The 128,197-nt window shown below is 43.3% G+C and overlaps 3 protein-coding genes across 5 annotated transcripts in view; 1 reads left to right on the forward strand and 2 right to left on the reverse strand.

Moving 5' to 3' along the window:
* The window catches only part of Mturn (maturin, neural progenitor differentiation regulator homolog), a 21,416-nt gene extending 13,570 nt beyond the window's left edge, over positions 1 to 7,846 (reverse strand). The window contains exons 1-2 of the mRNA XM_038319461.1: positions 7,640 to 7,846; positions 974 to 1,096 (exon numbers count right to left, since the gene is read on the reverse strand). Coding sequence (XP_038175389.1) covers positions 974 to 1,096; positions 7,640 to 7,801 — 285 coding nt within the window. The 5' untranslated portion in view covers positions 7,802 to 7,846. The remainder of the gene's footprint in view (positions 1 to 973; positions 1,097 to 7,639) is intronic.
* A 31,216-nt stretch (positions 7,847 to 39,062) lies between these two features.
* Positions 39,063 to 99,340, reverse strand: Plekha8 (pleckstrin homology domain containing A8). 2 transcript variants are annotated; one of them, XM_038320110.1, is made up of 14 exons: positions 99,096 to 99,340; positions 77,968 to 78,084; positions 76,022 to 76,177; positions 74,630 to 74,754; positions 72,052 to 72,210; positions 71,133 to 71,173; positions 69,232 to 69,389; positions 67,318 to 67,474; positions 66,965 to 67,050; positions 61,767 to 61,825; positions 60,740 to 60,870; positions 60,139 to 60,209; positions 52,579 to 52,640; positions 39,063 to 44,157 (listed from the first exon to the last, which is right to left on the reverse strand). In XM_038320110.1, exons 1-14 carry the CDS (start codon positions 99,133 to 99,135, stop codon positions 43,960 to 43,962), a joined length of 1,560 nt encoding a protein of 519 aa, XP_038176038.1. In that variant the 5' UTR covers positions 99,136 to 99,340; the 3' UTR covers positions 39,063 to 43,959. The 2 variants fall into 2 exon arrangements, with proteins under 2 accessions (XP_038176038.1, XP_038176039.1); XM_038320111.2 differs by lacking the exon at positions 52,579 to 52,640 and having other exon boundaries at positions 43,908 to 44,157.
* Positions 98,326 to 113,629, forward strand: Fkbp14 (FKBP prolyl isomerase 14). 2 transcript variants are annotated; one of them, XM_038320113.1, is made up of 6 exons: positions 98,326 to 98,363; positions 98,755 to 98,871; positions 101,206 to 101,736; positions 104,369 to 104,520; positions 107,036 to 107,163; positions 111,575 to 113,629. In XM_038320113.1, the coding sequence occupies exons 3-6, from the start codon at positions 101,540 to 101,542 to the stop codon at positions 111,731 to 111,733; spliced, it is 636 nt and encodes a 211-aa protein (XP_038176041.1). In that variant the 5' UTR covers positions 98,326 to 98,363; positions 98,755 to 98,871; positions 101,206 to 101,539; the 3' UTR covers positions 111,734 to 113,629. The 2 variants fall into 2 exon arrangements, with proteins under 2 accessions (XP_038176041.1, XP_038176040.1); XM_038320112.1 differs by lacking the exons at positions 98,326 to 98,363; positions 98,755 to 98,871 and having other exon boundaries at positions 100,774 to 101,736.
* Positions 113,630 to 128,197: the final 14,568 nt, after the last annotated feature.

Here is a 128,197-nt window from a genome sequence, read left to right on the forward strand (position 1 = left end):
CCTAGAATGTCTGGGAACTACAAATCAAGTATTGAAGACTACCTCAGGCTGACAGGGCTCTCAAGGCCTGACAGCACCAACAAAAGTCCTCTCTGGATAAGGTACTGTCATCTTGGGCATTTAGATAATGCCACACACAACTGAGGGATACCAGAAGGGCCAGTCAGGAGGCACAAAAGATGCAAAAGACTACCAACCCTGAGATGTCAGACAGGCAGTTATGCAACCGACCTCCCTGGACCATAAAACAAGCTTGAGATGCTTAGTGGAGAAGTAGAGACAGCAATTCCACAGCACAGCACTGAATGCATGGACTACATCCACAGTGGGCAGGGAAGCAAACTAGGGCGGGGCATGGCGTGATGCTAGGCATGGCTTTGGGAGAGAGAGGGAAGGGATCACCAAACGAGGGACGAGTATAAACTTCACATGCCATCAGCTCTCATGAAAGCAGGCCATCGCCGTACCAGAGAAATAGAGTCCTAAGTCCCAAGAGGGGACCCGAGCTTTATGAAGCGCTTTTGAGAACTGAGACGAGAAAAGAATCAATAATGCTACCCTTCTCCCAAATCACAAACCTGGATGGGCATTATCCAGATTTCTGGCCACGTTCCCGACGCAGGCACCACTATGATAAAACAAACAAACAAACAAACAAACCAACCCTGCACTACTTCCAGGTGCACTTGGGGTCTACTGGGTGAAATGGACTACTCCACCGTCTCGCAAAGGCTCTGATTGCTTCCACCTTCCCAGTACTTCTCAACTCAAGTGATGCCACCATTCCTGCACCAAACGGCCCTGCCACATCCCACCCTCGGCCTCCCCACTGCCCGCTACCTTTATACCCCAGGGCCCACAGTAGACAAGAGAAAAACAGTCATCCCGGGTTTGCCTCTTTCCCGACCATCCCTGCTATCAAGGTGTCCTACGGAAGGGGACAGGGCGGCTTCCGGAGCCACGCAGCACCTACAGGTCGGAAGGACTTGAAGACTTTTTCCAAGATTTCATGGAGTGTCTTCTTGCCGCAGGAAGAGATGTAATCCTGTGCCAGCTGCAAGAAGGGCAGGCAGTCCTCGCTCTCGCTCCACACGTGCTGGGGCCCCACAGGGGCAGGAGAGAAAAGAACACAGGTCGTTACCCTAGAGCTTCACAGAATCGCGCATTCAAGGCTGGCCTCCCTCACAGGGTGAAACCCATCCCCTCGGTCTTCATTTGTTGGCACGGCAAGGGATCAGAAAATGTCAAATACATAGAGCTCCTCCAAGCTTCACGCTCCCAGTCTCACCTGCTCTGTCTGCCATCTGCTCACAGGTAACCAGAGAGCAGGGAGGCAGACAGACATCAGCCCTGCTGACCATCACCCGGCTCACCGTCACCCCTGCTCACCGCCTCCAGCAGGCACATGCACGAGGCTCATTTCAAAAGAGGAGGGAGGAGAAATCAGAGCCTTGGCCTTCAAATTCCTTTACTTTGCTTTCAGCTACAGCTGAAGAATTAATTAACCATAGTCTGGAATCAGGAACTTAGAACAAGGTGTTCCCTCTGCAGATCGCCCCGTGAATGGGGGTGTTGGTAAATTTCTTCAGAACGGAATGAACTTAGGAGAATTTGCAAGGCTGGCACGGAGTCACTGGGAAGCTCGGTTGTCCCTCACGGCACCTTAGGTGGGCATCCTACCTAGGCATCGCTGATCCACCTAGTATACGTGGAGCCTGTATCTAGGTTTGCTGTTGTTACTGAGGCTGGGGAACACTGCTTTACGTGAGGAAAGCCATCTCACCATGTCTTTAAAACGAACACAAGTTTTTCCCATAATGGTCAAAGATCCAGCTAAGCTGGAGAACCAGACTGGAGAGGTCTGGATGAAGGAGGTCCTAGGTCTGCAGAGTCAACCAGTCAGGAACACAGGGCAGCCCACAGGTAGCAAGGGTCTGTCTTGAGGGTGTGAACTGAGGAGACGGTGCTGAGGCCTGGGAATGGAAGGCGTCTGGTAGGCTGGAGGAGACACAGAGGCCAGGCAGTAGGAGACAAGACCTCGACAGAGAAGGACTCCGAGGGGTCCATGTAGCACCACCTGCCTGCCGCCATTCCTGTACGGAAGCGGGGTATCACCCTAGGAAGTTCAGCTTGCTATCCTGTGAGCGCATCTCATCGCCCTCTGTCACTGGAGGATGCCTAAGAAGAGCTGTGGAGACTTCAGACACAGTTGGGGTCTAAGTGGGGATATGACAACTAAAAAACCCCCCACTGTTTATTAACTGCTAATCAGCTTATAGCTACTTTATTTAAAAATAAAAAGGATTTCATTTTATTTAAGCTACTTCTCTCCCAAACTAAAGGTATCTAGCAGTGTTAGAATACAAGACAAGGTGATCCGAGAAGTCTGGAGAGCGCGTGTGCGTGTGTGTGTGTGTGTGTGTCCAGCGGGAACTGGAGAAGCTGGCTGCAGTCACAGAACTAGCTTAGGTGGGGGTGTCAGACTGAAGAATACTAGCTGCCTGTGGGTACAGAGGATGCTTGGAGCCCATGGGCACAGTGGGCTGCAGGCTGCCCATGATGGCAGGAGATGCCAAGAAGGCCAAAAGCAAAGCAGAGCAGGTGACAATCACCCAGAAGCTTGTAACAATGCAGATTTCCAGGCCCGCTTCCCAGGGTTTCTGATCAAGGTGGGCTACATTTCCAAACTTTGCATGGAGAACTCAAGCATTTCCGATACTAACCAGAGCCATGAGCTGCAGCAAAGTGGCCTCCACGGCCCACACCCCGATTTGCCTGCCTCTCCCATAGCAAACGCCTGATGTGAACACTGTGATTACAGGCCCTCTGTGGCTCTCTCTCTCTTACATCAGGCCTGAACTCACCCAGCTAAGACAAAACAAGCGCGTCACCTTCAACAGGAAGGGAGTGTGTTCTACTTTCTATATAGGGATGACAAGATCTGGTCATCAAAACGTGACATTAGATCAGTAAGACAACTCAACCCCGCTGAGTTCTTCTTGTCCCAAAGGCCACGCTGCTAGACTTCTGCTATGAACTGATGAGGTCACGAGGGCTCGGAGCACACCCCTGACTCTATCTAAGCACCTGTGACCTGTGCCGCGTGCCTCTCTCATTGCTGTGTAACCACCCTCCCACAGTCGCAGGTTCTGAGCCATGCATGCAACCTGACCAGGATGGGATCATTTGAAGGGAAAGACGGCATCTGTACTGAATGTGCGATGTTCGTCTGGCATTAGCCTGAACAATATAGAACAATGTGTACTTAATTCACAGTCCCACCGTCCTAAGCATCCTCAGTTATCTAAGACAGCATACAGGGAAATGTGTGTAGGGTGTGTGTAAAGATGTCATTTCACACAACAGCTCTGAGCAGTCTCAGATTCGGGCATCTAAAGAAGGTCCTAAAACCAATTTCCCCAAGGCCCATCAGAGCTAAGTGAGGAGTGTCTGCTGTTCTTGCTCTTTTTGGGGGCAGGAAGGGAACTGTTGGTTCTCTGAAACAGGACTTAACAGTCTTAGCTGTCCCGGAATTCACTTCTAGCTCTATTTTTTAATTGGTGTCTCTTAACCTAAAACTGATGTCTGTCTGTGGAGTAGACAGAACAGAAAAACCACAAGCCACCTTGTGGCACCCGATGTACTAGCACGCCCAGAGGGAAGAGCATGGTTAGCCATAACTAAAGCAGCCTGCTCATTGTGTTGAACATTCTGTCGGGGAGGAAACTGAGGTTCAAAAGGTTAAATAACTTGCTTGTGGTTACATGTGCAGCAGAAGGCAGGGAGCACCCCCACAGAGGTCTTGCATGCATACCCTCAACTGCCTCTGTGCAAGCTGCTTAAGGGACCCTTGGTTCAGTCACAGGTGATAGAGAAGTTATTCCCAGAGGGGGTCTGAAGAGCTCAGGTGTCTGCCTGCAAACTGCCTACCATTTAGCAGATAATCAGCAACTGCTTGTTCCCCATTATTTGGACTCAGAGCACCCCGACTTTAGCCTCTTTATGATTAACTGAATATACAAGTGGCTTTGTTCTCCCCTGAAATAACCTCTAGGAATAAAGCAACGCCACTGCACACAGGACTCTTCATACAGTGCTCACAGTAAGAATGGCTTAGCGTATGATTAGTCCACTCTGTGTCGGGGGGGAACCAAAAGGAGCAGGTGGAGGGAAGTTTTTCCTCCTTCACACCATCACAAAACCACAAGGCAGCTCCATTTAAATACACCACAGAGACATGCTCACAAGTTACAACTATGTAACACACATAGAAGAGTTGGCCACAGAGTTTCTCTGTGAGTACTGTTTCTTTAAGAATATGACTATTGTTTTTGTGTGGGTTTGGGGGTGGATGAAACTGCACAAAAATGTGGATGCAAATGTGTTTCTGCTGGGTTGTCAGAAAAGGTGGAACTATTAGGTAAACAGAGCCCTCCCCACAATCAGTAATTTCTAGTCTAGGTGATGGTAGGGCATTCCTCAATTAACGGACAAGGAAGGAGAGCAACCAATTGGAAACATACCTGCATATCTGCTCACACACACGCACACGCACACGCACATGCTCACATACAATTCTGTCTATCTGGTACTTGAATGGCTGCCCACATTTTTCTTCTCAGACCTGATAGCCACCAGGACCTTCTGAGTTGGCAGAACAGCGAACCACCATCCAGTTGCTAAGTGCCCGCCCCTCTGCCTGGATGACACAGGTCTTCCTGCCACTTGCAAAGCCACAACTCCCGGCGTGATGGGCAGTTTGGAAAGGGGCTACATTGGCAGGTGGCCTGAGAAGTGAGGAGACAATGATGAGCTGCCCAGAGGAGTGGCAATCAAAAGAATCTTTGTCCTTGGGTCTCTGGAGCTACCATGAGCCAATCTTCAGCGAGGGCACAGAGGTCTCAGTTTCCTCATCTATAAAATGGGTATAACATCTCCCTCATAGAACTTTTGTGAGGCCCAATAAGACGTCATCTTTCAAGGCTGAGCAGATGGCTAAAGGCTGGCTCAGTGGGTAAAATAATTGCGGTACAAGCATGTGGACCTGAGTTCAGATCCCCAGTACCCACTTAAAAACTTTTAACCCCAACAGTTGAGGGCAGGATTCTCAGGTCTCACTGGCCCTGAGGCAGGAAGTGCCTGTGCTGTAGGAACTTAGAAATGTCAGGAGATAAGTCATTCAAAGGCTTGAGATTTCTCCCCCTCCCCCCCGCCTTCTGAATGCTGGGCTCACCACCACCACGCCCAGCTCTAGACCGTATTTGAGATACTTTAGAGATGCTGGTGGAGATAGCTAGGCTGCTTTCACAGTCATGGAGGGCACCGCACATGCCTTACCCACAATGCTGGCACAACTCTGATGATCTGGACCGCAGAAGTGAGGAAGAGGAAGTTAGGAGGTTTTGAATTGGAGCTAGGACCTAGCATATGGATGGCAGTAACATTTACAGTGATTGCCATAGCACAGGTTCCCAGATATGAGGGCTGAGCTCAAGCCAGACGTGTTCTCCAGCAGCCCCACCAGGCATTGACAACAGGCTGCCACTTTAAGTCCAGTAACAGGCCACAGATGTTTAAGCTGCCAGAGAGGGGTTCAAGGATGTCTCCAAGCACCCAGAAGTGGGAGCTTGGATGTCTGAGCAGAATCAGGGCTGCTGTATCACTTCTGAGCTAGCTAATGTCCTGCTGGGCACAATGCCATTTGTATGTTGGCTAGACCTGACCCAGGAAAGAGAAAGACCTCATCAATGTTTGCAAGTTTTTCAATGATCTAAAACTCTGTAAATCGAGAGGTGCTATGTTACATTCTTACTGTTACCCAGATCGTCAGTAAATCAGAGATACCACTTAACTCAAACTTCTTTGGATGCTCTAACAGATTTTCCAAGAAAAATAAGACCCAAGAGGTAAGCCCTTAGCACACCCAGCCTGGCACAGATTCGAGGAGCAATATGGCTAAGGAAACACCTGTGGTTGGCCACTTGTTCATCATGGTCCTCAGAATCTTTGAGACAGTGCTAACGTGTCCAAGGAGTTATCCTCTCTGCCTCATCCCCTCCTCCAGTTGGTCAGCCAACGCTGTAAAGACGGCTGATGCGTGCTTACACGAATCAATAACTTAATTTGTCTCCACTGTGAAAACTGTTTGGGGTGAGGTCTCAGGATCCTAGGCTGACAGGGAATATAGGGATTACACCCCCCCACACCCCACCCCCACTTCTGCAGAGCTGGGGGTCCAACCCAGGGCTTTACACATGCTACACAAGAGCTCTACCCACCAAGCAACATCCTTTAGTTCCAGGCAAGGGGTTTTAACAAAGGGAGTGGGAACACCAGGTCTCAGAACTTTACATTTGCAGGATGCATGCTGTGCCTCAGACTGCTAGATGTACCTAAATCGCCAGAGAACTGGTATTAGGAAGCCAATTTTGTGGATAGGCAAGTCAAGACAAGTGGACAGAACTCAAATCTAGCTGCCACCCAAAGCCAGGAGCATATTGGTCAGGTGTGCACCAGCCTACGCTTGTCCTGTCGGGGTTTGAGAAACGTCCCGCTGTCTTCACTGTGAGCTGTTTTACAGGAGAGATATTTATTTTGAGATAGGGTCTCACGGATCTTAGGCTGAACTTCCCCATGAATGGGTCTGGGGCACCGGGCCTGGGGTCCATGTCCAGCTTTGTCATTCCACCTGATGAGCCAAGCCAATCGATGCACCGCCCATCTCCCTCTGTAGAAGCAGCAGCGGAAGCAGCAGCAGCAGCGCCTGCTCCAGCCTCAGGCCAGCGACCACACGATAACCCTCATTCCCAGCTGCCTCCATCTTACATTCGGGGACTATTATTTATAGTGCTTACGAACATTCCATGGCGTGCCATCCCCGCCCTGCTTCCACGCCTCCCATCACAACCTCGTGCTCTCTGCATCCCCTTCCTTAAACTGTCAGCGCCAGGATCCCCAGTGGGCGGGAGCGCCAGGATCCCTAGTGGGCGGGAAGCAGGCCGAACGTTTGGTCACGGTAATTCCTGGTCCTGGTCCCTCTGGGCCAGGTTGTGTAGGTTCTTTCTCTGGAAAAGCCGAAAGGCCTCGGTGGGGTCACAGAAGCCTCATGGCTGGCCAGAACCTGCACAGGGAACACACACTCCCTGGCAGCTCATTGAGGAGCTAAGAAAGCGTGGAACCGGGAATAGGCGTGCCCTCACCCCGAGAAAGCGCGCTCGCGCGTGTGTGCACGCGCGTGCATTTTCAAGCTCCTGGGCTTAATTCCGCAAATAGGGTCCAAAAGATCTAGCATTGCGGGTGTAGACAGAGGCTTTGTGTCTTTCCGAGGGATTTGCAGCCTGGGGCGGGGACCCTGCCGGGGAGGGGCGGCTGCAGAGTTGTGTCTAAGACCCCGAAGGGTAAGAACATCTCTCTGGACCGGACCTCGGATCTAGACGTAGGGGCTGTGCGCCCCGCCCGGCGGATGTCTTACAAGGACTCCCTGGGGATGCTCTGATCCACGCGTTGAGCACGGGGTGGTCCGGGAGGTCGCCACACCTAGGCTCTGCGGCCCCGGGCGCCCTGGCGCTGCCACTCCACCCCACCCAGCCTCCCTGGAGGAGCTCGGGCACGGCGGTGATCGCCTTCTCCAAGTACTCACAAAACTGTCGCCGCTGCCGTTGTCCGGACACAGCACGTAGAAGGATACGCCCGGGTCGGCATAGAAGTCCATCCTGCGCTCCGTCTCTTCGGCGGCGATGAGCTCGAAGGGTGTGCTGGAACACCACTTATCCGCGACATCTGCCAGCTGCTGGAAGTCCATGGCGGCGCCACCCGCGCCTCCTCCGGGGCTCGCGGCTCCCGGGTCTGTTTACACCTCCCGCTCCGCCTCCGCCCCGCCCCCACCGCCGCCCGTCTTGAAACGAACCCAAGCACCCTGGGGCCCCGCCAGCCCGGGGCCGCCCGGGGATCGTGACGTCACGAGCCTTGACCAATCCCCGGAGCCCGACCCGGCGCTGCCCGGAGTTCGGTGACGTCAGGATGTGGGCGGGTCGCCCATCTCCGCAGGTGGTGTTGGGGTGGGGCGGAGCTGGCTCCGGACCGTTGGTGTGGAGCCAGTGTAGTAGTCTTACCCCAGCGTCTGAGTCGTTCCCAGAACTACAAACAGATTGGCCCTTGCCAGGGTGGATGGAAGAGGTGCTGAAAGAGCCTAGGAAAACAGCTTTGCAGAAATCAAAATTCGGCCCTCCAAGAAACCCTGAATGTGTTTTCTAGACTGATTTGGGAGGAAGTGTACTCTTACACGCAAAGATGCGCTTTTTAAAAATACCTTTACTATGATTCGGCCTAAATTTATGTTGAGTTCCTAGAATGGCCAACCATTGTTTTGATTGTCGATTTTGGGGAATTGGGGCATTGTTTTGCATTTTGAGTTCCTGAAGATTGAACCTAGAGTCATGCTTTTCCTATACAGGCAAGCTACCACTGGTCTTTGGAAAGCATGTGGCCTGCCATTGACTACAACTGTTGATTGTTCTGGATGCTGCGTGCTCAAGAGACACACTGGACTGCAGGAAGTGCAAGAGTCCTTGCGTGAACACTCCAGAAGGGACATATTAAATAGCATTTATTCTATAAACGTCCGTCCGTGGTTGTTTTTAAAGTGGGCCTTCTGAACCAGGAGGCTTGCTAGCTGAGGCTGTGAACATGAGTGGTAGGCCCCGGCCTTAGTGAACTGGCCGTCTAGCCAAGTCCAGCTAACGCACCTCTTATTCCTGAAAGTTCAGAGGTGTTGTTCCCCAGTTATCTGCTTAGATCATTTCTGGGGCAGGAATTTTTCTTTCTCTTGGCTCCCCTTAGTCAACTGAAGCCCAAAGGCATCCTGCACAACTCAGCTGTCTGGATCTTTTCCTTAGCTTGTCTAGAACTTGACGGTGTAAAATAATTTCCTGATTCCACCTGTCTTCCTTGAAACTAATTTAATTCAGTAACTGTGGAGTATCTGTTGGGTACCAAAGATGCATGAGGCAAGGCTTTGCCCTCAAAAAAGCATACAGCTCTACACAGAACCTAAATGACCTCTAAGATTTCTGTCCCCCTGGGTGTACACACGCCCACAAATTATCCTGTCAGATACTAATATAGATGCTGGTCTGCAATTCTGCAGGTGCCCTTAAGGCACTTGAGATAGAGAGGATCCTGGTGAACCTGGTGAAGTGACCTCTTCACATGTGCTGGATACTTCCTGGGGAATATCCAGGGTGCCATGGGTTCATCACTAGGGACGGGGGTGGGCACCTGGCTTGGAACAGGTGCTAAGAGCAATCTTAGCCAACAACCAGTAAGAAAGCAGACTGCGAGAATGAGCTGAAATTGACATTCTCTCAAAGTTTCCAGAGAGAACTGTGCCTGGCTAATGCCACAGAATCACTTTTGAGAAGCCCCGAGCCAAGAAGCCAGTTATGCACGACTGAGCTGCGCTCTCAGCTTCCAGAACTGAGGACCATTAAAGGGGTGTTTTAAGTTGCTGAGTTTGTTTCAATTTCTCTTATAGTAATAGAAACAAAAAGGGGAAAATGAAAGAGGCAGGAAGAACAATTACAAAACTTCAGTAAAAAGTTATGCGGAATATATTATTAAAAAGTTGCAAAGTAGGCAGCACAAGAGATCTCAAGCATCCTTCCAATTTTACCTGGCTCTGACACCTAACTATGTCTTAATCTGGAGGTCAAAGTCGCCATTCCTGGAGAGGCGCAGGTAGAGAAAGGAAAGCCTGGAAGCAGTTCTGCTTTGGTTACGTACTGAGTGGTTCACAGCTTGTCCGTATATCATAGTCCGGATCTGTTCCAGAAAGTGTTTTTCTTAGACCCCGGTTTCCCTAGAAGCCTGGAGAAGTGACCTCTGCTTAGATAAGATCATCAGCCTTTCTCAAGCCTCCACCCCCTTGGGCTGGTCTGGGGGGAGGGACAGTCCAAGTATTCCAGGCCCAAGGGCAGGCCTGTGTCCACTTCAGAGCTTCAGCCTGGCCTTTTGTGTTGTCGTGGGTGAAGGAACTTCAGGGCCTATAGAACACCTTTTCCTTGTGTTCCCATGAGCCTATTACTATTGTCTGGAAGTAGAAGAAAATGAATGTTTATTACTATCCATGAGCAGAGAAGTGAGCAGTCTTCATTGTACTTAGAAATATATTTCTGCTTAGAAGCCTTTAAAAATTATCACCTGGCTTTTGGGAGCTGTGCACTGGGAAAAAAGAAAATGCAGATGCATACCCACAGGCTGAAAGGTCTTGGGAGCTCAGTTTGGGGGAGCAGAACCCACCCTACACTCAGAGGAAAGCCAGCTTTCCACCCACCCGGCTCTTCAGGCCTCTGGGTTTGTAATTCTCCTTTGAACAGGACTGATTTTAACATACACGTGGACCTCCAGCTCACTCCCACCTGGCAAGTTCATGTATTTAGACTACTCTGGAAAAATCTGCTTCACCCGCACAGCCTCGTGTTTCCACCGCAGGAGGAGCTGGGAGCGGAGAATGCTGGTTTCATGTTCCCCATTGGTTTCAGCCCAAGGCAGCCGCATCCTGCAAGGGGGTACTGTCCACACAGTTGGTAGAGGTATGTGTGGTCTGCTCCAACATCTCAGGAGTGACACAAAAGGAGGAGAGGGCACCCCTGAAACACATCCTGGAGGGTGCACATGGAGGGGAAGCGTGAGTAGAGGGGACCCAGAGATTTGTGCCAAAGTTTGTCTCCTTGAAAACAAAGTCTGAAGAAAAGTGAAATTGAGAGACGAACAAAAATTACAATTTCCTTAAAAGAATCATCTGGAATTTACCTTAAGTGTCTACAAAGCTCAGGGGAGAGAATGCTGTCAACAATCCTATCATCTTTAGCTGATTTGTGCAAACTGCACATTCCATACTTGTGCAAGACAAGTAGCCCAGGGGATCCAGTCTCTCAGAATGCCTCTGTTGTAGATGCCTCAAAAATCTGCACACAGGAAAACTTCAAAGCAGCTACTAAGATGGCCTAGCTTCACAAATTACTCCAGCCAGGACTTCAGGTAAGCTCTACACTTTCCCGTCTCACAGAGACTGAACAATAAATGATTCACCTAGCTCTCTTCTGGGACCTGATCATTACCCCAGTTTTCTCAGGGCCCCTAAAGATGCCATCAGTCCCAGATTACAGAAAGTTTGAAGAACATGACACCCACATTCCCAAGAGGTGAGAGGAATGGTTTTGGTCATTCAATGGGTTATGGATGTGTGTCATTGTTTAGGGAGGTTAGTTACAAGTTGTTTTCAGTCATGGTCAGGGAGGAAAATAAACAAAGGAGGTTAGATTAAAGGATTCCTTTCTTTCTCTTTCCTCTTTCTTTCTTTCCTATCTAGTGAAAAAAGGGGGAAGGGATATAGGAATAATAGGATAAAATGGTAGATTATTGAATCTACTTTTAAAAGAGAAAGCAACTACTAGTCTCAAATATTGTACATTGGTGTGAGTTTTTGTATATTGATACAAATTTAAGGTTATTTTTGTTATAAAATACTGTATATATGTTTCTCCTCTTGCTTATTGTACCTATGCAGTTTATTTAAAAATGTAATTCAAAGTTCTAGTCCTTGAAAGCTATTATTACAAACTGTTTAGGATAAGTAAGAAATGTAGTATAGTGGTTAGTCATCTATAACAATCAAACTTGTAGTCATGTTAGATATGCCTTCAAGGTTAAACAGAGATATAATTTAGATAGATTGATGATATTCAAACATTTCGGAGATCTACAGAATATGGCATTTAAAATATTTTAATAACCCAAGGCTTTTCATGACAGAGAAACAAGTCTGCTCCTGGAAGCACCAATCTACTTCAAAGAAGGTGATAGGCATTGAGGAACTTCCATAAGGAGTTTGCTTTCAATGTGGCAAAGCTAGATTCTTGGTTAAACAAAAACTGCCCTTTCCTCGACTGCTAACATTATGCTGTCTGTATTGGATAAGCAGGACACAAAGGAAATCAACTGTCATACTTTGTCAAGATAAGGTCAGCCAGTCCTGCAAAATTCCTGCTTCATAGAATAGTCTATCAGATATTCTAGGCCTGGAGGCCAAATATAGATGTCCCAGCATTGCAGAGGAACCTTGGGTGACTGTCTAGGTTGTCAGCTGTCTCTATCTGATGTGAAATTTCCCTCTGTATGCTGTGAAGATGCTTTGTTACTATTGGTTAATAAAGAAGCTGCTTTGGGCCTCTGGAAGGGCAGAATAGAGCAAGGCAGGATTTCTAAGCAGAGATAGAGGAGGAAAGAAGGTGGAAAGTCAGGGAGATGATATGTAGCTGCCAAAGGAGACAGACGCCTAGAAAACTTACTGGTAAACCATGAGCCCTGTGGCAAAATACAAAATAATAGAAATGGGTTACTTTAAGATATAAGAGTTACCCAGGAATATGCCTAAGCTATTGGTCAAGCAGTGTTGTAATTAATACAGTTTGTGTGTGATTATTTCAGGTCTGGCAGCTGGGAAATAAACAAATGGTCTCCATCTACAAATTGGCACCCAACACGGCAACTACATCTACATAAAACCTGAGAGAGCTTTGTAAGAAATTCGGCACAAAATAACAGTCTAGTTCAACTTCTTGGAGGCTGCATCATCATCATCATCATCATCATCATCATCATCATCATCATTATTTGGATGGGTTCTGTTTGCTGGTGGTGAGCTGGGTCACTACAGCTCCTTTAAGAGAAATCTTCCTGATTCACCATTGGCAGTGATGGCTGTGCAGCTTCTTTAGGGGGAGGACTTCCTGGTTCTTGCTAGTTGTACAAACAGCTCTGGCTCTTTTGGGAGGCTAAGCACTTAAATGGGGTCTGTGAGCAGCATGTTACAAATTCAAATTGCTTAATGGAGACATAGACCTACTGTGTCCTGGAGCTGGGGTGGAGAGAATGGCTCACAGAGCTGGCACTAAACGTTGGACTGGGTGGTTCAACGGGCAGTCACAGAATTGGTCCTTGTTGTGCTCACTTAGCATTTAAAAAAAACACTCTTGGTTAAAAAATAATTACAGATACACAATAAAGACAGATTCAGATGAAAAATACTTCTAAATAAGACACAGTATTGAATAAATGTACATAGGCTATAGGCTTGAGAGAGAGAAAAAAAGAGTATAGACAGTTATAATATAAAAGAGTAAATTTGTAAAAAAAATGTAATAGAGTAAGAAAAATAAGCCATGTAAAGATGGAAAATACACAGAGTCTGGATTATGTATACTATTGTGTTTTCTTTGAATTTTTTGACTGTGAATGAATACAGAGAGACATTTCATTGTACAGGCTGTTAAGCTAAACATATATATATATATATATATGTATGTATCTTGACTTCAAAATTTGGGTCTAAGGATATGTTGCTTTGGAAAGAGTTTCTGCTTTTGTTTCCACAGAAGATAGAAAGCTGTTGGTTCCTTACTGGCTAATATGGTTTGATCAAACAAGATCCCCTGAGGCAATAACCCAGATGGTCCAATATGAACCTACAATACAAGATACCCCATAAAATACCTGATTAACAATACCCCCTGTGTGATTCTGTGTAATTATTTTGGGTCTGAACAGCCTGGAAATGAACAAGCTGTCTTTGTCTACATCTATCATTTCTATAGTTTTGAAAGTTGCTTGCTCTTCACTCCCTGTTTATTCAGGTAATAGTTTATCTTTCTCAGGTATCTTATGGGGGTGAAGACTAAATCAGTTATAGTTTTACAGTTTTCATTGTTACCAAATTCAGTAAAGACTCTCACAAAAGACATGTAAAGTTTTTAAAGATCAAGAGACATCAAAACTTTAGTTGTTTAATCTAAGAAAATGTTTTAAGGTCAAAAAGGATATTTTTAAGACTGGTAATACAAGTTATGATTGAAAAAGTTTCAGTATAAAACTTTACTCATTAAAATTGGGTAGATAATAGCATACTTTCTCTGATTTTGGCAAATATGAATAAACTGGACGTTGTGAATGAAATTCTTATTTAATAATTGTTTTCATTGTATATAGTTTATCTGTGTTAGAGTTAACACCTTTCCTTTTTATTTAGACAAAGGGGGGGGGGAATGTGGGATAATCTTTTTGTCTACTGCAAAGCTGCATCTCTGCCAAGACAGCTTCTGATTGGTTTAATAAGGAGCTGAACAGCCAATAGCTAGGCAGGAGAAAATAGGTGTGACTTCTGAGGAGACAGAGGAACTCTGAGAAGAATCTGAGGTGTTTGGGATTTTCCAGCCAGATACAGAGAAATAGGACACATGATACTGAGCAGAGGTAATGAGCCACAAGGCAGAATGTAGATTAATATAACGGATTATTTTAAGTTTTCAGAGCTTGTTGGGAAAAGCCTATGTGAAGGCCAAGATTTCAAACTTAATAAGTCTCAGTGTCATTATTTGGAAGCTGGCAATCCAAAGGATGTCCTACAATTCACTTATTCCCCATTTCTACATCAAGGGATTCAAACGACCTTGATTCAGAAATACTGGAAACTGAGTTTTCCGGCACTCTACTGAACCTGTATATTTTCTTTGTCAGGAATCCATCTAATACAAACATGGCCTTATGAAGATGGGCATTCTCAGTGAAAGAGTAGAGCTGGGTATGCATTCCACATAGCGCCTATTCCAACCACTCAAAATAAGTACCCATGGGAGATGGAGAGGTGCGTCAGAAGTGAAGAGCACCCTCAACTCTTCCAGAGGACCTGGGTTCGATTCCTAGCTCCCATATAAGACAGCTTACAACTCCTGTAACTCTAATCCAGTGGATCTGACACCATCTTCTGGCCTCTGCAGGCACTCCCAAGCATGTGGCACACACATGCACAGACACACAGATAAATACAAAAAAGTCTTTAAAAAATTACATGAGTTCATAGCAGACCCAGAAAGAAAGAAGAGCTTTAAGGAGACGAGACTCAGGATGCTTTTAACAGCAACAAAACAACCTTGGAAGAGGGCATATTCAAAGGCTATAGAAAGCTGAACGTGAGTCATAGCAAGCCTTTTTAAGAAATAAAGTAAGGAAATGACACCATGGGAAGTATAGCTCCAAGTGTGACACACACAGCTTTTAGGGTCGTGCCTTATTCATGCCTACTTGGCAATGAGGATACTGAAAGATCCTTATATACCGGCATTTCTTTCCCAAAGAGAACTAGAATAGCCAGATGGACCAATCCCTGCAGCGGCTCACAAGCTAGTGTGTTGTGATTCTGCGTCTTAGAAGAAGGTCATTGGATGGACGCCCAGGAAGAGCCGGGTTCACCCTGACTATCTTGTGTTCTTGGGTCATGCTCTTTTATTTCTCTACGCAGATGCATTTATGACTGACTGCCTCCTGCTGGAGCATCATAAATGGAGACAATGTAGCTCAAAGATACAGCTAATCTACTACCTGCCTAACATGCTGGATTAGCCACACAGCTGGCTCCAGGATGTCAGTGGTTTTTTTCCTGGGAAGAATAGGGCCGACTGGGACCTGCAGTTTACAGCACCCTTCAACATAGAGGGAAAGATTGTGCCACATCACTAGCTTGGACATCCTGCTCTCCATCTTCCTTAGGAGGAAGGATCTAAGCTAGGGCAGCTGCACATCTAGGGAGCAAGCTAGGCATATTGCTTTCTCCTAAGCCCTACCTGGCTCAGCCATTTTCCCAAGTTCCTAGTGACTGCCTTAGCTAGCTAGATAAGAGGAATTCTAAAAGGCTTGAGACAGGAAAATATAAGCACCATTTCCTGAAGGGGAGATGCATGCTGATGAGGCCAGCACTTCTGGAAGCAGCAATTGGCTAGTTTGGGATCTTTGACATTGCTTCTTCATTGATTTAGAAACTGAGACAACATCCTCTCTAAAAAGTGGGGGTATGGGTGGAAGGGAGGGGAGGGAAGGGGGAAGAGGAGGGGAGGAGATGGAAATTTTAAAAATATTAAATAAAAAAAATCTGCCTCTGAACAGACAGCCAAAGATTAAGCCACAAATGAATGCAGTCAATTCATCTTCCAGGCAAGGAGCATAGACAAACCTCTTCATCCTGCTGGTATGCCAATCTCTCTCAAGATTGTTTCTGACCAGTGTCTTCCTGATATCCAATGTGTGTGACCATTTTAGGACCAGTTTCCCAGTGAAGGAAGTGAAACACATCCTGGTCCATGAAAACGCAGGTTGGAAGAGAGGAAGGCTCTGTTTTCCTCAGCAATCTTGCTACTTGAAACTTCTGAGCCTAATTCTAGTATGTAACCTTGACTCTGCTTCTGGGTCTCGATTTCATTTTCTCTTAGGTGAAACACACGCACAATGCACACTTGACACTGGCATAGAATGAGACATAAATCTTACACTCAAAGCAGTGAGACTGAATGAAACTGTCTTTGAGGTACAGTTCCAAGAATGAGGGGCTGAAGATGTTCAGGGGTAGAAATCTGGGCAGAAAAATTTTGTCCTAAGAATTTTGATGAATTCCGTAAAACCTTAAAAACATACTTTATTTTTTTTAAATATTTATTTATTATGTATACAATATTCTGTCTGTGTGTATGTCTGCCGGCCAGAAGAGGGCACAGACCTCATTACAGATGGTTGTGAGCCACCATGTGGTTGCCGGGAATTGAACTCAGGACCTTTGGAAGAGCAGGCAATGCTCTTAACCACTGAGCCATCTCTCCAGCCCCACATACTTTATTTTTTAAAAAATTAAAATAGACTTGCGTCATTTATCCCCTTCCCTTCTTCCCTCTAATCCTTCCTATGCCCCCATTCCCTCTCCAATTAATGGTTATGATCTTTTTCTTTAGTTGTGATATATGTGTGTATTATATTATTATCTATGTAATACATGAAGTAATATATAAATTTGACTTGTGGGCCTATTTGTTGTTGCTTGCACATATATGATTTCAGAACTGACAGCTTGGTATTGGATAACCAGTTAAGGGGCTTATCCCTGGGGAAGACTAATTCTCCCTTAGCATTCCTTCGTATCCTGTAGTTCTTTGTTTAGAGGTGGGGCATGATGACGTGTTCCCCTTCCACATTAGCTTGTCTTTTCCTTGTTCAGGTCTTGTGTAGGCAGCCTCTTTGTCGAAGTATAATGGGTGAAGTTTCCCTGGCATTTCTAGGAGAAGAACAATCTCATAGCATATGCCCTGTGTTGGGGGCTGTGGACCCCCAGACCCTGAATTTTCTATAAACAACTTGTTGTGCTTGCAGTTGCTCTGAGCACGAGACAGGGGAGTGGTTTCTGGTAGGCTTGCAGCTGAGAGTTGGGGTGAGGCCATTGGTCAGGGAGATCCTATATAAACTGCCCTGTAACACAATAAAGTAGGCATTCTTGATTCAAGGGGGGCATTCTTGTTTCAAGGATGGTGGGTCTCTGTCTGTATGTCTCTGTGTGTTTAAATCTCCAGGCCCTTGTCTGGGGCTCGAATGCAAATCACCTTGCAGGTGCCACACTACATGCATAGTAGACGGATGGTACAGCCCTGGTCCACCGCTTCTTACATCTTTCTGCCCCTCTTTTTCCATGTTCCCTGAGCCCTACAGGCAGGATTTACCAGGTGGGGGCGGGCACCCCCTGGTCAGTTGATCTCTGCATTTTGACCAGTTGTTCTCTGCGACGGTCTCCATCTGCGGCAAAGAGAAGCTTCTTTGAAGAGGGGCCAGAACTCGATTTATTTGTGGGTATGAGGATGAATACTCAGAATGCAGATAGTAATCATGCTGGTTTAGTAACGTATGATGGAGGAGAGTTATCTGTCTATGTTACTTTCATTGGTTAATTAATAAAGAAAACTGCCTTGGCCCTTTAAGAGAACAGAAAATTAGGTAGGCGGAATAGACAGAACAGAATTCTGGGAAAGAGGGGTAGATGCTTCAGGCAGTCGCCATAGTGAGTCTCCATGCTTCTCCTCTCCGAGATGGACGCAGGTTAAGATCTCTCCTGGTAAGCCACACCTCGTGGTGCTACACAGATTACTAAATATGGGTTAAAGGAAGATGTGAGAATCAACCAATAAGAAGCTACAGATAATGGGCCAGGGGCCGGGCAGTATTTAAATGAATACAGTTTCTGTGTAATTATTTTGGGCAAAGCTAGCCAGGTGGCGGGACGCAGCCCGCTGCTCCTTCTACAAACGTAGCAGTAGAACATTCTCTAAATCCAGAACCTCGCTAGTCTCCAGTAGTTGGCTAGGTTTCTAGTACCAGGTGTGATTTCCCTCCTGTTGAGCGGGCCTCAAGTCCGCTTAGGTAGCCGTTGGTAACTGCTAAGATATGAGAGCCACTACTGCATCCTTAGGGCTTCTTGCCACGCTGGTTACCGCTGTGGTTCACAGGCATCACAGCCGGGGAGGGCTTTTTAATCTCATTCATTCACTCAGACACTAGAGAAAGAAAACTGTTGGTTTCCTTTGCAAAGAGGTCCTTAGGCATTTCTTGGGAATTATGGCAAAACACTTATGCTTTGCTGACTGTTGTGTTACATCAACATTCTCTTTTACAATGTTTTAATTGCTTCGAACGAAACCCATATCCATTTCGTTAGCCATAGCCCATCCTCCTCTCTCCTAACTCCTAACCACCAATCTGCTTTCAGTCTCTGTGGCTTTACCTATAAATACTTCGTACAAATGGACTCTACACTGTGTGGCCTCTTACATCTGACTTTTTGCAATGACAATGTTTTAAGCTCCCATGTCATGGTGTAGATCAGTTGTGTCATTGCTTCTTACGGCGGAATCCCACCCCACGGCACAGACTTCCCTCAGTTTGCTCATTCACCCATCACTTGATGGACCCTGAGCTATTTCACTTTTTGGCAATTGTCATTTGTATGTGTGTTTTCTTTAAACATCACTTTCCAGTTCTTGGGGGTCTACACCCAGGAGTGGAATTCCCGGGCCCTACAGTAGTTCTATGTTTAGCCCACTGAGGAGCTGCCCAAATGCTTTCCCATAATAGCTGTGCCATTTATGCCCTGAACTAACCACAACGCAAAGGTTCCAGTTTCCCTGCCATCTCTTGTTGCTCTCTGGCCTTCAGCCTCTGAGTATAGACATCCTAGTGAATGTGAAGAGGTATCTTATTGTTGTTTTAATTCACATTTCCCCAATGGCTAAGTTCTTGCCTTGCTGAGGTCATAGAAGACTAGTTTCATAATGTGGATTATATTTTAGAGAGCTAATACTCTCAGGGTTGAAAGTACAGTAGAGCAGTGGTTCTCAACCTTCCTAATGCTGTGACCCTTTACTACAGTTCCTCATGTCATGGTGACCCCAACCATAAATTTTCATTGCTACTTCACAACTGTAATTTTGTTACTGTTATGAATTATAATGTAAAATATCTGTGTTTTCTGATGGTCTTAGGTGACCCCTTGAAAAAGGGTCATTCAACTCCCCAAAGGGGTCGTCACCCACAGATTGAGAACTATTGCTCATTACCCACATATAGCTTTTCTGCAGATGGGATGAGCCTTGTATATCAGCTAAGTACTCAAAACAGTTACATTTGGCTTGGGGGCAGGAGAGCAATGTATGTGAATACATCCTAAAGGCTAAGACAATATGCTGGCAAGCTAGTGAATTTACAGCCCAACACAAGCCTCTCTAATCCACTGGACTAAATAGAGGCTGAAGGTCAGTCACAGCTAAAACAGACATCAGCCACTGTTCTCATGTCCATTGTCACTTTTAATCACATGTGTCTTGGTGGGAACCTCTCAAGGAAGATGGGTACCCACGTCTTAAGAGGTTTTTGTTGTAGTAATGTGAGCAGAGCACTCTGATGAGAAGACCCCTATTGTAATGGAAGGCCGATAGGCTCTTATTAATAGTCTTCCGGGGGAGCATTTACAGTGTGGGATCCTGCCCCGGGCGAGTTATTAGTAGTTGAGGATGCAGAGCTTGCAGACATTCTGTCCTTCTTTTAATAACAGTCGTCTCCTCAGCAGCAAGCTGATTTTGTCTAGGTTCAGGCCCGAGTTCCGTCACATGCTAGCTAGCCTCTATGAACACCACTTTCATTATCTATAAATATGGAAATTAGCATTCCCATCTCTTAGGGTTGTTTTCAGGATGTGTAAAGATACCCATTTAACTTCTCACACTGCAGGATGCACTGACAAAAGACAACCTTTGTCTCCCCTCAAAACAGGAATTGACAGATCCTCTTTACTTTGTGGCTGGGCAAAGGGAGGGACCAGTCCTACAGATGTCACCAATTTTGAGGGTGCCTTCCTAGCTCACAGCCATTTCCAGTTCCCGGATAATTATGTGCTGGCTCAAAGTGGTGAGTGCCGCGCACCGCGCCCCTGTGTCTGCACTCGGTGTGCTTGAACCCAGTTCACAAGATTTGGGCAAGGGGCAGGAGGTTAAAAAACACAAAGACTCACACAGACAGAGAGACAATGACAGCGGGTCATCCTTGAATTCCCCAAGAATGCCCCCTTTATTGTGTTTAGGGGCAGATTATATAGAGATAGCCATGCCCCAGGCAAACCTACCAGAAACCACTCTCCTGCCATCAGGAACTCCTGAAGGTCTCGTGCTCAGAGCAGATGTAGGCACTCAGATCAGGGGATTACAAGAAATTCAGGATCTGGGGTCTCATTGCTCCCAACAGGTGAGCACATAGCAGTAACATCAGAGCTCGTCAGGCCACTTTGGATTGAACACAGAGATAGAAACAGGACCAAAGTAGGCCAGTCCCATTCCTGTCTAAGGGTTTGGGAATGAGGTCGTAAGACAGATGGTTCAAACTATTTGTAGCTAGTACTATGGCACATGGCTTAGGAATGCTGCCGGTTTTCTAGCTCCATGGTGGAACGGGTGGAAGTACATTCTCAGAAAGTGGAAAAGGGGAGCAGACAAGCAGCAGGGTGTATCAACACCAGCGGAGAGAAGTCCAGCAGCCTCCCCTCTTCTGGTGTTGGCCCTTCCCAAGTGAGCCCTAGGCTCTCTTTCATTTGGAGGTGCATCCACTTGCTTAATTATAACTAAAGCCTTCAGGTGGCTTTTCTGATTTGGTGGGCAAGATTTTTCAGAGGTCACAGACTTAACTGGGCAAGCAGTTGAGCTTGATTTAATGTCCCATTTGAGACCTCCTTCCATCTGATGGCAAAGTGTATTCCTATCCAGATAAGAAAGCATATCAGTTCCAGATAAACCCAGACATTTCCAGCTGCCTAGATACTTTAGGGTTCACCCAAATTCAGGATAGTCTCATAGGTGACTCTTCGGGGTGTCACCACATGACTTCTTGAGTGTACTGGAATGGAAGAGTTTGTATAGGATCACCCTATTGTTTATAATACAAATGTTAAGAATCTCACTTAGACTTGGCATGTTGCAATCCCAGAACTTGAGATATGAACACAAGATGATCAGGAGTTTAAGAGCATCCTCAACTGCATTCTAAGCTCAAGTCCAGCTCTGAGAATGAGGTCTGCCTCAAATAATAGTAATGATGATGATGATGATGATGATGATGATGATGATGATAAATAATTATTATAAGGAATCTCACTTGGAACTAAATTTGAATGGAATCGACTTGCATCATCATGATTGCCGTTGTCATTGTCATCATCATTATTATCAAGAACCTGACTCAGAGTTCAAGTATTTTGTTGAGCCATTTCAGTGTGCCGACAAGAAGGCCATCAGGTGACTTCTAGGGTGTGCATATATGCTGTTCACCAGGCTGTATGAGTTTGAGCTGATTGCTTGATTGCTGGGATCTGAGAATCTGCCTCCCAAGAATCCTTTCCGTCTTGCAAACCTACCACCCCGCCATGATTCCAGGATCTTCTCCTCCCAGATACTCAGTTTGCATTCCTCAGTAACTCTGTCACCTGGAGGAGACAAAAGGCTGAGCCAATGCTAGACTGGCATCTGCAAGAACAGCTAAAACATGGCACCCGTTCTCTTGAAGCCAGACCACTTCTAGAGGAGGAAAGAAGTGCCATCCCATCTAAGAAGCTTGTCACTTGTCACTGAGTTATCCTTGTGTTTTGGCCTAGCAGGAAGCTTGTCGATCCCTTCTAGTCTCTCCCAGCATGTGATGTAGGTAGTTGTAGGCCCACTTCAGACATCCCGGCCTTGTTGAGCAGTATCCACCAAGAAAGGCAGAGTGGCTGGGATATCTAAGTGTGGAAGATGTTTTAGCACACGGGCAACTAGAAATAATAGTTGAGTCACTCAGAATAATCATTTAAAACCATGGTCTTTAAATTACATCCTTCAAATATATGGTATCTATCAGGGCTATAGAACTAATTGAAGTCACAGGGATATTAGCTTGGGTATTTCTTTTTGAAATATTTAAGTGGTAGGTACAGAATAGTAAATTTGCAGAATAGCCAAATACATCCTTAAAGCCTCCCATTTATCTTTTCTCCTGTCTGTCTGTCTGTCTGTCTGTCTGTCCTGTGTGTTTGTAAGGGGTGTGCACCAAAGTACACACGCGGAGGTCAGAGAACAACTTGGAGAGTTGGTTTCTTTCTCCCAACACAGGGGTTCTGGGATGAAGCTTAGGTGGTCAAGCTATATAACAAACACCTTTGCCCAATCTTTAGGCATCTCAGTGGCCTCCATTTATCCACAGAAGTTTTTCTTTCATTATAATGAAATTTTAATTTTATAAGAAACACACAATAGTAAAAATGACACATATAAATACTTGTATACTTACAAACCCATTTATGCCATACACACATAAAAATAAGGAAACATACAACCATTTCCAGAACTATTTTTTTCATTTCATTCCAATAATTTTATGAATGTTCTTGACTGTTCATTACTGCAATAACAATGAAGTTTTTTTTTTAAAGAGTGGGAATGGGACTTCTGATTTTCATAAAAGTAAGGAAGAATAATTTGATAACTCTCCTTTGCTACACTGTCTAAGAAAGCTGCACAAAATCTATCAAAAATATTTTAATACTTGTATAAACTGCATGATAAAAAAAGGCCCAGGTGTGTGCCTAACAAAGAGGGGAAACCAGCAGAGAGGATGTGAAATGTTCCTTTCTCAGAAAGCTGCTACTACCACAGACAGACAGAAAAGAATTTGTATGCTCCTAGTAAAGAAAAATGATCGCGTGAAAAACAAAATCTTTCTAGTTGGTTTTCTCCCCAAATGTAGATTCAAGTTTGCAGGTAGCCCAGGACAAGATGAGAGCTCCCTAGATGATAAGTGACCAAAGAAGAGGTCTAGAAATCAAGACAATCAGTGCTCCATTAAATGATAAGTGACCGAAGAAGTGAGCTAGGAAGCAAGACTGATCTAGTTCCCCAAGATGATAAGTCATCAAAGAAGCAATCCAGGAACCAAGACAATCAGTGCCCCATTAAATGATTAATGACCATAGAAGTGGTGCTGCTGTAGAGATTTTTCTGTGGTGAGTGAAAAAGAGCTCTTGAGGGACTCATCTACAGCGCAGGCCACAGGACAGTCTCATTGGATAAGTTTGCTAAAGATGAGCTCACAAACAAAAACTATGAAATGCAGGAAGATTCCTTCTGAAGAGTCAACAGACACCCAGGCCAGCGCTAGAAGATCCTGAGGATTTCACATGATAAAATGAGGATGTAAAAGAGATTGTCAAGCCGGGCGGTGGTGGCGCACGCCTTTAATCCCAGCACTCGGGAGGCAGAGGCAGGCGGATCTCTGTGAGTTCGAGACCAACCTGGTCTACAAGAGCTAGTTCCAGGACAGGCTCCAAAGCTACACAGAAACCCTGTCTCGAAAAACCAAAAACAAAACAAAACAAAAAAGAGATTATCAAGCAATCATGTTACAAATAATTAAACCCTAGAATATCTAATTAAAACACTAGTAAAAAACCAAACTAGATGAAAGTTGCTTTTGTATGGTAGCTAGGGGATAGAAACTAGAGCTCAGCTGCTGTGTTTGGAAGTCAACACTGCCATCTATTGCCCAGGAAGCTTTGGGAGACTCACCTCATATGCTTAGCTTCCTCATCTGGCAAGTGCAGATGTTAATGGTGCCCGCAGTGATGGGCTGTGAGGATTAAATGCCTCCCCCTCCCCACTACACTGCTTAGAACATTGCAAATATGCTGGGAATGGGTGGATGCTATAGTTTGATTGCTAAATCTCTCCGAAGGCCCATGTGTTAAAAGCTTGGTCCTCAGAGCCGTGCTGTTGAGAGGTTCTGGAACCATGAAGAGGAAGGGTTATGTGGGAGGTCTTTAGGTCACTGGAACTATGCCTTTGAAAGAGATTGTGGACCCCGGTCTCCCTCTTTATCTTTCTTTCTGGACAGGTGAAGAGTTTTACCACTCTATTTCCACCGTGCTATCCTTCCTTAGCAAAGGCTAAACCCAACAAGGGCATTTAACCATGGACCGAAACCTCCTGAGAGTTAAACCATTTATCTTTAAAAGTTAATTGTTTTAGATATTTTGGTACAGTTACAGAAAGTTCACCAGCACTCTGTTATTATTATCAAAAAATGGGTGGGGGGAGATTTTGGAAAGAAACAGGATGTCTAGAAACAACACAAGTCACTGAATTTATTTATTTATCGATTTATTCTGGTAATCAAACCCAGAGCCTCACACATGCTGGGTAAGGGCTCTGCCACTGAACCACAGCCAAAGACATTGAAATTAAAAGTGAACGGAACTGACGAAAAAGAAATTGAAGAGAGAATTAATAAATTAGAAGGACCACTTAAAGAAATTACACAAAATATAGCACGAAGGTAAAGACATGGAAAACATAAAAAGAGTTTGAGAGACCCAAGACTAAGATGGTTCAGTATGTACAGAGGAGGGAGTCAAAGAAAGCAGCAGGGAGAAGCGTGGGGACTGCAGAGAGCCATGATGAGAATTCCAGGACCAAAGGAAGAAAAGAATGCTCACCCGAAAGGCTCATAATCAATCTAGGCAAAGACTCAATATAACTCTATCCTAGGCACTCTGGGAGAATCACAGAATACACATGAAAGAGGCTGAAAGCATGACCAGAGATGAAAGACTGCCCACTCTATAACAGACCAAGTGACAGCAGGTCACTCACTAGTTACAGCCAAAGGAGACAATGCAAACATATTCTCAAAATGTAGAAGGAAAGTAAGTTACAATTTAGAATTTTGTAACTAGCCGAACCAATCAAAAGTGAGGCAGAAAAAGAGATTTTACTTTTTAGGTAAAGTCTGAAGGAGTCTATCATTCATAAATTCTCACAGAAAAATATCACCATGGGTAAACTCCAGGGAGGATGAAACCAACATCAGAGGGAGATTGAAGAGAGAAATAGCGCTCACCAGAGACAAACAGGCAGGTAAACCTGACCCACCACTGGCTGCTGCTGCTGATCCAATGGGAGGAAACAGTGACTAGCGCAACCTAAAACCAAGCAGGAGCACAAGGTTAGGAAAAGCAAGGGCAGCGGAGGGGTAGTGAAGTATCCTAGAGTCCTATAGCCTTCAGAGAGGAAGACAGAGATAATGGTAAACTTCCAACTGTCGTGTCATATATGCTAAAAGTTCAAGGGTGACACAGAAAGAAAAGAAACGCAGTATCGCAAAACAAAGGTACAGGGGAAACAGCTCAACCCAATGCAGACCAGGGAAGGACAAAAGAAGTGGAGTGGAACACTATAAAAAGCAGGCTTTCTCCGTGTTATCAGTGAACTAAGCTACATGGGCAACTCATATAGACAGACATGCACGCACACACATGTCTATACGCATATAACTCATATAGACAGACATGCACACACACACATGTCTATACGCATATAACTCATATAGACAGACATGCACGCACACACATGTCTATATGCATATAACCCATATAGACAGACATGCACACACACACATGTCTATACGCATATAACTCATATAGACAGACATGCACGCACACATGTCTATACGCATATACTTATTACAGCTACAAACATAAAAATAGACTTTAGATATGAAAACCAAAAATCCAACAATAGCCTGTCTATAATGGGCACATTCAAAATCCAACAGTCTGTAATGAGTGAGAAGAATAAAATCACACAGTAATTACTCCAAGTTAGGAACCCACAGGCCACTGCTTAGTGGCCACACAAAAGCCAAAAGAGAGTGGAATTACGTTGGTATTAGATAAAAGAGACTTTTTAAAACTTAGGGATAAAAACCATTTGTGTCAAAGAGAACTCTTGAGGAGTGAGCATATTTAGCCCGAAAGGCAGCAACACCGCCCATTAAAGGCTGAGGCATATGGTAATTCCGGAGTCATTGGTGGCCTTCATGACATATGTTAGGAAATAAAACTCTGAAAGATGTCGAGACTAATGCCTATTTTATAGTTTGAGAACAAATATACAAATCCAAGAATCTAGAACCTAGGAAATAACAAAACCAAGGATGCGAATAGATGAAAGAGAAAACTGAAAAAATGGTGAATGAAATCATAAACCTAAAGCAGTAATAAAGAAATAGCAAGATGACACAGACTACCAAGCAGACTAGAAAAAGAACCATGCTGGGGGACTTTAACCTTCTCCTTTCAAAACTGACCACAGAGTTACAGAGACTAAGCTAGTATGGCATGGAGACTATTATACTAAGGATCTAAGGATCAGCCAAACATACTGAGGAATTCAGTGGGAAAAGAGGACTCTTCTTTGCAAATGGCATCAGAAGAATCTCAAATGGCCGAGAAACACTTAAGGAGATTTTCAACATCCTTAGCCATCAGGAAAATGCAAACCAAAACGACTCAGAGATTCCATCTTATACTCATCAGAAAGGCTAAGATCAAAACACAAGCGACAGCTCATGCTGGAGAGAATGTAGAGCAAGGGGAACACTCCTCCATTGCTAATGGGAGATAGTGTGGGATGCCCTTCTGTATGCTGTGAATCTGTTTTATTACCATTGGTTAATAAAGAAGGTGCTTTGGCCCATAGCAGAACAGAATTATGATGGGAAATCCAAATAAAGATACAGGGAAAAAGAAGGCAGAGTCTGGGAGATGCCAGCAGCCATCGGAGAAGCAAGATGTGAGGCAACAAGCCACGAGCCTCATGGTAAAATACAGAATAGAAATGGGTTAATTTAAACCCTTAAGAGTTAGTTAATAATAAGCCTGAGCTAATAGGCCAACCAGTTTGTAGTTAATATTAAGCCTCAGAGTGATTATTTGGGAACTGGAGTGCAAAGGTGTACAGCTACTTTGGAAGTTGGTGTAGCAGTTTCTCAGAAAACTGGGAATCAGCCTACCACAAGACCCAGCTCTACTGCTCTTGGACATATACCCAAAGGATGCTCAAACATATCAACTATGTTTATAGCAGCTTTATTTGTAATATCCAGAACCTGGAAACAACCTATATGCCCCTCAACCAAGGAATAGATAAAAAAATGTGGTATATTTACACAATGGAGTATTACTCGTATGTTAAAAGCAAGATCACCAGGAAATTTGAAGGCAAATGATGGAACTAGAAAAAAATCATCCTGAGTGAGGTAAACCAGAGCTAGAAAGACAAACATGGTATAAACTCACTCATAAGTGGATATTAACTGTAAAATAAGGGATAACCATGCTACAATCCACAACCCCAGAGAGACTAGGTAACAAGGAGGGTTCATGAGGGGATGCCCAGATCTCCCTGGGAAGGGGATATAGAAGAGATTTAGTGAGTGGACTGAGCGGGTCCACTCAGGTCAGGATGGGGAGAAGAGAGATCAGCTTTTCAGGGTGGGGGTAATACTGAAAAAGACTACTGGAAAGGGAGTCAGGTTAAAACCTGGCCCAAGGAAATCTTCTAGGAATCGACAAGGAAGACCCCAGCTTAGACTCCTAGCAATAATAGATACATAACCCAATTTGGCCATCTCCAGTGATCAGATTGTGCCTATTCCTGTTGTTATCAGAGAGGCTTCATCCAGCAGCTGACAGAAACAGATTCAGACCCACAGCCAAACATTAGGCAGGGTTGGGTGGACTCCTGCAGAAGAGGAGGAGGACAGATTGTAGAAACCAGAGGGGTCAAAGGCACCATAAGAAAACCTACAGAATCAACTAACCTGGACTCACAGGGACTCACAGAGATCGAATCGACAACCAGGGAGCATGCATGGGACTGACCTAGGCCCTCTGCATGTGTTACAGTTGGTCCTCTTATGGGACTCCTAACAGTGGGAACGGGGCTGTCTCTGACTCTTTTACAGGCCTCTGGGACCCTATTTCTCGTACTGGTTCATCTTGCTGAGCCTTAATACATGGGGAGGAGGTTAGTCTTACTGCAGCCTGATATGTCATGTTTTGTTGACACTCGTGGAAGACCTGCTCTTTCCTACACAGAAACAGAGGAGTGGACTGGGGGTTAGCAACAGGGGGTGGGGAAGAGGCTGGGAGGCGAGGAGGGAGGAGAAACTGAGGCCAGGATGAAAAATAAATAAATACATAAATAAATTTATTTTTAAAACCTGTAGAAGAAAAAATATGGGGAAAAATTTATGATCTTTGATAAAACAATAACTTCTGAGCCGGGGCAGTAGTGGCACACACCTTTAATCCCAGCACTTTGGAGGCAGCAGCAGGTGGATCTCTGCGAGTTAGAGGACAGCCAGGACTGTTTGACAGAGAAACCCTGTCTTAGAAAAAAAAATGAAAAAAGAAAAAAAGACATTTTTAACACAATACAAACACACAAGTAAAATGTGCTTCAAATAACACCATAAGAAATAAAAAAGATGAAACTATTGACTGAGAAAATGTTGAAAACTATGGATCCAAAGGGGGACTTACATTCATAATATATCTGTGAATTCTTGCAACTCAAAAAACAAGAAAACGACTCAGAAGCTGGGCAAAAGATTTGAATAGAATGTCTCTAAGGAAGATGTACAAAGAGCAATCCATAAGTCACTAGGGAAACACAAGTCAAAATCACAATTGGATGTCACTTTATACTGACAAAATGGCTATAATTAGAAACAAACAAAAATCCACAATAAAAAGTGTCGATAAAGGTACGAGTGAGCGAGAAGCATGAGGCATTGCCGATGACTGCAAAACGATGCCACCACATCAGAAGGAGTTGGGAAATTCCTGAAATGTTAAACATGAACTTACCACATGTGACCGAGCAATTCTGTGTTTAGCATACACAACAGAAATAATATACATCCACACAAAACTGGCACACAAATGTCCATAGCAGCAATATTAATAATCAAAAATGGAAACAGTCCAAAAACTTATTAATTGGGATTGTGTAAACAAAATTGTATCCATATAAGGGAATAACACACAGCAATATAAAGAAATAAAATAGATCTAAATTACAATATGAATGAACCTGAAAAACTTGCTCACTGAAAAAAAATTAGTCATAAAACACCACATATTGCACATCTGCATTATATAAAAGGCCTCAGATTGTTCACTATGGGGGTAGAAAACAGATCCACAAGTGTCTATGGCCAGAGAAGGAAGAATGGGTAAGGGCCGTGTATCAATTACTGCTCTTGCTCTTGGGACAAAGCACCCGACCAGAAGCAACTTAAGAAGCAAGGGTTCATTTTGCTCCCCAGTTTAAAGGAAATGGTTCATCAAGTTGGCAAAGGCAAGTGCATGTGAACCCAGAGCATGAGATGATCGCAGCTGGAGGGCAAGTGCTCACATGCCTGTGTGCATGCCTATGTGCATGCCTGTGTGCACGGAGACATTCCTCGAATCACACTGGCCAGCCACAACAGCTGCTTAGTGGGTGTGGGGATTCCTTTAAGGTTAACGAAGACAGTCTGAAGTTACGGTACAGTAAAGGCTGCTTTGTGAGTGTGACAAAAGTTAGACTTTGTGAGTGTGAGAAAAACCACGGAATCACACAGAACGTTGAGAAGTCCATAAAGGAAATGCACCCTGGCTAAAGCCCGCTTGCTCATGCTCACTCACCGGGCTTGATTAGCCCCAGCAGGGCTCATGCTCTCACGGGCCATCCCTGGCAGCCAGTTTAAGCAGACCCGCCTCTGCTAAGCAACAGCATCACTGCAGGGTGATTTCACTCAGGCAGGGGAAGACTTGACATTACCTTTCCCAAGTCACAGCAGCAGAGAGAAAGCAAGCTTCTTGCTCCGCTGACAGACGTTAGAGCCCAGGTGGAAACCCTGTGCTACTGAGTTCCGACAGCTCCCTGCACAAGGCTGGCTCCAGACGGCTTCTCCAGACTTCCCATTTGTTCAGCTGGACCGGGAAACTGTATCACTGAGTTCAGTTTTCCTCTTAAGACCCAAAAGAATGTTGCAACGCTCCCGAGTTCCATAAACTGTGCTGTTTGGATAACTAATATCTCCCTGTGGGGAAAGGAATAGCAACTTGAAGAAACCTGGTGAGGAGAGGAAGTGACTGGTGGTGATGTGGTCATTTTTCTGTCACTACGACACAATGCCTGAGATAAAAAGGACAGACGACTTAGTTTTAGGTTCATGATTTCAAGAGGTTCCAATCTGTGGTCACTCGGCCTTCCGAGCACAGTGGCAGGGAACAATGCTGCTCACTTCCTGGTGGCTAGGAAGAAGGTCAGGGAGGAACAGGCCCCCAGTGACCTGACTTCCTCCACCCAAGTCCCATCTCCCCCATAGCATATGAGGCCTGTGACCAAGCCTCCAAGACAGGCTATGCAGGACATTTAAGATGTGACTGATACTATCAAGCCAGTGTCATATGAGGAACAGGGGACCCCACACATATCTTCATTTTAGAGCAATGGCGCCCATCCTTTCTTCTTCCTTGCATGCTGGGGATGGACCTACGAGCCTTGTACATGCCCTGAGCTGCACCCCAGTCCTTCCCCAGTTGTACTAGGCATTTATTTTGGGTCACCAACCAACTCCAAAGCATACCATGAAGATTTACTATTAATTTTGAATGCTTGGCCTAGCTTAGGCATATTTCTGGCTAAATTAACCTGTTTCTTCTTTATCTACCATTTGCCTTGGGTCTTAGTACCTTTCTTCTGTATACTTTGATTACTTCTCTTGTCTGGCTGGTGGCTGCCTGACTTCTGGCCCCAGGTGTGTCCCTTATTCTCTCCTCCTCTCATTCTTCCATTTTTTAAAAAAATATTTATTTATCTATTTATTATGTTTACAATATTCTGTCTGTGTGTATGCCTGAAGGCCAGAAGAGGGTGCCAGACCTCTTTACAGATGGTTGTGAGCCACCATGTGGTTGCTGGGAATTGAACTCAGGACTTTTGGAAGAGCAGGCAATGCTCTTAACCACTGAGCCATCTCTCCAGCCCCCTCTTCCATTTTTTTTTAGCTTAGTGTTCTCCTATTTATTCTCTCTGCCCACTCAGCCCCACCTATCCTTTCTCTGCCTAGCTACTGGCCATTAAGCTCTTTATTAGACCAATCAGGTGCCTTAGGCAGGCACCGGTAAAACAAATGCAACACATCTTTATGTAATGAAACACATCCTTACATCGTTAAACAAATGCAGCATAAACAAAAGGAACACATCCTTACACAGTTAAAGTCATGGCCATGTTCTGCAGCGTAAACAAATCTTACACATCTTTGCCTAGTTAGAATTCCATAAGACTTCATGGCTTTCAAACAAAAGCAAGCGACACATAATAGACAAATAACAAATAGACATAAAAACAAATAGACAAAAACAAAATTAAGAAAACCAAAAACAAAACCATAAAACCCAAACCAAACTACTGTCTTGATTTCACACAGATGTCTAAGTTGTCTCTCTCTAACCAGACATGGAGAGGTGGAGAGGTTTTTATAAACATAGTCATATGTTAAATTTCTCATGTTGACTTCTAATCACATTTATCTTTAATGAGAAAGGATCCTGCCAATTTGCGTGCAAATATTTATAAAAGATAAACTGAACTGAAGCAATTACTAAACTCTAAATATTCCTTTGAGACAGGGGTTATCCCTCTGTAGTTAGTGTTAGGGCCCTGATAGATTATAAACTAGTCATGTAGAATGAGAGTCTGTAAGAAATAATCTGCCAAGGAGAATGGAAGAGACTCAGTTCTACCTCAAACCACCAGAACAACCTGAGAGGCTGGGGTCCCCAAAGTCTGCAGCTAAGTACCCAAGGGACTGAGGAGTCATGTTCAGGGTTTGGGACTTAGCCATTGTAGTGCAGAGTAGGGAGGAGTGCCTGGCTTCCTGTGGCCCAGAAAGGGCTTGTGGGTGGGTCAGATTGCCTGTTCTTGTGACCAAAAGGCTGCAGGCTGAACCAGCATGACTGTTTTTGGCTCCAGGGCCAGTGTGGTGGTGGGGGAGGAGGGTCACTTTCCAGAAGCCCATGGGCAGCAGGTTTCTTGAAGCCTGGGTCCTGTTTTGGACTGTGGTTTGGGACTGAGGGGTTTCCTTTAGAGCCTGCTTGAACCACACAGGGAGACTGTGTCTCAAAATACAGATCAAGAGTAGAAACAATAAAAAGAATAAGTTTCTGCTCCACACATTCAGCCTGGGTGGCAGTAGTTGGACTGGCAGGGGCTTGCAGCTGTTTAGTGTCCTTTCTTCATCTGGGTCAGTACCTAGCCTGACTCGAGGCACCTTTGTCTAGAAAGTGGACTGAGATTTTAATTTCTTAATTCTTACACACAGGTTCCTGTGCTGATGAACTGCTGATCCTTTCTATGCAATGGCTTCTTTAGAGGTGTGCTCCAAGCCTCCTGCATGCTTAGAAAAACATTCTGCTTTTCTCTTGCCTGCAATCATGCATAGTGGTTTTTCTTTTTTTTCTACCCAGAACTTTGGTAATGACCCTCTGTTGCTTTCTGTCACTAAAGCTTTTTGTTTCTCACTGAATCCAGACCCCTAATGACTTGCTTTTATGGAGTAGTGGTGAAACAAACTTCCTCAGAATATTTGAGTCTAGCATTTTCTGCTGGATTTCCTAGAACAAAACCATTCATTCATTGATATCTATTTTTTGGTAGCATACAAAGAATGGCATTGTCATGTGTGTGTGTGTGTGTGTGTGTGTGTGTGTGTGTGTGTATATATATATATCATTATATTTTTTCTTTTTCTCTTTTTTCAGAAGAGGGGTTTGGAGACAGGGTCTCTCTAGATAGTCCTGGCTATCCTGGAGTTCAAGATGTAGACTAGGCTGGCCTCAAACTCACAGAGGTCCACTTGCCTCTGCCTCCCAAGTGCTGGGATCAAAGGCTTGCACCACCTCACCTGGTATTATGTCTTTTCTCCTTCACTCCCACCCTACACGACTGTCCTTTCATGTAGCTCCTCTCCCCATTTTGCTGGTTCTCCCTACTCGTTTCCATGACACATATATCCTACCACTCATTCTCGTTCTTCTGCCTTCAGATCTCTTCCTTCTCTCTCATGACCCCCTTTGAGAGTTGGTTTATTTTGGCTAACACCATGATCTCCAGGTCCATCTTGTGAATGTCATAATTCCATTCTTCACAGCTGAGCAAAATTCTACTCTATATGTGCACATCTTCTTCATTTGTTGGTCTGTTGATGGGCACCTAGGCTGGCTCTGTATCTTCCTGTTGTGAGCAGTGCAGCAATAAGCACAGTGTACTGTAGAAGGAACGGCGGGCTGCGTCCTGCCACCCGGCTCCCGCACGGCTAGCTTTACACCAGAAATAACACACAAATTGTATTCATTTAAACACTGCTTGGTCCATTGGCTCCAGCCTCTTACTGGCTAACTCTCACATCTTGATTAACCCATTTCTATTAATGTGTGTAGCACCACGAGGTGGTGGCTTACCGGGAAGATTTTAACCTGCGTCTATCTCGGAGAGGAGAGCTATGGCGTCTGCCTCACTGCCTTTTTCCTCCCAGCATTCTGTTCTGTCTTCCCCGCCTACCTATGTTCTGACCTATCAGGCCAAGCAGTTTTATTAATTAACCAATGAAACAACAGATAGATAGAAGACCCACCTACATCAGTGTACTGCTAGCTCTGTGGAGGGCTAGTGTACATCTTTGGGCATTCATCCTCCCAGGAGAGTAGAGCAGGACCATATATGGTAGGTCTGGCCTCACTCTTTTGAGGAGTCGCCATGCTGTATTCTATAGTGGCCGCACCAGTTCCCACTCCCACCAGCAGTGTGAAAGAACAGAGTGTGTTCTTCTAATGCGAAGATTCATGTCTTAATTCCAGAGAAAAATTCCTGTATTATGCGTCTAAATTATGCTCTGCCACCCTTGGTCAATTACTTTTTATAATTACTTTACTACCCTAAGCTCTATGTTATCAATTTAATTTTAAACATGTTAACATGTTTCTTACCTTTTCAGGGGGGCAGACAGGGTTTCACTATGTGGCTTTGTCTTAGGGTTTCTATGGCTATGATAAAACATGAACAAAGAAACTCGGGGAGAAAAGGGTTTATTCAGCTTATACTTTCATATCACAATTCATCATCAAATTAAGTCAGGGCAGGATCTTGGAGGGATGCTGCTTACTGTCTTGCTCCTCGTGGCTTGCTCAGCCTGCTGTCTTATAGAACCCAGGACCACCAGCCCAGGGATAGCACCACCACAATGGGATAGGTCCTCCCCTGTCAATCAATAACTAAGAAAATGATATACTGGCTTGTCTACAACCCAATCTTATGGAGGCATTTTCTTAATTGAGGCTCCCTTGTCTCTGATACTCTAGCTTGGGTCAAGTTGTCATAAAACTAGCCAGTGCTGGCTCTGACTGGCTTCAAATTCAGGATCCTCTGCCTTCCAGGTACTGGGATCATAGGTGTGTGCCACCACATCTGGGTCTTTACAGCTCATTTATTTCTTCTGTGATATTCTCTGCAGCCAGTCTTTTTCTCTCCTGTTGTTCCTAGTCATGTCTGAATATGTGTTTTAGGCATTCAGAGTCCAAGTTTCTTAAGGGCAGAGTATACCTGCAGGGACTTCTGCCTCTTGCATGAGCTTTTCTTCTAAATTGGATCCCCCTGTTCCCCACACATCTCCAACCCTTATGACTATAGCACACATAGTTGCCAGATCATTTTGTTTAAAATTGCTCACATCTGTGGTATGTTCCTCAGTTCAGACTGCTTGTTGGTTTGATACATTGTTAATGTATTTGCTTTGTTAAAATACCTACATGTCTTAGTTACTGTCCAATTGCTGTGAAGAGAAACCATGACCAAAGTAACTCTTACCAAAAAATAATTTAATTAGAGGCTAGCTTACAGTTTGAGATGATTTGTCCATGATCATTGTGGTGATATTTTGTTTGTGCTATAACAAATAAAGCTTGCCTGAAGATCAGAGTGCAGAACTATCCACACTAGTTAGCCATAGGGGTCAGGCAGTGGTGGTGCACACCTTTAATTCCAGCCCTTGGGAGGCAAAGACAGGTGGATCTCTGAATTCAAGGCCACCCTGGGCTATGTGAGATTGAAACTGTCCAAAAGACAGAGACAAGCAGTAGTGACTCACACCTTTAATCCCAGCACTAGGGAGGTGGAGACAGGAAATGGCTGGGTGAAGAGAGGAGTATCAGGCGGGAGGAGACAGGAGCTCAGGATTCAGCCTGAGGATTTATAGAGGTAAGAACTAGTGGCTGGATGCTTTGCTTCTCTGATCTTTCAGCTTTCACCCCCTAATATCTGACACTCTTAGCTGAGAGATGTCATGCCGTGCTGACTGCATGCCTTGTGACACTCTTAGCTGAGGATGCTGACTGCATGCCTTGTGACACTCTTAGTTGAGGATGCTGACTGCATGCCTTGTGACACTCTTAGCTGAGGATGCTGACTGCATGCCTTGTGACACTCTTAGCTGAGGGATGAGCTGTGTCCTAGTCTTTGCTGCACTCCTACAACTGCATTCCCACCTCAACTCTGCCCCAGAGTCACTCTGTTCAGAGGAAGACAGAAGGATGCCATTACAGCAAGAGTTTGTCAACTCACACCACAGCGCTTGCTCTGAAGACAAGACGACCAAGTGTAATATGAGCCAGATCTGAGTGACTGTGGCCTGGGGACACATTCCACTGTGGAAGTAGTTACATAAATTTGTAACAGAAAACTCAAGCATTTGCTAAATATATTGGTGAGGACTCAAGTAGGTGGTTTGCAATTAAGCAGGGGAATCCCTGATATGTGTTTCTGAGGCTGTCAGATGACTGTCTCAGCTTTGGGGTGACTGAGAACTAGCGGTCTGCTTATGGCTCAGTGCATTTCAAAGGTTTCCCTGATGGAAACATGTCCAGTCGTCTGCATGGATGCATATGAAATAGCGAGGGGACCGAGGACAGCATAGGTGATCTGCCTCTTCACCTGCAACATCTCAACTCTCCAAAGCCACACAAGTTCTAACCAGTCTGGAGAATCAACTTGGCTTCCTCAGGGATCTTCAGTTTACGTTACTAACCAGCTCCTTTCTAACCCCGAGATTTTAGTGAGGTTCCGGATTTTTCCCTCAGTGGCAAGGGGATTAAGAGCTGTTCTGTCTTGATGGGAATCTAGTCTTCATCTTTGGCTAGGACTCTGGAGCTCAAGGCACAAATGCAAATCTCAGTTCCTTCCACTGCTTGATCCCTGGGAACTTTCAAAGTTTATTTTTTTAAAACTTTTTAGAATTGTATTTATTTTGATTGCCATGTTGTTGGATCTTAAGAAAGAAGTTCTGCAGTCTGGATTCATCCTGAAAGGCCCCATGGACAATTGTAAAGGCTTGCACCAGTAGTTCTGAGGATTTCAATCAGGGATGGATGTCAGAATTACTGGGGAGAGTTTAACAGCATCAGGAACAGGCCACACTCCTGAGAATTGACACATAGGGAGGGACCCAGACATTAGTGCTTTTAGACTCCTCCCACCAAGTCTATATACAGACAGTTGAGAATGATGAACTGGTCTAATCCTACTCATTCATAATTTGACATCCAAAATATCATTGACACGTTTTAGTAGAATTAGCAAAGGCCAAGTAATATTATACATAGACATACTGACAGACACACTCAGAGTCACATGCATAGACACATAAACATACACAGACACACAGACACATACATGCAAAGATGCACAGCCATACAGACACGCAAAATCAGCCCTCTGCTCCTGACTCTTCCTTCCCTCCAGCCCTATTGCAGCCAGTGTCTCTAAATATTGCTTAAATAATCAGGGCAGCAGGGGGGAGCTGCACTGTGTGGGGCACTGCCTCATGCCTATTTTCATGTAGTTGGGTAATAGAAAGAATTCATCTGAAAGAATTAGGAAACACCATTTGAGGTGACAGCTCGTAAAACTGCTTCAAAGTCCTTGCAGAGACAGAAAAAGCACCATCCGAGGCAGGGTATACAAACCTCAGAGTCATTGGTAGCTACACCAATAACTAGACATGACACCAAAGAATTAGCCTAGTAACCTTGCAAGTCATGCCGCCTCCTCCAAGTCCTCTTGACGTTATATTTAGACACACAGGAGTGTTAAAGGAACTGGCATCTAGGATTTTGTGGCTGGGAAGTTTGGAAGTGTTTTCCTGGAGTGGCAAAGGGGTGTGGCTTTCCAAGTTTGTGCAGGGGCTTGAGTCATGGCATGGAGCTAAGGGAGCATTTCCAGGCTTGGAAGACACGTCAGGCAGGGTGAGAGGGAGGAGGAAGATTGAGAGGTCATGTTGCAGCTTAGGGAATGTGGGTGTCAAGGAGACCTTAAAGACCAAGTGGGTACAGAGAGTGAGGGAGAAAGGAGATGAGGGGATGTCCACTGACTTCAGCTGGAAACATTTAAGGGGCAGCCAGGCTCTCTCTGGGGTCTTAGGGGAAGGAAGGACTACTGAAAGATCATCAGGAGACAGGTGGGTCTAAATGGAGCCACCAGACTCAGTCCAGCTGTAATTTAAAGACCATCTGCGGGGAGTCTAGGCTCTAGGACCACCCAAGTGTGCAAGGACAGGAAAAAGAGGACTAATTCAAAGCCAGTGGGCAGGAACATCACCCTACTTTCCCCAGTGACTGAGGGAACGTGGGCACGTGGGGGTGGGCAATGATGTCTAATGGTCAGAGGATGGAGAAGGCAGAGGGCCCAGCATCTAAGCTGAGTGATCTATGAAGGACTTTGAACACTTAAGAAATTTAAAACCATTTCAACAATTCTGACTCTACAGCCAAACAATGGCCTACGACAGGCCACACACGTCATCAAAGACGTGGTGGCTCTGTTCTCTAAGGGAGACAGTCTCACACAGCAGCCTACTTACCTACCTGCAAAGCAATCTGTGTCCTCAGTCACCAGGGCCAACACGAACATCACCGCTTCAAAGGTTCCCTCCCTTCTGTGCCTCTGGAAGGATGGCAGTGGTGGATCCTGGTTACCGATGTGTGGTGCAGAGGGTTTCTATCTGCTGTACTGGTGTGTGGCGCAGAGGGTATCTCATCCGCTGTACTGGTGTGTGGTGCAGAGGGTATCTCATCTGCTGTTACTTGTATGAATATAAGGGAACTAAAATATCAACTCTCAACCCCCTCCCTTACACCTGAAGTGTGCACCGTCTCTTCTCTCTGCTTGATGAACACTAATTTTGCTTCTCTTGAGTTCTAAGATTCTTTTCTGAGGCAGACAAGGATCTGGCTTCACTGGAGTGGAGTGCTCTAAGGGAAGAACGTCCCAGGCTCTGGCAGTAGTGCTGGGCTGTGACATCATTGCTGCTCATTCCTCTAAAAACAAAGAAGAGAACCATGTCTGAAAAGGGCTGGTCTTTCTAGAATGCCCAGATCACCAATGCAGATGCCACCGGTCTTGAGAGCTTTGTGAAGACCCTGGAGCTGGCGGTTCTAGGTTCGTAGCCTGTCTCCAGTCTTCAGCTGTGGGAATTAGGTAAAAGGCTGCCCAGTCTGAGCCTCAGTTCTCCTAATTGTACCCTGAGGTACTATGTATAGTACGTGGCTTACAGGCAGGAAGAGAAAACGGTTAGTTTCAGTCAAGGACTTAGAATGATGGCTAGTATGACGGGGGAGTTTCATAAACAATGCATATCATTGGCATATAAACATAACTCATACAAAACCTCTGAGGAACACTTAATAAAATACTCTAAAAATATGTTTATTGTAACTAATGAATATAAAAATTTGACAGATGTTCTCAAACATTCTCCAAAGGAAGTAAAACCCTCCCCTGCCCCACTTCACATGAAATACAGAATAACAACTTGGACAGAGAAGCAGACAAATTTGCACACAAGATTTCCACTCAACAATTGATCCTAAAAGGCTCCAACACATTTCTAAGCACAGGTCCATTAAATTAAGAAGCCACAAGCTGTTCGATGCTTTTGTGGTTTAACTTGTTTCCTACCAGCATTCTGATGTCCATTCAAAATACTGAGACCAGAGGAGGTAACACACGATCCTGTGACAGATACTCAGGGCACGTGGCTCTACAAAACTACAAACAGTCATGAGGATACAGACTGTGGAATTAAACATTAACGTGGAAAGGAACCCGAGAAAAATCTATTTATAGTTTAGCCTTTGGCATCTGGCATAACACGTTTCTTCTTCATAGAGATACCACACTGTTCAATTTATTAACTAGAATAAAGTTCTCTGAACACATTTCCCACCTAACACAGATTGTCCACAGCCAATTTCACATGAGGTAGTTGGGCTGTTGAATGACATTCTAGTGAAATTCTCATGACACACGGGAATCGGACATTTCTCGTGCCATGAAGCTGGCTCATCCACTGTCTAGATCATCCTTCTTGTCACTGACTCCACGTACTTGTGGGCACACACAGAGTTCTGTGTGGATGGGATAAGGTGTGCAATGAAGCCATCCATGCTAGGGTTGACGGAACCATCCACCCAGGGTGAGGAGAGGAGGACACTGACCACACTTTAAATGTATGAGACATTTAAAACAAGCCGGATATTATGCCCCCTACAGCTTGGCTGGAAATGCCTTTCACTCTGAGGAGTGACTCAAGGATTTACAATTTACAAGAATCCTGAAACCCTCGCATTTCAGAGTAGGGGCATTTTTTTCCTTTCCATTAAAGGCTATAAATAGACCATGGAGAAGAGAGATCAACGCATGCTTCATCTGTATGCGCGGCATCACCAGTGACTGGCTGATCACACCCTAGATTTCTTGAATGCAGCTGTGCAGTAAGAAATCATGCAAATGGTCTTCAGGCTAGTCTAGACGGGGCTGGACTGGGAGCATTCCCAGGGGAGGGCCAGTGAGCAGTGAAAGGACCCTCAACTAACATTATACCTCTATAACCTTGTTACAGATAAAGCCTTCGGACACCATCAGACAGCTACTAGATAGTTACGTCGTTACTGTGACAGCCCTGAGTAAGCGATGGCAGGTCACACAGAAGCACTCGGAAGAACACATTTCTCAGTACAGCACTTCACCACGTGCACTTCTGGGGTCTGCCGCACACAAGCATGCAGACTGAGCAGTGTCACAAAGCATCTCAGGTCTGGCTCCCTATGGTCAAACACATGAGATCGCTGAGCTGAACGATGGCTCAACACAGATTGTGGTTACATCTAGAAACCTTCAACTTTACAAATGTTTGGTAGTGAAATCAGGGTGAAGAGTCGAACTGTTGCAAAGCTGGGACTAAATCAGAAGCAGTGGTTTGAACTGATGGTTCAGAAACACAACATGACAGGACCTGGTGGTCTAATAGGAAATTCACAAAAAACCTGCTCTCCAGAAAGTCTCCAAAATGCCTTCTATCCTGTATTGCTCAAAACCCTCTCATGTCTCTGTTGCTTTGTCTGAAATCTCTCCTTATATATGACCTTTAAAATTGGACTAGTTTTCTTTAGAAAAAATTCTTCAGCTCTTCTCACTTCCAAATTTAACATTGTGCACCGAATTTCCCAACCCTACCATACATTTCTCTTACCTAAAACACTGCTCGGCAGGTAGAGAGATGAACACACTAACTGTACAAGGAATAATCAAAGGCAGAGGTGTGCATGCTCCCTGTGGCACCCAGCACTCCCACTGTGACATTCCCCTACCTTACAGCTACAAATGTGCACACAGCTCTCCCCGGAGCTCTGGCAGTTTGGGTAGCAGGTCCTGGACCAGGCTGCGGCTACTGCTGCTACAGGGTAAACAAGAGCTAGGGGTGGAATCACTGAGGCAAGCTGATGGGGGGAAGGTGCAGCTCAATGCTAGCAATGATCAGTAGCAGAGAAGAAAAAGCCCCAAGGTTGAAAGAGGAGGTACAGATGATGTCCCCCATTATGCAAGTGACATGAAGTGATGCTTTCACCCTCAGCATGGCTTGGACATAGTAACGAGCCACTACATACTCAAAGCACCCTTCATGTTTCAGCCCGTGTCAGGAGCTGCCATGGGAATCACCTCTGCCTCCGTTACAAGCTGGTTTCCACCCTCAATGGGGTCACACCTCCAAGTTAGTTTTCTTTCAGATTTTGGTTATAATCAGATTTGTTTTTAAAAAAAAACAAAAGCCTTTCGCAGTTGATGCCAGGCAGTGTGGAGCTGAGCTTCATGGGGTGGGGGAAGAGCAGACTGACGGAATGCATGGTGGTGGGCAGTACTCCATAAGGACGGGGTCAGCTAAGGGGTCAGCCAGCGCTACTTAGTCAAGCCTGCTACTGTCTAGGGAGACGCATTTCCCTAGTCTCCAGCTCCTCTCTTAAACTTACGCTAGAAAATAACCCAAAACCTGTTGTTAGCAATGAAGACAAGGTGAGCATTCTGTCAGCAAACACACCAGTCCTTCACCTGTTAGGGTGAGGGTGGCTTAGGGATGCCAGAGCTCTTGGAAGGCCCCTGGCAGCACTTTCAGGATCTTTTCTTATTAACCCTTTTTTAGCAAGTAACTGAAAATCAGAAGAAACAAAGCCTGGCTTTAACTAAAATGAGAAACAGGCAACTAGCAATCCAGGAAGAAGGAACTACAAACAGACTGCCCTGCATGGCAGCTGTGCACTTGGAGCCTCACTGCAGACCAAGGTGTTCTCAGAGTGCCCCAGCCCTGGGTTCTAGAGACCACAGAGGCATCCAGAGCTCCTTAGCGCAGCCATGCTTAGCATCAATTTCCTGTTAGCACGGCACGGACGGCACACCCACTCTCAGAAACAGCAGATTAGCTGCCTTTTCTTTTTCTGGTCTTAAGAGGCTATGCCACGGGCAGGAGGTTTAAACTAGCTCCTCCCTCAGATCTCCACTAGCCAGGGAAGAGGATCCATAGGAAGCTCTCGTGGGAGCAAAACAGCACATTGTTAGTAATTGCAGCCCCTTTCTCCTGCTCCTGTTTACTTGCTACAACTTCTCGTGTAAGCAAAACGCTTGCTTCACATAAACTTTTTTTCTTAAAAATATTTTTAAGAGGCAAGGTCTCTTGCTATGTTGCCCAGGTAAACCTCCAAACTCTGGGATCAAATGATATTTCCACCTCATACTCCTGAGTAGCCTGGATTTTATGCACCACTGTGGCCTGCTCTACTGCTTCAATAACTTGAGGAAATGCCCACTTGCTTAAAGATGACAAAAAAACAAAGCCAGTACCTTTCCCTGCACAAAACTCTCTGCAGAGCCCTAGTGTGTGCAGCAGGCACAACCACTCCTTTCACCTGTACCTGGCAAAGGGGTCACTTTCTTTGGGGGACTGCTTATGCTGGAATGACCTTCCTTGTTACAGAGGAGCATTTCCTGGAGAGGGCACACATGGCTTCTCCCCTATGCATACTCTAGGCAGCTTGGCTCATTGCTGGGAGACAAGGGTACCTTGTCACTCTACAGAAATGCGACAAGCATTGTTCCACAAGCTGCTGGTCTACTCACTCTACACTTAATTATTTCACTTGAATGATACCCCCTTCCTCTTGGGGGTTAGAGGATGTATCATTTGGTTTTTGCAGGAGAATGGAAATTCTGAAAAACTGGAATTCAACTGGTAGCTCAACCAGCTGAGTATCACCTGGGAAGGTCATCAAACAGCAAATTTCCTATTTCACCTCCAGATGTGGGTTCTTCAGGTAAGTTCTAGAACTCTGTTCTTTGAAACAGTACATTGAGTGACTTCAATACATGAGTAATCTAGTTCACATTTGAAAGCTACCTGGCTCTTTTGCTGAAGAGAGTTCATGAAGCTAGGCAAAAAATAAATAAATAAAAATAAACAGAAACAAGATACTCCATGAAAGTGAGCAGAGCTTCCTATTACAGACTTTACCACTGAAGTAGGATAGGAATCCTCTCTATGCTGTGTTGTCCCATTCAAACAACACACAGGAATGTATGTCCTGGATGAGAGTGGCGGCATGTGCTACCCAGATGACTCACCCTGCCTTTCTATTCTGGTCTCAAGCATCTCCTTGAGCCGGTCTCACCTGACAGCAGGCATGGCAGTTCTTGTTAGTGTTTTCCCACAAATGTAGAAATGCCTTCACTACACAGCCCTTTTCATCAGCAGAGTCACAGAGAAGGGGCCTGCTTGGGACAGTCTAGGAATAACAAACTGTTACATGGCAAGTGCTTCAACAAAGCGGCCTTTACTCCCTCCAATGCTCAGTCGACTCCTAAGCTATTTTAAACACTGGCTTTGTGTTAGAGTCCTGCATCTGCTTGGGTTTGGGTGGCCGCTAAAGCTGATAACTGAAAGAGAACCACACAAAGTCTGGTCCCAACAAGTCCGTTTGTCGATTTTGCTTACTGCTTGCTATTCAAGTCTACGGTAGCTATGATTTGGTTCCAGTAGGCCTGTTGAACTGAAATATTTAGCACCTTGATTTTTTAAACACACCAAACACAAACGCATTAAAACAATCCTATGAAAGCACAAGGTTTCGCTTCCTCCTGTCCCTCCCCAAGGAAAGGAGTTGGAGGGTATCGGAGCTGTTGCTGGAAATTAACTAGGGCGGCACAACACTTTAGCAAACTTTATTCCCTGAAGTTAGGAGGCGCTGCCCTGTAGCTGTCACACCACCTCATCAGACTCCAGCCCGTGGATCTCGTATAAAGTGTCCAGTATGGCCAGCTGCTTTTCCATAGCAGGGAGGTAAAGGCTGAGGTCCCTCTGCATCCCGGTACTGAAAGCTTCTTTCTGGTGGTCGCCTTCTTTTATGGTTAGCGCTGCCACAAAATCTTCATAGGATGGTGCTGCCCTCAGTGCTAACTGCAAAAGAATTACCTGTGAGGATCTGCAACACAACTGTCGCTTGTATACTCTTAGACACACACACACACACACACACACACACACACACACACGGGGAGGGGGAAAGGAGTGGGGAGCTGAGGAAAGCAAGGGTAAACAAATATGAATGTCCTTCTAATTCACAGATTGCCTAAAATCATGTTCTAAGCACCAAATCAAACCACTTCAAGGCTAGAAAAGGCAGGGGTCTACTTGGGACAGTTAGTGACGACTGACACCATGAATCCTCACAGTCAGTATGCACATCTGTCTGCGGATATTGCATGCACCTGCCTGGCCTCCCAGGGTTTGCATCTCACTCACATTCCATTTGTCTTATCGCCTGTTATTTCCCAATATGGACATTTCCTATAACTTTTTCTATTTTTTTCTAATAAAGAAGGAAACTTGTAATATTAACAATGATTGTTACCCTGACAGGCCTAGGAGACAAACTTCTAGGCCTGTGTGTGAGAGCGTTTCTCCACTGATTGACCGAGGTAGGAAGAACCACACTATAAATATGGGTGGCATCATTATGTGTGTTGGAGTCTCAGAAGAAAAAGAAGAAACGAGCCAAACAGCAACATTCATCTCTCTTACTTCCAGACTGGATGCGATGTGACCAAGTGTCTCATGCTTCAGGGTACAGAACTACACTCAAAATATAAACCAAAATAAACTCTATTTCTTCAACTGCTTTTGCTGGATACTTTGTTGCAGCAATGCTAAAAGTAACTAATACAAAAGAACTAATACCAGGAGTGGGCTTGTTACTTGATGAAACTGACCTCCGTTTCTTGTACCTTTGGAACTAACTGGTTTGAGGAAACAATGCAGAAGAGTGGGATTTCAGACTAGAAAAGCCTTAGGATGTTATAAGCAGAGCTTGGTAGACTGTTCCAGTGTTTGTAAGATTAAGAAGCCAACAGAACTGTGGGCAGTGGAGGTGCAGGTGATGCAGTTTCAGAGGGAAACAAGAACTCGACTGGGAACTGGACTAGAGGCCAGTCACATTATATTCTGGCAAATTGATTATCTGGCTGCATTCTGCCTGTACTGAGACTCTGAGTGGGGCTGAACTCAAAGATGATGGTCTAATCTCTTAAGCAGAGGAAATCTCAGGATAGTTTGATGGTTTAAAAGAAAATGGCCTCCAAAGGGAGTGGTACTATTAGGAGGTGTGGGTTTGTTAAAATAGGTGTGGTCTTGTTGGAGGAAATGTGTTGTGGGGATGAGCTTGGAGGTCTCCTTTGCTCAAGCTTTATTCAATGAGACCCTCAGTTTACTTCCTGTTGCCTCTGGATTGAGAAGAAGAATTCCCCAGCACCATGTCTGCCTGCACACCACCATGCTCTCTGCCATGATGATGATGGACTAAACCTCTGAAACTCTAGGATGCCACCCCAGTTACATGCTTTCCTTTATAAGAGTACTTATGGCGTCTCTTCACAGCACTAGAAACCCCAAGACAGAAGCTGGTACTGAGGTCTGAGTATGCTGAGATAGGCTTTGCCATGCTTTTGTTTGGAGGATTTTAGACTTTGCAAGTTTGGGTTAGGAAAGCAGTGGAACGCTTTTAAGAACTGCTTAACAGGCCATACCAGTCGGAGCACGGTAGACAATAGTGCAGGGAGTGCTGTGAACTGTTGGGGGCTGGCTTGAGACTTCAGAGAAGAATTTTAGCACGTTGCCTAGAGATCATGTTTGTGATATTTTAGTGAAGAAAGTGGCTGCTTTATGCCCTTGTCTAAAGAGTCTGCCTGAGGCTAAAGTGAAGAAATTTGGATAAATTCCACTGTCAGAAGAAATCTCAAAACAGTCCGGTATTGACTCTGCTGTGTCGTAGTTATTACTGGTCACTCTTTAACAGATTTATAAATTAAAAGGAGTAAGAAAACGCAAAATTTGAGAAGGAAAGGAGCACCAGTATGTGGAATGGAGTTAAGTTCTGTGATCAAGGAGCTAAACAGATTTAGAAATGGAGTGAAGGGAGTAGTGACCTCAGGGCAAGATTCCATCCAGCTAAATTTCCAACTTGTAAAAAAGAATTAAAGAAAAGTTTAGAAGCTGGCAGTGGTGGTGCACACCTACAATCCCAACACTCTGGAGGCAGAGGCAAGTGGATCTCTCTGAGTTCAAGGCCAGGCTGGTCTACAAAGCAAGTTACAAGTTAGCCAGAGCTGCAGAGAAATCTTGTCTTGAAAAACAAAATGAACAAACAAAAATAAAACAAAAAATGAGAAAATCTTAGATTCAGGTATGGTGTTGCACACCTTTAATCCCAGCACTCCAGAGGCAAAGGATGGTGGATCTATGAATTCAAGGCCAGCCTGGTCCACAGAGCAAGTTCCAGAATAGTCAAGCTTAGGCAGTGAAGAAAATCTTAGAGAACAGAAAGCTAGAGAAGATGTAATCGAACAAGAAAGCCATGTTCCATGCCCAGTAAGCAGCAGAATTTGGCAGCTTCAGCCATGTGGTCTCTGAGACTAAGGAAACCTGCTGAGGTCAGGCATGTGTTAGCACTGGCCCTGAAGGGAGGTAGAGAAGTCACTGCATAAAGCTGTGAAGCTGAAGCCTGGATTACCATGGAGACCCCAGGATGCTGGAGATGCCAGAGCAGTGGGATGCCTGCTAACAGGGAGTAGAACCAGCCCAAGAAAAAGAAGTTGTGTTGCAGTCAACAAAGCTGACAGGACTTGGAGATTGAAGAGTGTTTTGGCATCAGACATGGATGCAGTGTTTGGTGTTTGCCCCAATGGTTTCCAGTGTTGCTTTGGTCAAGTGTTCGTCACTATGCGCCCTTCCCTATATTTTGGAATGGCAATGTGTATCCTGTGCCATTATATGTTGGAAGTATGTGATCTGCTTTTTGATTTTGATTAAGAGATTGCATGAATCTCAGAAGAGACTTTGAATTTTAAACTTTTAAGTAATTTTGAGGTTGTGATATGAGACTATGGGGACTTTGGAAGTTGGACTGAATGCATTTTTGCATTACGATATGGCTACAAGCCATGGAGTGGAATGTGATGGTTTGAAAGAAAATAGTCCTTAAAGGGAGTGGCACTATTAGGAGGTATAGCTTTGTTAGAGTAGGTGTAGCCTTGTTGGAGGAAATTTGTTACACTGTGGGGGTGGGCTTTGTGGTCTCCTTTGCTCAAGCTTCACTCAGTGTGACACTCAGTTCACTTCCTGTTGCCTTTGGATCAAAATACAGAGTTCTCCAGCACTACATCTGCCTGCACATTACCATGCTCCCTGCCATGATGATAATGGACTAAACCTCTGAAACTGTAAGCTGCCACCTCAATCAAGTGTTTTCCTTTATAAGAGTTGTTGAGGTCATGGTGTCTGTTCACAGTAATAAAAACCTAAAGACAGACAGCATCAAGGCTGTAGCATGTTCTGGTCTGATTCTATAGTCAGAGAACAAAAGGGAACAGAAATGTGGTATCTGTCATAGAAAAGAAACTCAAATTTGCAGATAAGGCCAGTACCCAGAAAGCAGCTAGAATTGTACAGATTAACATCATAAAAAAAAAAAAAATCTGAGACAACAGGAAAGGTACCCTGAGGGAAAATCCTACCCAACAAAAGCTCCATCTTGTATAATACAAATTCATGCGGAGGGGGAAGAGGAGAGAGGAGAACATGAGGGATGGGGGGGAAGGATGACACACAGACACCGGGCACTAGGGAAGTTGCCAGGAATCCACAGGATGACCCCAGCTAAGAACCTAAGAAATAGTGGAGAGGGTGCCTGAACTGGCCTTCCCCTGTAATCAGATTGATTACATAGAACCTTCATCAAGCAACTGATGGAAGCAGATGCAGAGATTTACAGTTAGGCACTGGGCCGAGCTCCCAGAATCCAGTCAAAGGGAAGGAGGAGCGATAATATGAGCAAAGAGATCAAGACCATGATGGAGACACCCACAGAAACAGCTGACCTGAGTTAATGGAAGCTTACTGACTCTGGACTGACAGTGGCGAAACCTGCATAGCACCAAATTAGACCTCTGAATGTGGGTGACAATAGTGTGGCTTAGGCAGTCTGTGGGGCCACTGGCAGTGCGACCAGGATTTATCCCTAGGGTATGAGCTGGCTTTTTGAAGCCCATTCTCTATGGAGGGATACCTCGCTCAGCCTAGATTGGGGGGGGGGGGGGGAGGGAAGGGTCTTGGTCCTGCCTCGAAGTGATGTGCCAGACTTTGTTGACTCCCTACGGAAAGATTTATTCTCTCTGAGGATTGAATTGGGGATGGGCTGGGGGGAATGTGGAGGGAGCAGGAAGAGGAGAGGGAATGGGAACTGGGACTGGTTATGTAAAATGAGAAAAGATTGTTTAAAAAAAATTTAAAAAATTAAATTCATTTGAAAGGAGATCCTAAATTGAGAATACCATCAAAGAGGTTCCTTGGTTAACTACTACCACCTAGGGAAGTTTTCCCCGGTCATCCTGGAAGACCCACAGAGGCCCATACAATGGATGCTGGGATGTCAGGCTACATCTTGCTGCTGACAGCAAAACTTGGGAATACTGTCCTTGTGTTAATGGCTTTACAGCCATGCCAGATGCAAGAGTGAGGAAGTCACATAGGCTTGACTGAGATTCCAGAATGCCTGAGGCCAAGCTACACGAGGCAAGGTTGGATTCCTTTCAATAAGGCCCAGGGAGCCCATTGCATAAGGCTGCCAATGGGAAGCCCAAGCTGCAATGGAGAATTCAAGATGATGGAGATGCCAGGATCATGAGACATCCACTGAGGAAAAGCTAGAGACAGGGATTAGAGGTGGCTCAAGAGAAAGGCTCCAGGTGCCACAGTAGCAGAGCTGCAGGGGCAGGGCGGTCAGTCACTAGGGAGTACAGCGAGTCCATCGTGTTCCCTAGACACCACATTTGGAGCTACAGAATTTGGTGTTTTCCCTTCTGGGTTTTGGTCTTACGTTCCCATGTTATGCCCCAACTTCTCTCTTCTAGAATTGGAATGTCTACTCTGTGCCCTATTATGTGTTAGGTTTCCATGACCCAGTGCTTTGGCAAAATGTATAATCACCCCAAACGCTGGCACTTCCGGTTCGAGGGCCACACATGCGCCATCAAGCGCTCAGACAATTTACATGGCCACCCAGGGCTCTCAAGCCCTACATGATGTATGTGCTGCATGGTCACATGATCTACGCATGAGGCAGCTACAGCTATGTAAGCCCCTGTACGCCTGAGCTAGGCAGCCTTTACCAGCTAGACAGGCCCACTCCATTCTCTCTTTCCGTCCCTCTTCTGAAGAGGTAACTACTGCCCTCCCGGCCCGTACCACCTCCTCAGGCCCACGCATGTGTCCTTCTCTCTCTTAATAAACTCTTAAAGTGGGTTTCGTGATTTGTTCTCACTTGTGCCCGGTAATTTCACTATGTATGTTGGAAGGATGTAACTTGAGTTTCAAAAACTTTTTAGTGGCTCAGAGTTAAGGAGATTGCCTGTGTCTCAGAAGAGACTTTTGAGCAGTTTTGGAATTGTTAAAGACAATAAAATGGTAACTTCTGAAGTTGGACTGAATGCATTTTGTGTGATGGGATGGCTAAGCAATGGTAAAAAGGGTAGACTTGTGATGACAACAGTGTCAACATGACAGTATACAGAATCTCTAAGGGGACAATCTTGTGAGCACGTCTGTGGGTAAGCTTGAAGGTGGGGCCATTAAGGCTGGAGAGACTCACTCTCACCGTAAAAGGCACTATTGCATGGACTGGGGCCTCAGTCTAGGTGAAAAGGGAACACAGCAGAACTCACCTCACTGCTTCCTGACTATGGAAGTCATGTGACTAGCTGCTTGAGCTACTGCTGTCATGGCCTCTCTAACAAAACGGCATCCTCAGATTGTGAGCTGAAATTTGCTCTCCTTCCTTAATGCTTCTGTCAGAAATTTTGTTGCAGCGACAAGTAACTAATAGAAAGATAATGTTTGCTTTGGTACTGATATTATAATCATAATTTGTAAGAACCATGAAGTCTCTATCTCTATTCTGTATAAACACTGTAAGTCTCAGGCACTTGGGACCAGGTCTGAAACCTAGGCTCAAGTCTGTGCTGCTTCTCGACCACACCACACTCTTCTCGGTGGGTGACTTCCCAGGTTCGCTCCCCACCTCTCACTGCAGTTTGGCTAGTCCGGCTATTCCCAGCAGGCCAAAGCTCATTTCTGAATTTCACTAGGCTTGGCTCTCCTGAGACAGCAGAGGATCTATAATGGTTCCCCATATATTCTGAAAGCCTTTGAGAGTCCCTTCTACCCACTTGTGAAGCAAGAATGGCTTGTATCATTGAATCTCAGATTTTTCACACTCATTTGAAGACCTGAGCAAAGTGTTTAACTTCCTAGAACCTTACTTTCTTCAGCTATAGAAGGTAGCTGAACTTTCCTTTTCTTATTTTCAAGATTAAGATCATACAAAAATGTTTTACCAAAGCTTGGCACATAGTTAACATTCAGACGACATGTAAGTATAAAGGCAAGAGACAGAAAAAGGAAAATAAGGTAGTTATTCAAAATACAATGTAGAAAATCTTCTAGTACTGAAGGGCAGGCCCTGTAGTTTAAATGATGAAAATCAAAGAAAAGCTGATCATGAAATTTTAGAGCATAAAGAAAAGGAAAGTATACACAATTCTCCTTATCTTGATGGCAAATACAGCTGATACAGACCAGGGTGGGAGCTACCCTGAATTTTCTAGCAGTGATAGTGGAAGCTGGAAACAACAGTTGAGGCTTCAACATCGCTAAGGAAACAACTGTTAGTCTAAGTCTACCCAGTCAGACCAGCGCTCTAGGAAAAAAGACGCAGGGCCAATGCTAAGCTCGCCTTCCAGTCTGGCTGAAGAGGAAACAGGAAGGTCAAGTGACAGCTGGGTATCAGCAAGCTGGCGGCAGAAGCTTGGCTGACTTCCGTTTAGACTTGACGTGTTTGAGGATTAAGGTTCACTACTTGGTTGGCAAATTAGTCAGATTCCAGGGATGGAAAGATGTGTTCTCTGAGCCACTGAGAGCTGCCAGCTGGCACACTTAGAAAATGCAATAAGCCTTTCCAAGTGTGGACGACCTGAGGATGACTATGAGGCTGTAAGGTCAGTGAAGCCCAGACCTGACCCATCTCCAGCAGGTGCTTTGTGATGATATGCTTGAACTCATGTATCGCTTAAATACCAGCAACATCAAACACCAGCAGACGGGCTAGCTCCATCTGTGTCAGAACCCTGACTACAGCAGGGAACGGAAGTTATCTCCGTGTTAGGGGAGTACTAACTTTGTGTCCCTAACACGTAAAACAGCGTTTAGTGCATGACAGGTGCTCTAAACTGTGAGCTGTAGATGCAATGCTTGGTATTTGATAGGCAATTCTTTCAGCAATCTACTTTTAGAAAATAAGAATTTTAGTACAAGAATGTTTGTGAACGGATTCTGTGCTGCTGCTATGAACAAACTCACATATTATGGGATGTATTATGTAGTCACTAAAAATAGGATTTATTCTTAGACTATCATGATATCAAAATGGTCCTAACACGGGCTGGTGCAATAGTGCCTGTTTAGCACATGAGGCTGAGGGCTTGATCCTCAACAACAAACAACAAAAGTCACCACAGAATCTTTTAAGTATGGATAAAGACAACAGAATTATACTGTAGCAAAACGTAAAAAATATAAATTTACATAATTAATTATATACATTCCATAAACATGTGGGCATATACTTATAAGTGGAACTATATATTTAAAGAAATATATAAACTAGGTCAATATTTAAAAGATTAAATCAAAATGTATTTTTAAAAAGTTAGGAAGGTAAAACAAAATGCCAGGAAGAAGAAATGGCCGGTAGTAGTGAACATGCATACAAGTCTCTAGTGTCTCCACTGTGATAACAACTGTTTAAGAAGGGATGACCAGCCCTGCTTGGTGTACCCACACAGTTAATATCTGACACAGATAAAAACAGCAATGGCAAAATGAGCCAAGAGTTGAGAATGAATAGGGCTGACAGAATGGGCAGCAAAGAGAGCTGTTAGCTGGAACTCCTCACTGGACCTAATCTCTCCTTGGTGGTATTGGAAATCACAGCCTACACCCAGCTCTCTCTGCATGGCTGCCCAGCTTCTTATTCCCTCTCAGAAGACAGACTGCGGGGCACAAGTGTCACTGAAGCGCTCACTGGCGAGTCTCGGCTAGTCTGTGGGAGCTGGTGTTCTCTACTGCTGACAGTCCACACTCCAAAGGCCTACAGGCATAAATGAGCTGGCAATTTTTGTCTTCTCTCCAAAACTAAAGCAAACAGAAATAACACACAAACAAAACGCACCTTCCTGATCACGCAAACTTTAGAAGACAGGAATGACTTACCGCAAAAACCCCGCGAACTACCCAGCCATGGTGTTGCCGTAGTGTTTTGCCGTATGCGTTATCTTGAAAAGAATGAGATTTTTGTGAGGTGCGAATGCTAAGACGCTGGTGTGATCTGCACAGTGCACTGTTTAGTGCACACTTACTACTGGGTTAGAATCTAATTCCAAGGCTTTGACCCCAGAGCTACAAAGGCGCACACTCAGACTGCCACTTTCCCTTCCTCCCCCTCTTCTTTTCTGCATTAAGAAAACCAGGCGTTTCCACCTGAACTTCAGTTTATTACCATAGTGGGAAAATGCTCATATAGAACGCAATAAGTAGAGAGAAAAGGTACAGAAAATTATGACTGAATACAATTGGAGTGTAATTAACTTAAAACACAGTTCTTTGAAATGCAGCCTAACCCTGGCCCAGGCTTATGTACCTTCTCTAATCACAGTCTCTCCCGTAGTGAAATAATCTTTAAGTTCTTGACCTAATGTTTGCTTCTGAGATAGCAAACATATGTCTTAATACCCTATAGCCTTGAATATACAATATAAAAGCTCAAAATCTCCAAAATGTTATGGAAAAACCATGTGTACTGTCTGTACCTACAGTTCCAGCCACTCTGCAGGCTAAGGCAGGAGAGTCATTCAAGGCAAAACCTTTGAGGTCAGTCTAAGCAATAGAGAAAGACTATCTCAAAACAAAACAAAGCAAAACAAAATGTCTGAACAGGATGGCCTGAAGTTAGTCTTAAAGCAAGTGTAGAAAGCTGTTAATAAAGTTATTCACATGCTATATGCTAAAGATAACTAACTGCCTATTATTCTGGTCTCAAGATATTTTAAAGTGCGATTTTAAAACTGGTATATAATAATTTTAATTTAAAAAATTCTAAGAGCAAAGGATGGTATTTTATGCAAGGGATACATTTTCTGAAATATTGGGTAACTTAATATATAGAAAATTCACCTGAGGCAGAGGCAGGTGAATCTCTGTGAGTTTGAGGTCAGTCTGGTCTACAGAGCTAGTTCCAGGACAGCTAGGGCTGTTACACACAGAAACACTGTCTCAAAAAACCAAAAAAAAAAAAAAAAAATTCAAAACGGATTTTCCATCATTTCCACAAGACAGATATATCCTTAGAAGACAATCTGAAGCCCCCCACGCACCTGTCTTCCTACGTTTCATGCGTGTCTACATTGTCTCCAGGCGCACGTGGCATCCTGGGGTTACTTGCACAGCGCACTACAGGGGCTCGACCTTCATCTCCATGTTTTCCCGAGCACATCTAAGTTTCTACCCCAAACCTATCTACTTTCCAGTGCTATCAGGGTTAGTGCGGGTAATGTTCCACTCGGCGAAGGCTTAGGTGACATTGGGACAGGCTGTACAGTCATGCTTGGCTCTGGCCAGGGCAGATGCACAGAAAACAGACCCTAGAACTACGAGCATGAATTCCTATGTGGGGAAAGCAGTACAGGGCACAGGACACTGTGCTCAGCTGCTAAGTACAGCCCTGCCACGTGGCTGCAGCTTAGAAGGGCTATAGTCTACCACAGCTTTAAAATTATGGAATTTTAGCCAACTTCTAGTCCAATATTTTGGATAAGGCTTTATTAAAAACTTCAGTGTGCATTAGCATTTCCATTTTGCATAATCGGAATTTGTACAAATGTATTTCTATAAAAGAATGCTTCAATATATGTTGTAACATACTTTATACATAAGACTCAGATTATAAATACAACAGAGTCCCTTGGCTATCTAGAGTTTGGAACAGGATGAGATGTCAGCATTAGTGTGGTAGCTCATGCAGAAGGAAAAAAATTAAATGCAAATATGGAGAAATTCTTAGATATAGTTGAAAGGAGAGTCCAAGATTAAATTTATTTTTTTCCCCCTTAGGTACATAGTATGAGCAGGTTAAAGGCACATATCCTCCATGGAAGCCTGACACTTAGCTGACTCCGGGATGGCATTTTGGAAGTTTAGATGGTACCTGGGGCTTTGGTGATGACGTCATGGGAAGAGCACTACTGACTCACACAGTACAGAGAGAGTACAGCACAGGCAGGCAGTGCCAGACATAGCTCTGAGGAAAACCAGTACGACAGTCATATGTCTAACCCTCTCAGCTATCTAAGGAGCTACTTGGACCAGTAATTACTGGGGGAAGGTAGTAAGACTCCTTGCTTTCCTGTGACCCTAATCCAGCCAGTGTATTAAAAACCATTATGAAAATCTGCTCTAAGCCAGGCAGTGGTGGTGCGCAACTTTAATTCTAGCACTCGGGAGGCAGATCTGTGATTTCGAGGCCAGCCTGGTCTACAAAGAGTTCTAGGACAGCCAGGAGTGTTACACTGTATTACCCTGTCTCACAACCCCCCTCCCCCAAAAGCTCTGAATATCTATAGTGAAAGCTGTTTCACTTAACAGGAGTTCAGAGTTGATCTACTACATTCCACACACTGGAAAGCAGTAGGTTTTCAGATGAGTTAATCTTAGTCAATCCTCTGTCCTTAGAACTTACTGGAACAAGAAGGAGCTGGACTTTTAGCACACCATTATCCTATAAATACGTTTATATGACAAACTGTACTATAGTGCCAAAGGAGCAGACACTAACCCAGCCTCGGTACAGCAGCCAGGGTTTCCAGGGACCCTGAAGGCTGGAGAAGGCACAGAGAAGGGAAGATGAGGCTACAGATGAGGACTCATGGAACTGGGCCAGGCTGTGCAATCAGGAGCAGTTCACTGGGACAGGAAAGAGGCTGGGATCAAACAGCAAAGATCTTTATTCACTACGTCATGGATTCTGAGTTACCTAGGGCTCAGTGGCAGTTCTGAAAACATGAACATATTCCCTCCCTGGTTGTACAGTATCTAATGGAGAAGAGAAAGAATATGGCAACATGGTGTGTACCCTGACATGTAAAAACTCAGATACACAGTTTTTAAATGTGGGGGCTAAAAAAACTGATAGATTTAACTAATACACAACATTCTAGAGAAACTCTGCTTTTTATAGAAAATGTCCCTATACAGAGTATTATTTTTATATAGAAACAAACCCATCCTCATCTTAATTACAACTGTGGGGGGAACTGACAGGATGAGACTCACTTTCTTACACTATACAGCAAACAGTGCTGTTCTGGACTCAAGCCTCATCTACAAAACCCCTGGCTGGGAAAACTGCTCTGGAGTCAGTGTTCTGCCAACCTCTGGGGGCTCACATTTCCTGCATTGTGCCATCTAAGTCAACCATTCCAAACCCTCTGGAAACCCTTCTCCATGCCCTTCTAAAGGGCAGGAAGTAGAGAAGATCTACAAACATGGGCATCAGCCTAAGGACAGGGAACATGTGTACCACACGCCACCTGTGTTTCCCACACGGCCTGATCAGAGGAAGTGGCTGCCCCTTATGCCTGCACCCTGACCTTGATGGTGAGTGTTCCCACCTGCTATGATGGAGAAGAGAGAAGACACAACTTGGGCTGGGTCCTAACAAAAGGCTAGGAAGACTAAGATAAAATTCAAAATATTTAGACAAACTAAAAAAATGCATAAAAAAGTCAAAAGTTCTTAGCTGACTACTAGGGCTGCAAGTAACTGTCATGTGAAGCTGTGCTGAAATAAGATGAAGTCTAACCTGATCGAGTTTGGCTACACAGAGAAGGCTAAGTAATGAGAAGCATTCATCTTCACTGGAATTCTCATTATCATGAGGCATGCTCTGTAATCTGGCAGGATTTTTTGGCCTCTAAAAGACATAAATGAACCTGGCATGGTGGTATACACCACTAATCCCAGCACTTAAGAGGTAGAGACAGGTGGATCTCTCTGAGTTTGAGGCCAATCTGGTCTACACACTGAGCTCCAGGATAGCTAGGACTACATAGAGAGACCCTATATCAAGAACCCAAAACTAAACTAAGAAAGAACTCCACGAAATCTTGTGAGGCTCTAGTGAGGAAAATCATACGAGGAAGCATCAATTCAGTAACCAAGGGCAGATACTGAGTAAGCCCCCAGACACGCCCCATGTTAAGTTGGGACACTGTCATGAGCAAACTTGTCATAAGGCAACTCTGCCAGTTTAAGGCCTGCTGTGAATTCCTGCCTCTTCATGCTTTCAGAATAATTAGTCAGGTTTTGATTCAATATTAAATATTTGCCCTGCATTCTCACTTAGTTCTGCTTGTCTAGGGTGGCCTTTCACATTAAATACATGACCTAGCATCCTCTGGGTGTTGGGAATTATTCCTTAGCTTAGTATAAGAGCACTTTCCCAGCATGTATGAGGCCCTGGTTTGGACCCCTAGTACTGCCAGAAAACAAAGCAAACCAAAACCAAACAGTTACTATTATGGCTATAGCTGGGTACTATTTAGTAGCTAAATTTAAATAAAGTTTTAGAATTTAAAGAAGCAAGCTAATTTGCTTACATGCAGCATATAAATTGTACAGTGTTTAAATGTTTTATGATATATCTGTAGGAGTCTGTATATAAAACAATGTATGTGACGGTTAGGGGACAACTTGTGGGGGTTCTACCATGTGGGTCCCACAGGACGTGATGGCAAATGCCTTTACTTGTTGAGCCATCTCAGTGGACCCTGTCATACACTCTTTTATCTACATAGTCACCTTAATTCAAGTCAGACAAGTTAGCAGTTCCACTTGCAGAGGCTATAATTTTAAATAAGACAAGCAAAGCAATTGTCCTGGAAGAAATCTACATCAAGGAGCCTCTAAGGTCTGAACAACTTAATGTAAATGGTTCTTTTAAGACCATGTTTGCCATTTGCTGTGGGACAATGGTTTGTACCCTGTCAATTGTATTTTAGTAAAACGCTGATTGGCCAGTAGCCAGGACGAAGTATAGGTGGGACAACCATGCAGGAAGTAGAGGTGGAGTGACGAGAACAGAATTCTGGGAAGAGGAAAGTTAGTTCTGCAGTCGTGACCCAGCCTCAGAGGAAGCAAGATGTGACTGTTTCACCAAAAAGGGACCAAGCCGCATGGCTAACTCAGACAAGAATTATGGGCTAATGTAAGATATAAAAATTAGTTAATAAGAGGCCTGAGCTAATGGGCCAATCAGTTTATAACTAATGTAGACATCTGTCTGGTTCTTTGGGACTTAACGGCTGCAGGACCAGGCGGGACAGAAAAACCTCAGTCAATAGCCAATGGTGAACAAGCTTGCCTGGGGTGCCTAAGAACCTTAGCATACACTGACAGACTAGAGCTCATAGAGTCTGGGTCTGTGACTGGCTTTTCTAAGGCCCTCCTGCTGAATACTGGCTTTTATACTTTAAAGGGGAATTCAAAGTGTGAGGAGTATTTATGGAGAAGGAGTTCCGCAGGAGTGGAAGAGGATGAAAGAGGTATGGACAGAAATGACAAATACTATAGGTGTGAAGTAAGAATAAATCATGTCTGTCTGTAGTTTGTTTGCAGCCATATATGAGGGGTGAGGGGCTACGGTACTTTATCTCCTCACACTAAATGATAGCAGAAACTAGGGTTATTACAAAGACACCATTTAAGACCTTTGAAATAAGCCTGAATGTCAGAATGAAATTTCGAATTCACAGTTTCCCTTTCTTTTCCAAGAACAGCACTGAAGGGAGAGTGGGGAGGCCTGGCTACGAAAATCTTCAGTTACATAGAAACATCGGCCTTCAAAGTTTCTCTTCACAGAGTCAGCATCTTCTGGGGCCGGTCTGCTGCTCAAGTTAATGTACCAGCCAGAGTGCTGGGGGAATGGGTAGCTCGTGGGAAGAGTGCGTGCCTGGTGTGTGTGAAATCCTGGGTTTGAGTTCCCAGCCCCAGCCCTGCAAGAACCAAGAGTGCTGATACAGGCCTATAAGCCCATCACTTGGGAGCTGGAGGCAGAGGGGACCCAAATTCTAAGGGTATCCTCAGAAGCATACTGAGTTGGAGGCCACCCTGGGCTACATGAGATCCTGCCTACAAACAAACAAACAAACACAAGTTCCGACTAGAGAAACAATGCAGAATGGCACGGGAGAGCTGAACCTCAAGGTCAAAGCCCTCCTGTTCATGAGCACAGCCCTGTGAGCATCAGGATCCTTTCTCCCAGCTGCAGCAAAGAGCACCATCAGCACTGCCCTGGCTCACAGGTGTGACCTGTAAGGCACAGAGCATCATCTCTGGCCCTTCCTACAGGGAAGTCACCCTTTCAGTAAGAACTTTCCATGCTAAGAAGCCAGTCTGAAGAAGAATTTCTGGTTTGGCATCTGAGATAAACAACCTTTCTACTTGTGAGCTGGGATAAGTAAGCCCCATTCTCATGTGATGACTCTGGGATCTGCAGCAAGTATTTCAATCCCTCACAATTTCAGTTCTCTACTGTAGTTAGGCTGTGCCTATTTTTAAAGTGCTATAGAACTGTCATCATAACTGTCACATGGCATTCCAGCAGCTTCTAGCCAGGACAGACGGGGCAAATTTCAATGGGGCAGGGTCTTTCAGAACTCATGCCAAGAGGGAAGACACCCTCTAGGAAACTGAAAAAAGTACCACGAAGAATATTCAAACTCTCCCCAAAGGCACAGAATTAACTAATTTTTCTGTTTATAACAATGGCCACATAATACCTGACTTTGTGTCTCAACACTTAATTAATTATCCAGGCTTTAGAATAACAAGAATTTCACTCCCTCCACATATCAGACTTATGAAGGCCTGGTGTGTTGGCACATGCCTATCATTCCAGCACCCAAGAGACCGAGGCATGGGATCATGTGTTGGAGGCCAGCCTGGGCTACACAGTAACAATAACACCAGAGCAAGTACACAAACAAAAAGACTCGTGCAACACGATTTCCACAGGTCCAGAGTGAGGATTCAGCCATGTTATAATCAGTGCATTGTAAAGCTGCTATGAAGTCTAGTTTGTCAAAATTATTCTAATAGATGCACCAAACCACAACCCATCTACCAGTATTTACATACTAAGAAGCACCTGAATGCTACAGTTACCACACTGTGATGGAAATACAGGTTTATCTCCTCTCACAAAGGCCTTTCTTGCAATCTTGGCTCTACCACTACAAAATGGGCATGTGGAGGAGTGCAGGATGACAACTAGCCCCTAGTCCCACTCCACAGCAGCTCCTCCGGATTCCCCCTTTCGCCTACTTTCATGCACTCTAAAATGAGCTGCTCTTCACATACAAATACTTGCAAACTCATTTACAAAAGCTAACCTCATGATAAATTAGGATGATAAACTGACTTTTAATAAGCCAGACCTGGATAACTTAGTCACTGCATAGGTTATTTCTTTCCCTCCCTTTATTTTGTTCTTATAACAGAGGGTTTGAACCCAGGACCTCATAAATGCTAGGTAAATGCTCTACCACTAAATCACATCCTCACAGATCCTGTTTAAAGAAAGCTGTAAGAAGAAATGACTAGAAATTAAATAAAAAAAGGAAAGAAAACCAAACCTATGGAAGCAGAGATGTCCCCACCTCCAGGGTCTCCACCTCAAGTCTCAATGCAGACAATAAAAATATGATGAAGCACACTTACTCAGTGCTGTCTGGATATCTTTTTCCCCATTCTTCACTTCTGTCAAAAAGCCCTTTAAAAATTTGAGACCTCTAAAATGGAAGAGAGAAGAATATTGTTTTCAAAGTTCAGATGGCAGATGCTAGCTTTTATATAAGTGTCTCAGGCAAGGCAGGGAGCAGACAGGATGGACAGAGGCCCTTCTGACTGGCTTCCTATTAGAAAGCTCTGGACACTCCCCTCACCCCCTCTAATATTCCTAATGCAGTGCTTTCAAATTATAGTGCTATGATTGTGGCTTTAGCATCATCTAGAATTCATTAGAAATGAAAATTCTAGACCCCCACACCAAATTCAGGGGTTCAGAAACTGGTTCTGAGTTCAGCGTTTCCCCAGGCACTGCCATTCAAGCGGAAAACATTCACTTAAAGAGAAACTCACTGACTTTCCTAGAATTCTGATCTTACAAATACTTCCACAATTCATAGCCATCACTATGAAGCTGATCCGACTTTCTAGAAAGTCTAACGTTTGGTGGATCCTTTATTCCAAGGCAACAGTGAGCTGTAGCATCTCGGCTGAGCTGGACTGAGCATGTATGCGCTCCACTTGACTGCCTCACCTCTTCAGCCACAAGAGTGCTTCGGTCGCTGAGTTCCTAACCTGAGCTACATCCGCCTCCACCTCATGCAGCACTATCTTCTGGAGGGTAGTAAACTCCTCCTTGTTGGTTATGTACTTCTGATTCACCTTCTGGAAAACAAAAACAAGAAACAGGACAACTGCCTAAGATGAAAACTGTAATATTACCAGTTCTATCAGTACAATATTCAAATTTAGAAGCAAGAAGAGTCTAACAAGTCAAAGCGAGACTTTACTATCCTCCTTATGTTTTCAGGGTGAGTGTTTTAAACATTCCAAAAATTCTATGAGGCTTTAACTAACATCAACAGTTGCAGGTTTTAAGCAATATTCTTGAGGGACCTTTGTCCACCTCATTCACTTGTGTGACTGACTCCATATACCTCACCACCTCTCCAAACACGCAGGAAAGGTATCCACAGACACCTCCCAACTTCTTCAACATAGCATACCTGGTGGTGGGGACTGTATTCTAATTTATTTTTGAGACAGGGACTCTCTACATAGCCCTGGCTGTCCTGGAACTCACTCTGTAGACAGGTTACCCTTGAACTCTCAGAGATCCTCCTGCCTCTGCCATGCAAGTACTGGGATGTTAGATGTAATACAAACACCTCTGGCTTTTCTGGGAAGGAGGCTCAGACTTCCTGTTGTTGATGGCTCCACAGATGTACCAGAAAGCTGGCCTTTTGAGTAGCCCCAGACAAATGATAGCTATTGCCAGTGACATTTGTGGAGAAATGTTCCTTGTTATTGTTTAACTCCAAAGTGTATGCAATCATTGCCGACAAGAGTAACTCTCCACTGAGCCAGCTCTGACCTTTAAAGAGGTCAGCCTACCAAAGGCTTGTTTCTATCACTTACCAGGGCTACCTCAGTCATTCTACTCCTGAAATTTCCCAGCGCGAATGATTTGTCCCCCTCTGATTTACCCTTGTCAAACACAAAAGGAGTGGAAACCATTCCTTTATAGACACGGCTCTACAGAGACAAATCAGTATATTCACCTTGATATTTCCAACAAGATCCATTTTCACAGGCGCAAACACTGTAGGACCAAGTTTGTCTGAAAGACAGTATTGGAAATATTTTTGAAAAAGTTTTTTTAATGTAGAAAGCACACACATATAATAGAAAATATCTGTACAGTAATTAAACGTTTAGAAGATCTTTTCTCCAACATTACTCTGACTTCTAAGTAATTTTCTAAACATAGGCTCTGGAGCTGGACCTGTCACCAGCGCTTCTCTCTCACGCTGCTGAGATGAGGCCCAGTAACCAGGGCCCATGCGGCACATCTGATGAAAATGCCTCCTAAGTATACAGTACCCATTTGAGATCCTTTAGGTTGGCTTAGTACTTGCTCAATCGAAAGCCTAAAATACACTATTAGATTTTAAAGATTTGTTCCCAGAGAATGAAAACTACCTCATTAATGGCTATCTGTAATGACTGTATGTTTCTATCACATTACAGATATGCTATATCTCAAAAGATATATTAATTTTTATTTTACTATTTTAATATATCTTCTATAAACTGAAAATTACATGTAGTTTGATTACACTACTAATTTTAAGTTTTCTAGATCTAACTTACTAATTTTAATTATTTAGGTTTACTAAACATAATCTTTAAAGTATAATCTAAAAGCAGCAGAGAAAAAATAATGAATTCTAAAAAGTATCTGATTTTTAAAAAGGTTCAAAAACACATAGTTAAAAACAACCCCACCTATGAGACAAAATAGCACACTGAAGAACAATAGCTTCACTGGCTCAAAGCCAGGAAATAAGAACAAAAAGGACAAAACAGAAAACACAGAATAAGATGGTAGAAACAAAGCAAAACAGGAGTGAATGTAAAGGAATATAAAAATGTAGTTCATTATATAGGTAATTACCAGAAAAACATAAATTTCAATGGCTGCAGAAAAAGCACTTTATAAAATTATCTGATTTCATGGCTATAAAAACAACTACCAGCACACAACAATCAATTGTCTACATATATTAATGGTACATGTGTAAATATGAAACCCATAAAATTCCGAAGTTTATTCCAAATAAAACACAAAGTTATACAAAAGCATTGTTCAGAGAAAATAAACATAATAAAAGGTATATATGTATATATTTATATATTTCACATACTTGTGTATATAAAAATACATACGTTAAATTAACACATACATCATACTAATGGACTAGAAGGCATAATGTTAGGTAATTTTCCTCAGAATGGCTTACAAATTCAATGCAGTTTTAATCAAATCCCAGAGGCCTTTTAATAGGTAAGATAAAACTAAAATTATACATACCTGTAAGGGACCTAGAATTGCCAAAACGATCATGAAAAGAAATAAAATCGGAAGACTTATAATCTCTGATTTTGAGCTTTACCTACGTAAGACTCTAAGGAAATACAAACAAATCACGGGAGTGGAAAAGAGACCATTTTATGGGTCTACAGGTCTTGGAGTAGATGGCCAGGGCAACCTAAGAAGACACTGGTGGTTGTTTTTCTTGGCAAATGGTTCTTAACTAGATTATAATTAAGACAAAAATGACCCTCAGTCCCAACATCATGACATATAACGAAAAGAAAGTCCAGCATGGACTATGGGCTGAGGAGGCTGGAAAGTCCCTCCCTGCCTTTGGTCCCTAGCACCCATGGATGGGGGAATGAACTAGGCATGGTGGCACATGCTGACAGTCTCAATATTGGTGGGGACACTGGGGAGTTAGATGCAGGAAGATCCTTGTTTAGCTACAGGCCAGTAAGATACTTTGTCTCAAAAAACAATGTGGATGGCATAAAGAAGACCACCCAAAATTGTCCTCTAGCTTCCACAAGAATGTGCACTTGTGCACACAAGTACTCTAGCACACATGTGTACACACGAACACATGCACGCACACACACATAAACACACATACACCTATACACATATCATAAATGTAAAAATTAAAAATCTAGAAAAATTATGAGAAAGCATCTTTATGACCCTTGATTAAAGTAACCGTAGGACAACTGAAAGCATTAACACAAAAATCAACTTTGTGAAAATGTGAAACTTAATTTTCAAAAAACAGAGTTACAAAATGATATCTTAAAACATAAATAGGCAAATGACGAGTCTGTGGGAGAAATATTTTTGATCCATGTCTATAATGGGATTTTACTTGAAATATTTAAAGAATTCTCAGAATTCAATAATATGAACATCTTCAGTAATAGTACCCTAAGTAATAAAAATAAACAATTTTAAACATAGGCTAAATTTGGAGAGACACATCACAACAAAAAATCTTTCAGTGGCATAACTGTATGATAACATACTCATCACCATGGTCACTGGTAAATGCAAATTAAAGCTACCACGGTAGCCACTGAAGACACAAGGATGGCCTAAACTTGAAGTACCTACAAATGTGAAGAGGTGAAGAAGCAACTGCAATCCCAGCATGAGGCAGCTGTGAGTGCACAGCTGTGCTAGCGTCTGCTCCTATGGGCTATCACAAAGGGATAGTAATTCAGTGACTCAGTAACATTGGAAGTTCTTGTCCTAGACACCCGAGAAAATGAGGAATATACGCACTATGGGGATGAATCTCCAAACACACACAGTGAGAAATGCCAGATACAAGCGTAGACAACAGGATTCCATTCAGATAGACAAGGAAAAACTAAACTATGGTGACAGGAATCAGTACAATTACTGCCTCAGGCTTCACAAAGAATTGTGAAACAACTGGCACAGGAATGTTCTAGGGTGATGAAAATGTCCTCTACTTTGACAGGAATGTAGACTATATAGGTAGGTGCATTTATCAAAGTTACAATCACAACACTAAGTTCTAGATGTAAGTTATACCTCAATTTAAAAAACATGAATAGGGTTTGGGAGATGTTTAGTGTATGGAGCACTTGTTCAAGTGTGAAGGCCAGAGTTCAGGTCCCCAGACCTCATGCCAAAGCTGGGAAGGTGCAGAAACCACCTATAATGACAGTATTTTGGAGGCATAGGATCTGCGAGGAGCACTGTAAATAAAGTGGAGACTGATGGAGGAAGACACCTGATATCAACCTCTAAATCCTACATATATGCACACACAGTGCACCCACTCCCTCACCCATATTACCACACATATATTCACATGTACCAAATACTCAAACATGAGAAACAAGGGAAAACATACATAATAAATAATAGAGTAAATTTCAACACATTAATAATTTACTACCTTTATACTAATTAAACACACACACACACACATACACACACACATGCAGGATGGAGAATACTCCAGTCAAGACTCAACCATAACCCTAAATTTTCTCAGGGTCCCCCAAAGATTACCAGCAGCCCCAACCAACAGGAAGTAGTCTAGAAACTATGTCCACATTCCCCCAAAATAGGTTATAGATATTTATTATCATGTAAGGGGGGGTTGATTACAAACCAGGAAAAAAGCTAAACAAGGGAGTAAAATTCAAAGATCTCTTTCTAAAGGAAAAAAAGGATAGGATTTAGAAATGATACAATGAAAGGGAAGATTATTGAATCTACTTTAATCTAAAAACAACTATTAATCTTTAAAATTTTACATTGGTATGGATTTTGGCATGTAAGTTTAAAGTTAATTATGTTATACTGTATGTATATTCCTACTCTTATTTAAGGTATTGTGTTTATGAAGCTCATTTAAAAATGTAATGTATAATTGAAAAATACAGACTAATAGTCATCTATAATAAACTTATAGTCATGTTAGGTATGTTTTCAAGGTCATGCACAGATATATTTAGATAGACAGTCTTCAAACATTTCAAAGACCTACAGAATATGGCACTTAATATGTTTAATAACCTAAGGTTTTTCATGACAATGAGACACATCTGCTCCTGGAAGCACCAATATACTTCAAAGAAGATGATGGGCATCGAAGAAACTCCATATGCTGTTTGTTTTCTTTATGGCAAAAGCTAGTTATGCGGCCAAAGAACTTGCCCTTGCCCCAATTGCTGACAATATACTGTCCAAACTGAGCCAGCAGTACTCAAGAAAGGCAACTGCGAAGCTTTGCCAAGACAAGGTGGGATAGTCCTTTAAATTCCTTGCTTCAAAGGAAAGGCTGTCAGATATATCAGGTCTGCAGGCCATAGCTGGATGCCCCAATGTCACAAAAGAACCTATGTGCTGTCCAGACAGCTTGATATCCCTGTTATTAAATAACAGTTCACCCTTTTGGGGCCTTTGATGGAGCTAAAGACTAGATAGATATAAAACTTTAGACTCATCAAGATAAGATAAATAATAGAATATCTTCTGTAATTTTGCCAAATACAAATGGACTGGCTATTTTAACTGTAATTTTTGCTTCTTAACTGTTTCTGTTGTATATAATTTTACTATGTTAAAATTAAAATCTTAGGCAAAATAGGAAAATGCTGTGGAATAATCCTTTTGTGTACACTGTAAAGATTTGCCACTCAGATTTGTTAAATAAACACTGATTGGCCAATAGCAAGGCAAAAAGTATAGATGGGGCAATCAAATTGAAGATGCTGGGAGGAAGAAGGGTGTAATCAGTGGAGCCACCGAAGCAAGACTTGTAGAAAATGAGGTAACAAGCTATTAGCCATGTGACAAAACATAGATAACAAATTTGTGTTAATTTAAGTATAAGAGTTAGCTAGTAAGAAGCCTGAGCTATTGGTTTGGCATTTGTAATTAATATTAAGCCTCTGAGTGATGATTTGAGAGTGGCTATGGAACAGGAAACTCCAACTACATATACATCTACATATATACACACAATTTATCTTAAAAAAATTCTTTTGACTGGTAAGGTATTTCCCCATAGTACTGATAAAAGGTCTGTTCCTGGCCTACCTCCACTTTGCAGTACAGATGAAAGTCCTGTTCCTGAACTACCTCCACTTTGTATGAATATTTTCTAGAAAGCAGAATTCCCTGTTTTCATTATACTATCCTAAGATCAATAACTTAATCAATTAGAAATAGAATGGGAAAATACAAGAGTGTTTAAGTCACACAGTTTTCACTGTGTGGCATGTGATGTCAAAAGCTGAGAAGAATCAATTTACTGTACAAAGTCCAGAATATTTATCATTTGAATTTACTGTGATGGGAAAACAGTCTAGAAACTAAAATATAATGCAACTGTAGCAATCTTACCGAGTACTGGAACCACTGCATAACAAGATGCCAAGAACGCTTCTGTGGGAATGCCACTGTCTTCCAGAAGTTCAATGTCACTAAAGCTGAACAATTTGGTGACATGGAGAACGGAAGATTAAAACCACAACAGCACTCTGCAGTTCAGAGATGTTACAGAAACAGCTTTTTAGGGAAAACCACTTTGCCTGATTTCTGAGCAGCCCCAGACATTATTTTTCTATTATGAAACAATCCATTAACATAATTTTACAGAGATAATCCACCCTGATAATCCAAATCCTCGGTCACAATTGATTTCTCAAAAGGGAAGATAGGGTCTGACTGTCGGGGAGTTAAAGGGCCTGGGATACCTGGCACTCATGGCACTGAAGAAAGTCGGGATAACTTCTTCATTGTTTTCCCAGACGGATTCAAGCGAGGAAACTGAGTCTGGCCCAGGCTGTGCCAGATCACTGTCATGATTCCCCAGGTTTTTCTCTCCATCTTCCTTCAGTATCTCACCTTGGACTACAAAGTAAATGATAACTATCACTAAGTTCTTATATACTATTATAAAAATTAACATACAATCATTAGTGGAAATTTCTAAACCACAGAACAGGAAAAGCACATACACTCACGCCTGTATGTATAACTTATTTTCAGTCATTAGTGCATCACAATTACTTCACTATTGTTCAGTACTCTTCAAAAACATGATGCACTGGTTTCTGCAATATATTTATTTATATACTTTGTACATGTGTGTGATCAGAGGACAACTTGGAGGAGTTGGCTGTCTCCTCCCATTATATGCATTCTAGGGAATCCAACCCGAATCATCAAGCTTAGTGGGAAGTGCCTTTACTAACTCAGCCGTCTTGCTGCTCCCTGAAACATGATTATAAGGACCTCATGGTAACAGCTATAGCAATGCAATAGGCTTTAGTGATTTCTAAGATCTTTCTCCTACAAATATAGCCAGTCCTGGCTGTAAGCATATTCTTTGTCTGTGGATTTGCCCACTTGTTAACATTTACTTGTGAATCCCAAATCAAGACTTGTGGTGCTTTTTAGGCAGTCGTGGCAGCGCAGGGTGGTACAAACTTGTTACCAAGGATGCATGGGCTTAGGTGTTTGTCTTGCTTCAATTCTCATGCCACAAACGTCTTTATTTACTACCATGGTTTTTGTATGTGTATACCCTTTGTAACTATTTTTGCAGTTTAAGAAGGCTCCAGGCAGTAACACTGTCTGGAGTGTATAAACAAGAAGTCTGAGGTACACCTTCCTGAAGAGAGTGTGCGTGTGGACAAACTTCATGTAAACACGAGCTCAGCTGGTGGCTGATGTCTGCTCTGAGTTTGATGTTTATCCAGACCACATCGGTGTTTTTATATTTATTTTCTATTGAAAAGAGCGTGAGAGCAATGCTATTCATTGATTAGCTGATCAAAACCACAGAACTGTGGAAAGCAAACTATTCCCTTAGAGCACTCACATATTGGGTGACTTCACACAGTATAAGCACAATCCACAAGAACTGACGCTCATGCTGTAAAGAGCCTGTCCAAAGGTCTGTGGGCATAGACTCCTATAGGGAATCTTTACTCAAGAGATCAGACTTTTAAAGGACGTGTGTTACTTTTATCAGACCCACATCTAATAGCTTCTAGGATTAACACAATTTAAAAAAACTTGACTTGGCTAGAAAAATAACAGAACCTTTTATTTTAAGACAGCTATAGAAGAAATTAACTCATTTAAGTACTCAAACTTAAAACCATTTAGTAACCACCTAATACACAACTACCAGTTCTAGTATAGTTAATCTGGCTGATATGAAGACAGGGCTTTGTGATTAGTGCCAATGCAATTAGTAAATCTGAAAGGACATTATTCCCAACTACACCGGTATTACCTGGAATTTGGTGTGACTAACTCACAGAAGTATGGAGGCTGGTAAACTGTGACATCCTCAGGCTCTACTAGAAACCAGAAGATTGAAACACTTAAGCTGCTCTAATGTTATACACCGAGTCTGACATCACAGTCTGGGTTAAATAGAGGCTGGGATATTGTGGGGGAGTCAGTGAACTACTTACACCTGCCAGAACACAGCCACGACAACCAGCGCCAAGATGGGGAAACAGAACACTGGACAGTTAGGTGACCTGCGGTAGCAGGCTCCCTTAGGTCAGCGGCACACTTGGAGGCTAATCTGTGTCAGTGTCCTCCTACGTGTACTGTTCAATACAGCATGGAAAACTTTCTTTTGACATCACCTGTCACATGACCATCTGTGTTTTCTTCACTTGACATGCTGCAATCTACCTCTGTGGATTTCAAATACAAGGAACTCTTGGTTTTCATCAGGATTTCTTCATCACTATTTACTTCCATATTTAAAGATCCATTTTCACAACTGTTCAACTCCATCTGCCTAAAACAAATGGTTTAAAAGAAAATGTTGTAATTTGCCACAGGTTGCCCAGATGTTACTCTAAGGGACAAGAAGATCCACAATCACTAAACACTGATTAAAAATAGATATCTTAAACGAAACCAAACCTCTCAGTCTCCTGAAGACACCAAAGCAAGAACAGAAACCAAACCACTAAAGCTGAGTATGGGGGCTCATGCTTATAATCCTCTCCTTAGGACACTGAGGCAAAAGGATTGTCATCATCTTAAGCTAACCTGGGCTATAGATTAATACCCACTTAAAAAAATAAACAAGGAGCCTTAATGGCTTTTCCTATACCACATGTCCTGGTGACATCATTTTAGGCTAACCTGGGCTATAGATTAAAACCCTCTTTTTTTTTTTAAAGGAAGGAAGGGAGGGAGGGAGGGAGAGAAGGAAGGTGGGAGGGAGGGAGGGGGAAAGGACCCTTAATGGCTTTTCCTGTACCACATAACTCAACCTCCTTGCTTTCCACCAGCATCAGGAAATGCTCAGGGCAGCTCTTTAGTGTGCAATAGGCTTTCTCCAGGTGCCACATTTAACACTTAGCTGACTTTCTTCAACTTCTCCCTGGGAGGTTTTTCCTCATCACACTGGCTACTTAAACATGTTTGCTTAGTAGTCAATTATCTGAAGAGGCAACTGTGGCCAGCAGAGATTTCTCCTGTCAGCAGGAGGATCACAGGGGGACTGAGAACACATCAGGGCAGCAGAAAAAGCTGTTTGACACTTAAATGAAACAGCTGATTCTGTTAAAAGGGATGTGGTATCTTATACCCAGTCAAATTAAAGCAGTAACAGGACAGGATTCAAGCTACACAATGATTCTAGCAAAAGAAAAAATTTATTTCAAATGCATATACAAATCTACAATAAAACCTGTGGACACAGACAGAGCCAAAGTCTGAAAAGAAACAGAAATCTACAAAAATGTTTCTAGTAAAAATATCTAAAAAGGAAAAAAATTAGCAACCAAACTGAGGGCAATCTTTCTAATAACAAATCCACACACACACACACACACACACACACACACACCATATATTGACAGCATATAAAGGGATGAATTTAGTAATTTGAGAGGGTAATGTGCACCATATCAATTCATGGAGGTGCTTACACAACTTTATTCTTTTATGAGTAAAGACCCTGACAACTGTGTAATGGGAGCTTTTCCTTTCTTGGTGGTACTGCAGATTAGACTCAAGGCCACACACACAAGCTAAGTGAGGATTGTACTACTGAGTTACACAAACTTGCAGCACGTGTGTGTGTGTGTGTGTGTGTGTGTGTGTATACACAGTTTTTATTGTATATATATTTATTTAAAAGCAAAGAATAATTTAGAGGAACGGTACTAGTTTAGATTTTGCTAGCAAGTTATCCTTCAACTTATGGAGCTACTTAAAATTCTTTTGTCTAAATAAAACAGAGAAGCAGCACTAGTTTTCCTGGGAAAACCACACTGCACTCAACACCGAGCTCTTCTACAAGACATGTTCTGACTCTCAGCAACTCTAGACAGACCAAGTCAGGGGATGTGATGGCAAATCTGCCCAATTCTGCCAATTGCAGTTTAGCTTCGCACAGGGAAGTCTGTAGTTTGCTTCTGGTACCGTCTCAAATCACATCACAACACCACTGCTTCTTTAGAATGAGGAACACGGGATACAGGTTTCTGACTTTTAGAAGGAAGAGGAACAAGAAGAGTTACTATACCTTTCCATTGAATTATGAACTGGTATGATAGGATGTTTCATCTTAAAAAAAGCAAAGAAATGAAAGTTCACGTGTTAAATGGCAACAGTGTTATTTAGAATACCATCACATAGGAAAGTGGTCAATACAGTCATAATACAGATTGCCCTCCTCAAGGAAAGAATTCTAAGTCCCCTCCAAATGAAGCGCATCCAAATATCTCAGGAAAGGAAGATAGGGTTTTGAAAGATCTCGTAGCTAAATTCCTAGTGACTAGCTCTTTTTGTAATTTGTTAGCCTTACTCAGCATTAATAGCAAATTATGGTGAAGCATTATACCCAACACTAGCAGCATGAAGGTAAGCATTATGGACATTCCTGCCCTTAAGCCAACAGAAGTTAGGGAAATAGGGGAGTGTATGAGAAGAGATCTTCTTAGTCCAATGTAGGGACTGAGGGAAGACTAATGGAAGACAAGTAGAGCTAAGCTGGGAGAGAAGCTGAGAGTATATTCTCAGCACTGAAAAATGACATAAGCAACAGCATATTCAAGCTAGGTACTGTCAGGGGGAAAAGCAGGTGACACAGGAAAGGGCTACACTGAGCTTATAGGCCATGAAAAAATGATCAAAAAGTTTAGATAAAATCCAATTTACACTTCATTACTATTGGCTAATGAAAGGGCCAGACTGACCATGACTAGTAAGGGTAACAGTATTCTAGGGAAGACTCTTTGGGGTTATAGAAAAGAGGTTAAAAGAGAGTACGAGGAGTCAAACTACTAAAAATAACTGATGAGACATAGGGGACCGAGGGCAAATACAAAAGTGTAAGTAAAGCAAACCACTCTATAAACAGTATTAGCCATGAAAGGATGTGTCCTTAAACGTCTAATGTCCCACAATGCTGCTGGAGAGAAACTGAGCTGGTAGATTCTTACCTTGCTGGACTTAAGCACCGCTAGCTGAGGGGATCCTGGGGGAGTATGGTAGAGCAGCTCAGAGGTGAAGGCTGCATTTGCAATCTGCATGCATTCCTCCAAGGTCTTCAGGAAAGTGTTGCAGGTTGATTTCAGCAGAGTTCCCACATTGATTCCCTCCTACATAACAACCAGAAGAAGAGTCTTTTGTCTTGCTACAAGATGAAAAACTCAACTGTTTTATCTCCTGAGAAGCTTATATTTGCAAAACAATACTAATATACCCAGTCAGAATGTTGCTGGATAAATATGCACGAGTTACAAACAACAAAATGAACTAGCCCAAGTTATCATATACACCCTTACTGTTCTGACCCTTCATTTGCTCACTGCTCCAGCTAACTGCAACTTCTTTTGGCTCTGCACAAGAAGCTAGGTGCTAGGTGCTGGGCAAAGATGCAGGCACTGTGCATTGTTTGCTCCCAGTGTGGATAATTCACGGAATCGTGATAACTGGAATTTTATTTTCTTCTAAGGTAGTTTACTTGTCTGGGTGTTTTGCAGCTGTATATTGATATATGTAAGATGTTCATGAAATATCTGGAGCCACACTCTTGACTAGAGATTGAAGAGGAAGAGATGACATGTATTTTTAATAAAGGTCCCAGGTGATGCTGTCAGTTGTAATCCATATTTGTTATCAAGTTCCCAAGTCTCTCACTGTAATTTCTTTAATTACAGACTGCTGTGTTCACTCTAAATCTGGCTTCTACCTTGGCACTCCCAAAACTTTGGGTTAGTTAGTATGTGTGTGTACGTCTGTGTGGTGGTTTGAATAGGAACGGCCCCAGAGACTCATATATTTGAATGCTTAGTCGTCAGGGAGTGGTACTCCTTGAGAGAGAACAGGAGAAGAGCCTTGTGGAAGTAGGTGGCCTTGCTAGAGGAAGAGTGTCACTGGGCGGGTGGACTTCGAAAAAGTTTCAAAAGCCCAATCTAGGCCCAGTCAGTGTCTCTCCCTTCCTGCTATCTGTGGATCCTGAAGTAGAACTCTCAACTCCTCTTCTGCAGCACCATGTCTAAATTCTGCCATGCTCCCCACTATGATGAAAATGTACTAAACGTCTGAAACTGTAAGCAAGCCCCAACTAAATGCTTCCTCTTATAAGCACTGCCTTGGTCATGGCATCTCTTTACAGCAACAGTAACAACTAAGACAGTCTTCCTGTCTGTCTGCTGCTTACAGGGGTAAAATACAATTCTCCTGCTCACTGAAAGAAGTTTAGTAGTACCCCTGGATTCTAAACAGTAGATACCAATGGCACTTCCTCAATCTTGACATTCTAAATGTCCCCAGATACAAAACCTGCAGATTGGGAGCCCATGCTCTAGAATATAAATCCTTTAAGAACAGGAATGAAATGGCTTTTGGTTCTTCTGTTCTGTCATCCCCAGAAACACAGTGTGCTACACTCAACAAGGCAGCTGATAAATGATCTTAAAAAGTCAAAGAAAGTGAGTTAAACCTGTTTAACAGAAGGACTTCAAAACAGTATTAGTGAGAGGGTTTTCTAATCCGTAAGGAAATGAACTGCCACTCGTATGTATACGCTCTAGACTCCCCAGGCTGTAGACCAAAGCTGCGTGAGAGCGCTGCAGAGACCCTCTCTGAGTCAAGGCGACTAATTCCACACACAGACGAATGGATCTTTTTCTGATGCTTTGAGATGATTAAACAGCAACTTTATTAACAAATGGTAAAGTTCCAGATCCTCAACTGGGAAGGGTGCACATGCCTACAATCCCAGTACTCAGGGAAAAAAAAAAAAAAACCAAAAAACCAAAACTTCAGTAGGAAGGTTTAGAGTTCAAAACTAGCCTGAGCTGAATAGTGAGATCCTGCCTCAAAACAAACAAACAAACAAACAAACAAACAATCAATCAATCAATCAATCAATCAAAATCCTTGCTGGCATGTATCCATCTCTGAAAGTATGGGGCTATTTCAGAGCACATTTACTGTGACAGAGAACAGTCCTGTCAGTCTCACCAAGAGTGACGGACAGACATCATGCTGACATCTTAGTAGACACATGTAAAGAAATAGTTGTTATACAGGTAAGACTAGCTATTTAAAAAGCAGTGCAGCCAGGTGGTGGCAGCTCACGCCTTTAATCCCAGCACTTGGGATGTAGGAGCAGGCAGAACTCTGTGAGTTTGAGGCCAGCCTGGCCTACAGAATGAGTTCCAGGACAGGCTCCAAAGGCTACACAGAGAAACCCTGTCTCAAAAAACCACAAGGGGGAAAAAAAACAGACAGTGCAAAGTGGGAAGAAACACACTTTCTTTTTTCTTAGTACTAAAGCTAAAAATCCCCCATATTCTGGGATTTTTATGGATTCATCATAAATTCCTTTGAGGGTGGGAAAGTATGTTCTTCCAAGCAGTGCAATACATTTCTGTGCAGAATTCTGCCACTATCTCCTAAGGAACAGTCAAGTCCAAGATAGTCAGGGATTGCTAGAGAATAAATGCCCGCAGGCGATCTGGCACTACTTTTCTGTATCATTTCAGTAATGTCATAAAAACAATACTTTACCTCGGAGTCAGCAACACCGGATGTGGCCACTTCTTTTGTTTTATCTACTTGCTGAACTAGGAGGTCACAGTATAGCCTTAGTTCCGACATTTTGGTTTTCAAGTTTTCAGTGTTTTCTGCGAATTCTAAGTTAACACCAAGAAGAAAAGGTAAAGCGGTCACCAGAAGAAACAGCCTTGTCCTTGTTAGTAGCTGCTCAGTAGAGGAGTAACTAAGGCCTCAGATGAGGGTTATGGTGTATGTTTCAGATGTGATAGGTAAAGGTATGGGAGGGACAAAAACAGAAAGAGGGCATACCCTAGCTATTTCTTGAGACAATGCACTGAACAATCACAGATTCAGAAAGAGAAGAGTCTGGGGAGCCCCCTCTCCTGGGAACTGGGAGCAGAGCCAGAGCTCAGTGTTGTGGTCTGCGTCTGCCTCTCTGTACTATGGGATCATAGTTACCTGCCCACCAGGAACAGCGTTTTGTCTAGGACTGGTTGTACATGCACCCATCAGGGTTAATGGCACCTAGTTGTTAACAGCAAGGCTCTACTTCACCTTAGTGCTGAGGGATCAGAAACAATTGCTCCCACTTCTGTTTCCTTCTCATGGAAGTGTTACATATTATCACCTGCTTTGAGTCCAGCCAACAGCTGAGAATTTGTTCCCGATTTAGCACCAAAACAAACAAGGAAAGGAGGCCACTTTATTGGGTCTACTTGAAGAGTAGGACTTTCTCCCTCTGTCACATGAAAGGCTCCTTCAGCACAGCCAATTTCTTCAAGTGTACACATAGGCTTGTGGAGTTCTGACAATAGTAACCAGGGGCCAGGAAGCAAGCCTTGACACTCTGAACAGTGCAAAGAAAGTCCATCATGGTGCGCAGACCAAGTGACGTCAGCGAGCATCAAGCATCAAGCAGCAAGCATCAAGCAGCAGCAACACGGTAACCAAGTCTCCACCCACCGTAGGGGAGAAAGCGGAAAGCAGGTGTATACTGCAGAGAACACCCTGACCCTAGGCTTCTCTGGATCACCTACGCTTCGCCAAGTTTTGTGACACCATTTCACGTCATCACCAGACCTCACAGTCATCCTTCAAAGGCAGAAACCATCACCTTTTCAAAGATGAGGTGGATGAAGCTCAGAAAAATTAAGTGACCTATGGCAGAATCATTCAGCTATGAAGTACTGATACATCATTCAAGCCAGGAGTGTCTGGCTCCAATGGCTTCATGTTTTTTACTGTGCTAAGAAAGCAGAATTGGAATTAGGTAGGGACCCTGGTGTAAGCTCGGCTTAAATACATACATAGCATTTCAACAATACAAAACGCTGTGTTAGAGAATCCAGCGATGCCTCTGGGTAATTCCCAAGGTTCTGGGACAAGAGGACCATCAATACTTGCCTTTTTCCTTCTGGGTCCTACTATCTGTCAGGCAGGCCTTAGCAGACCCCAGGGCCACTAGCCACCGCTGTCTCTCTGCCACACTTCTGGCTTTTAAGTAGAAATATTGTTCCCCAGGGATGATCAGGTCCATGCGAGTGTTATCCACAGAATGAACTAGAAGCAAGGAAAGAGAGGGTGAGACTAGGTAAGAACTGCCTGGGCAGCTCCACCTCAACTTCCTATTTTGTTAAGATTTATTATTAATTTATTGGTGTGCTTACATGTGCGTGCGTGTGTGCGCGTGTGTGTTAGGGTACGTAAGCCTGATGCCTGTGTGTATGCCAAGGCCAGAAGAGGTCAGCTCTTCTCCTCTATCACTCTCCAGCTATTCCTTTGAGGCAGAGCTGCTCCCTGAGCATGTGTTCTCACAGCTAAGGTAGAAGTCAGCAAGCCCCAGAGATCCTCCTGTCTCTGTCCTTCTCAGATCTGGGGTTACAGGGGTGTGCAAGATGCCTGGCTTATTATGTGGGTGCTGGGATCAAAATTCAAGTCCTGTTATTGGGCATCAAGTGCTTTTAACCACTGAGCCAACTCTTGAGCCTCCTGACAGAGAGAGGGGCCAGTCCTTACCAACTCTTCTAGTGACACTAATTTCTGTTCACTTACCTTTCTCCACAGCTTTGCTGATCAAGAAGGGAAACCTTGCAGGGTACAGTGGCACACACCTTTAATCCTAGCACTTGGGAGGTAGAAGCCACTGTTTGGAGGTAATTACACAGTTCTCACGGGGTTCTGATTAGTACTTGAGGGGGGTCATTACACAGGAACAAAGGCTCCTCCCTGGTTTTTCTGGCTTCCTATGTGAACCTGCCTTCCCTGCAATCTATCACATGGTGCCATCTATCACGGTATGGCGTACCCAGTGTGCCCTAACCAGAGTTAGCACTCTCCTACTTTAGACTTTCATACTCTCTATATATGAAATATATATATATATAGTATTAGCTAAATAAAATGATTTTCTTCATACATTACCCAGACTTGAGTATTTTATTATCACAACAGAAAACAGCCCAATATACATGCTAACAAACAGGGGTACAATCTTTATCTTCTTGGATATTCTAGGAAACAAGAACACATCCCCCTTTCTACTTCCCTTGAGCAGTCAGACCAATGTGTGGGTCTTAGAACCCTCAGGGCTCTTCCAGAGAAACCAGCAAAACATGTTCTCCTTCACTTTCCCCAAACTAGTCCCATTGGATAGTTGAAGAGTTAGGAACACCTCAGCCACATAGCTCACTGTCTCAAGATTCCAAAGCTAAGACGTAAAGACTATTTGCTGGCTCCAGAGGTGTCTGCTTACTGTGACTGTGATTGAAACACAAACGCGTTTGATGCCAGAGTAAAATCACTGATGCCTTAGGAACAATCTCTGCCCCCAGGTGAGCAGGTAAGGAATGTGTGTTGAGTGTGAAGATGGTGCTTACATCATTCCATCATTCTGATCAGTTCTTCTTTCTTTCTTTTTTATTTTTAGAAAACAATGTCTTCTCATTTTTACATACCAAGCCCAGTTCCCACTCCTTCCCCTCCTCCTGCTTCCCTCCCTTCCCCCTATCCCTCATCCACTCCTCAGAGAGGATAAGGCTTCCCATGGGGAGTCAACAAAGTCTGGCAGAGCACTTTGAGGCAGGACCAAGCCCCTGCCCCCTGTATCTAGGCTGAGCAAGGTATCCCTCTATAGGGAATGATGGGCTTTCGGATCAGTCTTAACCCATCCTGAAAAAGCTGGCTGCAGTTTTAGATTTCTTCCCAAGGCTCTACTGCAAGGACACTGGACCTCATACTCCAGTTTGTACTGCAGGAACAGCAGAGAAAGCTCTGTGGGGCCAGTGCTTTTTCATTCTTCTAGGGAGGTACAAAAAATTAAAAAAAAAGTTGCCACGTTGAGAGTCACTCACCTTGAATCTCACAGACTGCCATCTGGATGCTCCCTTTACAACCCTTCCAGGCATCTTCAGGAGAATCATAGTAGGACAGTATCCCCCCACAAAGAAGGAACCATCGAGGCTGCCAACCTAAAAACAGGGGAAAAGCCAGGGCAATTATTGTTGGTGTGTAAGGTGTCAACCCAGGTGTAGAAATGGGACCTAATAATGTAGGCTACCAAATCCCAGATGTGAGGCTCTTTTCATTGCTTCTAAGAAGGAAGCAGGTTAGAGAAGACTTGTCCATTGATCCAATTACTGTAAAATTAGAAACAGTCCTACAGGCACATACTTTAGTCATGGGAGATACAGAAGTTGGGAAGGATCAGGAGCAAAGAAGTGGTGGTGAAGCTGGGCAATGGTGGCGCACGCCTTTAATCCCAGCACTTGGGAGGCAGGGGCAGGCAGTACTCTGTGAGTTCAAGGCCAGCCTGGTCTACAAAGTGAGTTCCAGGACAACCAGGACTGTTACACAGAGAAACCCTGTCTCAAAAAAAGTGATGGTGACACGAGATTTTTATTTTCATCCCCCAACACAGTTCTAGTAATCTCTATTTCTTAATTTTTCTAAGACAAATAATTACTGTCATATACATCATTGTCATCATACATCTATTCCCCTTGTCTAAGAAATATCAGGACCTTAAAAACTGTACGACAAAGATGACGGTGTCATTTCAGCAAAGGTTATGCACTGTCCAGACTAACGAGCCTGCCTAGAAGCCCTGAGCTCTAAGGACTGATTTCTCTGACCATTTATTATTGATCAACCAAAGCTCAGCAATCTTTAAACCCTCAAGATTTAAATGAAGCGAGAGCCCACAAAGTCTGGTCATTAATTCATAAAGGGGTGCAATGGAAAAACAGACCCACAAATACAGAACAAGGTAGACACCGCTGCTGATCAGTTGCCGCTGTCCTGCCATTCTACCCAAGGGCAATGAGGACTAACAGCAAGACTTGCTACTACTCTGGCCCACCAGAGAGAGGGAGGGAGAACGAAAGGGAGAGAGAATGCAAGCATGCACTCTATCTCCTCCATTTTATCCAATAACATATCCAGAAAAAAACCACATCCGTTGGGCTAGTCATTCCTCCCCCCCCCCCACACACACACACCAGCAGGCATCTTCAGTTAGGTAGTTTTCCTCTTTGAGGTGCCACATTATCTTTCTCTCATGTGACTCTACTGTGGCTGAGGCATCCAGAGCGAGGGTTGTGGGGACTTGGAGCAGAGCTCCAAGGACTGAGCAGACATAAATATCTATCCAATGGGTCCTTGGGGATTGCATAACCATGTCAGTAGGGGCTGGAGAATAAGGAACACTTGCTGTTCTTGCAGAGAACCATGGTTTGGTTTCCAGCTAATAACTGTTCCAGAAAATCTAATGCCCTCTCTGGTCTCCATGAGCACCAACCAAGGCATACAAATGCAGGCTAAACATTCACATGCATAAGAAAACATTTTTTAAAAAATATGGGTACAACGCCGACTGATGTTCAAATGACAGTGACTTATTTTGATGTTTGGGGAGAAGGCTGTACTTTCTGGAGCCACTCACTCCACACTTCACTCCCCCAGGCTAAATGGTCTGCACTAAATCTAAGGGAAGGAGTTGGGAGGGCTGGTGAGATGTCCTTCCTACTCATCAGGGCCTGTTTTTCTAGGAACCCGCAAGACACAAGCCTGCCAGGAAACATGTCTCTTGCTTCCTTAAATAAAACTAGATGAACATTAATTCTCAACATTTACTCTTCAATAATTCCTGAACTCAATTACCTTGCCATATATTTTTTTCTCAGCAAAGATAAACGTTTTTTTCAAAATTGCAGGTATTCCTCCTGTCACACTTTCTGTATTGAAAGCTTCTGCCTAAAGATGAAGATCCTTTGTTGACTGTACAGAGCCCCATGGTCTTATCATGGCCACAGCCCACAGTCCTAGCAACCTTGTTGAGATGAATTCATAAATATATGTTGGAAGACGATACTTTGTAATCTCAACTTTAAGTTTTACCAAAACACAAACTTGATGGCCACCATCAGCACAACTGAGTACACCCATCGCTCATCTGAGTACACCGCTGCTCTCCTGGCATCAGACATCACTGACGCATTACACCTTTGCAAAACAATCTGATTATTTACGCCACTATTTAGGCCACTTCCCCCTCAGTGAAACAAATAGTTTCTCAGAATCTGAAAACCAAAGAAGTCTTTGAAATCACCTAAGTCAATTTGTTCAATTTATAGATAAATAAACCTATCCCAAGGCATGTCCTGTATACAAGAGAACTAAAAAGAAAAATCATGCCTTCCTATATTGCCCTTGTGAGCACACAAACTCCTAAGTCTTGGCTCCCTGCTGGCAGAAAGCCATCTCAATACATAATAGTATTTTCACTTATAGCTCAACTCCTGCCACTTTGACTTGTGTGGACACTCCCTGCCCCCAATATATACCACAATTCTTGCATAGAAAGCACTTAAAACATACCCAATAACTATTTCAACAAGTTTAGGGTTTATCTGCTTTAGCAGTCTCCAAGAAGCAACAGGATCACATATTGACATACAATATAAATTACTATAAAGAATCAGCTCATCCTAAGATCTGCAGTCAGCAATGGGGGGCATGGAGTAGGTTTCAATGAAGGTCAATGCCCCATCCTGTTCATTAGAGCTGGGCAGGTGGCACCTTCTTACCTTTTTGTTTTAATCTGATCTTTAAGTAGCTAGGTTAGGCCCTAAAAACATGATTGGAGGAACATTCTATTTACTTGATCTATCAATTCAAGGGCTAATCTTACCTAAAAACCCCTAGACCCATTGAGAATGTTTCTGCAAATGTCTGAGGATCCAAGCCCGTCGACTTTCCATCACCATGACAAACATCCTAAGATAAATGAACTTGCAAGGAGGAGAGATCTTGGCTTAGTATCTTACCAGATGTTTTAGGGACCCCACTGCCTTTGGACAATGGTAAAGTGGTACAAGATGGTAGTGGTCAAGAGCTTGGTGATACAAGATGCTTGCCTCACAGCAGCTAGGAAGCAGAAGAGGGACAGCATCCAACTTTTCTGGAGCAAGCCCTCAGTAACCCCACTTCCTTCATTTTTCTAGGCTCCTCAGAAAGTTTCTGCCACCTGACAGCAATATGAAGCTGAGGACCAAGACTTAACTCGTGGGCCTTTGAGGAGCATTCCATATTCAAACTCCATCAGCCCCCTGGGGCTCAAACAGACACTAAATAAATCACATCAATTTCAAGACCACTTTTAATGTAGCACAGAATTTTAAAAAGTCTGCTAATTAAACAAAGACAAAACACTAATCACAATGTGATTCCAGATTCTGTAGTAATAATAATAATACAAATGATAAACTTGACATTAAAAAAACATACTAAGCTAGCTTTATCTTACAGGGCTCCTAAAATGCTGAAAGTCCTCCCCTCTCTGCACAGCCCAGTTGCAGTGAGTTTTGAGAGTGGCTGGGGATCTGAACTGTGGGAGGCACAGAGGTCCTAGTACTCCCTGAGAAGCACTAAAAGAACCAGGAATGTTAATCACACAGGGTGTCTCCTCAATGGAGGAGATACAAATCAAATATCTACATTCCATCCAGAAAGCTGGGAATGGAGGCTGTTAACAACCTGGTTATCTGAAAGAATAGTGTCACCCTATTCACCAGAATGATCATCCCAGACTCTCTTTCCCTAGACCATTCCCCATCCTTAGGGGAGATGTCACAAGTACTTTATCCCTAGATTTAGGCCTTTTTAGCTAGAGAAGCCACCCTCACAGTCACACGTACTTTGTAAAGAGTCTCTAGTTAGTCACACCGTAAGCTTCACTGTACACCTGGAATTGGACCAGTTGAACTGACTGTAGCCTGGAAACCTTTCCTCAAATTGTACTATGTTTTAAAACTGCCTGGCATTAGACTCCCCAAAGTCTGATCTGGGCTGACAAAGTCAATCTGCACTGGGTTTTCATTCTTATCACTGAGTGGCTTTCTTCCCTGAATGACACCTGCAGAGACCCCTCACTGCACTAATGATTGAAGCAACTCCTTCACTACTGTAAGGTGTTTTTACCTGGGGGAATATAATTATTCAGGGGAATTTAATATGGCACCACTTTATTCTTTAATTTGGAACTATAGAAACTGACAAAAGGAACTTTTTTAGAAGCTCAAGGTTCCTGAAGTCTCAAAAGATACGTTAAGAAACCCCATTCCTGTTAGATGAGATTAAATGCTGGGACGGAAAGTCCCATTAGTGCTGGACACACTGTTCTTTTTAATGCCCAATGCTGACAACCTGGGCTACAGCCCAGCAAAGGCAAACTGAACAAGAAAAGATGCATGAATGGCGAGGTGGCTGTTGATCTACTCCACATTTCAAGATCTTCTGCAGATAGCTGGGAATGGGAGATAATAAAAGACTCAAGGTAACAGAGGACTGGTGGAAACTACAGGTCTGCACCATTCTCGTTATCCTGCCAACTGACTCATCTTCCTGTCAAACCCAAACCACTTTTTGCTATTCTCTATTAAGGAGGAACATGTTTCCAAACTACATACATGAAAGGATGAGCCAAGAAACTAGTTTTAGCTCACACCCTCTGTTATCACCAGAGATGGCATTCATCAAGCTCAAGGCCATCCTGGTTTCTGTGGTGAGTTCCAGGACAGCTAGGGCCACATAGATAAGACCCTATCTCAAAGACAAAACAAAACATTAAACAAAGTGTTTAAGTCCTAAATATCACCACTCCCAAACTACAGTCTGCATGCGTGTATTTCAATGTTAATTGAGTTTTAAAACTTTAGCAGGTATGCCGGCATGGTAGTACCAGCTACTCTATAAGGCAAGGCAGAAGGATCCTTTGAGCTTGGGATTTTGAGGCTGGACCAACACAGCAATCCCCTGTCTCCCAGAAAGCTGATTCTGCAAATGGTTGTCTGAGAATTAAGTGTCGAAAGCACCTGCTGTGTGAAGGGACAGCAGACTGTAGACAGACAGAGAGGAAATGGGGAGGGAGGGAGGCAGAGGCTGCCTCTTCAGAAGAAGACAGAGAGAGAAAGAGGAGGAGAGAACACAGACAAGCTGGAGATCAGTTTGCCTCATTGGTAAGGGGGAGATTGGGAGTGGGCAGAGCTTGTCTCTTAAAGGGACAGGGTCCTCAGGTGACAGGGCAGGCCATCAGAATTATAGCAGTCCTATCTTTCTCTTATAATAAAAAGGCAAGGAGTTAGGCATGGTAGGTTAAGGGGATGAGGACGTTAAGTTCTCAAGACCGCTTCCTGCTGATTTGTGGACTTCAGAGTCTTGGGGGATCTGAGAAAGCTGGGTGCTGGTCATGGGATAGCTGGGTGCTTCACTCCTGTCCAGGATTTGTGCTGTGGAACTGTCTGGTGTCTCTTGGACCTGGCAAGGTGTTGGCAGAGCAGAGGACAAGGTTAAGTATACGAAGAAAAATTTTCCCTAAAGTTCTGGTAATTGAGGAGGAGGGTGTCAGGACCATTGAATTGTCTGACCCCACGACAGAGAGAGTTCTGATCTCCAAAATATACAAAGAACTCAAGAAATTGGTCATCAAAAGAATAAATAATCTAATTTTAAAAATGGAGTACAGACCAAAACAGAGAACTCTCAATAGGGGAATCTAAAATGGCCAAAAGACACTTAAGGAAATGTTCAACATCCTTAGTCATCAGAGAAATGCAAATCAAAACAACTCTGAGATTCCATCTTACACCTGTAAGAATGGCCAAGATCAAAAACACTGATGACAGCTTATGCTGGAGAGGTTGTGGGGAAAAGGGAACATGTTTGAGATGAATCCTTCAATTTGACTCCCTGAAACTCATAAGAATTCTTTTAGTTTCTGAAAACATAAGTTTTAGAAACATATATTGTATAAAATTTAGCATATTTATGCTATAATAACTGTGACAGATGATTTTGTACAATGAAAAGTATCTTTAGAAAATGACCAAAGAGAATTCAAAATCTTATCTTGTAGTAGTGGTAGTGGTAGTACTCTGCCAGAGTTAGATTAATAGTTTATCAGCATTTTATTGATAATGTTAAGACTATGAATAGCAGTATTATGAAAGAGAGATCCAGTCAATGAATTTTGACGTGGTAGAAGAACAGACTTTTCAGCAGTGTCTAAAATGGCCTTGAAACACTTCTGCCATTTTGTGCTATGTGTTTAGACAAAGTGGCATTCTCTGCCTTGACCATTATACAATCCAAATGAGTTGAGTCTAGTGGGGTATGCCTTTAACTGCAGCACTCAAAAGGCAGAGGCATGTGTTTGTGGGGGGTATCTCTGAATTTTAGGCTGTCCAAATCTACATAGCTAGCTTTAGCCCAGCCAAAGTTATACAGTAAGACTCTATCTCAAACACTGAAGATGCTCTGTCCTGCAATGTCATATATTCAGCCAAGATTTCATTTATATAAAAATAAACCAGCATATATCTCTTATTAATATGCAAATTTACTTCTCACTTTTAATGCTAGAATTATATATATACTAAAATTTTTGTTTTAAAATAAACTTCTTAATCATTTATTATCAGTAAATGCTAAAGTCACACATAAAATGAGATTATAGATGGAAGTGTAAGAAGCCTTGCTGCAAAATTTTTCACAGACCATGAAAGAACAATACTCAACTTCACATGGAAAAGCAAAAAACTCAGGATAGGAAAAGCAATCCTGTACAATAAAGGAAATTCTGGAGGCATCACAATCCCTGACTTTAAACTCTACTACAGAGCTACAGTAATGAAAACAGCCTGGTATTGGCATAAAAACAAACAGGAGGACCAATGGAACCGAACAGAAGACCCAGATATCAATCCACACATCTATGAACACCTGATTTTTGAGAAAAAAGCAAAAAAAAAAAAAAACAAATGGAAAAAAGAAAGCATATTCAACAAATGGTGCTGGAATAACTGGATATCAACATGTAGAAGAATGAAAACAGATCCATATCTATTGCCATGCACAAAACTAAAGTCCAAATAAATCAAAGACTTCAACATAAAGCCAACCACACTGAACCTCATAGAAGTGAAAGTGGGAAGTACACTTGAACGCATTGGCACAGGAGATCACTTCCTAAATATAACCTCATAGCACAGACACTGAGAGAAACAATTAATAAATGCGACCTCCTGAAACTGAGAAGCTTCTGTAAAGCAAAGGACACAGTCAACAAGACAAAACAGCAGTCTACAGAATGGGAAAAGATCTTCACCAACCCCACGTCAGACAGAGTTCTGATCTCCAAAATATACAAAGAACTCAAGAAATTGGTCATCAAAAGAACAAATAATCTAATTTTGAAAATGGAGTACAGACCAAAACAGAGAACTCTCAATAGGGGAATCTAAAATGGCCAAAAGACACTTAAGGAAATGTTCAACATCCTTAGTCATCAGAGAAATGCAAATCAAAACAACTCTGAGATTCCATCTTACACCTGTAAGAATGGCCAAGATCAAAAACACTGATGACAGCTTATGCTGGAGAGGTTGTGGGGAAAAGGGAACACTTCTGCATTGCTGGTGGTGCAAGCTGGTACAACCCCTTTGGATGTCAGTGTGGTGATTTCTCAGAAAATTAGGAAACAACTTTCCTCAAGACCCAGCAATACCACTTTTGGATATATATCCAAAGGATGCTCAACTGTACCACAAGGACATGTGCTCAATTATGTTCAAAGCAGCATTGTTTGTCATAGCCAGAACCTGGAAACAACCTAAATGCCTCTCGACAAAAGAATGGATAAGGAATATGTGGTACATTTACACAATGGAGTATTACACAGAAAAAAAATGACATCTTAAAATTTTCAGGAAAATGGATGCATCTAGAAAACATCATATTGAGTGAGGTAACCCAGACCCAGAAAGACAATTATCGTATCTACTCACTCATAAGCGGCTTTTAAACATAAAGCAAAGGAAACCGGCCTACAATTCACAATCCCAGAGAACCTAGACAACAATGAGGGCCCTAAGAGAGACATACATGAATCCTACCTACATGGGAAGTAGAAAAAGATAAGATCTCCTGAGTAAATTGGGAGCATGGGGACCATGGGAGAGGGTGGAAGGGGGGCAGAGGAAGGGAGAGGAGCAGAGAAAAATGTATAGCTCAATAAAATCAATTTTATAAAAAGGCATGCACCACAAGAGGAGGAGGAGGAGGAGGAAGAGGAGGAGGAGGAGGAGGACAAGGAGAAGGAGGAGGAGAAGAAGAAGCCACAGCCGCAGCTGCAGCAGCAGCAGCAGCAGCAACAACAGCAGCCTTGCTGCAGAATAAGGCAGCCATTTCACCTGGGGGGAGCCTGTTTACTTGTTTAAGAGAATCATTATTGGGCCAAGAAGAAAAAAAATCCTTTAAACACTCTCAAATAGGAATTCTGAAAATCTGGGGCTAGAGAGATGGCTCGGCAGGTAAGAGCACTGACTGCTCTTCCAAAGGAGTTGGTTTCAATTCTCAGCACCCACATGGAGGCTTACAACCATCTATAACTCCAGTTCAAGAGGATCCAACACCCTCTTCTGACCTCCCCAGGCACCAGGCACTTATGAGGTATACAGACATATATGCAAACAAACAATTATACCCACACAATACAATAAAATAAAATACATTCTGATACAATACAATCCAAAGATAATACTAATATGATATGTATAGGCTGAGAAATGGCAGTAGGAATAGAAGCAAGCTACTATATATTTTTAATATTTGTATTTGTTCTTTGAAAGTCTCATAAATGTATACAGTGTGTTTTGCTCATATCCACCATCTTCTCCCTCCAAGTTCCCTTAGTCCCACATTTCTCTCCCAAAGTCCTGTCCCCCATGTTTTGTTGTTATTGATAAGTTCAGAGTCCAAACAGTGCTTCCCACAGGTATATGGGTGTGGGCCATGCACCGAGGCCATGTCCCCAAAGGAGTGTGATTTTCCACCCCTCAGCAGCCATCCACTATAGTCTTCAAAAGCAGAAAGCTTGATATGCCCAGATAAAAACACCCCAGTTCCTGGCACACACTAGCTTTAAATCTAGGCTGAGATGTTGGGCAGCATTTGTAGACAGCGTGCCATGGAAATAGGGACAGCGAAAGTGCACAGCATGCATGCTCAGACCAAAGTGGAGTGAAGGTCTGACATGGAGCACAGGTGAGCTCATGTGGGTAAAAATCCTTTAGCTTTGGTGCAACTCCCTCAAATTCAATTATATTGACTCTCTACAAAGTTGGGACCCATAGTTTTAGAATCTGTGTGCTTGAACACATCATTCTGCCCATCAACTCACCAGAATGCCTTAAAGATATGCTCATTAAGGTATTAATGGGCACCAGGCATTTACAATCTCACCATTAAGCAGGAAGAACTGTAAAAAGAAAACATTGGATTTATTGAGTTTTTAAATTCACCAAAAATATTGCCGTATAGAAATTCAGGGGGAAAAAAGAGAAGAGCATTACTTAAATCCCTTACTGAAAATAAAGTTAAAAGTAGAAAAAAATGCACTGCTTGATCAATAAAAGGAAAATTCAGTGACTTCAATAAATGGGCCAGATTGCTGGAGCGAAAGGCAGCAAAGTCCCTCAATTAGCCTCCTGAGCTCCTAAGTTAACCTGAGTCCCTTAACTAACCTCCTGAACCCCTGAGCCAATCTCCTGAGTCCCTGAACTAACTTCCTAAACTGTTTAACTAATCTCCTGAGCCCCTTAAATAACCTCCTGAACTTCTGAACTAACCTCCTGAGCCTCTGAACTAACCTCCTGAGCCCCTTAACTAATCTCCTGAGCCCTTTAACTAACCTGAGCCCCTTAACTAACCTCCTGAGCCCCTTAACTAACTTCCTGAGCCCTTTAACTAACCTCCTAAGCCCTTTTACTAACCTCCTGAGCCACTTAACTAACTGCAGCTTTAGCTTTTCCCATAAAACTTCTGTGAAGTATGAATGTTCCCTAAGTTGCTGCAAGGTTTTTTGTTTGTTCTTGTTTTGTTTTTCAAGACAGGGTTTCTCTGTAGCTTTGGAGCCTATCCTGGAACTAGCTCTTGTAGACCAGGCTGGCCTCGAACTCACAGAGATCCGTTTGCCTCTACCTCCTGAGTGCTGGGATTAAAAGCATGTGCCACCACTGCCCACCTTTGCTGCAAGTTTTTAAAATGTGTAAATCTCACCCTCATAGAGAGCAACAGAAAATTCAACTTTTCCCCAGATCATATAAGGCTAAATAACTAATGTTAAGAAAAGAAACTGAAATTAAAATTCTTAAAGAATTGACAAATTTTCTGTAGTAAGCCAAAATTTAACTTTTATCATAAAACTATAATTTTTATGTTTTTAACCCATGTTATAATACAGTGTTAGAATGGTTTGAATAAGAATGGTTTGAATAAGCCCACAGACTGATATATTTGAATGCTTAACCATCACGGAGTGGAACTATTTGAGAAGGTTTAGGAGGTGTGGCCTTGTTGGAGGCAGTGTGTTTGAGAGGTGAGATCGGAGCTTTTAAAAAGCTCACACCAAGGGGCTGGAAGGATGGCTCAGAGGTTAAGAGCACTGTCTGCTCTTCCAAAGGTCCTGAGTTCAATTCCCAGCAACCACGTGGTGGCTCACAACCATCTGTAATGGGGTCTGGTGCCCTCTTCTGGCCTGCAGGTATACACACAGACAGAATATTGTATACATAATAAATAAATAAATAAAAAAGCTCACACCAAGTCCAGTGTTTCTCTCTGTCTGCTGCCTACACATGAGAATGTAGCTCTCAGCTACTGCTGTAAGGTCATGCATACCAAATCCTCTGAAACTGTAAGAAGCCCCCAATAAAATGCTTTGTTTCCTAAGACTTTCCTTGGTCATAATGTCTCTCCACAGCAATAGAACAGTGGGTAAGACAAGCATATATTGTTTATGTTATATAAATGTATGAATCATTTTAAACAGAAATAAAGCATGTATTGACCTCAGGTAACCCCGACCTCCACAACCACTTTGATAGCTTGTAACATCTAGCCTGGCACTCACACCAGATCTCCTCAGAGCCCACCTTTACCTTAACATCTCTAGCAGGGCCCCACACAGAAGGTGGCTAGCAAAGCCTTGGGCTGCTGTGCCAGGCCAGTCAGTAACTGAGGAGGAGGAAGAGAAGGAAGAAACACCCCTTATCATAAACAGAGAATCTGTGATTAGTCAAATTACAGGCTCCTTAGCTAATATTAATTAATGCTCAGATCATGTTTTTAGCAGCTAAAATTGTCAGGCTTAGAGTCTACAGAAAAGATCCCAGACCTCAACAAGTGACAGGCTTGTAGAGAGTGGGAATGCAGGCAGTGAGGGGCTGAGTACAATCACCAGTATTCAAAACTCTTTGGACCCTCCTGTATGGTCTGCTCTGATACCTCTCTTGTGTGCACTAGGCAAACAGACGGCACTAATATTTATCATGTATTGCATGTTTTCTGCATGTAGCACCAGACATTTTGGTGCAAGCCAAGACTCCTGATATACCTGCAGAGTCATAGCTGCAGGCCATTCAGTTGGTCTGAGCCTTCTTTGCAATTAACTGGGGCGAACTAAATGGTTTTGAAGTTTCCTTCCAAGTTGAGCACATCATCACCCTCTCACTGGGTGTCTTTCTCAACAGATCCGCAGCACCATCCAAGCTGGAAGCCGGAAAGCCAATTCTGCCTCGTCCTCTAGGCCAGTCACCGAGCCCCTCCACTCCTGATATTTCTACAAGTGTTTTCAGCATCCCACTGTGCCACACTGGGACACGGAGCGTGAGGTCACAGACAGGATGGTAATGCAGGACGGGCTCACTGTCTCTAACTTATTTATCGTGTGAGCCTTGGTTTACTCATCAGTGACACGGGAATACTGCCCTTCTCCCCTTCTCCCCACCTCCACTCCACTCTTTCCTGCCATGCCCAGCCAGGTCAGTCTTCTTTGAAGACTGTTTTTACCCACTCTTTCTTCCTGCTCTGAGGTCCTGAGTGATGTCTACCGTACAAGCTCCACACTTCCCAGCTTGGTCTAATGATCTAATTCTCTCCTCACATCGCTCCGTCATTTCCTCTTCTGAAAAGAATGTATCCTTGGTCTTGCTTTGTCCTTGATAAACAAATTTTGCTCCTTACCTTTCCCTGTATCCACAGCAATTCTACCACCCCTTCCATCTTACCTCTTACAAGAAGCTTTTCCTTCATCACTGCTCAAGGGGGTTCTTAACATTTTTTCTTGACAAAAATATGCCTCTCTTTTAGCTAATTTTATACTTTCCTCTTTGTTTTTTTTCTTCCTATTTTCTGGCCTGCAATGCCAAGCCAGATGGCCCAAAACGCTAACAGTTCAGCAGGTTAGAGGTAATCCAACATTGCTGTTAAAATATCAGTAAAGACACTAGAGTGAAAGGTGACACCTATACTCCTCCAGAGACAGCCATGTACAATGTGATCTTCCTCCAGAGACAGCCATGTACAATATGATCTTCCTCTAGAGACAGTCATGTACAGTGTGCTCCTCTGCTAGAGATAGCTATATACAGTGTGCTCCTCCGCTAGAGACGATCATGTACAGTGTGCTCCTCTGCTAGAGACAGCTATATACAGTGTGCTCCTCTGCTAGAGACAGCTATATACAGTGTGATCCTCCTCTAGAGACAGCCATGTACAGTGTGATCCTCTGCTAGAGACAGCTATATACAGTGTGTTCCTCCTCTAGAGACAGCTATATACAGTGTGATCCTCCAAGACTTATGAAGTCACAGCCCTGGGGGAGCCAAAAAAAAAAAACTTCTATGTCCAAACCCACACTCAAGTGGAAGTGAATCTCCATGATTGAGAAGGTCCCCCCTCAGACTACACTTTCTTAAGAACAAAGACTCGGCCCTGCTCCAGGCATGGGTCCTAGCACTCAAAGGGTCCTGATGGATGAGAAACTCAAGCTCAATAAGGGTTTCTCAGATGAATAAATGAAAAGCAGGTTCTAGTGTTGAAAGAAGATTTGTGAAATCATTTCTCTGATTTTTAAAAATAAGGAGAGCTTCTTGTCTTAGAACATTTCTAGCTGAAGGAAATGGAGTGCATTTCAAGCAAATACTCAGTTTCCTGTTAGAATACTGAGAACAGTTAGCTCTCTGAAGCAGTATTCTCTCTATATTTGCATTTCTTGATCTTATCAGTTGCTGCCACACACTCCACAACCTGATACAGATCCAGAAAACATGCCGGCATTGCGGTATTAGATGCACCTGACTTGTCTGATGTGTCATCTTGTGCATGACGTAACACCACAGCTGGCCTTGTCATGGCTCTTACATCTGGTTCTAATGGAAATTGGCTGACTTCTGCTCATCTAAACAAAACCAAAGTGATGGTAACAGGAAGTGGTAAGGATTAAACACCAAGAATACAACCTGAAAAACAATCCCCACTCTTCTTCAGTTCACAGACCTAAGACTCTAGATCACTCCTAATATACCCAATCACAGGACACAGCAAACAAGAGTGTGGCACTTCTGACTGGGTGTCACCACCATAATCTACCAGCTATCCCGCTATGCTTGTTTAGTTGTCTGGAGGGAAGAGCCTTACTACAGGGGCATGGTCTAGCAGGACATCTCTAGGACACAGGAATGTTCTTTAGGGAATCAGAACCTTAGCAACTGCCTTGCTCTGTTTCCTGGCCGTGAAGTAAGTGGTCTGCTCTTCCACACATTTGCACCACGATGTGTCACCTCACCACAGGCCCAATAAATCACAGGCCAGAACCTTCAATATTACAAGTCATTCTCTTTATGGAGTTAATGACCACATGGATTTCACCACCGTAGCAAGAACTGAACAACATACTCAGACACTGAATCTAAACTTTTGTGTAAATGTTAATCATTAGATATCTACATGTGAAAGAATGAAGTTGCACTGCACCTCACATCAGATATGAAAGTGAATTCAAAATAAACTAGAGATCTAAATGAAGAACAAAAACTATCAAAACATACAACTCTGTCTTCATAGTCTGGGGTTAGGCAACAGTTTGGTGTCAACGGTTATGCTATTAGAAGTATACAAATGAAAATACCTGATAAATTAGACTATATGAAAATTTAAAACTTTTGTGCTATCAATGACACCCTTGAGAAAATGAAGCCAATCCACAGAATAAATATTTAAGTCCATATATCTGATAAGAAATTGACATCCAGGCTGGAGAGATGGCTTAGGGGTTAAGAGTACTGGCTATTCTTCCAGAGGACCTGAGTTCAATTCTCAGCAATCACATAGTGGCTCACAACCATCTGTAATAAGATCTGGTGTCCTCTTCTGATCTGCAGGGATACATGTATGAAGAACACTGTATACATAATTAAATAAATCTTTTATTTAAAAAAAAGAATTTGACATCCACTCTAAAGAACTATTACAACTTCATAAGGAGAAAGAAACCCAATTAGCAAGTGAGCAAAATGTAAACGAACATTTCTAAATGGCTTATAAGCAACTAAAAAGATGCTTAAGAGCTATAGTTAGGGAAGCATAAATCCATTCATGTCAGTAGGGTTAGCTATAACATGAAATAAAGAAACAAGTATCAGCTAGGATGTAAAGAAATTGAACCTTGATTGCTAGTGAGAATGTAATGTGTGTGAAGACTGGAAAACAATCAGGCACTTTTAAAATTGTTAAAAAGAATTATTGTACAACCCAACAAATCTACTCCTAGAGATATGTATACAAAAAAACTTGCACACAAATATTCATTTTAATATTATTCATAATAGCCCCTATATCTAGCAATTCCACTGTCCACCTATTGAAGAACAGATATGCAAAACACAGTATGCAGTGAAGTATTATTTAGTGGTAAGAAATGAATTAAAATATGCCAAGACATGGATAAACAATAACAACAAAAAAAAGTGATTTGTTTAAACAGTGAGAATCCAGCTGTTCAAACTGTTCTGGGAAATTGTGGAACCTTCTGGATGGGACCCAGCTGGCAGAGGTGAGACTTGAGGATTATGGGCCAGCTCCACTTTTGATCCAAGCTTCTGTTTCCAGACTGCCTAGCAATGTGACCAGCTGCTGCATGCTCTTGATGCCACAGCCAGGGCAAGCTCACACTGCCATGCTTTTCCATGCAAGATGGACTGTGTTCCTTAAGCTGTTAGCCAGAATAAGTCCTTCTTTCTTTAAGTAGTTTCTGTTAGGTATTCTGTCAATGATAGGAAAGTAAATGACACAGAAAATAGCTAGACCAGGCAAACCTATACAAATGCAATGGATGTTGCTAAGGCAGGAGGAGGGAGGGCCGTGAAATGCTTTAAAACTGATGGTAGTAATGGCTGCACCGTATGTGTGTACACACAAGCTGCTGACTTTTATGCTGTAAATGGGTAGATTTTATTGTATCTGAATTATTATTTCAATAAGAACGTTACAATTACAACAGAGAACGTGAATAAGTAGCTATGAGACCATGACTCCTACTCAGGGTCACCATGTTCTAGATATCCTCCTGGCAATTGTACAACATAAAGGTACAGGGCAAGAGTCACTTCTACCACCTGCGGGAAGCATCACAGTGTCTCCTCACTGGCAGCCACCTGGCAGCATGATGCAAGCTTTTGTTATTTCTGGAGAGCAGTGCCACAATGTTTGTGCCTAACCTGCTGAAGAAACTTGCAGCTGGTTATAGCTTGAGGTGACAGCCCTCCTGTCTGCTAAGTGGGCAGGAGAATCGGCACAGCAGAAAGCAGAGCTTGAACCTTTCTGTGATTAAACAAATGCCGAGCATTCCAAGTATCCATACTCAAACCTTCCCTCACTCCTCCACTCCTCCCCAGCTCCTCCCCTCCATCGTCCTGCATTCTAGGTCAAACATGCTTCAAATATAGGTACATTATGAATCAGCTAGCATTATATAATGATCAAGCAGGAGGGACCTTTGACAGTATTATGTAATAGAGCGATGACTCTGGAGCCATTTATTAACTCCGTGACCTTAAGCCCAATCTATTGCTGTGATTCAATGTCTTCATCTCAAAAGTGGAAATGATAAAGGCTTCTCAAAGTTAGTGTTAGGTTCAAATGCAAACTGTTCAGAACAGCATATTGTAAGTTACCTTCTCTTTGATGGTAAATAGTTTTTCACAATATGGGTGTATTCGATGGGAAGAGCCAGATGTTTTTAGTGAAGACACAAAACTAGGCACATGGAAGCCTCTGCATGAAATATACCGTTCAGTCTGTTAATTCTGTCTCATGGGAAATCTAAATACATGATGTAGAGGGTTTCTGTGCACACTCATCTTCATCTCTCTTGTTTGATACAGTCTTAGAATTTAACTAGTAAATCACACTCTTTTTATGAAGGAGGAAGAGATTAAAGTTCAAAATGGGCCAAGTGACTGGCACTGGCAGTGATGGAGATGCTGTCCAAGTCCAGCTCTCATTGACCCTAGCCAACAGCCCTGCATGGAAGACACTGACTACATTTTAGGTTTTAAGAGATATGAACAGTGAGAAAACAGTGCCTAAAAGTCATATACCATGCACATCACAACACATATTATTGATTCATTTAAAATATTCCAAATTAGCTGGGCAGTGGTGGAACACGCCTTTAATCCCAGCACTCAGGAGGCAGAGGCAGGAGGATCTCTGATGAGTTTGAGGTCAACTTGGCCTACAGAGTAAGTTCCAGGACAGCCAGGGCTATATAGAGAAACCATGTTCGAAAAGAAACCAATCAATCAATCTCCCAAATTTAATTTTCTAAGATCTGAAAATAAATTTCAACAAGTCCCTTAGCATCTAATATTCTGTACTTTAAAGAGCATTGACTAAGTAAGACTGGTCACTGAGTGAAAGAGGCCTTCTATTCTGTTCCTGCCTCCTTGAGTCAGATTCATGCTAGAAATTTAAATGTTTTTCTCAGGATGTGATGCTTCTAACTTTCAGTAAAAGATGCCTATAAAATAACCTCACTGTGCTAGACAGTGGAGGCGCACGCTTTTAATCGCAGCACTTGGGAGGCAGAGGCAGATGGATCTCTGTGAGTTCGAGACCAGCCTGGTCTATAAGAGCTAGTTCCAGGACAGGCTCTAAAACTACAGAGAAATCCTGTCTTGAAAAACCAAAACCAAAAACAAAAACAAAAACAAAAACAAACAAACAAAAAAAACCCTCACTGCTTGTCAAAACACAGTAAGTGCAGTAGATACAGTAGAGAGAGAGGTCTTACTATGCAGCCTAGGCTGGTACCATGTCTCAGGATCCTGAGTGCTAGGATTACAGGCATGTGTCACTAGTCTACCTAGCAAAAACAAAATACTTGGCTCTTTTATGCATGGTAGGCAAGCTTTTCCACTGAGCTATGACCCCAGACTTGTAGCTGGAAAACACAGTATGATGCAAGTAGAGCAACTCATTTAAATTTCACATACATGCACACTTGTGTGCGCACATAAACACTCACCACACCACACCACACCACACCACACCACACCACACCACACGGCTTACACGGGTCATGGTAAGGCTTCCCAGTACCCTAGCACATCTGTTGCCTCAGTCAGATGGATCCTCTTCTCTCCACTGACTCCCAGTCCCTATCTTGTCTGAAGCCCCCATGCATCTCCTGTGTCATAAATTCTTCCACACTGTCTTCCACGCACAGCTGTCTCGCTCGGCCCACGTGCCTACTTAGGTTGAATTAACTTCTGGCTCAACTTACTAAAACAGTTTTCCCCAACCACCAGACCAACCTCCTAGGTGTCCCCAAGCCCACCACACACATTTGGAAACTGCTTCTAACTAACCCAATCTTTCTTACTGGCCAGACCACAGGCACAGTAGTGCAGGAGAGCTGTCTGCCTGTTGAACATTACTTCCCCTGTTCCTAGCATAGTGCCTATGAACAAGCAGTTGGCAAATGAAGTCATCATTAGGGGGGTTGGTCACAGAAGGTACATGTACCCAGCAACATGAGACCTGGGTTGATCCCTGGTATCACAAAAGAGAAATTAATACATTCTCCAAAGATTCAATGGGTGAATGGATATGCTAAAGTTTCTCCACTCAAATTCGATACCTCCTTTTTGTTTGTTTGTTTAGGATAGGGTTTCACTATGTAGCTCTGGCTGTCCTGGAACACACCGTGTAGACCAGGCTGGCCTTGGAATTCACAAAGATTCATCTGTCTGCCTCCTGGGTGCTGGAATTAAAGGTGTGCATTACCACACCCTGCGCCAGACACCTAGTATCTCTTATCAATCTTTTCACAAGAAGAAATACCCAAGCTACATAAAACGGGTAAGTTATGAGCTTGTTTTGAAGAAAATGTCACAAGAAACCTCAGGTTATAGATTTTTAAATAACTATATGTAAACTAGAAGCAAAAAAGTTTTTAAAATAAGCTTCATACACCACATATTTGAGTCACAGAACACAGTGATCAAACTGGTCCTCAACCTGCTGGCTAGCTTTCCTAGTGCTGGAAGGTGCTGTGCACTCTAGTAGGGAAAAATGCAATCTTCAGTCTCACTCAGCTGTGATCACTTGGAGCTATAGCAGTGATGGGCTTGACAAGGACAAGATAAGCCCACGTGCAACAGTGGCATGAACATTATGAACATAACTAAACGTCTTCTGATTGCATCTAAAGCCTGCTCTGTGAAATGGAACTCATTTGTGGTTGGATAGGTGACAGGCCCAAGAGGACAATCGGGTATTGCTATTCTGATAAACGGACACAGCATTAAACCAACTTTAATGGCTTATTTCTGCATCCATAGATCAGGACATTGCTTAATACTAACCAGAGAAGTTTCTCATCATTGTGGATCGCAATTAACACAGAGACCCTCAACCGGTCAATGGATAGAGAATTAAGAGCCTGGAGTGCTCAATCCTAAATGGCAAAAAACATATCACATCCTACTCCTAAGACTCAGGAATCTTAGTGGAAGAGTAGGTGAAAAGATTGTAAAATCCAAGGATGTAGATAACAACAAGGAAACAAATGTTTTCCGGACACAACATGACAGTTGCTCATACGCACTCAGTGATTGTGACAACACCCACAAGACTTGTGCAAGCTCAAGCTAGACAAAATCCCAGCACCGCCTGAGGAACTACTGGCATTTCATAGATGCTAGGAGAGGGAGAGTCAGCTTTCCTTAACGGTATAGCCCTGGAAGGCCCCCTCTGGAGAGTATTTGGGCAACACTAGCTGGAGGAGAAGGGAGAGGAGAACCTCACATTGTGTGGGGAGTGATGGTGGAAAGGGGGGATATGGTGGGAATTAGAGAAGGATGAACATCAACAAAATAAATCGTGTGACATTCTCAAAGAACTAATAAAATATTTTAAAAACAAAAGCTTCAGAAGAAAGAAGGTAGCGATGCCTCCACCAAAGCTCGTCATGCACACACTCTGACAACTGTGGGAGACCAACAGCAAAGGAGAGCTGAGGAAAGAGGGACCCTTAAGACCTTCCTAAGCCAGTGCCGTTCTCTTCCAAAGTAAGTTCATCCTCTAGTGAAAGTGTGCTGAGCCACAGTTCTCAGCATATCCAGAAGAGGAGCCAGTGGAGTGAGGGCCTTTAGTGAAGGGCAAGGGGCACGCAAGCCAAAGGAACAAGCAGCAATGACTCCAGTGCCCCTCCTCAGGCTTCCCCCAGGAACCACTCAATGGTTCTAAGAGCTCTTACTCAGGGAAGAAAAGAGTAGACTCAACATCAAAATAGATGACATGGGCAGCCCAGAACAAAGGTTCTAGAAGATTCTTCTAGAAAAATGTTGGCACAAAGGATACAGAAGAGGGGGGAGTTACTATCAAAACTTCCCATACTGAAAGGGGAGGGAAAGGAAGAAGGGGATTAAGTTGGGGCTGAAGAAGAAAGTGAGGTGTGAGTTTGTTGTGTGTGGGGGGGTGAAGTTGATTCAAGGATTGATGATTAAGATGCAAACCTACCTCTCAGAGTTTAGGACAACCTCAAAAGGAGACTGGCCTGGCCTCCTCTCTGCAGATAAACAGAACGCTAATAGGCTCTCAGAATTCATCAAACTGAAGCTCAGCCTTGAGTAATCTGCACCTAACCTAATCTCTCTGCAGAGGGCTCTGAAGATCTGTTAAGTAAAAGCCAGGTCTTTTTAAGGGCAACACCTCCCATCACTCCCTCCGACAGTGATTAAAGGGCAAACAAATAACTCAGTGCTAATTACTGCACTAGCCAGAGAGAGAGATTTCTACACGCCAACAGGTGTACTTCCGCCCGTGCAGTGCTGTGACCTCCTCAAAGGTACTGGGCCAACTCCTCTCAGCCACGTCCGTCCTTACAACAGAACTGTCCCATCAAAGCGTGGGGAAATTCCAACTCTAGCTGGGCAGATTTCTGGTTTTTGCATCCTCACTGACACGTTCAATGTTAACTCATTTTTCCATAATAAAAAGTTTAACTTTAAAAACGCACCCAGTACAGTTCATAGAGCATACAATTTATTAAATAGTGGCTGCTCGGATGAATACAATTCTCACTGAGAACCATCTTCACGGCTGAGGAACAGTTCTAACTTCTAGATAGTTGAGGAAAGTGCTTTCAACAGCTAGAAGGGGGCAGGGTGCTATTTTAAGCCATTGTGCTGGGCAAGGCAAGGACACGGTTGCTAATATCTGCATTCATTTTATGACAGAGTCTGAAACAAAAGAAATACTCGGAGAGAAAAGCCAAACGCCAGCTCACACTTCGTGGTTTCGGACTGCGGAGCTAGAGTTCCGCTACCTCGTTCAGCAGGGGGATGACCCTGAAGGTGCGTAGGGAGAGCGTCTGCGTGGAGACTCTAGAATACCGGCGGCTGCTGGCACTCGCTCGACACCCTGCAACTGGCCTAGAGCCCAGGCGAGGCCGCCCCCTACCCCATTCGCGAGATTGGGGTGTCCCCGCGGCGGGCCCGGGCTGTCGGTGGCACCCCAATCCCGGTCCTGGCCGCGAGCCGGCGGAGGGCGCCGCGCGCACGCGGAGGCCGGCACTCACCGCTCAGGTAGTTGGTCCACTTGTACAGCACGCCCTCCATGGCGCCCGCGGGCCCCTCGCCGCCCCGGCCCGCCGCGGGGACACCGGACCAGCCTCACATCCCGGGCCCGGGGGCGGGGTCACCGCGACAGCCGTGGAGCACCCGCTTCTGGTCGGGGGTCTGCGCCTGCGCCAGGCGCGGTCGGCGTGGACTAGGCGGAGCGGCCGGCAGAGCGAGGCGAGGGAGGCGCGGCCCCCAGAGCGACGGTCGCGGGCGCCTTACCGCGGCCACCGAGCCCACAGCGCCCGCCCCGACGCGCTCGCGCATGCTCACTGCGCCGCGCGCACGCTCCCAAATCCACGCCGGCGTTTTGGCCGCGGCGCCGTGGGGCTCTCGGGAGGGCGGGGCGCGGTTGTGGACGTGGGTAGTAGCGGTTCACCCCTGGGCTCTAGTCTCCAGGGGTCCAGCTTTTAATATCAAGATGATCAGTGTAGAAAGATTCGGACTGAGACCCGAATGAGGCGAGTCTGTAGTGCGTTTCCGGATGCACTCTAGGGTGAGACGCTATTCGAACCGCTGGGCCTCTTTGGACCGCTGGCATTGACTTCACCTAGTATTCTCTTAAAAATACAATCTCGCCCGGGTTCCAGATCTTTTGGATCAAAAAATCTGCATTTTCACAAGGGGAATGCCTATGCACAAGAAAGTGTGAAATTGCACTGTCGGGATTTTTAGCCAAGAAAAGTGTTAATCACGGGTTAAGTGAAAAGAAAATGTTGACAAAGATACAACCCAAATGTCACAGAAACGTGCTCCGAAGTGCTAAAGTTTGGGCATTTTCTTTTCCTTTAATGTAAAGTTGACAGGCTCAGTAAATAATAGCTAACTTAATTGGTTATTTACCTGAACTGCACACCTTACTTAATGCCCTGTTTACTTTTGGTTTAATCTAGAGGTCTTCTTTTGGAGATTCCCAGTTTCTTCTCAGTCCTTTACAATGGGCTGTGTCTGAAATCAGGGCAACCGTGTAGAACTAGGAACTTTAAGCTGTATAATTCTTAAACAGTAAAGCTATTTCTTCTTTAAAGAGAGATGTCCTTGGCCATTATTTACTCTATACTAAGGCCACTCAAGTGATGAATCGCTAACAGTCATTAACAGTGGTGTTTGTAGAATGAATCAGGTCTAGTCTGAAGGCAGAGTGCAAATTCTTCACGGCCAAGTGACCTTAAACAGGACACTAACTTCTAGCTTCAATTTGTCTATCCTCTGTCCTGGCTAGTTTAATGTCAACTTGACACAGATACAAGTAATTTAGAAAGATGAGCTCTGAACCGTCAGAGGATTTGTCTGTAGGCAAGTCTGTAGTGTATTTTCTTAATTACTGACGGATGTTGGAGGGTCCAGCCCATGACCAGTGGTGCCATCTCTGGGCTGGTGGTCCTGGGTGCTATAAGAAAGCAGGCTCATCGGCGGATCTCTGTGAGTTCGAGGCCAGCTTGGTCTACAGAGTGAGTTCCTGGACAGCCAGGACAGAGAAACCTTATCTCAGAAAACAAACAAACAATAGGAAAAGAAAAAAGAAAAAGAAAAAGAGAGAGAGAGAGAGAGGGAGAGAGAGAGAGAGAGAGAGAGAGAGAGAGAGAGAGAGAGAAAGCAGTCTGAGCAAGCCAGTAAGCAGCATTCCTCCATGGGCTGCTTCCAGTTCCTGCTTCCAGACTCCAGTTTTGAGTTCCTGCCCTGACTTCCCTGGATGATGGACTGTGATATAAAGTGTAATCGATAAAAATCCTTTCCTCCCCAAGTTGCTACTGGTCATGATGTTTTAACCCAGGAACTAAGACTGTCTAAATGGGAAAAATAACCACATTAAGTTAGTGAGAATCTTGCCCTAGAATGTGCTTTGGGATCCTTAAAGCATTCTTCGATCTTAGAGTTTATGTTCTAATTCTCAGCCATCGTTTATTATCCGGTCTTTGCAAAAGCCCAAGTGTCACCTGGCCCGGGGCTCTTCAGTGGCTCAGTTGGAGTTTTTCACAGGGGCAAAGCCCTCTGGCAAGGTGTTAACTGTTAGCTCTGCACCCAGCTGTCCTCCCAAGGTGGGAGAATCTCTAAATCCGCCGGCTCTAGGACTACTCAGAGAGGCTGGAACCGGCGGTCTGACCCAACACCGCACAGAAACACTACACTGTTGCAGCGCCATTGGCTGGAGAGGAGCCTGAGTGACAGCATCGCCAGCCAGTAGAAGGCAGCCTTTCCCCAGCAGCCTCCAGACCAGAGCCAATCATGTTGGGATGGAGCTTAACTCTTTAAAGGCGAGTTCGCAGTGTGTGGGAAAGTTGGTAGTAAAAGTGCCACGTCTTCCTGGGAGGTTGGGGGAGTCCTGAAGTTAGCCCAGGCTGTGGCCGCTTTCCGCACCTCTTTAACTCTATGAAGTCGGGGGCCCTTTCTCTGCTTTGGTAACATGAGTTTTTTCTTGTGGAACGCGATCTTGACACTGTGGGTCACGGCTGTGAGTGGAGCTTTGATCCCTGAGCCAGAGGTGAAAATCGAAGTTCTCCAGAAGCCGTTCATCTGCCATCGCAAGACCAAGGGAGGAGACCTGATGTTGGTCCACTATGAGGGCTATTTAGAAAAGGATGGCTCCCTGTTTCACTCCACGTAAGTAATTATGCCTCGCAAGCAGAGGCAGAATGATGACGGACCCACCCAGTCACCCCAGCCCTCCTCTGTAAAATTAACAGTTCCTTTACCTCTAAAAACAGAAAGAAAACGCTGAAACATCTGCCTTACCTACGGGGAAAGAAAATTGTCAAAAGCCAGTTTTAGAGAACAAGGCCTTGAAAGGACTTTCTGGAAACTTGTCTTGATAAGTTAAATTCCTTACAGTTTTATTCGTTATAAAATTAGATCTAGAATATTTGAAGTTTTACAGAAATAGTAGTTATAATTAAGCAGTAAGTAGAAAAGGCTTAATAGAATCGTCTACCACTCCATTCCCTAGGTAAATTATCTGATTCCACTTTTAATTGGTCATAAGAGATATTAAAACATGTCACTCTGCTTCAAGAGCAAAATGCGCAATCGTCTATTTGCCGCCTTCTGAAAGATGCACAAATGCTCTTTCATCGACCTGTCTAACTGTCTGGCAGTCTGGCGGGTGGCATTTTGGTCAAAGCACAGGCTGGTGATTTCAGGAGTTGTTCCTTTCTTTTCGAAAGTCAGGCTTCCTCGATGGAGTAGGTGTGGTTTTAGAAGTCCAAGTGGAAGGATTTCCAGGTACTTGGCGCTAGCATTTCTTTTCTCTAAACAAAGAAAGACAACAGGTAACGTTCACAAGTGGATTGATTTCCTTTCTGGAAGTGTTTAGTGAGCACTTCCTTAGGGACATTCTGGAAGTTCACCTTCTAACCGCCTACATCCATTCATTCATCCTGCCTGTGAAAGGCTCATTGAAAGCCGCATTTCAGGTCCTGGAGATGCAGCGTTTACTAAAAATAAGTTCTGGTCCTCCAGCAGCACTCCTTGTGCAGGGAACAGGAGATGGGACAAGGCTCACTTGGTGGAGAATGCAGAATGTTCAGAGCACTGGCAAAGCACGGGGAGCCTGTGGTCAGTTGTGCTGAGGCGGAGGATAAAGACGCTTTCATAGCAGAACAGTCCAGAGAATGATGCATGGAGATGATCAAGGCAGAGCTGCAGGAGGACTTTGCAGATGAGGGAAGCACATGTGCTAAGCCCGTTAGCTCACCGTTGGTCCTTAGGTTGGTTGTTTTAATAAACTACTTGGAGACATGGTCTTTAGTGAGGGTTGAGGATAGTGAATGACTTTTCTCTCTGAACACTGTTTGCCCTGGTAGAAGGTTCCAAAAACAGCCAGCCGGGAGGTGGTGGCGCACGCCTTTAATCCCAGCACTCGGGAGGCAGAAGCAGGCAGATCTCTGTGAGTTCGAGGCCAGCCTATTACAAGAGCTAGCTCCAGGTCAGGCTCCAAAGTCACAGGGAAACCCTGTCTTGGAAAAACAATAACAAACCAAACAAATGAAAAGTTTCCAAAAACAGTTTGTCGTAGCTTTGTGCTCGCCAGTAAGGCCAGTGCACGTCAGATAGCAACTGATGCTGTGACACCGCCCTTCCAGGTTTGCAGTTACAGTCTTGCTTTCATATCCAGCCTGCTTTCTTTCCCGTCTCAGGGCCAACAACCTGGGTGGATATTTTGTGGCACTTCACTCTTGTGTTCTTTATTAGGAACTTTGGGAAGGGACTGCCGTTACGCAACCTTCATGTAAAATCATAGGCCTGGCTAACTGAGTATAATGATAATGAAGAAATATCATTAAATAAATCTGCAAAGAGTGTTTTGTGTCGCCAGAACCATCATCTATGTGATGACCAGCTTAGCTGTAATAGGAAATGTGACCAAATGTAGTTAGTGCCGATGATTGCTGCTTTGCCATCCTTTTTGCCCCATGATCACGAGGTCTCTCAGGATGCTCGGACATTTTTCTGTTCCTTTACCCTCCAGAACTCGAGGGGCTACTGCTCCAGGATTTGCCAAGTAGCCCCATAGTAGATCTCTGGAGAGGGTCTGGGTGTAAGTGGAGATTTAGGGTGAAAGCAGCCTTTTCTGTGCATCAGAACCATGAGTGAACTGTACATCAGAAAGGCTTGTAGGCAGGAAGTAAGATAACCCTGTCTCTGTGTCTGGGGTCGAATAGGCCTTCACCGTTTAGCAGTAATTCTCATAGCCTTGTATCTCCTTCTCAAACTCAAGACATTCCCTGAGTTTCTTCTTGGTCTGTGGCCCTCCTGGGAAGTCACTAAGACCTTGAACTTAGGGGTTAGGTATATCTGACATCAAATGTTAGTACACTTAACTTCAATTTTCTCTGTACAAAATGTTAATACTAGTATAGCTGGCCCTGCCTGCAGGTTCTGTGTCCCTTGATTCAAATTTAGTATAGATCCAAAATACTTGAAATATTTGTATATGTGTGTGTGTATTGAGCTTTAGTTTCCGAGTTTATAAGCTTAACCACTGGTGGGTAGAAAAAATGAAGCCCAGCAATGATATTTGTTATAAAGTCACTAAAACTATCTCTAATGTGTAGAGTGCTTACCTAGCATTTGTGGGACTGTGGCTTCAATTCCTAGCGGGGAACTGAAACTGAAAATCTGGAAGGGCGGTGTCACAGCATCAGTTGCTGTCTGACGTGCACTGGCCTTACTGGCGAGCACAAAGCTAGGAATTAAACATAATTATTTGAATTCTGATGTGTTTTCTTTCTGGTAGTCACAAACATAACAATGGCCAGCCCATCTGGTTCACCCTGGGCATCCTGGAGGCTCTCAAAGGCTGGGACCAAGGCCTGAAGGGGATGTGTGTGGGAGAGAAGAGAAAGCTCATCATTCCTCCTGCCTTGGGCTACGGCAAAGAAGGGAAAGGTAAAGTTGTGTGACCTTCACTGCTGTGCATCTCTGAATGCTTCCTCCCTCCCAGAAACCCACCCGCTCACTTTAACAACGCAACAGAAAGGCCATCCAGCAAAAGCGTCTTGATCATCTGAATGTTTGGAATACAGATCGTTGGCTATGGTTTGATGTGGTAGCTGTGTTTATAGCCAGGAAATCTTCCATACTGTAGGTCTCATTAGGAGTCCTTTCATTCTTGCTTTTAAATGTATTTGTAAAAATTTCAATAGCTTATCTTAATTTTATTTATTTTTGTGTTTTCAAGACAAGATTTCCCTGGCTGTCCTGGAACTTGCTCTATTAAACCAGGCTGACCTTCTAACTCAGAGATCTGCCTGACTCCACTTTATGAGTTCTGGGATTAAAGATGTGTGCCATCACTGCCCAGCTCAATAGCTTATTTTAAAATAATTCATTGACTTGAGTTAAAAATAATTCTCTCTGTGTTACAAGCTGCCTGGCTGGTCCATACAGCTTTTGTGCCAATTTGTTTTATGGCACAAGCATACCTGGTGTTTAGGATGGGTTCAGGTAGGGAGGCTCTTTGGTGCTCTCCAAGGGTTGTTCGGTGATACTTATCAGATGGCCCCAACTGTAGTCTCTTCACTGAAATCTGCTCTGAGCCAGTGGCCAGATCTGAAGCAACAGGTTAGTGAACCAGGCTGTCTACCACTGTGTTGTTTCTGATGTTAAAACAATTGGAACCAACCCAAGTGTGTTATCAGCAGAGGTTAGCCAAATAAAATGTAGCCTTCTTATTAAAAGTGCCGTTTGCAAAACGTTTGTGTTATATATGAAATGTGTGCGGTATAAAAGTGGCAGATAGATTTTCTGTCTGTCTGACTTTCCCCATGAGTGAAAGGGGAGTAAATGCACATTGTATCCCAATGAATAAAATATTCATAGTGTACTATGATTCTGAGAATTGCATTCATTTCTGATTCTATTGTCCGAATTCTCTATGAAGAAAATGTTAGTACGTGTACAGTGAAGAAGATATTGTAAGAAGCCATCAAAAGCAGATAAAATCACTCTGATGTGGTTTAAATAGATTTCATTCCATTCGTCGGCAAAGCATAGCCCTTGACAAAGTGGGGATCAAGCCTCTTGCCGCAGTTTCCTAAGGAGGTTGACTGTTGTATATGAAAATGATGTACTCCAAAGTAGGACTCACTATCTAAGCCATGTCCCGCAGGCTTGGTTATTCACCAAATGCAACTCTGATTATATTCTACAGAAAGCCATCCAGTGTCTAGGGAAGGTGTCTCTAATGCCTAGACGTAGTCTTTCTTTCCCGCGTCTTTGTTCTTTTGCTCTGAACTTGGGGTATGCAGAGCAGCTGTAGTTGTCCATGACATACTTAATTCAGCTTTACATCATAGGCACTCCCTTCAGTGTCGTGAAACTAACTCTTCTAATCTGTGTTTGCCACTGGTTTTGTAGTGTGTTAGTGCACGCTTGCATGCCTCCGTGGGAAGACACCAGCTTTCCCACCGACCTAGTGCATGCCCCTTCCCTGTGCCAGCGTGACGGTAAGCTCTGCCCCACATTGTGAGCGTTGCCCTCTTCTTACTGCCCTTCCTTCCGTGGAACTTTGAGGAGATGGGGATTGACTAATGCGTGTGTCCAGATCTTTCTGTTACATAGAGTTGAAAGAAAGCAAGTCTGAAACAAAATAGATGCCCACAATTCCAAGAAGGGTTTGTTTCTTTGATTATATATGGACTGTTTTTGTTTGTACCCTGTGATTTTAACAAATGCATAAAGTACTTTATTAGGAAGGCATCTCCTAAGTTGTTGAAAATTTTGAATGTTCCTTTATTATTTTTAAGACCCGTAAGAAAATTATGTCTTAGTAACATATAAGGCACTTACTATTTATCAAGAATAACACTGAGGGTTTTATTTTTGTATGAGTTTTCCCCTTATATCCTTCTCACGGACTCCTAAGGTAGAAAACATTATCAATCTTATTTTACAGACAAGGAAGGAATTGATGCCCAGAGGCAGCAGATGTGAACAGAACTCACACTATTATATACTGCCTCCCAGTGGCAGACCCGGCAGCAGTACCCCTATGTACTTGAAGGTCAAGACTTTCTAATCTAAATTAGTAAATCTCTTGTAATATAATTAAGTCTGAACTACTCAAAGCCCTTTACAAGTCATTCTTGACATAATACATGAAGGGCCTTAATTATATTTGAAATTTAGCATCGAGACTTTTAGAAACATCTGCCTATGTATATGTATTTCATTGCTGCTCCAAACTAGAGTGCTTTTGTTCTGCCATTTTGGGTTAGTCCTTCTTGTGACCTACTTTTCATTCCTGGGTAAAGTGTAGTTATAGAATAAGTGATTCCCACCATCTGTGACCGTCAAAGAGTCTCTCCATTTACTGTAGTTAAAATGTCTGTTACCACAATTGATTTTGTTATGAATACTTTTAGATCTTCTAAATAAAAACTTCCCTATCTCTTCATATCAGGCAAAATTCCCCCAGAGAGTACATTGATATTCAACATTGACCTCCTGGAGATTCGAAATGGCCCACGGTCCCACGAATCATTTCAAGAGATGGATCTGAATGACGACTGGAAGCTCTCTAAGCATGAGGTGACCTCTATGATGTCTTCTTCTGCATCTTTAAGGCTCACCCTTACAGAAATGCATTAGCTGCTGGGAGAAGGAAGATCAGTGTTCTTCAGTGGAATGACACTGGGCATGTTAGCCACAGTGCAGGGCAGGCCCCCATGCTCAGGAGTAGTGGCCAACACCAATTGGACACCCATGGCTTTTAGTGACTTTATTTTTAAAAAAGAGAAAGAAGCCACGTGGTGGTGGCGCACGCCTTTAATCCCAGCACTCGGGAGGCAGAGGCAGGTAGATCTCTGTGAGTTCAAGGCCAGCCTGGTCTACAAGAGCTAGTTGCAGGACAGGCTCCAAAGCTACAGAGAAACCCTGTCTCAAAAAAACAAAATAAATAAATTAAATAAATAAAATAAAAAAGAGAAAGAATGTGAAGTTGGGTGGAGGGGGAAATCTGAGAGGAGTTGTGGATTCATAAAATATGATAAAATATACTCTATAAAATTCTCAAAGAATAAATAAATGAGGTAAATTTATTTTTGTTTAGATAAAATATTATTCACAGCTTTCCCTGAAGTGCTTTGAAAGTTGCCTTTTCTGTAGGAACCCATATTGTAAGCTGGGGATTTGTAGCCCTCCTGCTCACACAGCAAATGGTCTTATCCACTGAGCCATCTCCCCAGTCCTTGATTATGTTTTTAAAGACAATAGAAAATTGTAGCATAGGCAGTTGAAAGACGCTGCTTTGATTTCCAAGTTTACAGGATCCTGGTAAGGCTCCGCTGGTGTGGCGTGATCACAGCCAGACACACTCTTCTTTCCACTTGTAGCTGTGGCTTCAGATGAAAAGGGAGAATGTAATCTTATTCTAGGAGGACTGTCCAGAATTCTGACTCTTTTTAGAAAGAAAGCCTGACGAAACCAATGTGTCCAAATGCAGCCATTGTTCAGGCCCGCAGCCTTGTTTGCATTCTGACAGGAGCAGGCGGTATGCATTGTTGACCCAAGCTGGCCCAGGAACACAGCTTCGGGACCGCTCATCCTGATGATCCCTTTGTAGGCCACACTGCTGCCTGTGCTGTCTCTGCTTATTTATTCCATCCGAGAAAGCCCTGTTCCTTGGCAGCCGCTTTTGCCAAAGCTCTGGTTATTTGCAGTAAATTTTGGAGAAAGTTCTATTGAAGGAAAGCCGGAAATACTTGCATGCTCTCTGTACTTGCATGCTCTCTGGGAAGAATACTGGAAGTGACAAAATATTTTTTACAACTATTATGCAAGCGTTAGGTGAACTCAAGACAAGTTCTTGTCATTACCTGACTTGTTTCAAATGGTTCTATGGTAGGGTCAGAAAGGCATAGATTTGAGGCACCGGTGTTTTGGGGATCCAAAAGCAGAGAAACTTGGATATGGCTTTCAAAATAAATTTTCTTACACACCGAGTCATATATTAGCATGCAAATGCTGCTGATTAGAATGGATGCTTTGTCTTCATGATACATGCTTCTTACAGGGCTTTGCTCCAGTGAGTCGCTGCCCCATCATGGAACACAGTGGCACCAACAGAGTGTGACCTCATGCCCTGTAGATCTGCCTTGCCTAGATGTAGCCTGTGGCAGGAAGGGAGGGAGGGAGAGAAAGAAGGAGAAAGGGAGGGAGGGAGGGGGAGGGAAGAAGGGAGGGAGGGGAGGAGGGAGAGAAAGAACGAGGAAGGAAGGAAGGAAGGAAGGAAGGAAGGAAGGAAGGAAGGAAGGAAGGTGGATAAGCACATTTTAGAAACTGGAATCAAATGAGCAGTGGGAGAATTTGATGAGAGAAAAGGCGTGACAGGAGGGTAGGAAGAAGAAGGAGTGACGTCTATGGTGAACCACTTAGAAATAAACTCCTGGACAGATTTAGATGGAGCACAGATGTAAAAGAAAAGTTGTTTCTGTCAAGCATATTATAATTTTTTTCTAAAAATAGATTTTTCTTTACCTGATTTGATTCTAGCACATTATTTCAAACCTCCTGATTATAAAAGCTTAGATAGAACCTTTCTAAGAACATTTTCTCATATGTGTGAGTATGTGTGTATGTGTGTGTGTGTATATATATAATGTATTTATATTTTACAACTTTTAGCTTTTGATGAGTATAATATTTTTTCTTTTGTATTTGTTTTGTGTTGTTATTTTTGAGAAAGGGTTTCTCTATGTAGCTAGCCCTGACTGACCTAAACTCACGATATAGACCAGTCTGACTTTGAATTCAGAAATCTACTTACTTTCACTGGCATCAAAGGCATGTACTATCATGCCTGGCAGTCTAGTGTTTCTTATTGCACACTTATCTCTTAGTTTCAACAAAGCGAATTGTAGTGTTCAGGTAAACCAGGAAACAGGTAGCATAATTTGTTTAAAGTTTTCTTTGGTTCTTGAGAGTCAAACAAACAAACATAAAAACATCCAGTTTATAATAATGCTCGACTTGGGGTGGAAAGATAGCTCAGTGGTTTAGAGCACTGACTGCTCTTCCAGAGAGCCCAGATTCCGTTCCCAGCACCCACATGACTCACAACTGTCTGTAAGTCCAGTTCTAGCTGATGCGACGCCCAGTGACCTCTTTTGACCTCCATGGGCACGAGGTACATGTGTGCACATGCAAACATGGAGGCAAACACTCAGAAAATAAAAATAAATGTTAAAAATTTCCTTTTCTATAAGTTAAACTTTTTTCTAAATATTTATTTATTTATTATGTATACAATATTCTGTCTGTGTGTATGCCTGCAGGCCAGAAGAGGGCACCAGACCCCATTACAGATGGTTGTGAGCCACCATGTGGTTGCTGGGAATTGAACTCAGGACCTTTGGAAGAGCAGGCAATGCCCTTAACCTCTGATCCATCTCAGTTAAACTTTAAAAGAACATTTGATTAAAAAAATCAAATCTCACAAACTTCTAGAAGATTTTATGACGTTAAAAATGTTTTGAAAGTGAACTTGATTCAGCGGTTTTAATGTAATGCTGTAAAATATTAGCCAAACGTAGCAAACAATGCAATATGTATGGCATGGTTAAACATTTTAAAGGTTATGTTAATTCTATTAGTACTTTAAAATGCTGCCCAGACATCTTTGTAACTCCTACATTTTTATTTTCAATTAAATTAGTATATTAACCAATTTGAAAACCAAACTGAATAAAACACGAAGACAATGTCCTAAAAATTAATGTCCTGTCCCCCCCCCCCGACTTTCCCCCTTAGTTATTGTCCAGTGAGTGGATGAGTACATTTGCTGTAGGCATCCTGTGGCGAGCGAATCAGTTACGTTTGTTTGCCATTCCTGATTCTCTTACGATTGTGAGACTTCACCCAAAATGCTGTGTCAGCGGGACTGTTCTGAGAGTTCATAAGTGAACCATTTTTCACACTTGAAGAATAGTAATAAACGCAGTTCACAGTCAGAGAATATTGGTGTATAATCCGGGAATTAAAACTGCTTATAGATGGGAGATGACGAGGTGGCTGTCAGTGAAGCGCTTGCCGTTCAAGCGTGATGACTTGAGTTCCAGGCCCAGAATCCAAGGTGGGTGTGGAAGGGTGGAAGTGTGGAAGGGTGGCAGTGTGATCTCAGAGCAGGTAGGTGGAGACTGCCAGCTCCCTGGAGGTTGCTAGCCAGTCCAAAGTTCTAGGTGAGAGACCATGTCTCAGAAAATAAGACTGAGAAAAGAGACTGACTTCTGGCCTCTGTATACGGGCATACATGCAACAACCCCGCATGAACAAGCACATGCACATACACTCACAAATTTAAATGAACTGCCAAATAAACAGCTTCAATTAAATGTTGACTTCTTAATATGAAGCTCTAAGAATGAAAGTGAAGCCAGCTTAAAGCAAGCAAAGGGACTGGGGAGATGGCTCTGTGCGGTAAGTGCTGGCCATGCAGGCCTGAGGACCTGGGTTGGGATCCTTAGTACCATGGAAAAAGCAGAGTGTGGTAGTGCATGCCTCCAATCCTGGCCCAGAGGAGGCAGAGACAGGGAGCTCCCTGGGACTTGTTAGCCTGCCCGGGTGGCAATCAATGAGCTTTAGGTTCAACCTATGAGGGGAAAGAGTGGTAAAGGGACACACACACATGGATACACACGGACACATACACACACACGGAAACACACACACACGGATACGCACACATATTTTTTAAAAAGGCAAGTAATAGGTTTTAATAAAAACCTTATATTTGATACAAACATTATATTTGAATGTGTCTGTGTGTATATATGATATAAGCATATCTTCATTTCTGAAAACTATCTGGTATCTCCACCATTCCTGCAAAGCAAAGATTGCTTTTCTTCCTTTAGGAATGGGTCACAGAGTTGCTTTGTTCTTGCTGTGTATCGTTGTAACAATGCAATGTGGATTATGATTAACAAGAACTGTTATTTTGTAGGTTAAAGTGTATCTGAAGAAGGAGTTTGAGAAGCACGGTGCAGTGGTGAATGAAAGCCACCATGATGCTTTGGTGGAGGATATTTTTGATAAAGAAGATGAAGACAAAGATGGCTTTATCTCGGCTAGAGAATTTACATATGTGCATGACGAACTGTGAGGGTGCACCTGCCATTGTATGTGCATCCATCTGTAAAGGGAAGACGGTACCTTTAAAGAAAGTTGTAGTTTTGAATAACATTCTGTTCTTGCTTTGTTTGTTCTCAGTTTTATGTTATTTTCTGTTATTTAAGAAACCCCATAGACTTTGTAAATATCCATATCTTTCTTTTAAGTTATTGGGAAGAAACAGTCATCTTTGAGTAGACTTCTGGGCCATTCCATGTTCACACGAAGCTTGTCTGCTTGCTTCCTTCTCACGGTAATATTTTGCAGCTGGAAATGTGCCACAGCATATGGACAGGTTGTAGCACAAATCGGCGCCCCAGGGCTTGCTCCTTTCAGGTTATAATGAAGTAGTTTTTTCTTTACCTATTTTTGAGTCCCTGCCTGAGGAGGCATATGGTAGGCCTCATTCCTTAACAGTTATGGCCTCACTGTGGAGATGTGTAGTGTTGGATGATTAATGGAGTTAGCAGCTCGTGAATAGGTGTGCATTGAAACATTCTGCCCAGACTTCATAGTGGCTAATGACCTAGTAAAATAAGTCAGACAAATCAATTATGTGTTTGTTTCCTTGTAATCAATGATTCAAAATATGGTGGGCCTGGCAGAAAGTTGTATTTATGGTCAATGTTTACTTTTAAGGCTACCAGATTAGCCTCTTGGTTCTTCACTGAATAAAGTTTACAGTTAGTACATTATTTCACAATAACAATGAATTATGAGAGAAGTTAGTAAATCAACTAGACCATCCCATTTCTGACTCATTGAAAACGAGGCCGACCTATACCAACTTCTAGCACTACTTATCCTGAATTTGAAAATGGACCTTTTTCATTTTCTCTCAAATTGACTTGTAAAAATGACGACTAGTTCTGTTTTTAAAAATTGATTTTAATCAAATTGGCTGTTATCTTAAATACTTAAAGCAGACTTCCCAGATCTCTATCTGTTAGACATAGGTTCTCATAGTTTATAAAATGGATCATGCGCACTGTTGTCTGACCGTTGTTGTTCTGACATTTTTGGGAAGCTTCTGGGTCTGATGTACTGCTTTACAGATGAGAAGTGCTGTTCAGAGGTGACGGATGAGTTCAGTGATGATGGTTAAGCTGCAGACACATCTTCAGTCCCTGAGCTCAGTCCCCGCTAAGGATGAAGCAGCGAGTTTGTATGTATCAGTTGGGCCCCATTTCCCTTTACACCTTTACCTCTGGGAACAGTTCCTGACTGATCTTGGCAGATCCCAGGTCTCCTCAGGATTCAGGAATGTCTGTGTTCTCATAAAATAATCTTTATATTTGCTTCCAGTGAGAGGGGTCAGGTCTTAGTTCACCCATTCCCATCCCCTCCTGTTGTTTGTAGAAGTTAGATGACTTCGCTACCTATGCATTGACACTTTCCTAGCCAAAGCATGTTATTGGGAAGACTATATACTCTAGGGCTTGTTCTTGAAGATGTCAGGTATAACCGTGAAATGATTGTCAGCACTGCCTTTTTCTCGGCCTTGGGAGGTTGTGGAAAGGCCTGTGACTGTCTTGAGAGGACAGTGGGGTGTCTTGAAGCCTGCCTTGCACTGAAGCTGCCACCACCATCTGTGTTGGAACAAGGAAGGAGAAAGAATCTTAATTATTCAATTGTATAATTTTGTATAGGTCCTCAGCTAAGTAGTCAAACAAGTGTGAAAGAAAGATATACTGGTAATAATGGTTGCTTAAGCCTTCCGCCTTTTGTATAGCAATATCTTTGCACCCTCCCATTAGTGGAAATAATCAAACACCAACTGTGACTTCACATACATGTTATTTGACTCATAACTGTTCCATGTGTCATGTTTAAATTTCTATGTCTATTGTGATACTCCTTTTGCAAATAAAGTTTATTTGGGAAATAACTGGTTTTGTAAAATAATGTTTTGCATATGTATACGTGCGTAGTGTTTGTATGTGTATTCACATATGTTGGGGGCACAGATGTGTGTGCAGGTACAGGGGTCTTCCTGGATTTTTCCACCAGTACATGGAGGCGGGATCTCTCACTGAGCCTGGGGCTCTTCGTTTTGGCTATCCAGCTTGATCCAGGAGTTCTGTCTCTGTCTCCCCAGCAGTGAGGTTACACCTAAGCCAGTTTGCCCACTGACTTCCTTAAGTGGGTTCTGGGAAGCTGATGCTCAAGGCATCATACCCGCTCATCCCTTCAACCCTGATTTTATGGAGAAAAAGAAGAACAATGTTAAAGCAGCTTTGCCGCTTCTTCCCCGTCTCTCTCCCTCCTGTCTCTTCCATGCTGAGGATGGAGCCTTCTGCGTGTTAAGCCACAGACCGACCCCCGTAGTTCCTCTCACATTTTAGTCTCGGTTTCACGATAGAGTGGGCAGGATGGGCAGTGGCGGGAGCTGGGCAGAGTGGAGCGGCCTGCCTCTGAGGAGCTCCGCTGTTGTGGTTCGCCAGAAAAGCTGCTGCTTCAAGTTAGCAGGAAACCTGATCATTAAGGGCTGCAGTTGATAGTGAACTTCACACAGGGCTTATGGGTAGGGAAGACAGGAGCGTGTGTGTTGTCCCTGTTGTTTAGGTTTGGCCCTTGATTGTGTGTGTAGCAGGTGGACAAGATTTCTGCCTGGTTAGTAAATTAGTGTCATCAAGTGCCTAGGTGATGACAGGGGATGCCCTGGTGGTCACAGATAGCAAGAAACCATGATTTCTGCTTCAGATGAAGCAACTAGCTGTTTGGATTTCGGCGTGTGCAAAGGAACTGTACTTATGAAGTGAATTAGTTCCACAGTGTTGTTTAGAGTTCGGCCTGCTCCCTCTCACCTGAACAGTGTGTGTGAGAGAAGTGGTCCTTGGTGTCTGAAAATCCCAAGATGGAAAAGCCTCGATTTGATGGCATACTATGGAGGAAATTCCAGTCGCCTTTTATTTGAAAAGAAAATTAGCACTGTCATGTGTTCCTTAGCATCCACCATTCCACGCTTAGCCCATATTTCTGTGTTTTAACCACACATAAATTATACTAGAAGCAGCTGTTTTCCTTCTGATGCAACAATGACTTCTTCCCCTAGCTTAAGAGAGGCTCCTTTGCATTTACTTAAGTTATTGCTAAAGAAAGGGTTAAAGCCACGTGGAACATAGAGAGATCCACAAAGCAATCGCCCTGGGGAGTCTTTGTTTACCAGTTCTCTGTGTTCCTGTGCTGCCGGTAAAATTTCTGATATAAAATGGATGGCTCAGTGCTTTGAGTTAGCCAGTCATATTGAAGCCAACCTTAAGTGCCTGCAAGCTAGACTAACATCAATTTTGCTTTACGATGTGAAGAGAAATGACAGGAGACCTTTGCTGAGTTCCCTCCCCCCAGTAATTCAGAGTAAAGTAAATGGGGTCCCGTTAGTCTCTGGTAATAACTAAATTATCCCCCTTCCCTGGTGACAGCTAAATTATCCCCCGCTAGGGGTTTCTGGGAATTTATAAGGCATTTCATTAATTGGAAATTCCATGCTGTAGCAGGAAAACAGATAATTTCTTTAGTAAACAGTTGCAGTAAAATGGGCATGAGCACAATGTGAAGCGAGGTATCTGAGGGCCAATTTCATGATCACAAGGAAGGTAAGGGTACAGACACCCTTTGTGCTAAGTTCCAGCTTCTGATAGAGCATTTTCATGTATTTTCCAGCTCTCTTCTTGCAAGGTTGTGTTATGTAACCTCCTGGTTAGGAGACCGGAATAAAATGGTCCACTCTGTCTTTGTGACTCTTTCTCATATGATCATGTGTTTTCTAGAATTGTTATACAGTTATTTTTCTACCAAATGTAATCTGTTTAAGGTAATTTTCAGGTGGCCCTGGAGCAGCTAAATTTAGTTGAGTCAATAATTAAACTGATGGGGATGGGGAGATGGCTTGGTGACTATGATGTTTGATGTGCAAGCCCGCAGACCTGAGCTTCATCTCCAGCACCCAAGCGAAGGTGGGGGAACATATGCACACCTGTAACCCCAGCATTAAGAGAAGGCAGAGATGGGTGGATTCCGGGGGCTTGCTGCAGCCAGTCTAGCCAAAAGGGTCAGCTGCAGGTTCAGAGGGAGACTGTACCTCCAGAAACTAAAATGGAGAGCAATAGAGAAAGACCCAAAATTGACCTCTGGACTCCATACATGGGCAGGTGCAGCCCCCAACAACAACAACAACACACACACACACACACACACACACACACAGAGAGAGAGAGAGAGAGAGAGAGGGAGAGAGAGAGAGAATGCTAGTAGTGATTAAACTGTGTAGACTAGCCAGATGAAATAACAGTACAGAACTAAGGAGATTTCCCTTTAAGAAAGCTAATATTTTACATGTAGAATAACTTTGGAAAGCTCTTGCAATGAAATTAACATCTGTAAAAGCCCATTTTTCTAAGGATTAGTGTTAGTTCTGTCAATGGTTTCTTGAGAATGTTTGCTAAAGTTCCTGCCCCCTCTATTATTTTGGCTGAATTTTATAAGGACGGAGTCGTCCAGAAGATGCCCTACATTTTTTTTCTTGCCTCTTGTGGCAGTAGCCAAGGCTTTCTGCTTTGTGTCCTGGTCTTTAAAGAGAATTAAGCAGCTTGCTAAAGTTAATTGATTCTTACATTAAGACTGAGCAGTAAATCAACTCTGCTTGAATTTTTTTCTAACATTTTATTGCTATGGCAACAATATCTCCAAAGCTACTATTAACTCTTTGAGGTTTATTTCCTCGGACCTAGGCAATGTGCGTTGGCTTTCTAATATCTCTTTTCTTTAGAGAGTGGAGTAATGTTTAGTAAAGTTAATATGTGCTCCAATAGCCCCCCACACACATGCTAAGTGCCTTGCTCTGCTGTCCTTATTTTATTCTAATTGGTTTGACAATATCATACATGCATAGAATCCATTCATACATGTCACATGCATCCCTCCACCCTCTTACCTTCCACTCCCACCACCCCTTTCTTCACACCCAGGGAGGTAGTGGTGTGGGTTGGTGGGGGGGGGGTCTGCTGGAAGACAGGAAGCCACTGCCTTGTGTGATACAGGACTGGGGAGTTACGTTTCTGTGACCAGCTCCACACTCATGTCCACATGAGTGGCCTTTATTAAACGGGGTGGGTCACCAAAGAGAAACAGCCTTTTTACGTATGTGTGACAGGATATTGCCATATAGCTCAGGGGGCTTTGAAATCATGATTTTCCCACATCTCCATCCCAAGTATGGGATTAGAAGTCAGTACTGTCATTCTGGTCATGAGCTTTCAGCAGACCAATCAACTTCAGGATAGTCATGTAACTCTAACCTTCAACACTGTTATAGGACATTTTATAGCCTCAAAAACAAAGCCCCACATGATCTGCAGATCCTCCCAACACTAAGCAGCTGCAAATCTGCTCTTTCTGTGGATTTCAAGCATTTACAATAAAGTTCAACCATTTATTTCTGTTCAAAGTAAGGATAGATAATCTAAAAAAACCCGATAATTTCTATTTTGGCCAGGCAGTGGTGTTGCATGCCTTTAATTCCAGCACTCGGGAGGCAGAGATAGGTGGATCTCTGTGCGTTCAAGGCCAACCTGGTCTACACAAGCTAGTTCCAGGACAGGCTCCAAAGCTACAGAGAAACCTTGTTTTAAAAAAACTACCAATAAAATAAAATAAAAACAATAATTTCTATTTTAAATTCTATTTTAAAGTAAGTACTATTTGAAATTCAAAGGTGGCCTAGCTGTGGATCCCAACCCTAAGGAATAAATCACTCCACACAGCTGAAATGTCGAAGTCTATGCACATATAAGCGCTAGGACCTATGGACCATGGGTAGAGCATGAACAGTGAAAACCTGGGTCTAGGTTTATACTCAGGGTCCAGGGCAGTGAAAAGGGAAGTGACGAAGGAATTTAAAAACTAAAATGTTGCTATGAATCTGCATTAGTTCCAGTTCCAAGAAATCCAGGGGAGTTGATCCAACATGACGTTAAACGATACCTTTATAAAATTTTCTTTTGTTTTTTGGTTTTGGTGGTTTGGGAAAATTAAAAAAGTACCCTAACAGAATTATTTTCTAAAGCTAGAGAAATTTCATAATTCTCTCAATAATGCAGTCACTATTGAATCACTCATAGCAAGAGAGAAGTGTTCCTTTAGTGAAGACTAAATTCCTACCGGACTTTAGACCAACCGTCTGGTTGTCTGAAGAACTGGACTATAACTCATAGTCATCTCCGTGTAAAGTGACTTTGTAAGTGAGCAGTGTTAATACTGCAGGCTGAAGATGCTCACAATGGAATACGATAGGTAAACCTTAACTATTAAAAATAGTTTGTAGGGGTTGGAGCATTGGCTCAGCAATTAAGTGCATGGACTGCTCTTCCATGCGACCCAGGTTTGATTCCCACCAACCACATGACTGATTCTAATACCAGCCACTCTCCAGTTGCAGGGGATCAGACATCCTCTTCTGGCCTCCAAGAGCATCAGGCACTCAATGGGTACATATATATACATGAAGTTAAAACACTCATAGACATAAACTAAAAATAAATAAATCTTAGAAAGTGGTCTTGAATATCACTAGAATATTAAAAACAAATTTAATTTTTAAGCTGTACATACTACAAGGTGGACCATTTCCACACAGAAAAGTGTGTGTGTGTGTGTGTGTGTGTGTGTGTGTGGAGAGAGAGACAGAGACAGAAAGACAGAGAGAGAGTACACAGAGAGACACAAAGAGAGACAGAGAGCAAGCCCGCGCGCGCGCGCACACACACACACACACACACACACACACACACACACACACATTGTATGTCACCAAGGAAGGGTTAGGATAAAACCTGAAGTCTGATTTGAATTTTGACAGGGTTTCGATCATTGGAAAACCAGCTTTTAGCGCCAAACAACTAAATTCATGACTAACTTCTGGGTGGTTTGAGTGAAACTTGTCTTCTGTAACAGGTTCACGTATTGGAACACTTGGTCCCCAGTTGGTGGCGCTGTTTGGAAGACTGTGGCACCTTTAGAAGGTAGAGCCTTGCTGGAGGCAGTAGCCACTGAAGATGTGCCCCGTACAGTGTCGCTTGGCTCTTGGAAACCTTGGCTCTTGGAGCTGTGAGGGAATGAAGAAATGAAAGACATGAAAAGTCGGAGTCCAGTAGGTCTGTGGGCTCTGATGGAGCCACACCTATTACTTCCACAAGGAAGATGTCAGTGGGTTCATTCTGTCAGCACAGGGGAGGGTTTAGCTAGTCTTGGTAGGGGGTCTCTGTCAGGTGGGTGAGCCATCTCTGGTTGTAAACGTCCAGAAGGAAGAAGCTGCAGTTGCTAGTTTTTGTTTACAAACTGGACAATCTTTTGTAAACACCGGTGCTTGGACCAGAGGAAGAAGGCTGTGCCAGTTTCGAGCCTGAGCCATGAGGGGAAAGAAAGTCTTTGCCAATTTCCCATGCGTCTCAGGCCCTGGTCCATGTTATGGCTATACCCATGTCACCAATGCATATTCACTCAGGACTCCTGCTCCTTACAGGGTGGGTTCTGAGACTCTATGGCTTTACTCCACTTCTTGTTTGTAAGTTGCTGTTGGTCATGGTATTTTATCACAGCAAGGAATAGAAACTGATATAAACTCCTAAAGGTGAAGCAGATAACAAATGTGTTCTTAAAACTAGGCACAGAATATTTATGAGTTGTATTTTGTTTTAAATTAATTATGAACCATTGACTAAAATGTGTCTCTTTGCCCAATGCAATTCACATCTGGAAGCTTTGATGGATTATTTAATTCCTAAATGTGATTAAAAATAGAGTTTAGGAACAAACGCTTGTGTTCCCTATGTTTAGCCTGCACAGTAATTTTGTAAGTGGCTTTAAGGGCATCCTAAAGGCTGTTACTATGGTAACATGGTCCTTAGCATGGCAGTAATAAGATGAAGATGGGTGGCTCTTGAATCTTGACTAGTGCTGTTCTTTCTCATCTTTCCGTGGCTCCACTGTCAGCTCCTTCCTCTAAGCTAACTCAGGGACAATTGTGAGGCTTTCTTCCTTGCACGTAAGTGCTGCCTTCACATGAAATCGTCCGGCTCATCCCTGTCAGATTTGCAGACCGACAGGCCTATTCTTCTCTCTCCCCTTGCTATTATACTTAAAGGAAGCATGAGCAGAAAAGACCCCTACATGCTTTGTGCTAAACGTGTTTCTAACTTGCCAGTATTTCAGACCCCTTTAAAAAAAGAGCACAGTGGGTTTTTAGATAAAAAAAAATGACCAATTGGTCAGGGATAATTTTTAAGTAGTTTGTTAGGTACTCTTCATTTATGACCATCTTCTAAACTTGTTTATATTTCTTAATGCACTGAAACAATACGCTTGTCTGTGTCCAGCCCTTGCATTCCCCAAATAGCACATACAATAACTATATGCACACAGAGACAGCCTGTGTCCTCGGGATTCACATCTGTGGCTTCAAATAAACCGGCAGATTGTTCGCTCTGGTTCTTTTAATGCCCCATTCCTCTCATATTATGTGTTTCCTTCTACATTCCTAAATATATTTGTCATAATCTAATACTGGTTTTAAAGTGTTAGAATATATTAAATATTAAAGATAGGCTAACTCCATTATTTCAGTTTTAGTCTGTTTTTATTGATTAGTATGTTTTCTCCTTGTCTTATAATTTAGATACTAGACTTACTTTATGTTGAATTTTATGCTGGGAGTGGTAGGTTTTTAAAACTCCTTTAAGAGGTGCAGGCCTTTGCTCAGCTCTCTGTCTGGCTCTGTATTCTTCCTACTAAGGCGCTCTGCAGGCAGAGTCTCTAGTGACTACTCCACACATTCCACAGGAGGAATGTGTTTTGTGGACATGTGAACACTTCCTATGAGTTCTGGGACTTATTTGAGCTCCCCAGTAAATGGCCTTCCTGCTCAGGTGACTCTGTGCCCCAGCCTGGGAATTTCACCTCCTGCACGCACAGTGGACATCCAGTCAGTTACTCCCAGGGAGCTTACACAGTTTCCAACGTTCTTTCCCCAATTTTGTCTTCCTCAGGGTGATGCTTCACAAATCCTAGCTGCCCTGACCTCCCTGAACCTGTTCCTTCAATCCTCAAATCCACCCAGGCAGTAAGACTGCTCCCCTCCCCTCGTCTACATCCCCATGGCCCTTCTTTCTGCTCTCCATCTCCTCTCCCTCCAGTCTCCTTTCTTTCTCTCTCCTTTCTCCTCTCCATTATTTACTTCTGACAAGGTTTCACTCTCTTGCCCAGGTTGGCCTTGAATTCCTGAGAAAAGGCAATTCCCCTGCCATAGCCTCTTGAGAAGCTACAGAGCATTCGACTCTTTCCTCCTTATCTGCCCTTAAGTAGAAAGCTGGAGTGCTTTTCCTCTCAAATATCATGTTCCTACTTTGCCTGTTGTCCAGTGTCTAACAACAACAGGTTTCACATATTTTGCCTGATTTTCTAGTTACTTCCCATGGCTAGCTGGTTTCCTGAATTTTCCCTTCACGGGCAGATGTAACAGTACAGGGACACTAATCTGATCCTGATGCCTCTAAGGAACTCAATATCCCCAAATACACTAAACTAGAGGGCTTTTTTTTTTTTTTTTTACTCAACTAGAGGTTTTTTTTTTTTTTTTTTTTTTTTTTTTTTTTTTTTTTTTTTTGACAAGGTTTCTCTGTATAACAGCCCTGGCTGTCCTGGAACTAACTTTGTAGACCAGGCTGGCCTCGAACTCACAGAGATCCGCCTGCTTCTGCCTCCTGAGTGCTGGGATTAAAGGCATGCACCACCGCTGCCCAACTAGCACTATTATTTTAAGACTATCCTCAACATACTAGTTCAATAAGAAGCACGTGTCTAACACCTGTACTGGGGACTGCCACCTCCTCAACTAACGGAGCCAAGTAGCCATGAACTAAAACTTTGAAACCCTGATTCAAAGTAAAGATTTCTCTTTGTAGGTTATTTATGTTGGTATTTGTCACAGGGATGGAGTTCTGATTAACAGGAGAAATGGAATTTGCAGGTCTAGCACTCGAATGTGCCTGATCTCATCTTAGCAGCAGTAATGTCCTTTCTGACTTATCTACAGCCTGCATGTGCTTGACCTTTGAGTGGCAGGGGCCACGAGAAGGGGCGGAACGCATTTGTTTGCACTGTTCCTCCTGAGCGTTGTTAAGGAGGTCCTGGCCAAAGCAGCAGCAGATGAAAGAGAACTAGAAAGCAAACCATTGGAAGGAAGAACTAGTGTATCCGAGTTTGCCATGATCTTGCACAGAGAGAAGGGGAATGAGTGACAGAAAGTGTATGGAAGTGACAAGTGACACGTAGGAAGGTTGCAGTTTGCTTTCTGTTGCGGTGATAAAGATCACATGCAGGTTTTTGTCAACTTGACCCACATCTAGCTAGACTCATCTGAGAAGAGGGAATCTCAAACTGAGAAGATGTCTCCATAGACCTGGCTTGTAAGCAAGTCTGTGGGGGGTAGTGTATTGATTAATGATTGATGTAGGAGGGTCCAGCCCACAGTGATGGAGTTTGACCTGGGAGCTATAAGATGAATTAAACCCCTTTATTCTCAAATTTCTTTTGGTCATGACATTTTATCAGAGCAATAGAAACCCTATGGGAGACTGACCATAGGGAAGAAAGACCATCATGGGGGAAAGTCAGAGCAGGAACCTGGAGACAAGATCTAAAGAAGGAACCAGAGAGGAGTGGTCTCTTGAGGCGAGAACCCACAAAAGTCTAAAACCCAGTTTATTAAGGGGTGCAATGAAAAGACAAACTTATAGATACAGAACAAATCAGATGCCTCCACTGATCCAGCTGCCTTTGCCCAGCAGTCCTGGACAAAGAGCACCAAGAGCACCAATGGGCTATCTCTCTGCCTGCTCTGCCCCAATCACTCAAGAGAGCCTGAGATAAAGAGAGCATGTGACCCTCTCCCTAAGCTGTGAGATAGGCAGACAAGACCACACTCTAGGGCTTGCTGCCCTAAAAGTCATTGGCTAAACAGATTGAAATCCCACCACAGTCTCTTTTTGGTTTTGCATCCTTTTTAAACCACACGAATTCATTATGTTTGGATACAAGACAGAAAATGCACAGATCATTAATCATGAAGATGCCCCACAGATTTGCCAACGGGCCAACAGATTGAGGCGATTCCTCATCTGAGACTCACTCTTCTTAGGTGATTTTAGCTTCAGTTAAGTTGATAAAAAGCTAACCAGCCGGGGCTGGAGAGATGGCTCAATGTTAAGAGCTTTGGCTGCTTTTCCAAAGTTCCTGAGTTCAATTCCCAGAAACCACATGTGCTCACAACCATCTGTAATGAGGTCTGGTGCCCTCTTCTGGCCTGCAGGGATACACGAACACTGAATACATAATAAATAAATAAATCTTTAAAAAAAAGCTAACCAGCGCCATCAATGGGTATAATCCTTCATGATAGTTCGAGATGAGTATGTTTTGTTTTTGTTTTGTTTGTTTGTTTTGTCTTTTTGAGACAGAGACTCATTACGTAGCCCTAGCCCGGATCTTGCTAAGTAGACCAATTTGGCCTCAAATGACAGAGATCCACCTGTCTCTGCTTTTCGAGTGCTGGGATTAAAGGTGTTCCTGGCTGACTCACAATCTTCTGACTTCACAGTGAAAGTGATACACACTGACCAGAAAGCACACTTCAAAGCTGAAGTCTCTTTTCCCAAGCTATGATCCCCAGTGTCAGCTCCTGGAGTGACATTCTACCCGGCTAAGACACTGGGGGCCAGGTATAGGCAATGTGTTTATGATGTTTTTGTCATATAGCATCCATCAGTTTAAGTGGGAGGGCACCTGTATGCAAGAGTCAGTTGTTGGATTGGGGAGACAGCTCAGTTGATGGAGTGCTTGTCTTGTAGTGCAATGCCTGCCTCCAGATCTTCAGGACCCACATAGGAATCTCTGTGTGGTGGCATCTACCTGCAATCTCAGTGATGCAGAGGGACAGGAGGTGGATCCAGGTAAATCCCTGAAAGCTCAAAGGCCAACCTGGTCTACATAGCCAAGCTCTAGGCCAAAGAGAGAGAGACCCTGTCTCCAGGGATTAAAAAAGTGGGGGAGTAGAAAGCACCTGGGAACTGACACCCAAGGTTGGTTTCTGACCCCCAAGGCTGTTCTCTACATCCATATGTATGGCATGCATGTACCTACCCACATACACACAACACACATATGAAAGACAGCCATTGCTTTTATACATTAGTGACAAACAATTAGAAGTAAAGCAGAAAATTAGCAGTTATAATAATATCTATAAACATGGAATTCTTACTAAACAAAGTCTGTTTAAGACTTACTGCTGGACACTATAAAATTCTGAGAAAAATTAAAGACAACTTAAATGAATAGAGAAATATGTTCATATATTAGGAAACAGCTTAAGATGAGAATTTTCTCCATAATCATCAGTGTATTAAAGGTAATACCAGTCAAGATTTTAATAATAGAAACTGATGAAAAGATTCTAAAATTTATTGGAAAGTACAAAATACCTAGAACACCCAAAACAGTTTTGAAAGAAACCAGAGTTGGAAGACTTAAGATCCCTGATTTTAAGGCTCACTATAAAGCTACAGCAACCAAGAGAATGCAGTATTGACATAAGAATAAACACACGGAACAATACAGCCAAGATAGACTTGTGTTTATGTAGCCAATTGATTTTTTTCTTACAAAAGCATAGAAACTCAGTGGGAATAATCAAATGGTTCTGAGCAACTGAATACTCATATCTAAAAAGTAATTGACCTTTTCTTTCCTTTTGCAGAAATGAAATGGGAATGCGTCAGGGTCCTGAGCATAAATCTAGTGCTACCAATTTCTGCATGCAAAAAAAGGAGAAAATTCTTGCCATCTTTAATTAGTCAAAAAGATTATGTGTGTGAATATGCCAGGTGTGTGTGTGTGTGTGTGTGTGTGTGTGTGTGTACAGTGTTGTACATTCATCTATGTGAATGCTGGTGTCATTGTGCCACAGTGTGTGTAGGTCCGAGGACAATTTTGGGTGTCAGTTCTACCTTCCACCTTATTACAGACAGGACAGCTTTGCTGTTGTCTGTAATGTTGTCTGCTGTATGTGCCAGTCTGTCTGACCTGTGAGCTTTCGGGGACTCTTCTGCCTTTGCCTCAGTTCCCTGTAGAAACACCAAGATTACTGATGCTTGTACCACACCTCCCAGCTTTTACCTTAGCCTGGGGATTCAAACTCAGGTCCACAGTTTAGATAAGGCACTCGAGCAGTTTTGCCCATTAAGCCAACTCCTTAGCCCATAGTTTCTTTAACCGAACACAAAGGACTTTAATCACAAAAGGAAAAGAAGAAATAAATTGGATGCCACCCATATTGAAATCTTTCCAGAAGTCTTCATGAATAATATGAAAAGCAAGAGCTGACAAGTATTTTCTGTACACAAAAATGATAGATAGACTTGTATTCAAACATAATGGATCTATGTGATCTAATATGGATGCAAAACCAAAATGGAAGTTTGGGATAAGTGGATTGAGAACGTGAGAACCTCCTTAATAAAATGTAGGGAAGGAGAGTTGTCCTGTTGTGTTGATCGTCAGGGAAATCCAAACGAGGCAGCAGCAGCAGCTACCACACATTCACTAGACCAGATAAATGTCTCCTGTTGACTCCTGGAGAATACAGTTCAAATGAAAGCTGGCGAAGCTAACTTCGGAATGCATTTGACAGTTACTTATGAATTTAAATATATGTGCCATATGACTTTCTCATTTCAATTTTAGATATTTACCCAAGGGAAGTGAAAACCTGTCTCCTCACAAACCCGTGTAAATAAAGATGAGTAGTAGATTTAGTCATAATTTTCTCAACTGAAAAATAAAAACCAATATATGGTAACCTTTGAGTGCCTCTTCTAGATGTTCGGCAGGCAGTCTCCAGCCATCAGCGTCTTCTGCCTCAGTTGTAGTGAGTTATCCCCCAAAGAGGTCCTGGCCTTTCCAGGGCAGCCCCACTTCTCTTAAAGGAGAAGGGTGGGGTGTGAAGACCCAGCCTTCATGGTTACATGCATGGCATTATGATGGGCAATGCACTGCAAACTGGTGGCTTCCTCTGCACTTAGTTTTACGCCCCTTCTTCCCAGCTGTTATACTTCTAAAATAAACACTGTCTCAACTCCCCTGGACTGTTACAGAGAGTCATTTACAGACAGGATCCTATACAGACTCGGACACTTTCCATGAGCATCAGGATATTGGCTTCCGTTCTTCCAGTCCAGGACAACTAATTGCTCATGGGCCATACTAACTGAAAAGCTAGTTAGGGTTGTATTCTTTTAGTTAAAAAAAAAACTTGATTACTTAGTGTGTGTGTGTGTGTGTGTGTGTGTGTGTGTGTGTGTACATGCTGTGGCACACATATGAAGTCTGAGAACAACTTATCTCTTCTCTCCTTCCACTATGTGGGTCCTAGATATTGAACTCAAGTCATTAGGCTTTGCAGCAACAGTCTCTTACCATTTAAGCCAGCTCACTGGCCCCATGCATGTTCTGAACAGTAATCCAAGTGGGGAAGAGAGGTTATATACAGGAACAGTTATGATGTTTTTGGGGTTGTATATTTTGCAGTATCCCAGATAATCTTATTTCCATCTTACTGCTTATATATAAGACCAGAAGTGCCCCCATAGGGTTTCACTAGAAAGATATTATGAGTATTCCTCGTGGCAACACATAAAGGCTAGGATCACCACTGTATCCCTACCTCCCCTTTGGTTCTGGAGAACAACAACAACAAAAAATCCTCGCCTTCATTATGGAATAAACAGAGTACAGTGCACTGTTATTTACTGACTCTCAGGCCCCTGAGTGTGCTGGGTAGACTATCATTGACTATGTAACAATTGTGTGTTATTTAGGAGATTGTTCCTTGTAGGCTAGCTCAGAGAAGCCTTGTAATTTACACAACACTAGACGTCACATGATTGATAGGGGCCTCTGGTTAAAGCCCTAACTGATACTGCTGGATGTTTTCTGTATCTGCTGAACTGTTCTGTTCTCTTATTTCTATGTGTGTGACTTAAATGGCAGCAAAGTGTGTCTTTCCTGTTCAGAGCCAAGAAAAAAATGTCTCATTGGTGGTAAATAAGTACTGCTAACACCATGGCACAGTGTCTCCACGCAGGCTCTGGAGATGAGGGAGACAGTTCAAACAGCAGCTGCCAAACTTTAATTCACAAGGAAAAGCCGACCGTTTGATAGAATGTAAGTTCCCTGGCCTCAGTTCCAGAGACTGACTTTGGTAGTTATGGGAGAGGTTCTATTGTCGATTAACCAGATTCATTAGCCTACAGTTCGTTGTTTGGAGTACATAAACAATAAGGCTCCTTTGTGTTCCACGTCTGTGAACCAATGGTCCATTCTACACCACTTCCGTACCCTCATCTTCCTCCCACCGTCTGTACACTGACCTGACACGCTACAAGTACACACACATTTAAGAGACTAAGTGGTTAGCAGCCAGTCACCCTGTTCTCCTCCGCTGTGGAATTGTTTGTTAATATTTTCTTTCTTTCTTTTGTTGTTTTTGTTTTGCTTTTCAAGACAAGGTTTCTATGTGTAGCTTTGGAGCCTGTCCTGGCACACACTTAGCGGACCAGGCTGGCCTCAAACTCACAGAGATCTGTCTGCCTCTGCCTCCTGAGTTCTGGGATCAAAGGTATGCTTCCTGTTAAAATTTTTTATGAATCCTTCCAAAGATAGTCTATGCATTTGCAAAGGAAAGTGCAAGTATATATATATTATTTTCTACACACACACACACACACACACACACACACACGCACACAGTTTTGCCCCTAAGTTTCCCCCACTTTAGCCTTTTATTTGGTATAGGTTGGCAGTCTTGTATCAGTACACAGACACTGACCGCATCTTCACAATATACTGTACAGCATCCCATGGTATTTATAGGCTAAATTTTATTCAGCCTTTTAATTTATTTTTTGAGGCAAGGTATTACTATGTAGCCCAGGCTAGCCTCCAACTGGTCCTCAGTCTCTCTAAAGATAGGGTTACAGGTGTGTGCCACCACACTGAGGTTTATTTCTAAGTGTTGCTGGTGCAGAGACTATGGGCCTGGAGGGCCTCCTGCTCATCTCACACCTATGTCCTTCCCTCTGTAGATAAATCCCTAAAGCAGAATCAGGTAAAAGTTGACACGTGTTCTTATTTTGAAAGATACTGCCAAATTCCCCCACAGAGACTATAAAACTTGGATTTGTATTCATCTGATGATTGGGAAATGCTTGTAGGTTATCTCCCGCCAGCAGGTCTACTGCCTTTATTTCCCTGTGGTCTCTCTTCTTACAGTTGGATACAGTCTTTTCTTAACAATCTATACAAGGTCAATCGAGTCTCAGCCCCAGATGCACTGTCAATAACCTTA

This window comes from Arvicola amphibius, chromosome 2 (assembly GCF_903992535.2).
Source record: "Arvicola amphibius chromosome 2, mArvAmp1.2, whole genome shotgun sequence".
In the NCBI taxonomy this organism is placed as follows: Eukaryota; Metazoa; Chordata; class Mammalia; order Rodentia; family Cricetidae; genus Arvicola; species Arvicola amphibius.

What these genes read in the sequence shown, in the direction of transcription:
- Plekha8 (XM_038320110.1), bottom strand. Translation starts at nt 99,135, where the DNA reads ATGGAGGGCGTGCTGTACAAGTGGACCAACTACCTGAGCG. An exon ending in GTGGACCAACTACCTGAGCG is followed by an intron (nt 78,085 to 99,095) that starts GTGAGTGCCGGC and finishes CCCTGTTTTTAG; the next exon opens with GTTGGCAGCCTCGATGGTTC. An exon ending in ATCTTGTTGGAAATATCAAG is followed by an intron (nt 60,871 to 61,766) that starts GTGAATATACTG and finishes TTTGTTTTCCAG; the next exon opens with AAGGTGAATCAGAAGTACAT.
- Fkbp14 (XM_038320113.1), top strand. Translation starts at nt 101,540, where the DNA reads ATGAGTTTTTTCTTGTGGAACGCGATCTTGACACTGTGGGTCACGGCT. An exon ending in GGCTCCCTGTTTCACTCCAC is followed by an intron (nt 101,737 to 104,368) that starts GTAAGTAATTAT and finishes TCTTTCTGGTAG; the next exon opens with TCACAAACATAACAATGGCC. An exon ending in GGAAGCTCTCTAAGCATGAG is followed by an intron (nt 107,164 to 111,574) that starts GTGACCTCTATG and finishes GTTATTTTGTAG; the next exon opens with GTTAAAGTGTATCTGAAGAA.